Here is a 142,338-nt window from a genome sequence, read left to right as displayed (position 1 = left end):
AGCTTTATTTTTTATATTCTGATTTTCTGTATAAATATCATGGCCTTTCAATTTATGGGCAGTATTGTTTAATATTCGAAGTAGACATGAACGATCAATAAATTACTGATCGGTACTTTTAATTCGTGAGTTATTATTTCTGTCACTTACTGGGTTGGTTTGCGATGTTACAATTTTCAACGATTGACTTGTTGTAAAAGATACGACGTCTAGCTTGCAATTGATTTTGAAGTATTTCTATTAACACCAGACGCGAGTGTCAAATAATTTTTCTCAAATAGTTTCGTTGTATATATGTCACAAACCAAAAAATATTAAACAACTGAAATAAGCTTTGACCAATTGGATTCGCGTCCATTTCCACTCTGGAAAGTCCTCCTAAAAATACCAAAAACCCTAAAAAAAGATCGCCCCGATTTCCCGTCGGTCAAAGTTCGACCTTGTAAACCCGTTTCTAAAACGCGTCGAGCCAAAGGATTAGTAACGGTTCGACGCTAGGTATGTATAACCCCCCCCCCCCCCCCCCTCTTAAACAATTTTTTCAAGGGCGCAGTTGTAGAAGCTCGCACAGGGCGCATAAAAGGCTATTTACGGCACTGTATCTAATTGATCTAACATAACGCATAACCTGGCCCGCCATTATTCTCTGATCAATAGTTACGCGCAGTGTAGATAGGTGGCGTCACTGCAGTTTTCGCTATCGAATAAAGCCGCGTTCACAAAGACATTTTGTTGAGGAGAATTCTAAAGTAAAAGGGGGAAGAGCATTAAGCTTTCGGCGGGGTGATCCGACTTCAGTCTTTCTCTTTCTACTTCTGCAAAAGGTCAGTAGTTCACATGGACTTCCTTTACTCGCGCTAACAGTTACACAGTTTTATTTGTGTCAGCCATAGCGCACCGAAACCACGAGGTAAACAAAAGTCTATCGTTCCCCGATCGGGCCTCGGACTCCAATCTCTCTCGAGAAAACCGGTGTTTGTGTATCACATGACCGACACGACGTCATAACCGCTTCTCTATTGGCCAAAACTGGCACGTGATTTCCAGCTGAAGGTCGAAATATCAAACTGGAGTAGATACGGGTTGACCGCCGATTTCCCTTTCGTCTTGAGAAGTTTTCTCTCCCCTTTCGACTTTCGGCGTGTTTGTGAACCGCCGATTTCTAACTTCGACTTCTACCTTACGCTTTCAACTTCAGCTATTTACCATTTTTAACGTCTTTGTGAACGCGGCTTAAGACACCATCTCGGGGCAAAGAGCAACTCACCTACGCTTCAACATGTCACACCTCCTTAATAATAATAATAATTATATCAAAAACAGTTCTTCGTACTGAAAAAACAGTTTAGAGCTCGTTAAATGTGCAGCCTTAAAATTCATTTAAAGTATTAAAAAATATTCCTGTGAACAACAGAATGACGTCATTCCGCCTTTCAAATCACAGTCCACTGCTCCTCCAATTTTTAACACAAAATCTCTTATCCAATTTTGCCCACAAAGGTATCCATATTTATATTTATTTTCTTCACTACACATTTAACATAAAAATTTAAAATTTATTCTTATTATTATTTTATTTTTGTTGCAGATTATTGCAATAAATAAATAATAAATAATAATAAATTTAAAAAAAAAATATGTTAAATGTGTAGGGAAGAAAATAAATATAAATATGGATACCTTTGTGGGCAAAATTGGATCAGAGATTTTGTGTTAAAAATTGGAGGAGCAGTGGACTGTGATTTGAAAGGCGGAATGACGTCATTCTGTTGTTCACAGGAATATTTTTTAATACTTTAAATGAATTTGACATATTAATCAACAATAAAAATAATATATGTCCCTTTAAGGCTGCACATTTAACGAGCTCTAAACTGTTTTTTCAGTTCGAAGAACTGTTTTTGTTATAATATATGCTCATTTATGAGACGTGGTGCTTTACAAGAATTACATCCCAATTTTATAATTTGTTAAAAAATTAGTGCTTTCTAAAATTAAAAATTAAATGTTCGTAGTGTCTCTAATAAAAGTGCCGAACTAAGGCCTGCATAGAAAAATAATTTAAAACTCAAAAAATATTGTTATATTAGTTCAACCACATAAAACTTATTACCTTTGCTGCGCAAATACTCAGCCCGTCGTTTTGCCTCCTTGGCATTTCAAATTTTAAAGCTCGAAAATTATTAGTTGTCAAACTTAACAGCCGTCAAAAAATTGAACATTCAAAAATACTGATAGTTTAGGTCAACCAAAGATAATACGTATCCTGTATTCGATATCTCGGTACTTTTACATTGACTATGCGCCGTGAAGCTGTTACCGAATTCCAGGCGAAATTCCGAAAAGTCGGGCTCCTAAATTATGGCAGTGATAATACCCAAGGCCCAAAATTTTAACCTAACTTTTATTTAAATCGATTTACAGGGCTGGCGCTAGGATTTTCGGGCCCCAGGTAATTTTTACTCCAAAATTTGTTTTTTTGGATATAGTCAGATAGTTTTAGTTAGGCACCCGTTCCGGCGAGCCCCTTTCGGAGGCCCGGGCCCGGGGTACTTTTGCCCCGCTTACCCCCCCTAACGCCGGCCCTGGAATTAGAATTACCAAATACCGTAAAGTGACAAAACTTAGGTTGAAATAAAAGCCAACTATATTATTTACCTTTTATCATCGAAGATTTGTTCGTTTTAAATCATTATGTTTAAACATGTTAGAATATGAAAATTAACATTTCACGCGGGCAGCCGGGCACGCGGCATTAAAACCGCCGTCAAAACGAAGCCGTGTCGGCAACTTTTTTCCGACTTCCACCCGTTCCCGTTGCGCATGCGCGCCAATCTGAAACTTAAAAGGGAAAATGGATGCCTCGAAACCGTAATTTCGTGGCTTCAAAAACTTATAATTTCTCGGCGTTATTGATTAAATTATAAATCGTGAATAGACGGGCCTATGAAGTGAAACACGCTGATTTTAAATCCGTTTACAGAATTAAAATACGAGAGGTGGTTGAGGTTAGAGCGCGACCCAAAAAAGGCCTAAAAGTCACTCAAGCTGAGTTGACGTCTTCCACGACCAAACCGGTAAATTGCCAATATACGCGCAGCAGAGGTGGAAATGGGGAAAAAGATGAGCTCTAAATATACTCCGCGGCCGCGGAGTATAATAATAGCCTGCTGTGGGGTGGAGGGTCTCCGTATAAGGCGCAGTGGTCCTGTTTGCCGGCCTTTTGGGGAACACTGGGATCTCCGGTGCCAGCTGTGCCCGTCGATCCCCTTTAGGAGCTCTCACCAAAGGTATTGACTCTTTACCTACGAAAGTAGGGTGTCGGCTGGAGTTGCTATAGCATCCACTCTTACTCCCACTGTTGTGTGCGAAGTGGGGATTGGTCGTCCCATTGCTTCACCTTCTGCTGGGTTGACTATCTCGCGTCGAAGGTGCGACCATCAGCAGTAGGGTGCTACTACCCATGCTGGATTTGTCACCTGTCCGGGCTTGTGGACGCTGGCGTAGGGCACTATGATGATAGACCTCCGGTGGTGTGGTCTTGGTTACTAGGCAAACCGGGCTATAAATTCTGACGCACTGTCCAAGGGTGTGTATTGTTTTACGGTACGGCGGTATATAAATCTTCAGTACGCGCGTAGACAAAGGTTTATAGATTTTGAATCTGCTTCCACAAATCGGCACGCGTGGTTAATTATTATTTTGTAGATTAACAGTCAATTTCCAAATGGTTGACTTAGTAAAAAATAAACCGCGTCAGTAGTCACTGGATATTTTGTGCATATTTTTTAAACTACTTTTATATTAATTAGGGTGTTTTTGTGTTCTATACCTATACTATCTCATTTAATACGGAACCAATTTGAAGCATAATTGTTGGAATATTTTTGCCATATTTATTTAATTTAATGATTAATTTAATTGGATTTAGTATAAACATTTTGTATCTACGTAGTAAATAAATGTTAAACCTAAGAAAACCAAAATATTAAGTCCAGTATATTTTACTTTCCCTTTTACCCAATAAAGTTTAATGGACATTTAATTTAAAATCAACATAATTCGTTTAATCGGTTTGGTTTAAATATATATTACCATAAGGCGTTGTAAATTGTTTCTTTACGAACCTTGAAGGCGTTGCACTCAGATTTCTGCTTCTGGTTAACAGGGTTGCCATATTCATTTTCTATGTAAAATTAATAATTTTGAGAAAATAGCGTCGGCTCCTCCAATTAACTTCATGAGCTTCAAAAACTCTCAAAACGGCAACTTCTAGTTTATTTTAATTAGATTTTTGTAAGTGTAATATTTCACTCTGCTAGATTTCCACAAACTAATGAAATATTCAATGCATTATGAAAAGAATTAAAATTTCGAAAGCAAGCGGACGACATTTATACAGAATAGGCGCTTAAAATAAACCGCTTTAAGGAAATCGCCAAGGAGTAAAATATCCGAGAGCCAGGACCTGTAAGTTACTATTTATGTTGAAATAATTGAAACCTTTCAAATGTAAACAGAACGTCGTGTTTTTCCTAAGCAATAATATGTCATATGGTTGCCATATTCATTTTCTATGTAAAATTAATAATTTTGAGAAAATAGCGTCGGCTCCTCCAATTAACTTCATGAGCTTCAAAAACTCACAAAACGGCAACTTCTAGTTTATTTTAATTAGATTTTTGTAAGTGTAATATTTCACTCTGCTAGATTTCCACAAACTAATGAAATCTTCAATGCATTATGAAAAGAATTAAAATTTCGAAAGCAAGCGGACGACTTTTATACAGAATAGGCGCTTAAAATAAACCGCTTTAAGGAAATCGCCAAGGAGTAAAATATCCGAGAGCCAGGACCTGTAAGTTACTATTTATGTTGAAATAATTGAAACCTTTCAAATGTAAACAGAACGTCGTGTTTTTCCTAAGCAATAATATGTCACAAAAAAGGTACCTGGTTAAAAGGTAACACTTGTTGGATACTGTAGAGGTGAAAAATTTCTATTATTTCAACAAGCACTAATTAAACAATAGACGGTAAAATAAATGGGGGTGGAATTTTAAACCGTCATTGCCACTTAAAAACTGGACACTAGCCAGGGAGGGAACACCGGATTGGTTGGTATTGGAGCATGCGCAGAGACCAATTTTTAACTGTCGCCGAGTAACAAATATCTAAATCATGATTCTTCGTAGAGCACGTGGCGCCATCTAAGTAAACTGACCATTATATTTCGGGAATAAAAGCTAGACCAAATGGTTGTTTAACTGTAAATTTACCTATAACTTGAATTCTTTAAATTAAAATACAAATTATTAATTGAGATCAATCGTAATAGACGAGAAAAACGGTTGAATTGACTTCAGTGACAATTAAAGTCGCGAAGTGGGGAGGCTGGCAGCCATGCTGTCACGAAACTTTCCCCTTTTTTCCTACCCCCAAATTCAAAAACCCTTCCGAGGCTGGGAAGCCGTTGGAATTTATTTTACCGTCTATAGCTGGCAGGTCCTGACTCTCGGAAATATTACTTCTTGGCAATTTCCTCGAAATTGTTTCATTAAAGCGTCTATTGTAATAACTCACCTTAGAGAACAATTTGGGAAATTATTTAGTGCCGTTGTGGAGAAACTACCGTTTCATTAAATGCGTGATCTTCGGGAATATTCGCGTGGTATTAGTGAATTTTCGCGTGATATTAGTGAATTTTCGTTAAATGCATGATCACGCGCGTTGTGCCTTTGGGGAGAAATCGACCTAGGAATACCTTTGGCATTTGGGGGACGAAAATACCCCCTTTGAATGGTAGCAACGAAACGGTTTGACGGAGGGAATTAATACCGATCCAACGACGTATCAATTAAATTTTCATCGAGTGTCGTTGATGAGCAATCGACTTTTCGGGGAGTCCCTTTGGGAGCTAGCGCAGCGGGGTATTCACCACCACCAACGACAACGTCAATAGTTGATTTTATAAAATGTCTTTGAGCTTGCCCAACTTGTTGAAATGTTGCCCTGGAATAGTTCAGCCAATGCCTAAGAATGAGTTCATAAGCTTTTTAGTGGGAGAGAAAACGGATTCACAGCTGAAGCGGGGAGGCAAAATTTCAACAAGATGGCCAAGGTTATTTTATAAAAAGAACTAAATTGTGAAAATAACAGTCTCATTTCCTCAATAACTAGAGGGTGAGTCTAAAAAGACGGCGAAATAAAAACAAACTGTTTGGGGAATACTAAACTTTATTGAAAAAACAAACACGGTACAAAGGCAAATAGTTAATAATATGAGAAACATTTAAAAAAGCGCGTAAAGCGATTAAAAGGATTGTTTTTTAAAAAGGAAAAGTTCAGGGAAATTTAACATAATATAATATTTTGAAATGTTTTTGTTTAGAAAAAACCATTTTGATAATCCTTCCTAAAGTTTTTATCTAAGATAATAATGTTTATCAAAATGCACTCTAAATAATAAAACATTAGGATCAAAACAAATATTAAATACTAAATACTAAGTAAGGGTTATGGTAACTATGGCGTCAACAAAATATATGTGTAAAACTTTAATAACAGTTAATTCTATCTTTAAGAAAAGCAATTTTGATATTTGTTCCTGAAGTTGTTATATAATATAATAATGTTTATCAAAATGCACTCAATATAATAATACATTAGAATTAAATTAAATATTAATACTTAACTACTTAATACTAAGTTATGGTAACTATGGCTTCAACGAAATATACATGTAAAACATAAAGTACAGTTAATATTTACTTTAAGAAAAGCAATTTTGATATTTGTTCCTGAAGTTGCTATTTTAGAAAGTAATGTTTGTTGAATGCACTAGAAATTAACACATTTGAATGAAAACCTATATTAATACGAAACACCAAGTAAGGCTTGAGAAAAAAAAACATAATAAGAATATATATTTACGTTTGAGATTCATTACAGTTAGTTTGATTATCTTTAAGAAAAACAATTTTGATATTTGTTCCAAAGGGTCCAAAAGAGATTAAATTTTGTAATTCAGGGCCTTTCTACAATTTTTTGAATTTTGCATTTCGATGTCTGATTTGTTTCTGAATTTGCTCAGCCACCTTCGTTTGGCATCTGTTGGCTTTACTACTTCGCGTGAACAATTTTTGCTGATCTTTAGGAAAGTCCTTTAATGTCCTTTACGAAAAATAAGTCTAGTTTAACTAATGTTTCGAGCCCTTTAAAACTTTAGCGGTGGTTATTACGTCCTCTATGGTTGGTCGTCCTCAGACCAGTCCAAAGAGATTGTTTCTTCCGAGTCCAATAATTTGATCATATCGCTTTCGTCTTTACTTTGGTCTCCCTTCTGAAAAATTCTTGTGAAGCTGTTTAATATAGATTTACACTTACCTTTTCTTGATTTCCTTGGTTTTTCAGGTTGAGTGTCCCCATCCTTCGATTGCTGGTTTTGTGTCCTATATAATAAATGAAAAGGTAAAAATTATTGATCAAGATCTCACGTGGCATTTGAGATAGTCGCTTATTACGTCCGTTGGGGCTGATCGTCCTCGGGTGCACGCGACGAGATGGTTTCAAAGTCCCTTCTGGCCCATGTGGCCAGGATCAACGGAATGTTCTGGCGCTGGTTAATTTCGCTTTTCTCTTGACGTTTGTCTCCTTTCTGAATCAATCTTGTTAGTCTGGTTAAGCTAAATATAGACTTACCTTTTCTTGATTTCCTTTGTTTTCCTTCTTGAGGGTCTTCATATTTCAATTGGTGTTTTGGTGTCCTGTATAATAAAAGAAATACATTGAACTTTTAAACATTAATTATAGTTTTGGTGGATTTTAAGTTTATAGCGGTTGTTCCAACATAATAGATAATTTTAGCAGCAACTACATAACGTGCAGCGAAAACTAGTTGGACTCTTAACTTAGCTTTATTGTGCACAGACTACACCCAAGCCTACAAGTTCCCCTCACAGGTTTTTGGCCGGTCTAGTAGATGCCCCAAACTGATTTATCATTTATAGAGTTGCGGAAAAGTTAATTTTTAGTAACTCTTCTTCAACTGTATTTAGCACCCTAGCTGAAATTATTGACTTGTATATAGCAACATACGAACAATAATATAGTTTTGACGTCACAAAAAGACAAAAAGTAGTTCTGGTAAATTCGGTAGGAGTGCTAAAACTAAGAATCCTTGAAATAGTTAAGGTGGTTTTTTGTCTAAAAGGGGCTAGGAACCACTGTTGGGCATTTGTGACGACGCAAAGTTTAGTAACAGAGCCCATTCTTTCGCTTTTGGGCAAAGACCTAATGCTCGCTGCCAGCATTGTGTTAATGTGAGTAATTCTAATCTAAATTAGTGCCCTAATATTAACGTTAGTTAGTCAAATTAACAAAAACGCGTGTTTGTAAGTCAAATATAAAGCCCGCACTCCGAAATGGAAAGGTTCGAATACATCTATTTTGGATTGGCTATAGCCAAACTATTATTAATCCCAGCTTCCACCACGAAGAAAACATAGTAGTAGCTCGGATTAATAAGTTTTACCGCAGTTAAATCAAAGAACTATCTTAACGTAAACCAAAATGTCCGTAGTAGCGATATTTCTTTCGTAGCTCTTCGAACGTTTTGATCCGTTCTATGGTCGGCCTAGTAGGAGGGAGTTAAAATTCTAAGAAAGTTTTGTATAACTTACGTGTTTACTAATGGTGACGACTCTTTATTCGACACTGTGCAGTGGGTGTTCATTTTCGAAATTAATAGCCAGGACATAAAACAATGTCTTCCAATACAGTCACTTCTGGTTTTAACATTTCTTTATTTTCTTATTTTTAAGTCTCGGAGCGCGTGAAAGAGTCGCGAGGAATATTATACTAATAAAGCTTTGTCTCGTGACGTCAGAAAAAATCGAATGACGCCATCTATTTAGCGCGTGTAAATGGCGCGTGCACACGCGCTAAGATTACGTACGTCATGTGACGTAAGATAAACATTTTTTATTTCTATTTTTGCTTCATTTTTTTTATAAAAACATTCTTTTGGTTTATTTATGCAGATGACGCCACATATTTAGCGAAATGTTAAGAGATATATTTATATAAAAACTAATATACAGGGTGTTAACTAAAAAATGGACCAGGGCGAATATCTCAAAATGTGTTTTAGCTACGGTTTTGAAATTTTGGGTGTTGTAGAGCGTTCAGGGGGTCAACCAACTATGAAAATAACAATGACCTTGAACCATGTCTTCAAGGTCGTTCGTAAATTAACTTGATAACCGTAAGAGCTACGAAGCTGGTTCCAATTAGAAAGGTGTTCCCCGTTACATTGTATGGCTACATAGCTTTGACTCGATCTGAATTGCGAAATAGGAAGTTGAGCAATGTTAGACCAAATCCAAGAAGGTCGTTAAGTTGATAACCTCCCCCCCCCCCCCCCCCCAACAGAAATAAACACGTCCTGGTGTTTGTTTTTTTTAATATATTTCAAAAACAAACACAAATACCGATGAATTGTTAAGTTTTGTCATAAGTTTTCTTGCTTTAATACGATGAATAGTTCATAGTGCGTTCGGTTTCTTATTCAAGAATTTTTTAAGTCCATTTTCAAAATCCTTAGTTGTATTTTGTTTTCTGAATCATCGTTTAAACGTAGCATTTCTTCAATCTGTTGTGATGAACAACGCTAATCTTGTCATCGGAATCTCTCACAATCGGGCCCGATGGTTTCTTTTACTGTATAAGGTCTGACCCATGGTTTAAGGAACTTGGCGCTTTGTCCAGGTGGACAATATGGATTGTAAAGCCAAACTCGACCTCCGGGTTGATAGGCAGTGAATTTGACGCGAGTGTCGTATTGTTTCTTCTGATCGTTTTGTTTCTTTTTAATTCGATTGGCGACAAAGTCATTAACACGAGTCATTTCCTCTTCCATACTTCTCAAATACGTGGCTGGTGATTGTGGTCTATTCATTTCTATTTCAAGAAAACGTTCTGGTGGAAACCTCGCTTCTCGGCCAGTCACCAATTTATCCGGGGTGACTCCCGTCGACATCAACATATAAGGTAGTCAAGCTTCCCAGTCGTTGTGTTCCTTGGCGATGTACAAGGTTATTTTTTCCTCCAAAGTTCGGTTTTGACGCTCAGATAATCCATCAGACTGAGGATGATAAAGCGACGTTCGGTTTCTTTGGATGCCAGGTTTTTCACAATTTTTTTTAAACATTTCAGAATCAAAGTTACAACCCTGATCTGTGATCATTGTCAAAGGTATTCCCCATGACGCGACGTTGTATAAGAGCGCTGTTATAATGGTTTCAGTTTTTACACACAATCCTAAGGATTTGTGTGTATTAGTCTCACGTACAGTGTAGCCGTTGCCGCCGATGCCGATGGCGCCATGTCGCGTATACCTCTTCAACGGTTATAACTAGAAAAGTCAATGATATCTCGTTCGAATGTACATATATTGCCATTGTTAGCCTTTCATAAAGTTTTCAAATCGGGGCCCAAAAAGTTGGGTATTTGCCCAATTTACTATTTTCGGTGATTTCGCTTTATGAGGTAGATATTTTCATTAAAATTAAGTTCGATAACGTTTAAAAAACATTTATTGGATAGGTTAGGATTCAGTCGACCTACAACTTCGGTTATATCAGTAAATATTAAATTTAAGTATAGTTTTCGCCTAAAAATCTACGTAGTCATACAGTTCCTTAATTGAAAAAAAAAATACAAAAATTATAAAAATTGACGAAAAAAATCAAAATTGATCACATTGAATAAAATCCCTTTAGGATTTTTCAAGTTACATGAAGGTCTAACACTCCCCCGAGTTTGAACCAAATCGGTGTGTAACACCTCGGGTAGTCTCCTTGTAAGTTCTATGAAATATAATCCCTCTTGATCCTAGTCTAATAACAATTGAACCTTTGATCTTAGACCAGTCTTTCTCCGGAAAGCTTACAAATATTTAGTTTCTGAGTATTTTTTAAACAAAATAATGAAAGATAGAATCAAAACACGGCTCCATCCGAAACCTGAAATGCATATTGAAGTTCGCCTTCCAAAAAACACCACCTAGAATTTCGACATTTTAAAAGTATACATCTTAGAGCTCGGCGGAATAGATAATTAACCGCCAAAATTTCGATTATTCTTTAAAAATTCGGTTGACTGTTTATTTATGGATATTATTCGAGGTTATAAAACAATTAAATATGCAAAAAATTAGTTTTAATTCAGATAATTTTCCGGTATGGATGAAAACAATTAAAACGGATATTTTTTAGTAGAGTCATTTTAGCGAAATTTTAGGGCGACTTTAAAAATAACTATTATTTCAGAATCTGGCCTGAACTAGTAGAAGGCTTTTGCATCCAAGTACGAACTTGTTTATTTTAATGAAATAAAAATATCACGAACGACTTTATTAATTATTTAAAATAGGAACCGCTTAATGAGCCTAACTGAGACAATGAGCTCAATAGACCAATACAACCGTTTCATTTCCAGAAGATATTAATGATTTTAATAACATTGACTATAATATCGAGCCTAGAATAATAATAGTACAGTCAAACTAATATTGAACCTAGAACAAATGGCAACAGAAAGTATTTCAACGGTTTCTGGATGAAAAAAATGCGACCAACTCGAAAAAAAAATTGTTTGACGCAGTAGCATTAGAAGGTATTGCCGAAAAAAGCCAATTTTAGGGGTAAAACTGTCATTTTTAATTTTTTTTTATGTAGACAAAATTGCAACAGAAAGGATCCCAACGGTTTCTGTATGAAAAAAATGCGACAAACTCGAGAAAATTTCTAATCTCTCCATTAAGAGACAAAAACCACTTCCAGGGGTAAAATTTTCATTTTTAAGGTTTTTTTTAAATGAAGACGGAATTGCACCAAAAATTATTTCAACGCTTTCCGATTAAAAAATTGATTTAAAATAGTCCAGGGGTCAAATGGTCATTTTGGAGCAAAGTTTTGGTAAAGAAGGCAGAATTGCGACAAAGAATTCCAACATTTTCTACTTTCTTGGTCCAGAAAATACGATAAAAATAGGTTACGATCATTTCAGCAGTAAAACCCAATTCGGGGGTCAAATAGTATTTCCACTGATCAAAATTTCAAAAAACACAAATCGCGCGATTCTATTCAAATTTATTAGTACCAGAGTCGTTTCATAGATGTCGCGACCATCTCATGTCATAGCTGTAAAACGAATCCAAAACTAAAACCACTGGAGGGACTCGACTGCCTAGTTGTTAAAATTAACGTGTTTTTCTTGTAAACCACCTAGGTTTAAAAAGGAATGTACGTAGAGCAAAATTGACCTTCAAGGTCAATCAAAGCAGTTGCTATGAAGGTGACTATAAAGTGTGCCCTCTGTGGTAATGAACTGGGATAAAGAGATGATTATGCAGTATTCACTGCAAATAAAAGCGAAATTTTTACATTGACTTTTCACTACTTTACATTATTTTAGTGGTTATACAATAAATTTCTACGTACCACTTACAAATGCTTATCATTTACTGGTAAATAATAATTTAAAAACATAGAAAGTGGAAGCGCAATGGACGAACACGGGTCAGAATAAACCACATCCAAACAAGACCAAAATTTCAGTACAATTGTCCAACATTTCAGAAGAAACGACCAAGAAAAACCATTTAAAAGGACACAACCTTTACAACTATGCTTTACCGAATGAGCAATATTTACCATACAGTATACCATTAACCATTACATGAAACTAATTTAAATGTGAAAATGCATTCCAGATAACCAATAAATTTTTGATGATAAATATTTTCCGGAGCCAAATGTATTAAAACTGAACATGCTTATTTTAATATGAGCAAGAACGCATATAGGTACTAAGAACTATGAAAGACTTAAATTTTGGCGCCATGAAGTTATACTTGGCCGATGACTTAAGCCTAACTTGGGCCTTGGTGGATTTTTACATAGAGAGAGAACCGTCGACTGCTTAGACTGCTTCTGAAAGTATAAGATCATGGCAGCAGGGGACAATGCTATCATTCATAGTTCTTAGTACCTCTATGCGTTCTGGATATTGAAACGAGTGATGGTGGGTATGTTGAATTGCGCGATAGAATGCAGTCTGTTGGTTGGACCAACAGTGGAGGTGGGTGTGCATTGGGAGTATTGGAACGATCATCAATCTGGTAGAGAGAGTAGTTCTGATTCTGCGGCCCATAAGAAGTTCCGCTTGACTTGGGAGACCAGAGAGGGGAGTGCTTCTGTATTCCATAAGCACTTAGCTTGGCTTTTGTCATAGCCTTCTTGATAGTTTCTATGGTCCTTTAGTTTGATTGAGGAGAATGATGGACCATTATCTGAGATCATGGTGGTGGCTGAGATCATAGCCAAAAGACCGAGTATCTTAATTCGGAGTTTCGTCACTGGCCCTTTTTCCTTGGTTTTACATATAGGCATATTTCCCCGAGAAATACCGCGTACATCAGCTATCGGCAAAACAACTTTAATTAATTGAATTAATTTAATAATTTGATATATCCGCTACATACAAGATACTACACTTTGATCAAAGCCAAAAGACTTGAGTTTCTTCACTGTGACACTGGCCCTTTTTCCTTGGTTTTGTAAATAGGCATATTTCCCCGAGAAATACCGGGTGCATCAGCTATCGGCAAAACTACTTTAATTAATTGAATTAATTTATTAATTAGATATATCCGCTATATACAAGATACTTCACTTTGATCATAGCCATAAGACCGAGTTTCTTAATTCGGAGTTTCGTCACTGGCGCTTTTTCCTTGGTCTTACCAAAATTAGCATAAGACCCAAAAGTGTGTCAGAACGGTATAGTAGTTAATGAGAGTTTGTCGCAAAGTAAACAAGTCGGCCTAGGCCGTAATATTAGTCCCACATCTGTGTATTCGGGTGGGCAAACCAATTCATCCTTAGTAGACACAGGTAGGCAAACTAATACAAAAGCTGTTGAGGCTACGTGATTTTTTATATATATAAATTTCCATCCTAAGTTAAAGAGTGGATGCCGCCAACCATCGGGAGATCGGGTGGGCAAACTAATATAAAAGCTGTTGAGCCCATGGTATTTCCTATTGTTTGATATATAATTTACCATCCTATGTTAAAGAGTGGCCACCGCCCACCCTCAGGATACACGGGTGGGCAAACCAATACAAAACCTGTTGAGGCCATGTGATTTCCTATCATTCGATATATAATTTACCATCCTATGTTAAAGAGTGGGCACCGCCCACCCTCAGGAAACCCGGGTGGGCAAACCAATACAAAAGCTGTTGAGGCCATGTGATTTCCTATCGTTTGATATATAATTTACCATCCTATGTTAAAGAGTGGGCACCGACCACCCTCAGGATACGTGGGTGGGCAAACCAATACAAAAGCTGTTGAGGCCATGTGATTTCCTATCGTTCGATATATAATTTACCATCCTATGTTAAAGAGTGGGCACCAACCACCCTCATGATATCCGGGTGGGCAAACCAATACAAAAGCTGTTCAGACCATGTGATTTTATATTATTTCGGTGATTAAATTGGTATTTTCTTAGAGCAGATATTTAAATTGGATTATTAACCACTGCATAAATCATATTATTGCAAGAATATGGCATACTTTGCAGCTTAAGGGCCTGTTGCAAAAGCCCTAGCCAAAGTGCTGGCCCATTGAATTTAACATGTGTGATTCTAGCAAAGCAGACTTTTGCAACACGCCCTAAGTTCGACTGCTTTGGATTTTTTTATCTCACTCTTTCAAGTAGACGCGAGCGTACACGATTCCAATCTTTTACTTTTATTGTACTATCGAATGAGACCAACTTTTTTCCCCGGTCACTCTCCCCTTAAGGGGGTTGGTTGGAGGGGACGGAAATTAACGGCACTGCGCATTCTATCGTTTGATATAAAAAGTACCATCCTAAGTTAAAGAGTTGACTTTAACGTATTGTTATTATAGGGGGGTCGAAATTGTGCCCCCTGTTTACCTGACAGAAATGAAACTGGCCATCGGTAAAAGTTGTGTAGCCCCACACTGTAATTCAAACTTCCACTGGGTTGGGGGGGGAGGCGAAGTTTGAGGTTCACTTGACCTTATAACGCCGTAAATATACGTAAAATACGCGGAAAAAGGAATGACAATTGCGACAACTTAACTAGCCAAATCCCCCCGCGTCGCTAATAACAACTAAAAGTAACTTGGTTGGTAAAGGCGTCCGTTTTAGAGATTACGCGGCCAGCAGCTATCTGTGTTCGAGTCCCGGTGCCACCAAAAATATAATTTATATAAATTATTTTTCGCAGCTCCATCTACCGTGTCGTCGCTTTCCACAACAAACAAACAAACTACAACAACACTTAACGACATTCGGTCCATAGCAATAGCCCCACTTCGATATATATATCTCGATGCTATCTGTGTTCGAGTCCCGGTGCCGCCAATAATATAATTTATATAAATTATTTTCCGCAGCTCCATCTACCGTGTCGTCGCTTTCCACAACAAACAAAACAAACAAACAAACTACAACAACACTTAACGACATTCGGTACATAGCAATAGCCCCACTTCGATATATATATCTCGATGCTATCTGTGTTCGAGTCCCGGTGCCGCCAATAATATAATTTATATAAATTATTTTTCGCAGCTCCATCTACCGTGTCGTCGCTTTCCACAACTTTTGGTTTTACAAATAGGCATATTTCCCCGAGAAATACCGGGTACATCAGCTAGTACCAAATAAAACATGACGTCATTTAGGGTTACGGATAATAGTTTTAAAGTTATAAAAGTATTTTAAAATTTTTGTGATTGCACCCCCTTGGAAAAAGTCTGTGGGTGCCCATGAATTTACTTAGGTAGCTCCTTTACCTAAAATTTGAGAAATATACGGATTTAAAAGAAAAAATACAGATTATTAAAGAATGTTAAATTGGGGAATTTGGAAAAAAATATAACAGAAAAAATTTTGACTTTTGATATAATTATCTTAACGTTAGAATTCAACGGAAGCCCGAGCGTAAAAGATGTCTGCTGAATAGCGACCTGAATAATTGGTGAAGAATTTCACAATAAGTTGCAATGGACTACTCACATTTAGGGCACTCTGAATGTTTATTATAACAGAAAGGTCATACCCTTAAATTAGTAATACGTGGTTGATATATTTTGCTTGATCGTAACGAACGTGTATCAATTCTTTCAAATGTAAGAACAAAAACTTCGCTTTTCGGAATAAGAAATTATTCGCTAGATTTGGAATCGATTTATGATAGCTTAACATAAATGGAAAAACTATCTTCAATGAGAGCTTCCAATGACAGCAAAAATGTAAGATGTTTCATTTTTTTAAGCTTTTATTGAAATTTGGTTTCAAATATTTACGACTTTTTCCAGGCTACGGTTGCGATTGAGCTCCTTGAAAGCGTAAGATGTTAATACCACCAACTGTTCTGGCTAATAGGCTTTTCATTCACGTATTTATGACAATGGAAATCTTACTTGGACCCAAAGCTACGCTCATTAAGATATGAAACCTGCTTTGGATAAGGGAAAATTAGACAGAAATATTGATATGTATACTTAGTTAATTTCTTTACTACCAGAAGGTAATAAGCCATAGTTATAGTATATTTCTTATTAACCTCATTGGCCTGGCGCAGAAATTTAATACACGGGAGAGTAGAAAATTTTGCTACACAGAAAAAACAATGTTCAAATTCTAATCGTTTTTCTAAACGGGATAATGCAACGCTCTCACAGACGCATACCTTACCAACACGTGTTGGTTTACAGAAATGTTTAGGTTTTTTTACGCGTCGAGTTACGAAACGTTTAGGTTTCAAACGTGTAAAGTTCTAGAAATTATTGCTTTATACGTGTCGAGCTTTCGTAATGTCTAAAATGTAAACTCGTCGATTTGGAGATGAAATTTCAGGGGTTTGGAGACAGTTTTCCAGCTTGATGAGGAACGCTTCGAGTCAACTTTGTAGTTTATAATACAGAGGTTGGTTCCCTATTTTGAAGACGAAGTTGAAGGTCAGCTACAGCAGCCTGATACAGAGATTACTGTGGTTTCGTCCTGTCTGGTCTGGTATCCACGGTCTTGATCTCGATATTTTGATTGAATTTCAACTGCTGAAAGCCATTGGAGAAAAGCAATTTCTATGATCATAGATTGAAAACTTATTTGTCATGATTTTAAATTAATATACTTATTTTTTTTTATCAAAAGACAGGCTGAAGAAGGATCATGGTCCGAAAGTTCCAGTAATAATAAATTATATTATTTCTTTAAGGGCCATGTTGTATCTGTCTTTTGATAAAACAAATATAGCAAGTATAGCAATTTCTATGGTGTACGGTGAATTTTGGTCGAGGGCTGGACTCTTGGGATGCTGAAAATTTCCATGTACGGAGGAAGACCACTATGGTACAGCAAATCAATAAATTGTGCACGACTCAAAGCATCATTTGGGTAAGAGAGAACATTGAAAAGAAGGGCCTTAAATTTCCGTATTTCAATTTGACGTCTTTTCCATCGACATCTTTCACCTTTTCATCTACCTTCGCGAGTTTGAAATAAGGAATCAAGATAGCAAAGACATCATTTGAGAGTCTCAATTTTTGAGTAAATCATTTCTACACAGGTATCTTCTAACTACTGAAGCAAAGACTAAAGTTTAAGTAAGGCTTTATCTGCAATAGTGAATGCCTAAGAGTTGTGATTAGAGTAGAATGTAATGTGGCAGAGTTAAAAATCGTGTTTGGCAGTGTTTATTTCTTTTGAAATATATGAGAACAACTGTTCGGTTTGAGAGATTCGAGGTTTATTATATTTTGGGGTGCATTTACGTCGATTCTAGTTCGCAGAAGAGTGGCTTCTAGTTGAAAATTGAGGGATAATTCTTTGCGAGGTTTAAGGCTTTTGCTTCATCTTTGGGAAGTGATCATTCACTTTGTAGAAAGATTTGAGCACGGATATTGTCACATCATTTACAGAGATTGTCAGTAATTTCTTCAATTTTCATTTGTCCAAAGAGAAAGGTGTTTTCATACAGTTTCCACCAATTAATACAACTTTTACAACCAACCCAATCTCTCATCTAAAATGACATTTCTAGTGCATTTTGTTCCGAGTAGTTTTCTTCTGATTTGGAGTTATCTTTCCCGTCTTAAGCCATCGTGGTCAGAGGCCCTGGAGATCGCGAGGCTTAGCAGAGGAAATACGAGCTTCAATGTCCTTGATGATTTGTAGGCCGATAGCGATTAGCATGGAAATTTATTGAAAGATATAGACTTCAGAAATATTTCAAGACGCAAAACAAAATTTATGAACAGTGTGGATGCTAATTAACTAATAAATTAATTGAGAGTGAGCCAAAGCGCGACATAATACCACCGATGATTTAGTTGTGTCATCAATACAGTTCAATTTCTATTTTGTTTTACGTTTAATTTTCCTAAATAATTACGCATCTAATTATCGATAATTTCTAGAAGGACTCTCTTTAAAAGGTATTTGCTAAATCACTTTGGTTTTTACACCGAAATTATATATACTCCAATAAATTAGTATACCGAAGTAATCATTGAAAGTAGTGATTCTGGAAACCATATCTCACATTCCTATAAAATCTTACCGTAACCTTATACTTTTATGTTATAACAAAGAAATATTGTTTAAAAGGCGTTTTCACGCTTTTTCCCCCGTTTCAAAATCCGATTTCCACGCGTATTTTTAAACCTAATATAGAATGGGCAGTCAAAATTATTTAAAATAAACCTGCTGAGCGAGGTCAGACTTTTAGTAGACTATTGACACAGTAAATTAAAATATATTTAAATAGGAATTAGTAGCGGAAATAAAAAAATAAAACATGTTTAAGGTGAAGAGGGCTAGAAGAGAGTTTTAAGTTTATGGAGTGTTGTCGTCTGATACGATTTTGAAAACTTGTAACGTCACAGCTGTAGTGTTAATAGTGGCCGCCATGACAGTTACCGTTTTTTATCAATAGGCAAATTACAATGGTGACGTCGCAGGGTTTCAGACGACAACACTCTATACCCAAGTCATGGTTTAAGGAAATCATTATACAATAAATATTTAATGTAGTAAATTTTTGCAAATTTCCCCTCTAAAACTTCCCGATTTTCCAGCTACAAATAATTTTGAAACAACAGCTGTCAGTTTTGTTTTAGGGGGGCGGAGCTTACTCTTCGAGCATGAGGGAAATCGTTTTCAACATAGTCATTCTACATACTTATAAATAAATACAATCTTTTGGTATAAATAAATATATTCTTATTATAAATAAATACATTCTAGGTATAAATAAATACATTCTAGGTATAAATAGGTAAATTCTTGGTATAAATAAATATATTATTGGTAAAAATAGATACATTCTTGGTATAAATAAATACATTCTTGTTGAAATAAATGTTTGAATTGTCAATTGTCTAATAAACTAGTTAATTATAAGACGTTGTTGATGTTAAATAACTTTTAATAAATAGTATAGAATGTACAAAACGTTAATGAGATTAAGAAATTAAGAGCAACAAATTAGTAAGGGGCGATGCGCCGATGACCAAAAGCGAATATCGAGAGCGAGAGAGAGATCATGGAGGAATACGATGGAGTGATCAAAGAAAGTTAAGCAGACGACAAGACTGCCAGTCACCGAAAACAAACACAATCTAGATATAAGCAGTACGGTTACAATATTGAAGTCGAACAAACAGTTTATCAACAAAACTAACTGCTTCGCGAAGGCAATGGAATTTCCTTAAGCTTGAAAATTATGCTCACTTATGCTAATAGACCATTTTATATTTACCATATATTTACAACTACAAAACCGCTTGATAATCAAATAATCATAAATAAAGGTATTTGCTGTTAATATTTTAAGTAATTTTTGCCTAATCTAAAAGATGCGTATGGAAATTTTTTAAATGTGTACTAGAATTTCCACTCAAATCCTCTGAAATCCCAGGAGAATCAGATCCTCCAATAGACCAATGCATAAATCAAAAAAGGCTAAGGACTGACCACTTTCGTTAAGTTGCTCATGGTCAAGTAACGATGCCCTACAAATATCCCTGCTCTTTAATCATTTTAAATATTTACAAAGAAAGTACAGCTAGAAATCCGTTAAGGTAATTTAAACAAATATTCCTCTAGTGAGGAGCCTCGGGGGAAAGTGTTTAGAACCGAAGCCGCGTTGCCTCTTTGGCCGGCTATTGCAATCCGTTGAAGGAGGTACTGTATCGAGCGCGTCTCGCCGGTCACTTCGCGAATACGCCAGCCGATGGAGTGTACCAAAGCTAAGCCATCGCGCCCGAAGGATCCAAGGGTTTTGAATGCCACGGCTTTAAACACGTAGCAGTTTTCTAGGCCTTCGTACTTGGTTTTCTTCTTTTGTTCAGCCAGGGTAGCGGCCCAGAGAGAGGCTGAAGAAGAAGAGATCAAATAGGAAGGCGCTAGAGGTTCGGTGCAGCTAAAATCCCACACTAGGGATTTACCACTAGACCCGGGAACCAAGGATAAACCGTCGGGACGCTTTCCATCCTCACGCGATAGACCTGGGGGCTCCAGGGTGTCCGGAACCCCAGCAGACACCAAAGCGCGTTTAAGAACATCGTTCACCGCACCATGGCTCGAAAGCCTACCCGCACTTTTCTTACAACTTAGGCCTTGAGTTCCAAAGGAATCGACTTGGCAGTTGCAAGAGTGCGGCACACATATGCGGGCGCCCAAATGAAGGCCGATGGCTATCCGGAGTGAGTTATCGTTTAAGAATGTCTCCAATGACCGTGACGGAAGAGCGTTCAACCAGCAGCCGGATTCTTTAGTGCTCACGGAGAGCAACCTCACCTTGGCGCAGTCACTTGCTTGACTATTTTAAGGAGTAGCCAAGTCCCAGTGAAAATTGACGCGCTTTTAAAAGTAAACATAATGCTTTATTTTCGCCAAGTTATGATAAATTATCGAACATAAAATTTTTAAACAACCGTTTCGTTTCTATGGGTAGCTATTGTCACCAGGCGAAAATGAAATAGAAATCTAACTAAACCCCTGTAGGCCTGCTTTTTTCCGTTAATGCTTTGACTCTCCTAAAACGTACAAACCATCTACCACCGATAGAATGCTTAGCTCACTCTACGCATGTGCGAAGGTATTACCCGGAGCGATTCTGTTAGGTAGCGATCTCAGTGCCTATTGTAATTAATATACATTGTGTCAGTATTTGATATACCAGTGCACCTGCTGTATCAATCAATCAATAGAACGATTAGTCTCACCATAATGCGCTGCGCAATCGCCCACAGGCCGAACGGATGACGAAACAGCCATGGGCAGAGAGATAACCCTACTCCAATCTTTTTTTACAAACCATTTTTTTGTAATTAATGTCTTTGTATTCGATGCCATGAATTGTTTTCTTAAAAGTGGGCCCTCTTTTAGACTTTTAAAATTGTGAAGAACACGTATAAGCGTGTTTGGGGCCCAACAAATTAATTTAAGGATACTCGTCCGGCACCTCTAAAAACGATTTGTCATCCCCAAAATAAAATGAAAGGTACACCTACCCTAACGTCGAGGTTCCAACAGCCAACTGATTAGGCTAACTTGGTTAGTCAGGTCGTAATTAGCAGACATCTGAAGATAATCAGTTAGTCACATTAGCTTGGTCTGTTATGTTCCTCTCACCTAGCAATCTGGTCTCATATTGTATCCGATTCGTTATCCCAAGTAGCGTATCTGAGCCGATCTGCTATGGATTCCGCTATAAAACTATAATATGTAACGTAACATTTGAACCATCCTCCCCTCCCGCATAAACAACATCCCACTCCAGCCTTACTACTTAGCGTAATTAGTAGTAATTTTATAAAGTGCCAATTAAGATAGGAGTACCGCTTTCGTTTCCCCAGGGTTATTTAACTTTTAGGACGTTGGATTAAGAAGCTATACCAGAAATAGAAACACGTATCCCACAATAAGTCAGATCTTCCTCCTACTAGAGCACCCTCAATTGTATTTAAATAGAAGCTTATGGAAAAATAAGTTAACAATGGTGGGGTCAATTAATTATAAAAATAAATAAATGCTATTCAATTATTTTCGTAACTTAAAAACATTCAGACTATCTTTATTCAATGGCATTTCCCGCGCAATAATGATAAACTTATGGGCTCCATCCGAACGCTTGCCTAATCCAATCTTCTAAAGTTAACTAACCCTCGTTTGTCCATAGAATGGGAAGAGTGAGGATCGCGGTTTTCCGTACGATTGTGAAGGTATAAAAATTTTCCCACCGAATCTATGCATTTTACCACCAATATCAAACTGCATAAAGACCTTTTCACACGAGCCAACTTTTCAAATCAAAATGCTGAGTCAGCAAAAATGGATCAGTGAGCCATTTTTTTATCGCGTACTTTTTTGGTGGATAAACTCATCGAACATTTATTCACACGAACCAACTAGTTGACTCAACTCAAGTTGACTCATCTAGTTGGATCAAAAAGTTGGCTCGTGTGAAAAGGCCTGAAGAAGGACATCATTAATGGCGTCACCTCCAACTTAGTAAAATCTCGAAGTGTACGAGGTCTACATGTATATTGCTTAAATATTAGTTATTATTTAAATATATTAAACGCGCCACTTGAATAGGAAATAGATAAGCGAAGATTTCTTTCTCGTTATTGCAACTACTCTAAACTAAAATTAATTATTTATAATTTTGCCATCCTTATCAATTTGCCACTTCCGCACGTCATGAGGGCGCGCTTTTAGGTCGTTTTTCCCTAAATGTCCACAGAAATAACAAAAGAATTTTCTTAAACACAGAGAATGGTATTTCAAAAAGATGATGTCAAGATGAGCTCGCTCGATTTTGGAGTGGTGGCGCTCTATTTTGCAGTTGTTCTAGCAGTTGGCTTATATGTAAGTTGTCCTTCCTTTTTATTTTACTAGAATTGTTTAATATAAGATTAAAATGACTTACAGTCCATGTGCCAAACGAACAGAGGAACAGTCAGTGGCTATTTCCTAGCTGGAAGATTTATGTTTTGGCTACCGGTGATATATTTTTTTAAATTTGTAGTTTTAAGATTCAATATTTGCAAATGTATATAGACGTAAAACAGAGTGTCTAATTTGAAGTAGGGAAGCTACTGATCTCCCCCTTAACGGTGACTAACCCCTTCCAGGTGCGAAACCAGTTGGGTCATGGAATAAGGAGCGTGCTTGTAGAGGTTAACGGTAATTAGGGAGTGTAGGGAGCTGTTGGCTCGCGTGGCATGAGCCGCATGAAGGGCTTGCCGCCACCCACCTACGCATTGTAACCCGGTCACCTGCAGTGCCCCCGCCAGCAGTAGGCACAAGTAGGTACGTGCCTATGTTCAAAAATTTTAGGGCTATTTTAGGGGCCTCTAAAAGTTTAAAAAATTGCCTCTGGGGCCTCCAAATGTGATTTTTAAATTTAATTTATTTTTAAAAATTGGTCATCTAGCCCCCTAAAAAAAGATCTCCCTTTCAATTCCAATTTCCAAGAGTCCTAAATGGCCCTAACAAAACGTTCTCTTTTGAACCACCTCGAAATCAATATTACTTGAGTACACAACCAAAGGCAGCGAACTCTGTGGTTTCTGCTTTTGGTAGTGTACTCTGTTAACATTGATATAGAGTATATGACAAAAGACTGGCCTGGGATGGGGAAGTCCGTCGTGCAAGGAAAGCAGCAAAAAAAACCACCTGTTCGCCTCAGTGACACCTTAGCTCCAACCGACCAACCAACACGATAAACATAAGTTTAGTTTCTAGGAATTCTACAAAAGGGGGCATAAAGTGAGAAACTGGATTTCTTTAATACGACTTAAACCGTTGCAACGCTTAAACGAAGGGAAATCCCCGCGGAGCTGAAGTCGAAGCGTAAAGCATCGTACCAGTCACTACTTTGAATAGAGAGCGTCCTGGGGATTAGGGTTTTTTCTTTTTTACACTTTGTCCCTTTTGCGAAATCACGTGATATCAGTGACCACTGATCGTAGAGAAAGGACCTAGACCTTCGGTGGTCGGAGATGTCCCAGATAACGCGCGTTTCTTCATTTCTTTTTCTGCTCCTGAACAAACAGGTAGTTCTCAATTTCGATTATCTCCCAGTCAAATTTTTTCAAAGTCTCTTCCGAGACTAACTTTGCCTTTTTAACGGCTATTTAGCTGTTTTAAGCTAATTTTTAAACAGCCTTTTTCAAGGCTAATTAGCTATTATAGCTAAATTCTTCAAAAAGCCTTTTTCAAGGCTAGCTATTCTAGAAAAAATAATCAAACAGCTTTTTTCGGGGCTTTGATATAGCTGGTATTATTAAAAAGTCTGTTTGAAGACTACATAGCTTTAACTAAGCTTTATTTTCTTAAACCTTTTTAAGGTTATTTCGCTATTAGTATATAATAGTAGCATTTTGAAATATGAGTATCAGAAAATTTTTATCTGGGTCCCAAAAACGAGAAAAACGGAAAAGGGAAGATAAAGTTTCGTTAGTAGTCAGAAAGGTACAATGGCACGTTTTTTGAAATCGTTGGCGCCAAGCCATAACTATAGTTCTGAGAAACACCTAGTCAAAGAATTGGGAAAGGGTTTAGAATCCTTGGGGACTGATAACAGTCACTGTTTTAGTAATACTGCTGAAGTTCTTCCAAACGTCAGTACTGATATGGAAATGGAACTAACTCATGAAGGAGAAATTGCAGAAGTAATTGCAAACCCCAACTCTAACCATGCACAAAATACATCAAAAGAAATGGGCTTACACGCGTTGAATAACTTGGATATTAGTCTAGATAAAGATTGCCTTCCAGTTCAGCCTAAACTAAATCCTTTTCCTAAAAGATTAATTGGCGGTAAAAATCGAGGTTTCAATTCTTCTTGGTATGACAAATATCAAATGATTGAATATTCAGTTGCAAAGGATGCAGTGTATTGTTTTTGTTGCCGTCATTTTTTAGGCAGTAGAAACACTGCATTTCTAAAGGGATTTTCGGATTGGAAAAACATGGGGAGACAATTCGAAGAACAATTCACTTCCAACAAATCTTCTCACCAACTAGCCTACAAAATGTACTTAGACTACATGGAATCCAAATCCCGTGGATCAATAGGTTAACGACCACCATAGACTACACGTTATTAGAAACAGAGAGGTCCTATCTACACACGTGGAAGTTATTATTTTATGTGCCCAACAAGATTTAGCACTTCAGGGGAACACTTACACATCCGCCGACAATATTGGGAATAGGGGAAACTTTATTGCAATATTAGATCTTTTAAAAAGAAAATGTCCTGATTTAAAAGCCAAGTGCGATAATATGCCGAATAATGCCAAATATTTGCACAGCACCATACAAAACGAAATAATTGGCATTTGTGCAAGTTTAGTGAGAAAAATTATTATTCAAGAGGTCAACGAATCCGGTGGTTTCTACTTTGTAATAGCTGACGAAACACGAGACAACGCGGGAGTAGAGCAGTTAAGTCTTTGTATTCGATATACTAAAGCAGAAATAGGTGTCGTAGAATGATTTATAGGGTTCACAGATTTACACAAGTTTGATTCTGAGAGTATCAGCTTGGCAATTATAAATCTTTTAAAAGAGGGTGGTTTCAAACTGGAGAATTGTGTTGCACAGACTTATGATGGAGCTAGTGTAATGAGTGGACACGTAAAAGGAGTAAGGGTTAAAGTAGAAGAAGCAGTAGGTGGCCATTGTCCGAACGTTCATTGCTACGCCCACCGCTTAAATTTAGTTTTAGTTGACTGTTGCTCCAAAATATCGACTGTTAGGGAATTACTTGGTTTGTTTGGTTGAAGCCATTTACAACTTTCAAAGCAATTCGGTTATTAGAAGTGAATATTTTGAAAACTCTCAGAAAGATCTAGGGTACGACATACTGAAAATGCCACAAAGCCGCGACACACGATGGTGGAGCAAAGAAAAGGGATTCACTATTTTAGAAATAGACTCGATTCCGTAGTTTTAACTATTAGAGAATCTGATTGAAAACGGAAAACCCGACGAGGCTGCTGAGTGTCGTGGGTATATATTCCAATTACATAACTTTAACAACTTAATATTAGTCGTTGCATTAGACGAAGTATTAGGCGTAACAAATTCCCTGTCGGAATATTTACAAAGTTCCAAAGTTATTTTTACGGAAGCCGTTGCCATTTGCCAAGCTACTGTCAAGACCTAAGAAGATTGTAGAAACTCTGAACGCTTTGATTCTATTTGGGAAGAAGCTACTAAAATCGCGGAATCGGCTTATATTGCAGTACCTGACCGTAACAGCGAACCGATAGCTTTACGGAAACGTAAAATTATCCCTAACAGGAGATTAAAACATAGTGTGGTAACAATTACAACGGGGACCAGGGAAACTAAAGCAAAAACCCTAATAGACCAGATGAGGTCCACCTATTTCGAATTAATAGACAAATTTATTTCTGAAATGAAAATCCGGCTATTAGAAAACTCTGGTCTATATAATAGTATCATGGCATCTGACCCTAACTCTGAGAACTTCCTAAACGATATCGATATCCTAACACATTGTAACACATACGATAGGTTTCATTTCGACCTTGATTCCTTAAAAAGTCAAATTAAAATTGCGAGAAATCTAATTATCCCCAAAAAATTTAACAGTGTAAGCTACTGCTTCCACTATTTAATGCCCATGGAAGATGGCTTCCCTGACCTTGTTAAGTACTACAAGGTTGTTCAATGCATTCCTGTCGCAAACACCATCTCAGAAAGAAGTTTTAGTTCCCTGAAAAGAATAGAAACACGTCTTCGAACAACTATGGGAGAATTTAGACTTTCAAATCTGGCTACGTTGTCCATTAATCGGGATTTGTCGAATTGTTTAAAAGAAAACCATAATTTAGTGGTTGGCGAATTTGGTAAAAGCTCTAATCGAAGAGTATCATTCTTTAATTAAATTGCGCGGGCAGAAAATTTTATCTTTCCTAAGAAAACGTTTAAATTAACATATTAGTGTCATAATTTTAAAATTTTAACTATAGTCAAGAAAATTCTTTAAAATCGGACATTTCAAATTTAAAATATATAGATAGGGGGGGTCTTTAAATCAGACCGGGCCTGTGTGTTAAAAATTCCTGGCGGGAGTACTGGTCACCTGTTTAAAGACATTATAAGTCGCTAAATGATTTGGGCTTAAGGTGGTGCCCTGGGTATTAGCCTAGCTGATGATTATTAATAAAAAAACTGTCGCGATGAACTTAATAGGTATACGTGAAAAGTGGAACGGTTGGTGATATTTACAAGCTCAATAGAAAATGCGTTGTAGTCATTAATTAATAAAAATAATGATAACAAGGCTTTATCCAGTTCAGTCAAGTACTGATTTCAAACTTACAGAAACACCTACACATTAATATAGATCAAAGTTAAAATGTAGATTTCACCTTTAAATTGAGGTTAAGTGAACTTTTATCATATTATCCGTGCAGGTTTTTTTTCGATAATGAAATACATCTAGATCGCGGACTTTGCTTGAAAATTGAAAACTGAAAAATTTCTAGGTTGTAGGAAACTTCACTGGCTCGAGTAAAATAATCTTGAACTGATTAACAGATGAGAAACGTAGCGTTGCTTCAGAGTGAACCACATAAACGGTTAATTTTTATCCAAACGCCGACCTCTAGCCATTTACAAATTGAGAAAGTTTCAGAGGAGAGCCAAAAAACTAAACACCGATTTACGATTTAATTTAGTCACCAGGTTGTACCGAAGGGAGAGAATCGAGGGAGCGGACATTTGCCTCTTTTGTGAACGGGATTTTGGATTTTTGGAAAATCCAGGTTTTTTATTGTGGTCTTGTCATATAAACTCTATGGGAGGGAAATACTTGGATTTTCAATTTGTGGATTTTTATCTAAATTTTGTACGGGATTTTGCCAACTCTATCCTAATTTTTCCGAGTCTATTAAGTCGAAATGTTTCTTGAAAAAACCGTCCTTAAAAAAAGTTAGACAAAAACTTAATTTTGTCAACTGTATATCATTTTCCCAACTTGATCTCATTTTTAAAACAGACAAAAATTATTTAATGGGGAAGAGGATCTTCCACAAAATGTAAATCAGCCTAATTTCAAATGACTTGAGACGAGTAGCGATAGAAATGCGGGGCTTTTTTAAAAAAGATTTATGGTATCTCGTTATATTAGAGGAATTAAGACGGAAAACGTCAGAGAACTTGTAAGTTCTTATTAGAAAAGTCAAGTAACGGGGGTCAATTAACTTGGAGGGAGCAGACTCAGTAGACATAAATCTGAGTTTAAAAGGTAATTTAGGAAAGGTGCTAAGAGTTTTTTGTAAGACCCTTTGATCAGTAGTAAAGTGGGCTTTATAAATACAATTACCGGAAGAATTAACGTATTGAGAAATGTTTTCATAGACGGAATTGAATTATAAATTGCAACGAATAGTGCCGGTAGTACAGATAATGTTTAATATAATTCTATTGGAGTGGGCAGTAAACTTAAGTGCTTGGTCAACAAGGACACAAATAAACGCGTTCCAATACGATCGTTCATAAGACAGTTCCGTTGAAAGAGTACGTGAAGTTGGATTTACGACTGCGCAATTGCAAAACTCCCAAAAGCGATTATCACCAAATTTTTCACCGTATATTTCTTTAAAAAAAGGTTGGAGCTTCAGTTTTTGCAACCAATATTGGCAGTGGTCACTTTATTGGATTGGCTGGATCCGGAGCTGCAACTGGGATCTCCGTCGGGGCATTCGAATTAAATGTAAATTTATTTTTTAATTTAAAGTAATGCATTATCAGATCAAATATTGGTTATTCTTTCACAGGCTCTAATTATTTTACAAATATCTGGATGGATATTCTTGCCAGTCTTCATAGCTAGTCGAGTGCGTTTCTATTTTCTAACGCATATTTTATAATAAAGTTAACGAACGTTGAATTTCCAGGTTTGTACTCTTCCAGAGTTCATGTCAAAGAGGTTTGGAGGACAGAGAATTAGAGCATATCTCGCGGTACTTTCTCTTCTTTTGTACATATTCACCAAAATCTCTGTAAATCCAAAAGCTTTATTTATTTCATATTGGGTATTTATTAATTTATAGTGAATTGAAAATTCTGTTAAATTTAGGTTAATCTCTATTCGGGATCAATTTACGTGCAACAAACTTTGCAATGGAATTTATACATTACCATTTTATTGTTGTTGACTATGACGGCCATTTGTACAATAACCGGTGGCTTAACTGCTGTGATATATACCGACACGTTGCAGTTTTTCGTAATGATTATCGGAGCCACGATTGTAGCTGTTAAAAGTACTATCATCTCTAATACCTTAGGAGTCAGTCATTGATTTAATACTGTTGTTATCATTTGAATTTCATTTAATTAGGTTACACGATAGTGGGAGGGTTAGATGGACTTCGTGAAAAGTACCCTGAAGCCATTTCGAGCAAACGTATTCCAAACAGTACGTGTGGGATTCCTCGGGACAACTTTTGGCAGTTATTGAGGCCATACGATGACCCCGAAATGCCCTGGCCGGGTTTTATATTTGGGCAGACTTTCCCTTCAATTTGGCATTTTTGTACCGATCAGGTATATTTACGAAGTTACACGAAAATCCATATTTTATGGTGCATTTCATTTTAAATCTTATTCTTTCATGGCAGGTCATCGTGCAAAGGTTGTTGGCAGCCAAATCATTGTCACACGCTCAAGGAGCCACTCTTTTTGCTGGTGTTATGAAGATATTACCGTTATTTATAATAGTCTTTCCTGGCATGATCAGCAGAGTTCTATATACTGGTAAGTTAAAAGTCTCAGATTACTTAAAATGTTTCTGTTCCTGTCGCGGATTGTGTAAACATTAAACTGTTTTGACTTACCAAAACAGATACCGTCGGTTGTATTGACCCTGACGAGTGTTTTAAATACTGTCAGAACAAAGCCGGATGCTCCAACATCGCCTATCCGCAACTGGTTTTAGGACTGATGCCTTCAGGTTTCGTTGCACAAATTATTTCCAGATTTAAAAGGAACTGCATTTCAGACGAACTAATATTTGCATTTTCATTTCACCTAGTAGGAATGCGAGGTTTGATGCTCGCCGTAATGCTGGCAGCCCTTATGAGCGACTTGACGTCTGTCTTCAACAGCGCAAGCACACTCTTCACTATGGACATATGGCCGCAAATTCGTAAAGGGACTACCGTCAAAGAACTGATGATTGTCGGAAGGTTGATTCGTTAAATACGTACCAAAAAGTCCAATGTTTTTCAAATTGATTTGTCTTTGTAGGATTTTTGTACTTCTCATGGTCGGTATCAGCATTCTATGGATTCCCGTGATTCAGGAAATGCAAGGCGCACAAATATTTGTGTATATTAATGTTATATCAGCCTATTTGACGCCACCTATCGCTGCTGTGTTCATTCTCGCTGTCTTTTGGAAGAGAATGAACGAGCAGGTAGAAATTGCGCGTTTTGATTAACCCTTGAACTACTGGACCCGAATCATGACCAAAAAACCTCATACTTCAAATGGCATCGCACGTTAACACTCCTATCGAGATAATCGTTGAATGTTAATACGTAGGACGTACCTAAAAGCGTTAGATAACGAACTCAATATGTTAGGCCAAGCGTCATTGGTTAATCATATTCCCCGGGTGTTAGTTTAATATTTGGGTGATAATCTTTCCAATATCGGACACAATGGCTTTACAAGTGGTGCTACTCTTTATACTCTTAAATTCGGGTCCACTAGTTTATTCGTCCAAGTTTAATTTCATTAATTTGATATTTTCTTAAAGGGAGCATTTTGGGGTCTCATGGTTGGATTTGTAGTGGGCGTTGTGCGAATGATTCTAGATTTTCTTTATCCAGTCCCGCCGTGTTACGAGAATGACAGCCGTCCTAAGATCATCTCTCTGCATTACATGTACGTTGCTATGATTCTTTTCTTTTTGACAGTGATTGCGTCCGTCATAGTCAGCTTACTAACCGCTCCACCTAAGTCATTTAGAGTAAGTAGATAATGATGTGTAAAACCCAATATGTTACGTAATGTTAATAAGAATTTTATTCAGCTAATTCGTACCACATATTGGACCAGACTAATGCACGAAGAAAGGAAAGATGAAAAAGATAATCTTGAATTGAATGGCAATGAAATAATTAAATTGTCGCAGGTGGGGGGAGTTGAAAATTTGGAACAATCTTGTGATGGTGAGATAATTATATTCTGTTTGGTAAAGATTACACTACAATTGGCAATTTTTACTGTAAATAATCTGTAATTTTGTTTCCGCAGAAGGAAGTGATCAAGATGAAATGAAAAAAGATGATGGTATTGAGAAGAAAAGAGAGAAAACACGAAGTGGAATAACCAGTTTAACGAGGAAATGCTGCATCTGGTTTTGTGGTTTCAACCAAGTTCCAGATAATCAAAAAGAAGAAAATGAGAGAATAGCGAACATTGCCAATCTTGAGCAAACCCGAAAGGAAAAAGTCTTTTTAACATTGATCTTAATAGGGGTCATTTCTATCGCAGTTTTTCTTTTTATATTTTATTCTGTTAATTAAATCACTCTGGCATTGATCACCTGCAATTAGAGACTATCTCAATTTTATGTATATAAATATTATTTGTGAAATTGTATTTGGAATATTTTTGGACTTTTAAATAGGTCGATTCCGAAAGTCCACACTCTTAGAAAAAAGGATCCAATATTTGTCCAAAATTGTACAAAATAGTCCAACTTTGGATCATACGAGTAAATGAAATCCAAGTTTGCCCTCTTAAAGCCAAATATGGACTTTTAGAAAAATTAATCCAATGTTTGTCCAAAATTGTACGAAATATTCCAACTTTGGATCATACGAGTAAATGAACTCCCTGTTTGCCCTCTTAAAGTCAAATGTGGATCCTTAAAAAAAACGTGTCAACTTCAAACATTATAAATTTTATTTCAAAAACCAGATCGTTTTTGAACAGCGGCAGGGGGCAGCAACGATAAAGGGAAAAAACAGATGACGTTAAAAACGTTGTTGTTTTTTCTTGACGGTCACCCCATCCTCTCTCTCTCTGATCTTATTCGAGAGATAGCGCGTTCAACCAGCACTTTATTAGAAACGAGCATCCGCGTGGCTAGAGATCGGCGTTTGAATAAGAAATTATCCAATTTATTTTTATTTATAACCGCAAATTATTCAAAAAAATATACGAAAAACCAATTATTTTTGCATGTTAAATCGTTGTTTATTCGTATAAAATGTTCATAAAAAACAATTAACCCAACTTTTTATGGTTAATCGAAATTTTGCCGGTTAATTTATTCGTTCCGCCGATCTCTACGCGTGGCTTTGTTCGAAATTTTGTTCCGGAACTTGGAAAAATCACTACGACCTAAGGTAAGACAGAAAATTTAAAATGCTTCCATTTTGTAACAATATTCATCAAAGACAGGTCCAAGAAACCTGTTTAGTTTAGTGAAGGTTGTGAAGGGGACATTCCATTGGTCATTGTACAGGTAGTCTGCACGCGGAAGCCTTCGCGTCGAGAACATACCAAGATACCACCCCCTAATTGAGAGCGTGGCGCTAACCTAGTTGCGCGCATACCGTCATATCTGACTGAAACCTAAATGCTCCAAGAGCTACGTAAACGGAAATCGTCAATGCGTGTCGTACACACCGGGAATGAGCAGTTATATCATTGCGCTATTAGTACTAAAACTTATATTCTTCCAAGGCTGCCGATTTTGTTCAAACTCGGGGGATTGGTAGACCTTCATGTAACTTGAAAAATCCTAAAGGGAATTTATTCAATGGGCAACGGATTTACCATGGCAACGAAAAATGTTTATGACAACATAAAATGGAAATTTTCCCAATGAAAATAACATGCGATTTGGACCGATTCCAAGGGTCCCCCCTGTGAAAGATTTTAAAAAATTGAAAAAATAAAATAAAATACCAAAATAATAAAAATTGACAAAAAAATAAAATTGATCACATTTTGATCAATTTGAACCAAATGGGTGAAAATGAACCGATATGGCTTAAATAGGAAAAATTTCAATTTTATGTTGTCAAAAACATTTTTCGTTGCCATGGCAAAACCGTTACCCATTAAATAAATTCCCTTTAGGATTTTTCAAGTTACATGAAGGTCTACCAATCCCTCGAGTTTGAACGAAATCGGTGTGTAACACCTCGGGTCGTCTCCTTGTAAGTATAGATTGGCTAAAGAACCATAATCTCATTTTTCCGAATTAATTTATATATTTTTATTATTTTTATTTAGAGTCCAAAAACTGTCACTCCAAATCTGTTTAGGAAATGAAGACTTCACCACATGTAAAGGCGGCGTCGAAATTGAAAAAGAAAAATTTTAAGTTTCTATAATCGAGCGGCTCTATTTGCGGGTGTTTACGCTTTCCAAATGGAACTTTAAAAGACTCGTCGCGGAACATTAGAATATTTTCAAAAAACTAGGTTTAAAATTAGTGTAGATAAAGTAGCCCCATCCATAATTACTTTTGTAAATCAAATGTCTAAATAAAAAATAAAATTTATATTTTGTAAAATTATTGCAGTTTTATTTCAACAATTTATATATTTAAAAACACTAAAATATTTGGAATTCCGAAATGTTTTTTTATTCGAATCCTACAATGCCAAATGGCGACTCTTGCGCGTCCAAAAGGGGACTCTTGCGCGTCCAAAAGGGGAGTCTTGCGCGTCCAAAAGGGGACTCTTGCCCGTCCAAAAGGGGACTCTTGCGCGTCCAAAAGGGGAGTCTTGCCCGTCCAAAAGGGGACTCTTGCCCGTCCAAAAGGGGACTCTTGCCCGTCCAAAAGGGGACTCTTGCCAATCCAATGGGGGATTAAATAGAGCTCAAATCTGAACCTTTTTTAGTCCAAATCTGAACCAATACCTCCCAAAATGCAAGACAACTCGTCTAATTTTGGTTAAATTTAAAGCCATAAAGGGATTGATAACTCTTTAAATTTGGAGAGCTAGATCCACATTCGGACTCTAATATATCCATCCAAATTTGGACGTCAATTTTCTTATCCAAATTTGGACCGAAATGTGCGCTCTCACAGAGTCAGTCATTTGGATCCTGTTTCATCCATAATTGGACAACATTTTTTAAGAGTGTAACTGATTATTAAGTCAGAGTTAATGGAGAGATATCGGTGCCTTTCACTGTTACGAGAGGCGTTCCCCAGGGAAGCTCTATCAGTCCAATTCTCTTTAGCGACATGCTGAACGGGATACCCCGGCTATGTCCTAGGGGAACACGCAGACGATATCGCAGCCTCGATTAGTGGTCGGAGTCTTCGCATTCTGTATGAGACTATGCAAATTTATCTGGCTGATTATTATTAATATTTAGTGATTTGTAAAACCTATTACTTATGAATAAAGAAGCCTTTTGGGGGGGCAACATATGCCCGGTCCCCCCCCCCCCCGTTCCGCCGCCACTGTTCTGGGCCTATATCAATGGCACTTTTACTTCCTCTCTCTCTGAGGCTGCCTCGGAATTAAATAACTTTTTTGCCTCTACTGTCACAGACCATGGTCTTTTGACCAATCTTCTGGGTCCTGTTAATCCTATTTCCAGCCCTTTGCCTTCGCGAACTCTGTCTCGGTTCAGCCGGGAGCAGGGACGTCATTTCAAGATTTTTCCGGAGTGGGCAGAAATTTAATGTCTTGGGGCTGGGAAAATGGGTTTTTTAAAAGGAAATAATGCGTCAAATTTAAGATTTTTTGGATTTTTAATCGATATAGTTATTGCATAACTGCGATAATATCATACAAGCCAAAACATTCTTCCCAATTAAAAACAGTTTGAACAAAACTATGCCGTTGCGCCAAAATTGACAGAGGTCTCCGGCTGGAGAAAGAAGAAGTATTCTCTCCTTTGGTAGATATATATAGATAGATATATAGATAGATATAGGAAACGTATATAAAGGTCTAGATAAAATATTTCAATGGGAGTAAATACGGAGGTGACAGCTAGCAGAAACGCGTAATTTCTGTAGGCTATAATTATATAAGGCGCTATCTATCGGTAAGAAAGCTCATGCTATCGTCGCGAGAGCCATTGTCTCCTGCTTAAAAATTATACTAAAAGTCACCAACAGACTACGGAAAGGTCAAGTACTTAGTACTAAAATGCTTAGAGAGCTCGCGCTCTTGGTCACGTGCCTTCCTCGGTGTCTGCTAGGTGTCAATTCCGTATTTTATGTTAGGCTTAGACGCCCCGAAATATATCTAGACCTTTACATACATTTCTTATATCTATGGGTAGGACTAGGAAATAATAATCAGCTAGGCTAATACCCAAGGCACCACCTTAGGCCTAAGTCATCAAGTGACTTTTGAAGCCCTTTAATTCAGGTGGCCGGGTTACAATGCGTAGGAGGGTTGTGGCAAGCCCTGCATGCCTTGCGAGTCAACAGCTCCCTACACTTACTATTACTTAGGTTACGATTTCCCACGGAAAGAGTTCAACCAAAGAAAGAGCTAAACAGCCTAAACGGTGACCCTCAGGCTCCCCGCCAGCAATAGGCACAAGTAGGCACGTGCCTACGTTGAAAAAGTGTTGGCGTACTTGGGGGCCTCCAAATTTTTAAAAAGGTGCCTATGATTGGGCCTCCAAAATCGAAATAAACTTTCAGTTCGTAAGATTTTTACATTTGGGCCTTCTAAAAATGCTTATTTAGAAAGCAGGTTTCTTTGCCAATTTCAAGAGGGTTAGAATGAATGACCACGATTCCAGATTTTTCCCTTAAAAACTTGATCTTTTGAATCGACTGAAATACTACATGCTAGGCAGAAAGGTGCACCTGACACCTGTTTGCCGTGGTGTCAGTGAGAAGCTACAACACACTGTGTTACACCGATAAGCAACAAACACAGCACCCCACAAAAGGATAACGCAACCTGTCAAAAGTCGCGCATTTCCTTTTTCAAGACTACTAAGCTATTACAAACAGTTATTTTCAAGACACATTGGATTTTGAGGTGTTGAAGGATAAACCGGAATTTTTTTGCCAAGATTCAACTTTAGAGAGATCCTGTTGTAACTCGGCGTTAGATGTGTTTGTACTAAGAATTTTGATAAGTTTTGTGTCATCTGCAAAGAGACTGGGGAAAGAATGGTCGACAGCTGAAGGTAAACTATTGATGTATATTGCAAATAAGAATGGTTAACATTAGGAGCGCACAGCTATGAAATTAGATATAAGAAAGGTATAAATCATTCTAACACCAGGGAATGGTGCAAACAAAGCGATTAGCCAGGAGCAAAGTTTGGTGGCCAGAATTGAACACCAACATTGAGGACAGAATTAGAGCACGTTCAAGTTGTCAGAAAAATGCAACCATGCCAAAGGCTGAATACTTGAAGTGGCCCGAGGAGATCCAACCGGGGACTCGTGTCCATATAGACTTTGCCGGACCGGTAAATGGGAAATATTTATTAATATTAGTGGACTCTACCTCGAAATGGATGGAAATTGGAGTCACTTCAACAACCAGTTCAGCCGTAGTTATCACATTCTTACGACAAAATTTGGCACGTTATGGAATTATGAAGACCCTGGTGAGTGATAATGCCACTTTTTTCACAAGTAACGAGTTCCAAATCTTCACGCAGAATAACGGCTTCAAGCAATTGACCATTGCACCGTATCACCCTGCTTCAAATGGTCAGGCTGAAAGGGTGGTGCGTACTCTGAAGACATCATTAAGAAAAATAGATGGTACTTCTAACTCTGCCATTGATGTCATTGACGAAGGTTTAAAAAAATTCTCAAATGGATCTCTAGACGTAAGACTAGCAAGATTTCTCATAAACTATTGCTGCACTCCGCAAATTTGTGGTAAATCTCCAGCGGAAATCATGTTTGGAAAAGAAATCCGCACCAAACTTGACATGGTCCATCCAACGAACTTTAAAGAGGAGAGAGGTAATGGGAATATCAACATCGATAAACCTATAATTGAAATGCTAGAAGTAAATAATAATAGCGATAAAACCATTAGTAAAAATTAGTGATGTTACCTATAAGTTTCATCCTAATCAAAAAGTCTTTGTAAAAAACTATGGTAAGGGAGAAAATTGGATAGAGGGAACTGTAAAAAATCTATCGGAAATATGATGTATGGGATTGATATTGGGAGAGGTATTATTAGAAAATATCAGAACCAATTGAGACTAAGGAGTGAGAAGTTATTAAAACCAACCGTGTCTGAGACATCAACAACTGGAGCCAGTAAAATGAATAAAAATCCAGATGCAGGGTACAGATCAGTATTACAACCACTGATCCAGAGTCATCAACAACCACCGATCCAGAGTCATCAGCAACCACCAATCCTGAGTCCTGACAATGAATCTCCAAGCTGGAGTAGCAAATCATTACCAAGTCGATCACCGAGTCGCAATCCTATCTTATTACCACGACAAGACTCGAGACCAGAGCAACAGCCTACCACAAGCATCTCTATTCCTAGTGTAGCCACATCATCAGAAGGAGCCCGATCAAGGATACGTATTAGACAAGATTTCGACAAAGAGCCTCAGTCGAGTAGACACAGACAACACGTACGAAGATCCAGTCGAAGACGTAAATCAATTAAAAGACTTAATTTATGAATTGAAATGTTTAATCGTTAATGTAGTTAAAATACACTATAATCAGTCTATTTAAAAAAGAGGTGATGTTATGAACTATAATAGCCAGGGGGCGCCACTGGGTGGGGAAGCTGATGGAGCTCTAGTTTTATGACCACCTAAACAGTGGTCTACCGGCTGCCGACATGTTCGGTACTCTTACTTAAAACTTCATATGTAAAAATCATCATCATCATGGAAATAAATCTTAAAGCTTCAATAGAGATTGTTTAATTAACAAGAACAAACACATCAGATTGATTAAATCTAGATTAGATTTTTTAATCTTGATTACCCTGATTTAATCTTGATTGCCCTCATTTAATGCCGATCACCCTGATTTAATCACGATTACCCTGATTTAATCACGATTACCCTGATTTAATCACGATTACCCTGATTTAATCATTTTACTATGATTAAGACGCAGCCAAAATGGAAGTGACCTGCCCCTCGGAAAAATCTAATCGACGAATGTCATTCCTTGATTAAAATGCCTTTAAAAAAATCCATTGCAGGGGAAACTTTTAGAAATGATGTCAAAATTTAAAAACAATCGTCAAAAGTCAGGAAATTTTTGAAATAAACATTATAGATGGGGCCTCTAAATCAGGCTGGGCCTATGTGCAGAAAATTCTTGGCGGGGCTACTGGTGACCCTAACATCGGAATCGGAGTTATTCGTCAAAAGATTTCACCAAAAGGCTTCTTCGGTGAACTAAAAGTCAGTTTGGCAAAACTAAACAATTAGTAGTACTTTTAAGAAAGAACTATATTAATATTATTTAGTGTGCAGGTTAGTTGATTAGAAACTGTGCATGATAATCCTTTATTATTGAATTAGATCTATAATAGTAGCGTATTTCCTGTTTATTACGTTTTGGTATGTTTTAATTATACGTTTGTATGTTTAAGTGTTTGAAATACATTTTACTTGTACACCCGACACTTGCCATTTCTTTTTCAAGCCAGCGTTGGACATAAGGCACTAGCCACGGCATTTGACTGCTAAAATAAATGCTTTGACTACTAAAATTAATCGAAATCTGGGGCTCACTAGTCAATTTGAAAATTTTTCCTAAATATTCATAAATAATGGCGAATGTTCCGTATTAAAAATTCATCAATTCCATTTTATTTAAAAAAAGGTGATCGGTCAAAGTCATGTGCCTCTAGTGATAAACTCCTATTTCAATAGATCTTAAAAGAAATTGATTTGAAAATCTTCATCGGTTCATTGTGTAAATTGGCGCGTGCTTGCTCGGAAGGGATAATCTTATTGGCTAAGACAAATGCAGATAAATATTGCTAAGCCCACGTGATTCTATTTTATTATCAGAATAAATAATTGCACGTGCGACGAAAAAATGGGCGATATCATCGAGATTCACGCGTTTTTAATTTAAAAACCCTTCCTTTTGACGGTTTTTATTTTGGAGCGAATAATTTCTTTTAGCGTCTATTCTGACTGGTAAAGCCAAATGTTGGCTGTCCTTCTTGTTTTTATACCCCCCTATTTACCCCCACTAGTCAGTGACTACTAAAGTAAATTATGATAGTTTGGAGGAGAGAAGTATTCTGGAGTGGAAAAGTCAGGCGCCACCTGCGGCTTTGTAAAATTCCCATCATGCACTTTTTGGTCGGACGTCATCAAGCCCGAATGATGGCAGATAAAGCTGACGTCCGACCGAAAACCGGGGTAGTCTGGATAATTCTAACAGCAATAGGCTGGAAAGGACGTTCTTATTACCGCTATGGGATTTTCCACTCCAGAATACTTCCCTTCACCAAGATGATAGGAAGCTCACTAGTCAGGCTGACTACTAAAAAAATATCCTTATGTCCAAATCCAACCCTGCTTCAGTTCAGTTCAGTTCACTTTTCCACTCCGAATTTGATCCCTTTTAAATCAGGGAGGCTCACTTAAACTTACAGATAAGGGGCGCAATGGGGGGACATGGTGTGTGTCACCACGTTGGTCGTTTAGTAGGTTTGCGGAGCGACCACCACCAGTCCTGTCCAAGAGGTGTTTGGTGGCCTCCGTCGTCTCTGTTTTTTGTTTTTCTTCAGTTAGTCCAAGCCATCGGAGATAATCCGGGGATGATGGGGTTACTACCATAGGCATTTGCTCGGACTCGCGTATTAAAAGTCGCTCCGGGGTCAACGTCGGGCACTCTTCCAAGATGTGGGCCACGGTTTCTGACGGGGCAGCGCAGAGGTTGCATGTTGGTGCGTTCCCAAGGATCTCGGACTCCCTGGCTGCCGTTGGGAGGGCACAGGTGCGTGCCTGGAACAGTAGGCAGCTTCCTCGGCTGTTGTCATATATGGCTTCTTTGGCTGGCTTTTGCTTTAAGGCGTAATCCCGAAGGCTGGTCTTGCTACTGACCCTCCATACCCGTTGTCGCCACAGTTTTGCGGTGGGGCAGGTTCCCAGGTTCGCCCGGACCGCGAACTTCCTGTAGAGGCGATTTGTGCGGCGGCTCCATTGCGTTCGGTGGGCGGGCCTATCGATATAGTCGTATACCGCAAGTATCTGGCGATCCGGGGGAGCCTGTAGGCATGCTCCGAGGAAATTCATTTTCGCACGTTGCACATATTGGTACTTCTTAATAAATAACTAGAACGATTTTTATAATATTTTGGTGCGCGCCGATTAGAACCGTACCTTTAGCCCTTGGATTAATTAATGCATAAGGATATCCCGGTCTTGTTGAAATTCCCATCACTGGCGGAAATTCCGGTGCTAATGACGCTCTTTTTTCTACGTAAATCACGCAACCCGTTAATATAGCCTATCTAGTTTCAAATTGGACGCCAAAACTAGTTCGGAAAAAAAACGTCAGGTTTCCCTACTTTCTGAATATATTTGTGCCCCGTTTTTTGCGTTTGCGCAGATACCATAGATATAGGAAACGTATATAAAGGTCTAGATAAAATATTTCAAAGGGAGTGAATACGGAGATGACAGCTAGCAGAAACGCGTAATTTCTGCAGGCTATCCTTATAAGACGCTATCTATCGGTAAGAAAGCTCGTGCTATCGTCGCGAGAGCCATTGTCTTCTGCTTAAAAATTATACTAAAAGTCACCAACAGATGGTGTCTAAAGACTACGGAAAGGTCAAGTACTTAGTACTAAAATGCTAAGAGAGCTCGCGCTCTTGGTCACGTGCCTTCCTCGGTGTCTGCTAGGTGTCAATTCCGTATTTTATGTTAGGCTTAGACGCCCCGAAATTTATCTAGACCTTTATATACATTTCTTATATCTATGGCAGATACAGCTTTGCCTTTTCTGGCTGCTAGATCATCATTAGCATAGGTTTCCAGGTTTTTGCTAAGCCGGAATATCCCTATGCGTTAATTAATCCAAGCTTAGCCTGTGCTTTTCGTTGGCTGGCGTACGACAGTAACGCCATCTCCACCACGTATATCTAAAAACAATATCTCCAAAAATACCAAAATAAAATGGCGTCACTAGACGCATTTTTTAAAACGCGGTTTTTTATTAAAAGCTGAGAAATGTTTCGAAACTGGGTTAATAAATCTTGTATGAGAAATTATTCAAACAAAAATATATTTTTTTACAGGTTAGTGTTAGAAATTCTAAATAAAACAACTTAGAGAATGTTAAATACTTATTTTTCTTTAATTTTCCTATTACTCCAACTTTCTTTTAGTTTTCATCTCTGCTTACTTATTACCAAGAATGTATTTGTTATTACAAATGATACAAGATAAGTGTATAATATTATGCATAAGTGTGACACTTCCTATTCTTCACATGCAAAAGTTTTACTGACAAGGAGAGTACCCGAGGTGTTTATTGCAGATTTTGTTCAAAGTCGGGCGTAATGTACACCTATAGAGATATGAAATTTCACCAAAGGAGACGTTGCACTTCTCATTCGATTTGCCATGGCAACAGAAAATATTTTTGACCACTTAAAACAAAAAGAAGATTTTTTCCTTTTTTTACCTAAACATTCTTACAATTTTACCCCAAAACTTACCAAACTTGATGAAATTTACCTAAATGTGGTCCAAATTACCCATTTCGTGATTTTTTTTTAAATTTTCGTGAAACCGAGAAAATCCCATGCTTTTTTAAGTGGAGATTTTTTGTTTTAAGTAGTCAAAAACATTTACGGTTGCCATGGCAAATCGAATAGGTAGTGCAACGTCTCCTTTTGGGAAATTTCATATCTCTATAGGTCTACATTACGCCCGACTTTGAACAAAATCGGCAATAAACACCTCGGATACTCTCCTTGTCAGTAAAACTTTTGCATGTGAAGAATAGGAAGTGTCACACTTATGCATAAAGCCTGGTTTTCACTTGGCGGTTTTTGGACGAAAAAGCCCGGCGTCGACGGAAAATGGGCGAAAATTTCCGTCGACGCCGGGCGGAAATTCCGTCGGTTTTCGGTTTTGTGTGGCGATTTTCATTTCTATTTTTTTCGCTCAGTTGGGCGATTTCGCTCTTTTACAACCAATCAAAAACCAGTTTCGAAAGGTGACTGTGACGTCAGGGGGGATGATTAATTTCCCGCTTCTTGCATCCGGAACTCGGCCACGTGCTTTTCTGTGAATTTTGGAACGTGTTTTTTTTATACCCTTGTTGCCTTCTTTTCCAGTATGTTTCTTTCACACAAACCGATCTTTCATAACTCATATTTCTTTGAACACGATAGATCATGTAAAATAACATTAAATTTCAAATGCTTACATGAGCTTTAATCAATAGTTCACTATTATGATCAGATAAATCATCCATTTTTAGGCCTAGGCTTAAATCTCCACTATCAGACGAAAACCGACGAACTCGCTGGCAGAAACAAAATCGCTTTATTTCCGCCCAAAAAAAAACGCCAAGTGAAAATGCTAAAACGCCGACAGTGAGCGAAACGTCGAAAACCATATCGCCGACGTCGAACTTTCTGTCGGTGATTTTCCGCCAAGTGAAAACCAGGCTTTATATTATACATTATTCTAAATCTGAGACCGACCGTCACGACGACGCTAAAACGAAATTAGCGTGGCAGGCCTAGGCCTAAAGAAAAGTTTTTGCGTTGACGCGATCATTGCAGCTGGAGAGGACCGTAACTTCCGTAAGTTCCGGCTTCTTAATAATTTTAACTGTTCACATTCAAGAAATAGTATGCCATCTACGTTATAAGATGGACTAAATATTTACCTAAGATACATACTCTTATCTTGTGTGTTCGGAGAATCGGAGTTTGGAGTTAGAGAGAGGGGTTTCGGAGTTACCTTAATTTGTACGTAGTTACAGTGAAAATTGAGTTTATTTAAAATTTGATAAACTAAAGCGCTATTGTTGCAATTAAATTTGTGCCTTTTCGATTACGAAGAATGCCGAAACGGCGCTGTGTTAGCTATTTTGAAGCTCGGTTTGCAGAGGTTTTCCCCCATTGTCAACCCCCTCGGTGGTGAACGTTTCGTTGCGGACCTCTCCCGGTTGTTTTATCTCTATTTCCTCCATACTCTTTGCTAAGAATAACTTTCCTCATTAAAGATTTTGTAAAATACGTTTGGAGTTGCCGTATCCCACCCTAGCTAGTTTACTTCCTACAACTTTCTACTAATTTGATGCATTTTAAAAGTAGCTGCCCCAGCAAGTTTTTCTGGTGGTGCGAGATAACATTGCGAGGTCAGGCGTTTCGGTCTTGCGGTCAAAAGTTATTGGTCCCGTCGTCCTGATCCCGTTAATTATTGAAGACCCGTTCAATTTTTCAAATTCCCCTGTACAGTGGCGCCAAACATGTTTAAAGCCAAAGGTAAGAGCGGCCAGAGCTGCAAACGTTGGTGCTCCACATCAAATACCGGAGGTTATATTCCCTTTAAGAAAATGAATTTCCAAGGTACGACAGAGATGGCGATACTTTCTTCATCCGCCAAACAAAAAGCACGATCAAAGCTACTGCTTTTAATCGGCGAGCTTCCCGCCATTCGAATGAGCGTTCTAGTGATTTCTCCGGTTCCTATGGCCAGGACCTGCAAACTACGGCAGTTTATATAGTCTTCGTGCGTAGTTACAATTTTGGTCATAAGTATCGCAGCCTACCGACCGAGTTTTAAATTGAATATATGAAAGCTGTCTGCTCGTTCAAAATTATTTCAGCACAACAGCAGCTGCTGAAAGTTCAACCGAAAAAAGTTATCTGCTATTTCTTCACATATTAAGTTGATGGATATATTTCCTAAGCCTGTAGTTATTTTTGAAATAATGGAAACTTTTCATCTGTAAACAGAACGTCGCGTCGTGTTTTTGCTGAGCCTTAAAGGGGCTCCAAAGTTTGGTGGCAAAATGTGTGTAAAGTCAGTAAAGTGCGAAATTTACGGTTGACTCTGCCCGCCTCTGCCAAGGCCGAGTGAGGGGTTGGGGGGAATGAAAAGCATGCTCAATTTTCTTTTTTTTTTACCACCGAACTTTGGAGCCCCTTTAATAAATTATGTCAAAAAATTTGCCTGGTTAAAATTAAAAACTTGTTGCATACCGTACAGGTGAAAAGTTTTCATTATTTCAACACGCACTATTTAAAGGGCAACGCAAGTGACCATGCAGGGGGGTAAATTATCTTATAGATAAAAAGAACGACTGCGCATGCGCTATCTGTCATAGCCTTTCCCTCTGTAAAAAACGCAGAACCATATTTGCCGAATTTATTTTGTATAAATGCGCCTCTCGCGGTTTTTACGCAAAATCCACGCATTCTTTAGTCGCGAAAATGGCCGAGGAAAGTGAAGTCTCCGTGCTTACCGACAAATCGGATCCTAAACTTCTACAAAATAAATGTAATAAAAAAAGATAAATATTCTGTCGGGGTATAATGATAGGGAAATTGTTAAGGGAGACGGGATATAGGAGTGTGTGGTGTTGAATTTTCTTAATCCAATGTGAGGCTAGTGGCAGAGATTTACCGCGTCCAAGGCCTAATGTTTCAACTTCCATTATTAAAAATATTCAATTCACAAATAATTTTATTCCATAACATTGTTAAATCGAAAATACCAAAGTCCAACTCTCGGAAACTAACCCAGTTCTTTTCTCCATAATAAATAAATTAAGCTAGGCCTAAATTCCTGGGTTCGTTGATTGCGAGGTAACTCAGCGAAGAAAATCGAAAAATTCGCGAATGAGAGCGAAATTGCGCCACGTGGCTACACCAAGGAGAATAAGGCTTTCGCGCTGTATAAAATCATCCTTGGAAAACCTACTTACGGCTTGTTGAAGAAAACATAGTTCCCCCCCTGCATGACCACTTGCGTTCCCCTTTAAAGGGGCTCCAAAGTTCGGTGGCCGAAAAAAAGAAAATTGAGCATGCTTTTCATTCCCCCAACCCGTCACTCGGCCTTGGCAGAGGCGGACAGAGTCAACCGTAAATTTCGCACTTTACAGACTTTACACACATTTTGCCACCAAACTTTGGAACCCCTTTAAACAGTAACTTGCCGGTCCTGGTTCTCGGAAATATTACTTCTCGGCAATTTACTTGAAATTGTTTGAAGGGCCTATTCCCAGGTTTTGTAATTTTGTTTATATTATATTTGTGAATTCCTCTGCCCCGTGCTTTACTTTTTTTAAATTCTATTTTGCATTTAATTTGCTAGTTCATATATCAAAATTATTCGTTCAGTTTTTTTCTGTACACAAGCCGGGAATGGCCTAAAAGTTAACATATTCATTAAAAATTTGTACGTATGACCATACGTTTCGGGAAGGGCATGTGCCCCCTGTACCTCCCTGGTTACGCCACTGCCCTCCACTAACTATTATCGTTAACCTTAACAAGTTTTATTGAAGGGGAAACCAAAGAGCTCAGGGGAAAACCACTTTAACCAGTGGGGAGAGTGCCACCAGCTAGACTTGTAAATAGCGGCAGTCCAGCAGTCCAAAACACCTTAAAAAAATCGTGTGACCCCTGAAAATATTACTTCTAAAGAGGGTAAAGAGCAAGCAAGGAAGATCTTCCTTGGAGCAAGGTTCCTAGAAAAAAGCTACGCTTACAATTAGGTTGGCGCATAAAGCCCCTTTTCAAACGAGAAAATATAAAAACTCGAGAAGGAGAGAAAAGTGGAAAGACATCGACTTATTCCCCGAAAGAAACGTCACTGGATGTCAGACAACAAGTCGTCCCTGTTCCTTTTTTACAAGAATTTGAATCTTTGACTGCGCACGTGCGAGTCAGCCACACTTAGGCTAAAACCTGTTGGCAGGTGGGATTCCTTTACAATGGTGCTCTTGATACTTCTAGCACTGGTCACTTGACAGCGGAATTTAAGAAATGTAAAAGTTCTTTGTCACTGATTTCAATAGATATACATCTGCCTCTATTGTTAGCCCCAAGAAAGGTTATCGAAAAAGTCTTCGTTTCATCTTCCTTCGTATATTTAATAATTAATAATGTTTTATTTATAAATGTCATAATATTATTAGTGTTTTATTTATAAATTTCATAATTATTAGTGTTTTACTTATAAATTTCATAATTATTAGTGTTTTATTTATAAATTTCATAATTATTAGTGTTTTATTTATAAATTTCATAATTATTAGTGTTTTATTTATAAATTTCATAATTATTAGTGTTTTAATTATATATTTAATAATTATTATTGTTTTAATTATATATTTAATAATGAATATTATTTTATTTATATATTTAATAATTAATAGTATTTTATTAATATATCTATTCTAATTAAAAAATTAAACCTCGAAAATTTTCCGAATTAACGGTCCAATATTTAGGACTGCTTTGTGACTACGGAGGTGACAGACAAATACCGGTAAGCCGAAAAGGTACCCCTAAATAGAAAGCGACAGCCAGTGACATCACTCGCGTCTGCCCAAGAGAAGGAAGGAAAGAACGAGCATTTTCACCAGAGGAGCAACTTTTTTTTTCCGAATGCGCCCCCGTTGGGTAAAGAGTACGCGGGATATATAAGATTATATCACAATTGCCAAGACTAGTGGAGCTGGGAGGAAGACATTTCTCAGAAACATTTTTGGGAACCAGGTCTAATACCATTCAGAATGGAAAATAATATGTTTTCCCCACAAATGTAGGTGTGGGGGATTACTGGCTAACATACGTCCAAAAGTAAATGAACTGAAGTTATCAGACTGCTATACTATGTTGGAATAAAAAACATGGGCGACTCGTCCTGTATATCAAAGATAATCGTGTATATTGAATGTCTGTGCTTTCACTAGAGAACAGTTAAACAGTGTTGCCAGATTGTTGGAAATTTTCCATATTGTGGGAAGTTTTGGTGTCCATTTTGGCTCTGTGGAAAAAATGTATTTTCTTTAAAAAAACGTTGATTTTGTGGGAATTTTTACGTCTGCGGGCTTTTCTTTTACGAACCTTGGTCTGCGGGTATTTATCTTATGTTTTACTATCAATAGAAAGCTCAACATTATCTAGAGCAGTGTTTTTTCGTAAATCTTGGGAATTTATAAATAATATAATAATAAAATGTTTAAAAATTGTAATTTCTATAAAATTTAATTTAAAAAAATTCATTTTCCAAAAACTTTGGAAATTATGGCATGTTTTCCGTTGAGTTTTCGTTGGGGGCGGGGCTAAATAGGGGTGTGAGAATTCGTGGGAAATTTACTATCCAGCAATGTAAATTTCGAATTTCTAACATTGGCAACACTGCAGTTAACAAGAAATAAGATTATAACCCTTTAATCGGTATTCTTTCTTTGGTAGTTTATTGGTGCATTTAGTGGTACAATAGAAGAAAATAAACAGTAAAAAAATAAAGTGTTATAAAACATTAAAATCTAAATAAATACACCAGCTTTTTTCAAAATCAATTTGATGAAAAATAGTAACATTTAAACAGGAATATTCTTAGCATACCAAAATTGACTGATTTAGTTATTACTATGACCATAAGTAACATAATAAATGTTATTATATTACTAATGCTATGAAGGAAGTAAATATTTAAGAACATTAGAAAATAAACCAATGTTGCTTTTTAAATTTTTCAACATATTAGGAAACTAGTAATTATCTTTTGACACAATGAACTAGTAATTGTCTAAACTATAAAAAAAGACAAATATTATCACAATTTTAATATTTAAACTTGAACAATTTAGTTTACATTACCAGCATTCAGAGTTATAGTCTATAATGCATCAAATAAAGTATTTCTAAAAACAAATGCTACAATATTATGACAATTGATAAACATTAACAACTTAATTTTCAATAAAAATTTAGTTTTAAGTAGAAAAAAAATTCATTAAATAAGGTCCCTTTTAAAGCTATAATTTACCTACGACAACTATTCATTTTGCGCTTCATACAAAGATAATATTCAAGCGCAATGTATATGATGCAGTCAATTTGAAAGTCACGTACCCAGTCCAAAAATATACATCTCGTATATTGTAAAATCACAAGAATAAATTTCCAAGTACAATTTCTCCAAATAAATGTATACAATATATTTACAAATGCGGTATTGAGACCACCTCTTATTGCTGGTAATAAATGCCAGAGAGTGCCTTAGTTAACAGAAAAAAAAACCAAAAGAAACACTCCAGTTGAAATGACCACTACTAAACTCAACATCAACAAAACTTTTTCCTTTCGGGTTTGCTCAAGATTGGCAATGTTCGCTATTCTCTCATTTTCTTCTTTTTGATTATCTGGAACTTGGTTGAAACCACAAAACCAGATGCAGCATTTCCTCGTTAAACTGGTTATTCCACTTCGTGTTTTCTCTCTTTTCTTCTCAATACCATCATCTTTTTTCATTTCTTCTTGATCACTTCCTTCTACGGAAGAAAATTTACAGATTATTTACTTAATATTCCCTAAAAATTGACAATTGTGGTGTAAGCTTTACCAAGCAGAATATAATTATCTCACCATCACAAGATTGTTTCAAATTTTCAACTCCCCCCACCTGGGGTAATTTAATTATTTCATTGCCATTGAATTCAAGATTTTCTTTTTCATCTTGCCTTTCTTCGTGCATTAGTCTGGTCCAATATGTGGTACGAATTAGCTGAAAAAATTCATATTAACATTCCTAGAAGTACTTAGTTTCATAAATCAGGATGTACTTACTCGAAATGGTTCTGGTGCAGTAGTTAGTAAGCTGATTATAATAGACACAATAGCGGTTGACCAGAAAAGAATCATCGCAAAGTACATGTAATGCACAGAGGAGATGATCTTAGGACGTGTATCATTCTCATAACACGGTGGAACAGGGTATAGAAAATCGAGAATCATTCGTACAACACCAACCACAAACCCAACCATGAGACCCCAAAATGCTCCCTTTAAGAAACATAAAAATTAATGAAAATTTTTAATCAAAATTTCAAAACCAACCTACCTGTTCATTCATTCTCTTCCAAAACACAGCGAGTATATACACAGCAGCGATAGGTGGTGCCAAATAGGCCGATATAGCTTGTATATAAATGAAAAGTTGTCCACCTTGCATTTCCTGAATAACGGGAATCCATAAAATGCTGATACCAACCATAAAAACTACAAAAGTCCTAGAAAGTCAAATTATTAAAATAATTTATAATTTCATTTCTACGTATTAAATGGATCAACCTTCCAACAATCATCAGTTCTTTAACAGTAGTTTTTTTACGGATTTGCGGCCATATGTCCATAGTGAAGAGTGTGCTTGCGCTGTTGAAGACCGACGTCAAGTCGCTCATTAGGGCTGCCAGCATTACGGCGAGCATCAAACCTCGCATTCCTGAGAGGTGAGAAAAGTAAATAAAAATATTAGTTCATTTCAAATACAGCCACTTTAAGATCTGGAACTAATTTGTGGTGATAGACCTGAAGGCATCAGTCCTAAAACGAGTTGAGGATAAGCGATATTGGAACATCCGGCTTTGTTCTGACAATATTTGAAACACTCGTCAGGGTCGACACAACCGACGGTATCTGTTTTGGTAAGTCAAAACTAGTTAACATTGACTATGAACCGACAATTCCGGACAGGAACAGAAATACCTTAAGTAGTCTGAGACTATTTAATTTACCAGTATATAAAACTCTACTGATCATGCCGGGAAAAACTATTATAAATAACGGTAATATCTTCATAACACCAGCGAAAAGAGTGGCTCCTTGAGCGTGTGACAACGATTTGGCTGCCAACAACCTTTGAACCATCATCTGAAATCGTAGAATAAGATCTTAAACCAGATAAACGACTAACTGGGAATTTTAGTGCAACTTCGTAAATATACCTGATCCGTACACCAATACCAAATTGAAGCGGGTGTCTGCCCAAATAAAAAACCCGGCCAAGGCATTTCAGGGTCATCGTAGGGTCTCAATAACTGCCAGTAGTTGTCCTGTGGAATCCCGCACGTACTGTTTGGAATAAGTTTGCTCGAAATGGCTTCCGGGTACTTTTCACGAAGTCCTTCTAACCCTCCCACTATCATGAAACCTATATAAATAAAAAACAAATGCACAAGTTAGGAATTTATGATTTGATTCTTTAATACTTAGAATACGTTAAGAGATAATTATACCTTTAACAGCTACAATGGTGGCTCCGATAATCATTACGAAAAACTGCAACGTATCTGTATAAATCACAGCAGCTAAGCCTCCAGTTATGGTACAAATGGCAGTCATTGCCAACAAGATTACAACGGCAATGTATAAATTCCATCGCAAAGCTTGTTGCACATAAATGGCTCCAGAAAAGAGATTAACCTGAAAAGAACAAAATTTGCAGTTCATTATTAAAATAATTAATAAATACCAATATGAAATAAATTAAGAAGTTGTATATTTACTGAGATTTTTGTGAAAATGTACAAAAGAAGTGAAAGTACTGCCAGATATGTCCTAATTCTCTGTCCTCCAAACCTCTTTGACATGAATTCGGGAAGAGTACAAACCTAGAAATTAAACATTGTTCACATTATTTTTAAATAAAAAATTTCAAACATACTCGACTCGCTATGAAGACTGGCAAAAATATCCATCCAGATAATTGTAAAAGAATTAGGGCCTGGAAAACAAAAAATAAAAAATAAATTTGCTCTAACAATGTACTAGCTGTGAAAATTAGAAAAAAAATTACATTTATTTCAAATGCCCCGACCGATATCCCAGCAGCAGCTCCAGATCCAGCCAATCCAATGAAGTGATCACTGCCAATATTGCTGGCAAAAACTGAAGCTCCAACCTTTATCAGAAATATTCAATCATAAAACTAGAATATTAACTACAAAATGAAAAATATTTATACCGGGAGCCAAAACATAAAGCGTCCAGCTAGGAAATAGCCACTGACTGTTCCTCTATTTGTTTTGCACATGGCCTGCAAGTAATTTTGGGAATATATTAAACCATTCTAGTTAAAGAAAAGTGGCGATAGCTTACATATAAACCAACTGCTAGAACCAATACAAAATAAAGAGCTACCACTCCAAAATCCAATGAGTCCATGGTATCATCCCTTGGTTGAAGTAACATGCTCTGAGTTGTAGTAGTATCCTCTGTTATGGGAATGGCCATTTTCGTCTTATGTTGTTTGCTATAAACTTTGGGTAAAGCACTGTAAGCACGCTATTTAGTAAATAGGCTGCCAAAATGTCAAGTGTCAATAACACATGATCGTGTCGAATATATAATCTAAACCGCTCTCAAAACGTTATAATTGATAAGAAATGCAATCTCAACAGTGTGTACTGCCAAAAGTAGTTAAACTATTCTACTTTCAAAGAAAGTAGAAAAATTTTAGTTGTTACAATTAACTTAAAACAATGAAACATACGAAATACATTAAGATAACTTGAGATTAAGTTGAAAACAAACTCCGCGCGAGACTGTCTCCAGTCAATCTTCAGTTCTTCACGGTCACAGACTAAAATAACAATTTTCCCAAGTAGGGAAGTATGGAACGCCAAACTGGACAAAATCGAATTTCGTTTGCGCGCTTCGATTTTCTCTTTCGCGCGTCGAGTTTCGTTTGCGCGCTTCGATTTTCTGTTTTGCGCGTCGAGTTTCGATTCCGCGCTTCGAGTCTGTTTCGCTCGCTTCGAGTCTGTTTCTCGCGCTTCGAGTCTACTTCGTGGGCGTCGAGTCTGTTTCGCGCGCTTCGAGTTTGTTTCCCGCGCTTCGAGTTTGTTTCGCGCGCTTCGAGTCTGTTTCACGCGCTTCGAGTCTGTTTCACGCGCTTCGAGTTTGTTTCGCGCGCTTCGAGTTTGTTTCACGCGCTTCGAGTCTATTTCGTGCGCTTCGAGTTTGTTTCACGGGCGTCGAGTCACGGCCCCCTGCCGTTACCCACTTTTTTTTTATTATCTATACAGACAATTTTATATTTTTAGTTAATTTAACCGTCTTATAATTTTTCTAATTAGTTTAAATATTAATTATTTAAACAATTTAAAACCCCAACCAAATCAATAAAAATTAAGACGACGTTTTCGACAAATTCTTTGCTATGGACCAAATAATTCAACCAAATACCGCCAAATGAAAGCCTAGTATTTGTCAGATGGTAAATAATTATAGATAACGTTATGAAATAGCTTCAATCCCGAGGGGCAGTTCACTCCTCTTTTGAGCGCATAATTAATCGGATTAAGGAAAAAAATACCTCCCAAGTCGTTTACTTTTTGAAGATTTTAAGGTGTTCTCCCTGAAACAATTATATGCCAAAGAAATTTTGTTATACACTTTCAGGCGCAAGCAATCAAGGGAACCAATGAAAATTTATAATACAAGATTTGTTGAGGATGGAAATTTGTTACCATCAAAAACTTAAAAATCTGTTGGGCAAAAACAAGCGTATTACCAAGAATGTATTTATTAATACATTCTTGGTATTACTTAGGCCCCAAATTGTATAATTATTTAGATCAAAGTGTCAAAAAAATTAATAACTTTAAAATTTACAAATTTAAAATATTTGCATGGTTGCTTGAAATTGGTCACACTCAATTAAAAACATGTTTTAAAGTTAAATTTTAAAATCGCGAAATCTTTAATTAATGTATAAACCCCCCACGGAGTTCTGTCCGATGTAAATATTTCATTATTTTTTTAAATGAACTTTTGTGTAAAAATGTACAAGAATGTCCCCGCCACGCACGAGCTTTTACCACGCTCATGTGGCAATGGGGCGATACTACTTCTACTTCTAAGATTTAATCGGCTTAATCATGATCTAATATTTTTAACACGATTTAATCACTTAATCATGATTAAAATACGTAATACGTTAGTAAGATATAACACTAGAAATATTGGAAATTGTAATGTAGCAATAGAGAAAATGCAAAAAAAGACATTTGGGGCGGGCTACTCAGCTAGTTTTTTTTGGTGTATGTGTAATAGTCCATGAGCCAGTGCCAGACACCCAAAATAAGACTTTCAATAACCAAAAAAGTGGCTAATTCTTAATGTTATTTTCATAAACAGGGGTGCTTTAGATATGCAAAAATCGGTGGTGTGGGGTTCTATCGCCCAGCTATCCAAGATGGCGGCCATTTCAAAATGGCGGCGATAGAGATCATTAAATTGCTTATATCTCAACCGCTATTTAACTATTTGTCATGAGAAATACACCAAATTAACGAGAAGTGGTTGTCGTAAATTTTATGATTTATGACGGTTTTTCATAGATGGCGCCATCTAGCGGCTACATTTAATTAAAGATATTTTCGTTTTTTTGAAAGCCGTTGTTTTACTTAAATAATGGAAAAAAAATTATATTTAATTTTTTTAACAAATATATATTAGTAGCTGAAGATTTTATCAATCTTTAAATATAAGTACTAGTCACCTATCATAAATAGTAACGGAGATATATAAATAATTGTACAGGGGGGCGATTTTCTAATTTTGAGGCTTAATCGATCTAACATGCCATTAACGAAAGAAATTTCTGATAAAATGTTACATTTTATTTTTCTGCAATATCACATGGTTTATTTTATGTATATGTTTACCCACTGGTAAACTAATCGCTAATATTCCTAATTGTTATCACAATCAGAAGAATCGGAGTCGCCATAGTTTTGGAGGTAGTCTTCGTCAAACGTAACCATATTTGTGCAATTAGAATTTTTGCAAGCGGCCGTACATTTTAAATTATTAAGTATGCATGTACACTCATTTGGACGGCAAGTTCGTGCGCATTTGCAAGCCATAAGTGTTAGAACTATATCTGGAGCTGGTGGGCCAGTCATCCAGAGGATAACTAATTCTTGCCCTTCCATTCGCCATCCGTGACCATCTACGGGGTCGGGAATAACCGGAAACGCTTCGAAACTTCTTTTCCAAAGTGCAGCTTGGTAGTTCGCTCTGAATGTGTGCTGCTTTAGCGTATCAGCGCATGGTGGAAGATGTCCGAATTCAACGTTGCCCTTCTTGGCGCGAAAGATTTGGTATCTGAGTGTATTCACATCTGTCACCTTCGTGTTTTTGCAGTACATTTGGCATGTTAATTTTTGAATTTCATTAAAAGTCTCTTCGGACAGCGTCCAACTGGAACCGATCGAGGTCATTGACTGCCTTTCGATATTTCTCATTTTTAGTAACAATCTTTAATGCTTTTAGTTTTCCCTGACCGGCTATAGCGCTAACCGTATCACAGCCAGTAAACGCGTGTAGCCCTATTAATGCGCTACTCGTTTGAGCTCCGATTGCGCAAACCAGTTTCGAAATATCTACAATTCTCACTTTAGATTTTGGGCTTCTCATTAAAAATATATTGGTGTTTATTTGACCACTGAATGCGATAAATAAAACTAAAACATCTGTGTCATCTGAAACGCAAATTACATTATCGTAACGTTCGGCGGCGTCTTTTGCGTTTAGTACTAAGCGGGTGTCGGCCTCTTCTTGATTAGTGCTTAATTCTTCAATATCTTGGACGTTGTCTTTGGTCAGTTCTATGCATTTTTCGTCAAATGCCACGTATAAAATAAATTATTCGCCACTGTTAAAAATAAAGGTTTATAAAACGACCAAAAGGATTAAGTCCATGTGTTCTCTAATAGGTCGATAATTGAAGAAATATCCGCTTCGTCTCATTTTATCCGTGGCTCCTGTAAATCGGGATGTGAGAAACCAGAACTTTGAGTGTTGATTTGTTCCCGAAGTGGCCTTAAAGGGGCTCCAAAGTTCGGTGGCAAAATGTGTGTAAAGTCAGTAAAGTGCGAAATTTACGGTTGACTCTGCCCGCCTCTGCCAAGGCCGAGTGGGGGTTGGGTGGAATGAAAAGCATGGTCAATTTTCTTTTTTTTTTGCCACCGAACTTTGGAGCCCCTTTAAAGCGGCTGCTCTATTTTCCGCGGTAAGATAGTAGCGTGATACAGTCGCTGGTTTAAGGCTAAAACCACGGGTTCCCAAGGATGTCTGCGTGTCTTTATTGAACGTTTCCTCGGTTGTTTGGTCTACAGCGATTTTACCAAACGGGTTAGTTTTCCGTAACTGAACGGAAAATCCACCGTGCTCAAAATGTTCGTGTAAGTCTGGACAGGTTTTTTCCAGTTGCGTCATGGCAGCGTAGTAATAAGGCATATACCTCGAATAGTTAACTTTGTCCACGGCGATAATGTCTCTGGATGTAATAGCTAAAATTCTTTTATCACACCTTTCGGTGGCGATTTCTCTTAGTTTTATCCGACCTTAGCTCCACGGATTGTAGTAATGATTCTCTCGTGTTCTTTCCTTTTAAGTACTTGGTTTTTTGACAAAATATGCAAATTTTTTCAAGAATTGTGGAACCTTGGATTAAAAACGTTTTTAATCCAAGGTGGAACCTGAGGCAGCTTGCTCCGAACTTCGCGATGAGCGTCTTGGATTAAAGGGGCTCCAAAGTTCGGTGGCAAAAAAAAAGAAAATTGAGCATCCTCTCCCCCCCCCCCCTGACTCGGCCTTGGCAGAGTTAACCAAAAATTTCGCACTTTACTGACTTTACACACATTTTGCCACCGAACTTTGGAGCCCCTTTAATTTCCAGTTATGAACCGTTACCTTGACTAGGCGATCCTTGTTCTCTTTCTATTACAGCAAAGTTAGTCTTCGACGTGAAACTAGCTCTACATTTCCGATGGTAGTATACGTTCGTAAATAAAGTAGAGAGATCTTTTGATAAAGTAAGAATAGGCTCAAAATCTCTAACTTTAGCAGCGGCGTCACAAAGGGTTTGCCACGATCTCTCATCTTGCAATCTACTTAGACTCTCACTTTCAGCTGACTGTTTGTTACATATTACACAAATCTTCGACATGTTTAAAACATGGACGGAAAAAATCCAACCTTCACGCAATTGCTCATAGAAATAAACACTGTGGTTGAAAAGTGAGGGAATCCCTGAAAAACACTTTTTAAACCGTCGAAACAAAAATAAATCTCTATATACACAAAAACACGAAACAATTGCCAAAGCGAGAAAGTTATACAAAATTGACTTGAAAAAAGGTCAGGTTAAAAGCGTCCAGTATATATGGGGCATCGTTTGCTGGACTTTGACAGTGTGACCTTCAATTTGGAACCCGGAAAACAACATAACGAAGGAGAGAGTGAGTAGAAATATAACACCAAGGCGCTAATACGTAAAGAACGGAACAAGTGGTGGCTGGTAGGGATTATGTGCGATACAATGCTAGTAACCTCAAAATTAGAAAATCGCCCCCCTGTACGATTATTTATATATCTCCGTTACTACGGACTAGCGGTCAGATAATGCCGACCTCTAGGTGGGACGAATAGTTTTTACATTAATTCTGCTATGTGAAAGGATTAAAAATAAAGTAACTCGAAGCGCGCTAAACAGACTCGAAGCGCGCCAAATAGACTCGACGCCCGCGAAACAGACTCGAAGCGCGCGAAACAGACTCGAAGCGCGCCAAATAGACTCGACGCCCGCGAAACAGACTCGAAGCGCGCGAAACAGACTCGAAGCGCGCAAAACAGACTCGAAGCGCGAAAGAGAAAATCGAAGCGCGAAAGAGAAAATCGAAGCGCGCAAACGAAATTCGATTTTGTCCGGTTTGGCGTTCCATAGGGAAGATTCATGAGTTTGTAAAGAGACGGTAACGTCATCTCTTAATGCTATTTGGCAGAATTACTTGAACCAGATATTAATAATATACATCTTACGATAGGAAGTATCAATCTAAGCATGATCAAAGCTATAAAAATTTAATATCCTGGTTGCTTTTCTCAAACCGTGCACAAATCCACCCGGTAACGACGCAAATTTTACAGCATGCATTACTCGACTGATGAAAAATTACACTACGGTGGCAGTGACGGATACAGTAAAAACTCAAGGGAGGGGGGGGGCGCTAAAAGAAATTTTGAGCTAAGGGTGTAATAACAAATCATCAAATCACATGCAAAGCTTAAGCGTCAGGGGGGGGCGCCCCCTGCGCTCCCCATATGTATCCGCCACTGCGTTGGGATATTAGACGATTTAGCAGTGGTCGACACTTTTTTTGGGGCAGCATTTTTAATATGAGCTATCCCTGGAAATACGTAGAGGAGTTAGAGACTGAAATCTGGTGTATATTGAGAGGGGCGGCGCACTCTGGAAGCGCCCCGGGTGTCAAAAGGTCTAGCTACGCCACTGCGATTTACAAGCCTTAATTTTCCAATGATATTATTTTATAAAATCACTATAATGACGAATGTCGCTCACAGTATTTTTCTTACGAACCATCAGAGAGCGGAGGTACATGTTACAAGCCAATATCTTTAAGCGTATAGTAAGATTTTAGTACTTTTCTAGAAATATTACATTATATACTTCTGTTGAAACTACTTTGGGTACATCAAAAGAGCACCGGAAAATTATCAAGATTATCTTCAATAGATAGACGCGTACGATATGCTCAAAAAGTGTTTCCTTTTAACCAGGTAGTGTTTTGACGGATTAAGGCTTATCCGAAAGCTTTCTACTCACATGTGACTCGCACTCTAAATCCCAAGAAACCTCTTGGTTGTCAATCAAGCTGGGGAAGCTCTTCAGGATCCCGCCGCGATTGTTGACCTGTCCCCCTTGGAATTGGCTTGACATGTACTAATGTTGCATATACTATCTTCGGCGGCTGAAAATTCACAAGTCACCGGGACCTGATAATCTTCATCCACGACTATTACGGGAGGGCTCGTTTATACTTGCTACCCCCCTTCTCGTTATCTTTAAGTGCTCGTTGGAGTCTAGTCGTCTGCCTGCTGCAGTTTGGAAACAAGCAAATGTTACGGTGGTTAGGAAATCGCCCAACTCCAGTGCGTACGACACCTTCCGAGGGACTAGCCTCACTTGTAAGGAACTGGAAACTAAAGTTCGGGACACCCTGGTTTCCTTCCTCGCTAAGCGCACATTCTTCTCCAATGATCAACACGGTTTTCTTTTAAGGCAGACGTGTTTGACCAACTTACTCGCTACTTTGGAGACTCTGTCGATCTTATTTATCTCGACTTACGGAAGGCCTTTGACACTCTCCCCCATTCCCTTCTCATCCGAAAACTGGAAATTCTAGAAGTTCCAAATATGATCGTAAACTTCTTGAGCGGTCGGCTCCAACGAGTAGTTCTTGGGCGCGTCTCCTCCTCTTGGTCTGAGGTTGCTAGCGGCATGCCTCAGGGGTCTGTCATTGGTCCTACCCTGTTTATATAATACATAAATGACCTACCTCTGGTTATTCGGGAATCTCTCTTAAAATTATTTGCGGATGACAATAAGGTCGGTCACAAGATCGCCTCACTTACTGATGAACACTCTCTCCAGAGGGATATCAATGCCCTTGAAAGCTGGGTATCTTCTAATGTTAGGATCTTCAACTCAACTAAATCTATGGTGCTCCACTGTGGTGCGAAGAATCCAAAATTTCAGTACCAGCTGGGTGGCAGATCAATTGAAGCTCATGCCGTAGTTCGTGACCTAGGAGTCATGCTGTCTGGCGGCTCTGGCCACATGTTGGGGACTTCGCATAGTAAAGTGGCTTCAGCTCGCGGCATGAGAGTCCTGTACATGTTACAAAGCTCTCTTTCTCCCATTTCAGAATTAAATGGTTTAAAATTTTGTACCGTACGTTCATTCGTCCTCACCTTGACTATATTGCTCCAGTATTTAGTCGCCTCACTTGGTGTAAGACATTGAAAATTTGGAGCGTTTGCAGCGAAAGGCAGGTTTACGTAGTATCCCCTACCCCGATCCCCTCAAGCGCCTTAAACTTCTGTCCCTTGAAGATAGGCGTCTTCGTACGGATCTTGTGGACGCCTTTAAAACTATTTATAGCTACTACGACATTGCCGATAAACAGTTTTTCCCCATCAAATGGACTGGGCTTGAAGCCCCCACCATATTCAAGAAAAGGTGCTTCAGTGCGGTTCGACGTACCTTCTTCACCCAAAGGGTGGTTAACATTTGGAACGATCTTCCCTCAGATATTAAAGCCAAATCATCTGTGTCTGCCTTTAAGGCCAGTTTAGATAAGTATCGTGGTTGGCGCTACAGTTTGTATATCACTATGGAAATATGTTCTTTTCTTTTGGTCCCCCATTACCAGAATATCTTATTATAGTCTTTATTGTCTCAGTTACACTTCTAAATAAATATTCCCCATATATGTGTATTTATCGCTGGTATTCGCGTTTATTTAAGCACCTATTCAGCGCAACGGTCTTTTAAAGTGTTTGGTATAATGTTCGTAAGCAGCGGAGGGTGAGTGAGGAGTGAGACGTTAGCACATCGGTCAGCCGTCACATATGACTTTAAATACCCATAACAATGAAATATTGCCTTCTACAAGCGTTTAAATTCAGTGACCAGCTCTGATGCCTTAAAAGATAAGCGCCCTACGTTCACCACCCAGTGATATAGCTTTGACAGTTCAACGCCCGACAGTGCATTCTTGGCTGTTCACCACCCGTCGGTGCAGCCTTCCACTGTACTATGGTATGGCCACTCGTTCACCGCCCAGGTATTGGCCCTTCACGGTACTGTTTTGGGAATGGCATGTTGACTCTACTAATATTAATATTTACGATATAATCACAATAAGATTTTTTGCTTAATCAAAAACAAAATCGCATTTATAATAAATATATAATACAGCGGAAAATGTAGAATTATAAAATCTACATGAACTGATGGGCCAATTAATAGGCACTTAAATAAATTATCCTAACAGGAAATCGCCAAGAAGTAATATATCCGAGAGCCAGGACCCACAAGTATTGTTTATATAGTGCTTGTGGAAATAATGGAAACTTTTCACCGGCAAACAGAACGTCGTGTATTTTGCAAAGCCATAATATGTCAAAAAGCTATCTGGTTAAAACTAGGAGTATGAATGTACGAGTATTATATTCCTAGGTTAAAAAGGAACGCCATGGGAACGCTTGTTGCTGCCGTAAAGGTGAAAAATTTCCATTATTTTAACAAGACCTATATAAACAGTGACTTGCAGGTTCTGGCTCTCGGAACTATTACTTTTTGGCGAATTCTTTCTCAATGTTTAGAGCAGGTTGGTTTCACTCGAATTTCTTTTATTGCTCTCCCACAAAACATACCTCTTTCTCTTTCTTCCCTCTGGGAACGAAGACTCACTCTCGTCTAAAGTCAGAAGGCACTAAAGGACAGCGACTGAACTCCCTGTGAGACGAACAAAATTTACGTCCCTCCAACACAAGCTATTTTTAAAAAACCTTGAAAGAGAAGCTATACCCCACGGATAGAGAGGGAGGGAGACTGCTAGTTTTATAATTTTCCTCTCTTGCGAAGTTCCGTATTTGCAGCAATAATTTATGTATTTATAACGACAATAATCGTATAATTTTTTTGAGAATGGTTGAAATTGATTAAAATGGGCGCTATTCCTATTTCCCTCAAGCGGATGTTTTCGGAAGCTTTCGTGTGGATCATGCTGACGCCAAAGATAATATAAACCTCGTACCCTAAATTTGAATTATGAAAGCATATCGATATCTTATTTAAAAAATTGAACAAAATTTGAATCATTTTATTAATTAAATTCCAATCTGATTTATTGACGGTGGTTAAAACACCGTGACGAATATACCTTGGCGTTTTTGGCCGTTGTCTAGTTGATTGATTTCAACGGCATTTTTTGTAAAAATCCCCGTGAAATCTTTGCATGACATGATGGTAGAAATCTTTGCGTGAAATGGTGGTAGCAATCTTTGCGTGGCATGGTGGTAGCAATTAATCTTCGTGTGGCTTGATAGTAGCAGTCAATGCGTAGCATGGTGGTAGCAATCAATGCATAGCATGGTGGTAGCAATCTTTGCATGGCTTGATGGTAGCAATTAATGCGTGGCATGGGGGTAGCAATCTTTGCTTGGCTTGATGGTAGCAATTAATGCGTGGCATGGGGGTAGCAATGTTTGCTTGGTTTGATTGTAACAATCAAAGCGTGTCATGGTGGTAGCAATGTTTACTTGGTTTGATGGTAGCAATCAATGCGTGGCATGGTGGTAGCAATCTTTGCGTGGCTTGATGGTAGCAATAAAGGCGTGGCATGGTGGTTGCAACGTTTGCTTGGTTTGATTGTAACAATCAAAGCGTGGCATGGTGGTAGCAATATTTGTATGGCTTGATGGTAGCAATTAATGCGTGGCATGGGGGTAGCAATTTTTGCGTGGCTTGATGGTAGAAATCATTGCGTGGCATGGTGGAAGAAATCTTTGCGTGGCTTGATGGTAGCAAAAAAGGCGTGGCATGGTGGTAGCAATGTTTGCTTGGTTTGATTGTAACAATCAAAGCGTGGCATGGTTGTAGAAATGTTTGCTTGGTTTGATGGTAGCAATCAATGCGTGGCATGGTGGTAGCAATGTTTGCTTGGTTTGATGGTAGCAATCAATGCGTGGCATGGTGGTAGCAATCGTTGCGTGGCTTGATGGTAGCATACTTCTCTGTCAAGCGAGAAGCCACGGGAAAACTAGTTAACATTTTCAATTTGGGAAGATAAATTAGTGCGAGGCGAAGACCATTATATATTGATTTTTTAATACTATTTTATCGGTAAAATATAGTTTTTTAATAACTATATATCCTTACTTAGTATGGTTATTACATTTCACATAGTTAAGTTAAGTATAGATTCGGTATAATTTTAGCAGTGATGCAGTGCACACATCAGCGATTTGGCGGGAAATCTGCTTCCAACGGACTCTGCGTCGAGACGGCGACGGTACATTTAATTTTAATGTCTAGATGGATACTCGTGTTGTGTCGGTATTTGATATACATCCTGAAAATTTCACATTTCCAGAATATATAGTTTTTGAGAAAAATTAATGGGGCGATAAAATCAAAACTTCCTGTATATGATATTAAATATACGATAATAGCAAGAAACCTTCAGACTTATTTCGACCGTGAATAGTTTATCCATTAGCCCATGATTTATCTCTCTGAAGATAAACGGAGTTATAATCCTTTAATAAGTGTTGTTTATTTTATACTTTATGGGTTCATTTAATTGTTACATTTGCTTAGACTGTAATAAACGAAGCGGTGTAAAACAGTAAAAACTAAATAGGTACAGTACACCAGTTTTCTTCAAATTCAACTTGATGACAAAATACGACATTTAAACCAGAATATCCTTCTAGTTATATAAAAATAGACTAATCTAACTATTACTCGTTCAAGCACAAAAAATAGTATTTAATACATGTTTCAACAAAACAATGAACAATTCTTTAAATATTTGGGACACCCACTGCCCTTCCCTTTCAAATATGCATTGCAATTATTGACACATGAATATATTTATATGCGTTTAAAAAGTTGGAAATTAGGCTGTATTAAAACTACAGTTAAACCTTTTTTGCACTTAGGTCACGACACGTATTTGTCTATATTATTACCAACTTTTTTTGAATCTAAAAGATCTCAATTTGAAAATTACGCATTGTAGCCCAGCCACCTGAATTAATGGCTTTAAAAGTCGCTCGATGACTTAGGCCTAAGGTGGTGCCTTGGGTATTAGCCTAGCTGATTATTATTATTATTATTTTTAATCAAATTCACCTAGTTTTTATCAAAAGATTTTACTATATTTTCGAGGTAAACATTTTGAGCACACCTGAGATAACATTAATAGCATCCTCAGTAAAGAATTCTTATATCTATAATGATGGTAATTTATGACAACTTGTTTTGAATGTAATTAAGATAATGATTTATTTACAAGGTGAGGGTACCTGACAGTGAACCTCGCCCTTGGAGAAGTGCCGATATAAGCTCAGTAGCCCCGCCAGGGATTTTATGCACGTAGGGCCAGCCTGAATTAGAGGCCCCATCTATAATGTTTATTTAAAAAATTCCCGAGTTTCAAGGATTTTTTTTATTTAAATGTTTTAAATTTTGACATGATTTCTATTTTCCCATTGAATTTTTTAAAGGCATTTTAATCAAGGAATGACACACTTCGATTAGTTTTTTTTACAAATTCGTCGACTACTAACTTTGGGTTTTCGACAAATCACGATTTATCGACAGTGTAGCCAGATTTGAAAGCCTAAATTCTCCCATAGTTGTCCGTAGACGTGTTTCAATTCTTTTGAGTGAACTGAAACTTCTTTCTGAGATTGTATTTGCCACAGGAATGCAAGAAACAATTTTGTAGTATTTCACTAGGTCGGGGAACCCATCTGCCATTTTAATTAAATAGTGGAAGCAGTCGATTACGCTGGTAAATTTCTTGGGGATAATTAAATTTCTGGCTGTTTTAATTTGGCTTTTTAACGAATTCAGGTCGAATTGAAACCGATTATAAGTGTTACAATGGGTTACGATATCGTTTTCGTTAAGAAAGTTTTCCGAGTTAGGGTCAGACGCCATTATACCTTTGAATAAGCCAGAGTTTTCCAATAGTCGAATTTTCATTTCTGAAATAAATTTATTAACTAATTCGAAATAGGTGGACCTCAACTGGTCAATCAGGGTTTTTGCTTCCGTTTCCCTGCTACCCGTTGTACTCGTTACCACACTATGTTTTAATCTCTTGTTAGGGATTATTTTACGTTTCCGTAAAGCTATCGGTTCGCTGTTACGATCAGGTATTGCAATAAAAACAGATTCTGCGATTTTAGTAGCTTCTACCCAAATTAAATCAAAACGTTCCGAGTTCCTACATTCTTCTAAGGTCTTAACGGTAGCTTGGCAAATGGCAACGGTTTCCGTTAAAATAACTTTCGAACTTTGCAAGTATTCCGACAGGGAATTCGTTACGCCTAATACTTCGTCTAGTGCGACAATTAATATTAAGTTGTTAAAGTTATGTAATTGGGATATATACCCACGACACTCAGCAGCTTCCTCTGGTTTTCCGTTTTCAATTAGATTATCTAACGTTAAAACTACGGAATCGAGTCTATTTCTAAAATAACTAACACCTTTTTTTTTTACTCCACCACCGAGTGTCGCAGCTTTGTGGCATTTTAAGTATCTCATAGCCCAGATCTTTTTGGGAGTTTTCAAAATATTCGCTTCTAATAACCGAATTGCTTTGGAAATTGTATATGGCCTGAACCAAACCAAGTAGTTCCCTAACTGCCAATATTTTAAAGCAACAGTCAACTAAAATTAAATTTAAGCGGTGCGCGTAGCAATGCACGTACGGACAATGTCCGCCTACTGCCTCTTCTACTTTCACCCTCACTCCTTTTACGTGTCCGCTCATTACACTTGCCCCGTCATATGTCTGTCCAACGCAATTCTCCAGTTTTAAACCACCCTCTGTCAAAAGATTTATAATTGCCAAGCTGATATTCTCAGAATCGAACTTATGTAAATCAGTGAAACCTAGAAATCTTTCTACGACACCTATATCGAATACAAACGCTTAGCTGCTCCATCCCTGCATTGTCTCGGGTTTCATCGGCAATTACAGAGTAAAACCCACCGGATTCGATGACCTCTTCGACTAAATTTGCACAAATGTCAATTATTTCATTTTGTACAGTGCTGTGAATATATTTTGCATTCTTGGGCATACTCTCGCATTTGGCTTTCAAATCAGGACATTTTCTTTTCAGAAGTTCTAAAATTTCAATAAAATTTCCTCTGTTTCCAATTTTATCGGCAGATGTATTCCCCTGAAGTGCTAAATCTTGTTGAGAACCTAAAATTATGACGTCCACGTGTGCAGATAATACATCTCTATTTCTAATTACGTCAAGTCTATGGTGGCCATTAACCTGACACGCTATTGATCCACGAGATTTTAATTCAGTGTAGTCTAAATACATTCTATAGGCTAGTTGGAGGGAAGATTTATTCGAAGTGAAATGTTCTTCGAATTTTTTCGCCATATTTTTCCAATCCGAAAATCCGTTCACAAATCCAGTATTTCTACTGCCTAGAAAATGACGGCAACAAAAGCAGTAAACTGCATTTTTTGCAACTGAATACTCAAGCATTCGATATTTGTCGTACCAAGAAGAAATGAAACCACGATTTTTACCACCCATTAAAGTTTTAGGAAAAGGATTGAGTTTAGGCTGAACTGGAAGGCAATCTTTATCTAAACTAATATCCAATTCGTGTAAGCGCACTTCTGTTAAATTAGTTAAATCTTGCACATCGGCAGATATAGTAGGGTTTCTAATAATTTCGGCTTCATTACTTAGTGCAATGTCTAAAGCAGAACTGACGTTTGGAAGAACCTCAGAAATATTACCACCTTCGAATTCTAAACTCTCTTTATTTCCCAAGCTTTCCCCGGGACTATCATTATGACTCTTGCCTGACGATTTCAAAAAACGTTCCATTGCGCCTTTCTGACTACTAACAACACCATCTTCTCTCTTGCGCTTCTGGCGTTTTTGGGCCCCAGATAAAAACTTTCGGGTGCTCATATTTTAAAACTTAATTTAAAACCTATTCTAAACGAAGCTTGTAATAGCTTAGTAGTCTCGAAAAGACTGTTTGGATAAACCAGAGCTATAGTATATGTAAATATAATAGCTAATTAGGTTTCAAAAAGGCAGTGGGAAAATCAGCTATAAATAGCAAATTAGCCTTGAAAAGGCTGTTTGGAAAATTAAGCTACAAATAGCTTATTAGACTTGAAAAGGGCTGTTTGGAAAATTAAGCTACAAATAGCTTATTAGCCTTGAAAAAGGCTGTTTGGAAAATTAAGCTACAATAGCTTATTAGCCTTGAAAAAGGCTGTTTGGAAAATTAAGCTACAATAGCTTATTAGCCTTGAAAAAGGCTGTTTGGAAAATTAAGCTACAATAGCTTATTAGCCTTGAAAAAGGCTGTTTTGAAAATTAAGCTACAAATAGCTTATTAGCCTTGAAAAAGGCTTTTTGGAAAATTAAGCTACAATAGCTTATTAGCCTTGAAAAAGGCTGTTGAAAAATCAACTATTAAATCTAGTTAAATTCTGGCCAAAAGAGACTCGAAATTGAGAACTATCTTGCTCAGGAGACGAAAACGAAATGACGATTGACGAAACGCGAGGCCCTAATCACTGACGGACCCCCTTCGATGGTCACTGAAATCACGTGACTTCGCAAAAGAGGGAAAAAGGGGAAACCCAAATTCCTCAATATTTGAAAGAATAACCCCTTCCTATCAAAGCAATAGGCTTGGGCTTTACCTCTGCTGGGACGAGAAAGAGAGAAATCCAGTTTTGGCAATCCCCCCCCTCCGGTCCTCTTCACTGACGTCTTCAAATTCCAAGAAACTAAATGTCTTTGTTGTGTGTATTGTAGCTTCTCACTGACACCGAGGCAAAAAGACAGGTGTCCCTGCACTTTGCGGCCTAGCATGACGTATTTCCACCTCCCGGCGTCACCATCTCTTATCAGTCAATTCAAAAGAAAAAGTTTTTTCAAGGGGAAAATCTATAATCACGGACAGCGTTGCCAACCGTACTCTAATTATAGTACATTTCGATAAAATTAACTTTCGATTTTCTTCGTTTCCAATCTGTTATATTACTCTCAGTAGGCTAAAAATGGAAATATCAAATCTTATTTTACAAACTAGTAACTAAAAATATTGAGGGTTATAATAGGCACCGTTTCAAAAATTTAGAGGCCTACTTGTGCCTATTGCTGGCGGGGAGCCTGTATAAGCTTTTACAGATATAAAAGGGGAAAATAATTTTACAGGTCAAATGTCGTATTTTAATATCCAGATCGTGATGACGTGATTAGATCTATAACACAGTCTTTATTGCATTGAATGAAGTATTACTAAAAACAAACGCTACTTTCTTATGGCAACTGATAAACCAATTAATAACTCAATTTATAAATAAAAATAAAGTTTGAAAAATGATAAAATTTAAACTATAACCGCGTAAATAAGATCTTTTAAAACTATGATTTAATCATTATGTGTTTCGTCTATCATATTGAAGCTTAATGTATAAACAGTCAACTGGAAAATTGGCTGTATCCTGCTCCTAAACAAACACATCTTGTATTTTGTAAAATCACCAGAATAGTACCATTTTTATAAATATATGTGCATAATATTATACCAGGCTAATCTTATTTTGAGTGTTCTTTAAACTAGATCTTTTGTTAATTAAATGAATGAAAAATAAAAATTCAAATTTTTAAAATTAATTTAAAGAAATATTATTATACAAAAATTGCACCTTTTATTTCGGTTTCACCATGAAAAATAAAATGACGAAATCTAGGCATAAAGTTGATTTTTACCTAAGCCTTGCTGAGTGGCACATTAACTAATATATTTATTGGCGCTATGGTATAGTTGTTCGTTGTTTTCACTCGCTTCTATGTGCTGGTTTTAATGTAATTTAATAACAAAATTATACTTGTAAAAATAATAAGATATACAGAAATATATTTTTCAAATTATAACCTACATCATTACTTTTTTATTAAGATAATTTTGTAATTAACATCAGCGTAAATATATTTTCCCAGAAATAGCTAATTAGACGTTAAAACCGAGATAATAAAACGACGAGGAAAATTAAAATTCCTCCAATTATGTACGGGAATTTAATACGGGCTTTATGCGTCGAGAAATAGCATTGACGTCGATGGGTTCTTGATAAAAACTACTCGTTTAATAATCTTGAAATTTTATGGATTTCTATAATTATATTTTTAATTTTGTGCATTTTATTAAACTTAAGGGTAATTAAACGAATTTTTGATATTGTACATAGGGCTCCCAATTAATTTTCGTTGGTTCTCTGCTCTGCTTTCGGCTTTCGTCTCGATTAACAGCCAATTCAGTAGGCCGTTATCCTTTATTTTGAAATTTACCTCATTGAATTTGGGTAAGTAAGGTGAGGTTGAGGTTTGGTCTGAAAGGCACTAGGTACGATGTTACTAAGGGGGATGTCACTAGGTACGATATTACTAAGGGGGATGCCACTAGGTACGATGTTACTAAGGGGGATGTCACTAGGTACGATGTTACTAAGGGGGATGTCACTAGGTACGATGTTACTAAGGGGGATGCCACTAGGTACGATGTTAGTAAGGGGGATGTCACTAGGTGCGATGTTACTAAGGGGGATGTCACTAGGTACGATGTTACTAAGGGGGATGCCACTAGGTACGATGTTACTAAGGGGGATGCCACTAGGTACGATGTTACTAAGGGGGATGTCACTAGGTACGATATTACTAAGGGGGATGCCACTAGGTACGATATTACTAAGGGGGATGCCACTCGGTACGATGTTACTAAGGGGGATGTCACTAGGTACGATATTACTAAGGGGGATGCCACTAGGTACGATGTTACTAAGGGGGATGTCACTAGGTACGATGTTACTAAGGGGGATGCCACTAGGTACGATGTTACTAAGGGGGATGCCACTAGGTACGATGTTACTAAGGGGGATGTCACTAGGTACGATATTACTAAGGGGGATGCCACTAGGTACGATATTACTAAGGGGGGTGCCACTAGGTACGATGTTACTAAGGGGGATGTCACTAGGTACGATATTACTAAGGGGGATGCCACTAGGTACGATGTTACTAAGGGGGATGTCACTAGGTACGATGTTACTAAGGGGGATGTCACTAGGTACGATGTTACTAAGGGGGATGTCACTAGGTACGATGTTACTAAGGGGGATGCCACTAGGTACGATGTTACTAAGGGGGATGCCACTAGGTACGATGTTACTAAGGGGGATGCCACTAGGTACGATATTACTAAGGGGGATGCCACTAGGTACGATATTACTAAGGGGCATGACACTAGGTACGATGTTACTAAGGGGGATGTCACTAGGTACGATATTACTAAGGGGGATGTCACTTGGTACGATATTACTAAGGGGGATGCCACTAGGTACGATGTTACTAAGGGGGATGTCACTAGGTACGATGTTACTAAGGGGGATGTCACTAGGTACGATGTTACTAAGGGGGATGTCACTAGGTACGATGTTACTAAGGGGGATGCCACTAGGTACGATGTTACTAAGGGGGATGCCACTAGGTACGATGTTACTAAGGGGGATGTCACTAGGTACGATATTACTAAGGGGGATGCCACTAGGTACGATATTACTAAGGGGGATGCCACTAGGTACGATGTTACTAAGGGGGATGTCACTAGGTACGATATTACTAAGGGGGATGTCACTTGGTACGATATTACTAAGGGGGATGCCACTAGGTACGATGTTACTAAGGGGGATGTCACTAGGTACGATGTTACTAAGGGGGATGTCACTAGGTACGATGTTACTAAGGGGGATGTCACTAGGTACGATGTTACCCAGGGGGATGCCACTGGGTACGATATTACTAAGGGGGATGCCACTAGGTACGATGTTACTAAGAAAAGTGGTCCAGGAATCTGAGATACAGGCAGAACCCAGCAGGGTGAGTGACAAGTCAACAGTATTGAGGAAAACCCTTAAGTCCCCTTAAAAGAAGTTTCGGAATGAATGTAGGATGAGCATCTTGCAATTGAACCGAAAATTTAATAGTGCTGATGTAACTTTTGCCCAGTGCCACCTGTAGCTCATGCTCAGAGACAATACTGCAGTCCGAACTTCTGAGGAAAGAACCAAGTTGATCACATTATTCCTGGTGAGAAAATCAATTAACTGTGGAAGAGAATTATCCAAGATACAAACAAAGAAATTCTTGGTGTAAGGTCATTGTTACTAGTCAAGAGTTAATTGGTTGGACACATGTGGGTGTATTGGTGAGAAAAAATGTTGCCTGTGGGATAAATTAGTTCCGGAAGAAGGGACAAAGGGATGTGAAACCATTGAGATTGAATGACCGAAAGAACTGGGATCAGATTGGTAGGAGCTAGGAAGAGGCACCATCGCGAGGGAAAGGTCTTGTAAAGCGTGGCGGTTTTGTAAAAAAAATTCTCAACATACACAACAGTGCACTCTAAAGACGCTGATGTTGACGGCACAGTATGATCAAGGGACCGCGCATGAACCAATTTGAAGTGACGGATAACTCAACCAGTTTCACCTGTTTCAACCTTTGAAGCCAAACTAGCTTTGACAACACACCGTAGAGCGCCCACTGTTTAGGATTTAAATCATTCCTTTGAATCTCCCATTTGGCGTACGTAGCCCTAAACATGACTAGCAGAGACGAGCCGATTCCGACCCGTTCTGTATGAATATGTGTGATCATATGTAACATAATCGCTCATAAGTATGCTAGAAAAGCAGTTTCTTTAATGAAACCTTGTTCACGTAAATTACGTCACTTCCAACTTCATGACGAAAAATCAGCTTTACTGATCATGGGAAACGGAAGTAATTACTGAAGCAGATTTTGAAAACGCGCAGTATTCCTGGTGCGTTTCTAACTTTACCAGGGGTACGTCAAGTTGATCAGATTTCTTGCAAGGTAAGATTTCTTGTGATCTCGTGAACTTGACGATTTTTAAAACCGGAAGTAAGAGCGATTGACGTCAGAGATCACTATCACTTTCGAGATAGTTTTAAATAAGAATTCAAGATGGAGTCGAATGGCGGTGAATAATTTACAAATTGTAAACTTCAACAGGTTATGGGCATAGCACGCTTCCACTGCGCCACTGTGCTGAGAAGCCAATGAACTGCTGAGTCCTGGTTCCAGTATTCTAGTTCCTGATATACTCAACAACCTGATCCTGACCCACCGTATCCTGAAGAATGGATGGACTCATTCGCCATGACATAGACAAACTGTCTGGTCCCGAGAATTGGCGGAGCTGGAAGAGGCAGATCAACGATGTCCTGATCATTCGGGACATTCATGAGATTATCATGGGAGACTGGAAAGAACCGATGAGAACCACGACGTCAGAAGCAACATTCCCGGCTGCTTTCAAGAAGTATCAAGTAGCGTTCAGTACCGCCCGCACCATCATTTGGTCAGCACTTTCCGTCAAGGTCCAGAACATAATTGCAGACTGTGAGACGCCCAAAGAGATGTGGGATAAGCTCCTCCAGATTTTCAAACAGAAGTCGTCAAATCGGCTGTGAAAGCTCCTTGCACAGTTAATGCGAGCTACAAAATAGCCAGATTTCGATATGGCAACCCATCTCGCCCAATTACGTTCCTTATGGGCTGACGTACTGACTACCGTTAAAAGAAAGAAAGATATCTCTTTTGATGACTGCATCCTGGTTGTTTTCATCTTCGCATCCTGGTTGTTTTCATCTTCGAATCCTTGCCGAATGATGAATATCGAGAATTCATTATGCTGTGGGACACGCTTCCCCAAGAAAAGCAAACTGTGGATGAACTGCAACGACTACTGATCGGCCGTGTGACCCGAGACGGAGAATGTTCGGTTGTACACATCGTAATTTTGTATAGTACATGTACCTATATTTGTTTTCAAATGTTTATATAGCGCACGCGCGCGTGAAAGTGAGTTTTTGGTTGCTGTTAAAAAAGGTGTTATTTTTGCGCGTGTAAAAATAAATTAACGGCCAGTTCTGTTTTGAAATAAGAGGAAAAAGGTTTACCGGTTTTTATGTCGGAAAAGTTCGCGTCTTTTATTTCGCTGTTCACGACATTTTTTGGTCCGTCGAGCCGGATACATTCGTCAACTTGATTATGTTCCTCAACTAATCATCGAATCGGCTATCTTTCCGTGAGAGACAGTGAAAATTAGCGTGGATTCTCTGTTGGAAACCGTTTAAACCATCGATCATATCCCGATCGTAAACGAATCAACATAAGTCATCATGGATGTTCTGGTGAGAAGAAGAGCAGCTATCAAGGGACAGATCACCAGGATTGAAAATGCGGTGGGTCAAACAGCAACGAATCTATCTGACGTCGCCTTGAAGCTGTATGTAGACAAGGTGGAAAAACTATCGAAAGACTTGGATGAGGTTCACGATGCCGTAGTTGCAAATATCGATCCCGACGACGACGATTTCGCGGATCACGAAGATGAATACAACCCCCTAATCGCTCGACTCGAAGATCTGACAATCCTACTCGTCACTGAATCGAATGAAAGAGCAGCAAACATTCCAGTGAGACAAGTCAGACCAGCTAGTGATGTACGTTTACCTAAGCTGGAACTTCCATCATTCAGCGGTGGTTACGTCGATTGGCTTCCATTTCATGATCTCTTCACGGCCACCGTACACAACAACGAATCGCTCACCGGAGCTCAGAAGTTTCAGTATTTGAAGTCATCATTACGAAACGAAGCAGCGCTCCTAGTTCAATCTATTCCGGTAACTGACGCTAATTATCTGGAAGCTTGGGATATCTTAAACAATCGGTTCAACAATACCCGGGAAATCATCGATGCACACGTAAAACGTCTCTTCAGTCAAACTAACGTCATCCAAGAATCTTCATCCGCTTTACGAACGCTCATCGATACCACCGCCGAATGCATAAGGGCGCTCAAGGTTCTCAAAGAACCAGTACAACATTGGGACTCCATACTACTTCATCTTGTAAAGGAAAAACTGGATTCAGAATCTCGCCGACAATGGGAACTTTCCCTGAGGGGGACCGAAAGACCAACTTTCGAGGATCTCGTTACATTTCTTGAACAACGGGCCAGAGCCTTAGCAGCAGCTCCGCCTACAACTACTGCAATCAAGTCGAAGCCTCCATTACATCAGAGACCGAGTACAAAGGCTCATCATGGTGCTCTGAGCGAGACGTGTCACTTTTGCAACGAAACACACTCTGTATACAAATGTAGCAATTTTCTGAATGCATCTTCGGACGAGCGTTGGAACATGGTCAAGAGGAGTGCCATGTGTTTCAATTGCTTACGAACCGGTCATCAAAGCATGACTGCAAATCTGGTCATTGTAGGAAATGCAACGCACGACATAACACACTTCTACATCCAGAGAAGGAATTAACGAAGACGAAGGCAACCTCCGGTGTAGTTTCATGCCCATCTCGTGAAATAATTGGATCAACCCAAGTTATCTTGGCAACCGCAATGGTCCAAGTCAAGGGACTTGACGAGCAACTTTATCCAGCCCGAGCGCTTCTGGACTCGGGTTCTCAAGCCAGTTTCATCACGGAACAATTCACGAGGAAACTAAGATTGAAGCAAACACGTTTCAACGTCTCAGTTGACGGAATTGGAGCAACCGGAATGAACACCTCTCAAGGCAGTGTCATGGTGAATATTCAGTCAAATATCATTAACACGTCGGAGGTCATCGTCGAGGCAATCGTCCTGAAAAAGGTCACGGATTATTTACCTAACAGTCCGTTCGATCCTGGAAATTGTCTACACTTGAAAGGCTTAACACTTGCTGATCCAACTTTTCATAGCCCTGGACAAGTGGATATTTTACTAGGTGCTGACGTGTATCTAGAGCTCTTACAAGATGGCATTTGCAAGGGGAAAGAAGGTCTTCCAGGTGCCTTTAATACTCTTTTCGGATGGGTAGTTTCCGGTCCATTGCTGATGTCCGGAAGAAGTTCGAAAATAAAGGTCCACCATTGTACATTGGAAGCAGATTTGAAACATCTTTGGGAGCTAGAAGACATCCAGCCTCGAAGAATACTATCTCCAACAGAAATTCAATGTGAAAAGAACTTTGAAGAATCACATACACGTGACTCTACAGGAAGATTCACTGTACGATTACCAAAGATAAACGATGCACCAAAACTTGGAGATTCTAAACAAATGGCAATCCGTCGATTCTCTCACTTAGAACGACGTCTACGTGTTAACCCGAATCTCTATGAGGAGTACCGCAAGTTCATGGGGGAATACATTGCCCTTGGACATATGGAACTCATTCCCTCGAATGAAATAAAAATCGAAACCAATCCATCTTACTACGTGCCTCATCATGCGGTATTCAAAGAAGACAGTACCACCACGAGAGTTCGTGTGGTGTTCGACGCCTCTGCCAAATCTACAACTGGAGTTTCCCTAAACGATCATCTGCTAGTGGGGCCAAAACTTCAAGATGATTTGGTCAACCTCCTTATTCGCTTTCGTCAACATCGCATTGTAATGAAAGCAGACCTTGCCAAAATGTTTCGTCAAATTAGAGTACATCCAGACGACTCCGCTCTTCAAAGAATTGTTTGGCGAAACAACTCACACGAACCCTTGCTCGAATACCGTTCGCTAACGGTTACATATGGAACCGCATCAGCGCCATACCTAGCAACTAAAGTCTTGAAGCAACTCGGCCATGACGTGAAAGAGACACTTCCGTTGGCATCTTCGGCTTTACAAAATGACTTCTACATGGACGATCTAATGACAGGAGACGAAACGATTGAGAACGTTTTAAGACTTCAGTCAGAAATCATTCAAGCTACATCTCAAGCAGGATTTGAAATAAGGAAATGGGCGTCGAATGAAGCTGCATTATTGGATACACTACCAGCCAACATGAAGGATTTACAAAAGCCACTATGCATCGAGAACGACGAATCAGTCAAGACTCTCGGCCTATATTGGACTCCTTCGGCTGATAATTTCTCGTTTATGGTTACTTCTCCAGCGTCAAGAAGTTCAATCACTAAACGTACGATTCTTTCGGATACAGCAAGGATATTCGATCCTCTGGGACTGTTGGCACCAGTAACCGTTCGAGCGAAACTGATGTTACAGGAAATGTGGCAGCTAAAATTGAATTGGGATGAGCAACTTCCCCAACCACTTGAAGCTAAATGGAGGTCGTTTCGAACCGATTTACCAGAAATTGAAAACATTACGGTTCAACGGCACATTTCGCAAGCTAATGCTACAGACATTAGCCTGCATGGATTTTGTGACGCATCGGAGAAAGCGTACGCAGCTGCCGTATACCTGAAGACGGTGAATAACAACGGACAAATCAAAATACAACTGATCGCTGCGAAAACAAGAGTCGCTCCGCTCAAACAAATCACACTTCCGAGACTGGAATTATCTGGTGCATTACTTTTGGCTTCTCTGATTCAACTGATCAGGGAGTCATTGAGATTGGATATAGCTGATGTTCATTGCTGGTCGGACTCAACAATCGTCCTAGCTTGGTTGAAAGCTCCACCGCAACGTTGGAAAACGTTCGTAGCCAATCGAGTGTCAGAAATCCACGAGAAACTACCGAGAGCGCAATGGCATCACATTTCAGGAGACAGCAACCCTGCAGATTGCGCTTCTCGAGGAATATCCGCTAGCGAACTGGGAAATCATGGTCTCTGGTGGCATGGACCGCAGTGCCTTATTTTTGCCGCAACAACGCAAGAACTACATGAACTCTCAGAGCCAAATGAATGTTTATCCGAGGAAAGACGAATTATTTCGTTAGTAACACATCATCAAATGGATTTCACGCTCCTTTCCAAATTTTCAGCGCTTAAAAAACTCATTCATATCACCGCCTACATTCTACGTTTTGTCTTCAATTCGCGAAATGCGACAGAATTGAGGATTACTGGACCTTTATCGAAGGAAGAGAACGATAAGGCGCTATCCCATTGGATTCGGGTCGTCCAAAGCAACAGTTTTAACGAAGAGATAGCTTGCCTTAAACAAAACAAGGAATTACCACGGAAAAGTAAAATCCTTTCGATGCGTCCGTACATCGATCAAGATGGGATTCTTAGAGTTGGTGGCAGACTTTGCCACTCCAACTTACCATACGAACAAAGGCATCCGGCACTGTTACCGAGACAGAGCAAATTAACAGAACTTCTAATACAACACGAGCACGAAAAACATTTTCACGGAGGTGCTCAACTACTAACTTCTGTCTTACAGAAACGTTATTGGATCGTCGGTCTTCGTGATGCCATACGTTTCCATATCAGAAGATGTGTTTCATGTGTACGACAGCAGGCAGTCACTGTAAAGCAACTTATGGGCGATTTACCACCAGCGAGAGTAAATCCTGCTCGGCCATTTTTGAAGTGTGGAGTCGACTACGCAGGACCATTTACCCTTAAACTAATGAAGGGACGAAGTCACCTCAGGTTTAAGGGATACATTGCCGTCTTCGCTTGCTTTACCACAAGATCAATTCATCTTGAACTTGTCAGCGACATGACCACCGAAGCATTTCTGGCAGCATTGAAAAGCTTTGTTGCTCGACGAGGAAAATGCTCCGACATTTACAGCGACTGTGGAACCAACTTTACAGGAGCCGATCGAGAGATGAAAACATTCATCAAATTCATAGTCTCTACAAACAACAACGATCAAGTGTCACGATGGCTCGCAGACGAAAGAATTAATTGGCACTTCAACCCGCCTGCAGCGCCACATTTTGGAGGCCTCTGGGAAGCCGGGGTGAAGTCCGTCAAGTATCATCTGAAACGAGTTCTTGGCACCATGGTTCTAAACTTTGAAGAAATGCAAACGCTTCTTTGCCAAATCGAAGCTTGCTTAAATTCACGTCCTTTAACGGCGTTAAGCTCGGATCCAAACGACTTCAATGCGTTGACACCTGGACATTTCCTAATCGGAGATGCACTCACCGCAATACCCGAACCCGATCTCACTTCTGAAAACGTCAACCGCCTGTCACGTTGGCAATTGGGCCAACAAGTACTGCAGCACTTTTGGAACCGTTGGCGAAATGAATTCCTCTCTCGCCTTCTACAACGTCCAAAGTGGACTACACCAAAACCGAATCTACGAGTCGGCGACTTGGTCTTGCTCAAAGATGAAGATTTACCTCCAACCAAGTGGAGAATGGCAAGAATCACTGAACTTCATCCAGGACAAGACAATCAAGTTCGCGTCGTAACTGTCAGAACCTCTGACAAATCACTGAAAAGACCCGTAGTTAAATTATGCCAGTTACCACTAGACTGATTTTAATTGTATTCAAACTGTTTACTAAGGGTTATTTATGTATGCAAATGTAACTTTTCGGACTTTTACTATCTCATTTGAAATTCGTTATTTCAAGGCGGGCGGAATGTTCGGTTGTACACATCGTAATTTTGTATAGTACATGTACCTATATTCGTTTTCAAATGTTTATATAGCGCACGCGCGCGTGAAAGTGAGTTTTTGGTTGCTGTTAAAAAAGGTGTTATTTTTGCGCGTGTAAAAATAAATTAACGGCCAGTTCTGTTTTGAAATAAGAGGAAAAAGGTTTACCGGTTTTTATGTCGGAAAAGTTCGCGTCTTTTATTTCGCTGTTCACGACAGAGATGCTTTCACGGAATCAACCGGGCTGGTAGCTAGACGAGAAGGCAACAGTAGCATTTAATCCTCGTCAAGGCAGAGTTCCCGAAAGCAACGCCCTAGGTGTTCCTACTGCAAACGATATGGGAATCTGACCCAAGCCCGCAGAAACGCTAAAAGAACGTCTAGAAGCAAAGGCACCGACGATGAAATCCCGACAGATCTCCTCGCTGCGAACGGTTTCGTGGCTGGTTCATCTGCAAAGGGGCTCTAGTATTTTGACTCTGGCGAAACTCAGCAAGTGACGAACGACGCCTCGAATTTCACCAGTTTTCGCACTTTCAACAGTCCGGCCACGTTACAAGTCGGAAATAAAGCTCGAATGACCGTATATGGAGAAGGGGACATTAAAATTCGCGTCAAAATCGGCAAGGCAGTTGAACACAGACAATGTCGATTTTGAAATTTTGTTGCGTGGTCCGATTATAACATTTAAAAAACCCTGCCTTTGGCAAATGCTTTTCGTTTGGCTGGCAACGAAAGTTACGACATCTGCACCACACTGGTGAACTAACACTCTATTTCGCCTAAGATTAAATGGCCGACTTTAGCTCGGCGCTAACGCGGTTTTTTTTACATCTTTAAAGCAACTTATGTTTAATTAAAGTTGAAGAATGGCTCAAAATTGCGTAATTAAATCATGTAAGAGTAAATACACAAAAGAAAACATCTTTACACAGGTTAGTGTTAGAAATAGTTTTCTTTTTACCATAATTTCCAATCGCCAAGAACGCACTAGAAAACGCGTTTCTTTCAAATCATAGAAAGCTAGTTTTTTTAAATAAAAAATGAAGAATGGTTAATTAAATATTTTAGGAGTAATTACTCAAACAAAACATATCTTTTCACAGGTTACTGTTAGAAATAGTTGTTTTACCCGCAATGATTATGAGGGAAACCGGTGCACAGTAATTGTTTATCGCGAATATCTAAGTTAATATTGTATGTACGGCTATAACCCAATTACGAACATTAGGGCCCAGCTATTTCCTAAAAAAAAATGTTGTATAAAAATTTTACATACGAGCAATCGTTGTGTTGTATTCGCGGTTTTAACGTTGTACCCATAGATATAGGAAACGTATATAAAGGTCTAGATAAAATATTTCAAAGGGAGTGAATACGGAGGTGAGAGCTAGCAGAAACGCGTAATTTCTGCAGGCTATCCTTATAAGGCGATATCTATCGGTAAGAAAGCTCGTGCTATCGTCGCGAGAGCCATTGTCTCCTGCTTAAAAATTATACTAAAAGTCACCAACAGATAGTGTCTAAAGACTACGGCCTGCGGAAAGGTCAAGCACTTAGTACTAAAATGCTAAGAGACCTCGCGCTCTTGGTCACGTGCCTTCCTCGGTGTCTGATAGGTGTCAATTGTCGGATTTTGAAATTACGTTTAGGGCGCGACACAACAGGTACATGTCTTGGGCACACAGCCCTCTATGCGTGCTTTTTTGACCATAACATGTAGAGGTATTTTAAAAGCCGTCAATTCCGTATTTTATGTTAGGCTTAGACGCCCCGAAATTTATCTAGACCTTTATATACATTTCTTATATTTATGGTTGTACCCGAAACGCGTCTTAAAATTTGGCGCCTTCGTTGACTTAAAACGCGCCCGCCGCTCTTCATGTAACCGCGTTTAAAATTTACCACCCAGCTAACTCTTGTTATTTATGCAATAAATCTCTTGAAAATGAAGATATTGTGAAGGTTGTGTGAGATAAAATGAAGGGAAAGTCAGAATAATAGGTGGGTCCAGGGCCGTAGCCAGGTTTTAGATGTAGACCGGGCGAACCGTAATTTAGGAGGGGCGAGTAGTATTCAGTGCCGTCTTTATAGATTTACTTCGAGGAACGCCAGGTAAACTATTTTTTTAATAATAAAGATAAGTTACAACAATTACTCAAAAGATAATCTATCATCTCGTAAAATAACAAAGAAATGTTGTATTTACCTTTCGAAAAATATGAAAATGAAAACCACATCTTGCTTTGTACTTATAGTTAAAACCGTTAAAGGCCGACTACATAAATTTTCGGTTTACTCTGTCTTTCACTGGAAGTAGGCTTACTTCAATACACATGTGTCATGCAGTCAGCCTACTTCCAGTGAAAGACCGAGTAAACCGAAGATTTATGTAGTCGGCCTTTAAAGAAAGTGGAAAAGACCACTAATGAATCAACAACACCTGTAAAAGGTTATTTGCCTCAGTGCCTACGTTATTCACATAGTAGACCTGATCACTAGTTAAAATAAGCTTCGTGCGCGCGGTGTAGATGGTGTTACTGTCGTTTTAGCCAAGAATTTAATCGGTAGTATGCCCATGGTCTGCCAGCCATTCGATTAAGCGTTCTAGTTTGTTATCCGATTTATATGGTGAAAAGGGGCCCCAGACTCCTTATCTGCCTATGGGCCCAGAATCTCAAAGTCCGGCCCTTTTTCCAATGCCGAATGATAGGTCCGGACTGGGATCTAAAACCGGCCCGGGCATTTTAGAAACGTTGGCCCCTACTTCCCACAAAAACACTACATTGTCATGCTGGCTAGACGGCCTCACGGCCCTATGGCCAGTCCGGGCCTGAATCTGATCATGTTTACGCTATGTAGACATAAAGCGTGACGGGGAACACTTTTCTAATTGGAAACAACTTTCTAACACTTACGGTTTTTTGGATGACCTTTAAGACATGGTTCAAGGTTATCGAAATTTTCAAAGTAGGTTTCCCCCTACACACTCTATGCGACATAAAAATTTCAAATTCGTACGTAAAACTGTTTTGGAGATATTCGCCCTGGTCCATATTTTAGTTCGATCAAAGATAATTTAGACTCGTACCCTAGATTCGAATACTGAGAGCTTTCCCATTGACGGTTTTGTTACGAAGCGTTTACCATTTTCCGGCACGTGACCTCCATTGGGCTCCATCGGTTGCGGTAAGGCCCAAACCATGGAGTGAATTTTTTCTGAGTTTCAGCGGGAAGTGGGTAAACGCTATCGGCAACGCGCGAGAGAGTGATTTCGAATCTAGGGTACGAGTTTAAATTATCTTTGGTTAGATACACATACACTTATTGAGTCCCGAGATAATACATTGATATGCCAAAGGTAAATTCAAGGACATAGAATCACTAAACACTGAAATAAAAGAATAAAAATAAAAAGTATATAGGGATAACAATTTTGACAAAATGGGGTTCAACATATATGCCAGGTCAATTAACATATACGGAAAAATACAACGTACAAAATAGACGATAAAAAGTACCAAAGAAATCTCATAGGTAACTAGAATGCTGCCGCCTACGGCCGAGCTTGTCGCCAGTTCGTTTTGAACCTTCAGCCAATGAGAGGCCGTAGAGTGGTTCCTCCAAGGAGGATAATATCCTCCTTCGTTCTGCTACAATCGCGGGAGCTAGGTGACGTCATTCTCTCTGGTGACATTAAATTCTTGGCAGAACCACTCTTTGAGCTCTGATTGGCTGAGATCTGGCTATCGTCTGCCACGGCGTTTGGTCCATTTTCCAGTTACACGGCAGCATTCTAGTTACCTATGAGATTTCTATGGTTCCATGGTGCGAGCAGGTGCGAGTTTGTGAGAAGATGACATTGTAAGCTGGCCATGGTTGATGAAAAAGCGTCTGGCATGTTGCATAACTGGAATTTGCATGATTGCATCATACGATATCTCATATCTGTCGGCCCGTGTCGGAAAGTTCATGTGGTCGATATGATACCCTTTTTAGAATTTTTCTTTTAAATTTATTACAATTACAATGAATCAAGGTAATAAATTAGTATCCAGTTATGAGAGTATAACTCCTCTTCAACAAATGATATCTTCTGGAACCGGAGCTATTTTAACGTCTCTTTTTGGTGAGATATTCTTTTACAAAGCCAAGGCTTATGTTCTTAAAATTGCGCAATTTTCTGGGTTTGTTTTGCCATATTTATATATACTTGAAATCCAATAGAAATGTAGAAATTTTGTGTCAGTTTAAAATAATGTATCCAAGAATATAATTTTCTTGTGTTTGTGTTTGATTCCCAATACTACTACACATACTAACCAAAAGGTTTTGCATTGTTACAGTTACACCCTTAGACGTTGTTAAAATAAGGCTTCAAGCTCAACAAAAGAGTTTTGCAAAACATAAATGCTTCCTTTACTGCAATGGCCTGATGGACCATTTATGTTTTTGTGTAAACGGCAATGGAAACAACACTGTTGGTGTACCTTTTTCACAATTAAAAAGGCAATGGTACAAAAGACCCGGTCATTTCAATGGCACTTTGGTGAGAATCAGTAAGAGTTGATATTAACAAAGTCTAATACCTGAGGTCCTCTATATTAAGGATGCTTTCATAAAAATTGTACGTCAAGAGGGACTAGCCTCGCTTTGGAGTGGTCTTCCACCTACTCTGTAATGAAAATTAATTGATTAGTAACCAAATATGTCTGCTCTTAATTATGAATAATTTCAGTGTTATGGCTTTGCCAGCAACTGTAGCTTATTTCACATTGTATGATCAACTTCGGGAACTTTTTCACAAGTTAAGTGGAAAGGCGCAACAACCAGCGTGGTCAGTTATAGTGGCTGGCGGTACTGCTAGAAGTAAGTTGCTTGAACATTTCATTTACTGAACATTAAAAACTTACAAATGTTATACAATTGTGGTGGGAGGATATATTGAAACATTATTTTAACAACTATTATATTCAATAGCACTAACGGTAACTGTGATAAGTCCTTTGGAATTAATAAGGACTAAAATGCAATCAAAGAAATTAAGTTATTTGGGTAAGGCTATTTTCTCTTCAAACTTACCCGATAAGTCAGTTTTCAGCACATTTTAACATTTCCTTTAGAGATTAAGCAGAACGTCAGAACTTTGATTCAAACACAAGGTTTCTTTTCTCTGTGGCGTGGTCTAGGACCCACACTGCTGCGAGACGTTCCTTTTTCTGGTTAGTTTTGGTTACTATAGTCAAACTGTGCACTTTAAGTTTTAACTTGTTTAAATTCTAATTAAGCCATCTACTGGTCAACCTATGAAACTTTAAAAGACTCTTTCAACCAACAACAACATTTGTCACTTAGCTTTAGCTTTTTCGCTGGTGCCACTTCTGGAGCGGTGAGGCGTTTAAATTGTTAAAGCCTTATGCACGTTTATTTAAATCTAATTTTTTAAACAGTTGGCATCTACCCTAACCATTCCATTTGATGTTGTAAAAACCCATAGGCAAATAGAAATGGGAGATCTTGAGAAGCTCAAAAGTACAAAATATTCTGTTTTTAGGACCGATTGTTTTTTAATTTCTATTTATATTTGCCAGTGACACCCAGACTAGTTCCAACCTACAAACTTCTTATAGATCTATATAAATCTGATGGAATTGGTGCCTTATTTGCAGGTTATTTAAATTTTTATTATATATCTTAGTACCTGATTTCTTTTAAATGTTTTAAGAGGAACCAGCTACAAGACTGAGTTTTCATGAATTATGTCAAAAAAAATTATTTTAAATAGATATTCCCAATATTTGCTCCAAGACTTTATTTAAATTAGGGGGACACTTCCTGTCAAAAACAACCTGTCATTTGCAACCCTAACTAGTAATTTTCCATTACACAACTAAAATCATAGCAGATGACAAAGTTTACCAAGGAATTGCCCTTCTATTTTATCTTGCCTAATATATTGGGAGTAAGGTGGTTTAATCTTCATAAAAAGTTACACCAAAAACATTTGGTATTATGCATATCAAAAACCAGTGAAAACTATGCTAACAGGTAACCTATGCCTCACTCCAAACTAAGTCCTAAATTTACATTTTTAAGGATTTGTTCCACGTATTATTAAAGTGGCTCCGGCTTGTGCCATTATGATTTCCAGTTATGAATATGGGAAAATATTCTTTCGCGAGAGAAATCTCAGGAAAGCCGAAAATTTAGAACTTTATAAGTTTTAAGTTAAAGAAAAGAGCAACTAATATGTTAAAATTCAGTTCTCTGTAAGAAACCAGGTAAATGTAAATATGAACTTTTCATTTGGTTTTCAATGGTGTTTATTGCTTCACGCAATTTTAACATGCTTATTTTTTAGTAGTTTTTCATAAAAAGCATAAAACAAAACAAAAAACAGCCCTAGTGACTTTCACCCTTCTTCCCCGCAACCTGAAGAAGAAGAAAAGTAATTAAATAAAAGCATTAAGTTGTTTATTTAAAAAACTATACCCTTTTAAATTCTCCCATATTGGTTGTATTAATTGGGCTTCCGATAATGGATAAATGATCAATTCTAGTTACTTCGGTTCCTCCTAAATTATTTTTGACAAATATTTGCAGATTCTGTACATTTTGAAACTTTACATAACGCAGGTTTAGCAAACTGCCATTTTTCACATCATCAGGGTTCAGCCTATTTGTAGGTAAAATATTAACCACCAAGGGAAACACTTAGTTGCAAGAACTTACTCCAACATTTGAACAGGTTCCATACTATCTGCTTTATCAAAATCAAGAGTGTTAGGTTGGTTTATAAAAAATTTCATGATTTTTGGTCCATTTTCTGAATTAGGAGACCAAAATTAGTTTTTACCCATTAAGATGCAAATTACTTTCTTACCAGGAGGAGCTTCTACTTTTATAGAATGAAGTTTCACAGCTTGATTAAACCCAATTGATATAATTAACTGCAATAAGATGGAATATTATTTAAAAAGTTACAGCTTATAAATTTGGATATTTATTACCTGTTCATCACAATCTGATTCTAAATAGCCTTGCTCCCCTGTTAAGCAAGACACAAATGGATGATTGTCAGATTCATTTAGGCACTCGCATTCATTTTTAGATATAAATGTTACAAGATCTACCTGTTAATTTAAATTCTATAGTTATTTGTATTAAGTATAATTTGGCACGTTATCTTACATGTCCCGGTACTAGTGTGTCCCCATCTTCCCCTGAATCAAGCCCAATATGTTCTTTAACAGCATTCTCTAAAGCTTGAGGGTTTGCTCCTTGTAATTGTGTCAGTTTAACTTTGTTCCTATAGAAGCCAAAAGTTGGCATAGCACGAATTCCTTCAGAGGCTGATGTCTCTTGACAGATATCAACGTCAACTTTAAGGAATAACGCCCTGGAGTATTTTTTACTTAATTCCTCAAAGAAAGGCGCTATTCGGTGACACGGTCCGCACCTGTTTTAATAAGTTCATAGCATGAAGCCTTGGCAAAAGTGATGTGTCATTCTAAGGTAATAAGTGAATATTTACCAAGTTGCGAAGAAATCTACTACTACTAGTTTAGTTCCCGCATTTGATAGTTCCGTTTGAAATCTAGCATCATCCGGAATTACTATTACAGGCATTTTGTTAAGTTTTAAGCGTTTTAACTCTTTAGGGATTATCTGCAAAACTCTTCAATTTAAAGATGTCGTCATCATATCCCAGTACGTCCGTGCCCTTTGACTCTGGTAGTTTTTAGATAGTCGGAATTCTACTAAATTTTTTACTTTAAAACCAACTTAGGGAGCCTTTGTCCGAACCATGTTCGAACTCCGTTTATGATTGAATTTGTTACGGCCAAATATTTAAAAATAGCAATTTTAAACTTTCTGTTCAAAGGTTAAATGAGTTAAATTATGATGTCCCAACAACCAAATAATATGGAAAATGGTAGTACACAGTCTCATTTGCCTCCACAACCTGGTCCACAACAACCATTACAACAAGCACCCCAACAATCTGATTGCATTTCTGATTCTCCAAATGTTGGTCCAGGGCCAGTGCCCAAACCTATTAATATGGCGCCAGAAATTGGGGATTCTCATGTATGTACATTAAAACTCATTTCGTTCTATTAATCATTGAGGCTCTGAGCCCAAACTGGGAACTAAAGTTTGTATTTTTTTAAATGTTCAAATCTTTAGGGTCAAAAGAAACGAGGTGGTGTTAATAGAGGACGTAGAAGGAAGAGACCCAGAGATGTTAATGCTCCGAAACAACCTTTAAACGGTTATGTTAGGTTCCTCAATGAAAATAGAGAAAAAACGAGAGCTGATAATCCTCAAGCTTCTTTTTCGGACATAACCAAACTTCTGGCCCAAGAATGGACTAAACTGACTCCACCTGATAAACAGAAATATTTCGATGAAGCTGAAAAAGATAAAGAAAGATATCTTAAAGAACTGGAACAGTATCAACAAACCGAAGCTTATAGAATATTTACAGCTAAAAAGCTTCAAGATAAAAAGAGAAGAGGTAAAACAATCAACATATATTTACTTCTTAATTTGATACTTAGTTTTTTCTCGTTATAAATTTAGAATTGATGGACGAATCGGAAGCGACTCACCCCACCCAAGCTAATGTTGAAGTTAATATGGTATGCAATTTTATAAAATTTTTAAGTTTAGTTAATTTTATTTATTGATGTGTGGACAATATGAAAAATAAGCGATTGGACTAATTCCACATCTCACTCTTCTTTTTCTTTAGCAGCCTATTATGGCTGAGCCAATCAGAAGAGAGGATGATTTCTCAGGTTTCGACATTCCAATTTTCACTGAAGAGTTTTTAGATCATAATAAAGGTATATAATTACCGTTTTTGAACTTAAGTTTTTTAATTAATGTTTAGTTAATAATTTGTTTCCTACACCAATATAGCTCGTGAAACCGAACTTCGCCAACTAAGGAAGTCTAATACGGAGTTTGAAGAGCAAAATGCCATCCTTAGCAAGCACATTGATAACATGAAAGCTGCTATCAGTAAATTAGAAGTTGAAACTGTGCAACAAAGAAACAATAATCTGGCTTTGCAACAACACTTAGATAATTTGAGAGCCACCTTAACAGCTAATTTCGCCAACATTCCTCTACCAGGTTAGTAATTTAGTTTTTTAAATATATTTTGAGTTATGGAACGGTTTGGCAATATGTAGGGCGTGTTCAAAAACATCAGTGAGCAATCATTATTTAATTATTAGGCCTGTGCGAGCATTCGTCTTGATTTTGAGTACTCTGACTTTGACTCGCTACGTCTTAATATATTACTCCTACGAGTACCCGAGTCCTTTGCCAAGGCTTAAAAATTATGCGAAGTGGACTTGAGTTAATAAATATTCCACAGAGTCCTTTTTTTTTTACGCGTAGTAACGGCTTACCACCATTTGAAATCCCATAATCGGGCTTTTGCAGTGGTTTTTATTTTTTATGGTTGGTTTTCCCTTTGGTTTAACGGAGATCGCGTGACTTACCAAGCTGGCATTTTTTCCGATTTTAGTTTTGTTTTTGATTTCTGCACTCTGCAGTGAAGAGAGGACTTTCCATTCTGATGGTGATGCTGCTTTAGTTTTTTACAATAGTCTTAAGAATTTAAGACTTTTAGTTAACTTCTAACTTCTATGAGTCTCATAGTAGTTAGAAGTGGTTCGGTATGGTTAAGACTCGAACTGGGCTCGACCAGAAAATTAAGACTCTAATAGACTAGAACTAATTATTAAGGACTCGAGTACTTGGGAAATGGACTCGAGACTCGTGAGTACAATTCGCCGAGACTCTACTCGAAACCATAAAAAGAGGACTCTAACACCCCTATTAATTATCTACAACTTACGTTTCACATCAGAAAAACCAAATAGAGGTAGGGTTTTTTATGGTGTTCTATCCCACCCATATTTTAAGACACTTGTGACTGGAAAAAGAATGTTTAACAATATTTGGTGACAAGACCTCTTCAAAGAAAACTAGCATACACAACAGATTCCTAATTGATTTTATTTACGGAATGTACATATAGGCTGGATTTCCTTCAATACTTTCTCACAATTGGCCCATTAAATTCTGATAAAATTACCTACTTAGGCTCCTGAGGGTTTGTGGTCTTCAATGACTTAATTATGCCTCTTATTGATGTCTTACTATGCTGCTCTTCAAAATGCCTTTTTCAGTACCATATTTTCACGCCTTCATAATTTATTTTTAAGAATTGGCAATGATGTGACCCCAAAATTGTCATAATGGCAATTTTATGGTTGGTTGGTTGGTATTAGAACCACCCCCCTCATATCTGGGCCTGTAATTGAATGGGGTATTCCATTTAAAAAAAAATATATATTGTTGTTTAGGAACAAACGAGCTTCCATCTTTGGAAACTATAGACTCGTACATGGCCAAACTTCACACCATGATTCTCGATTCGCCGCAAGAAAATGAGAATTTGATCTCAACTGTGCGTGAAATTGTGGGTCGGTTAGATTACCAAGGATGATAAACTAAACGTAGTAACTTTTTCAAATGTTTTGTTGCCCTCCCTTTATTAAATTTTGTTAGAAATCTGGAAAACAGTCACCCCAGATTGTTCTAATCAAATTAAAAGTTCATTTCCTTAAATGTGTTTAAATGTAAGCAAATATGTATATAAATGTTCATTTTTTCTTAAATAAAATGTCAATTTCAGAATTTTTTCGACATTTTATTTTATTTAAAACGCTACAGTTTAATATATATCTGGTATTAATTGAGTAATACTCGATCCAGAGGTAGACCATGTGTTTCATTGAGTTACGAATAGTCTAACTAAAGTTCCTAACCATCGGTAGCTTCCACTTGCTCTGATAAAGTTGATTTTTAAACATATGCATATCATTAGGGATTGTATTAGTTACATCATAAGTCTATAATATTATTCTATAAGTGTATCACTTTGGGGAATATTTTACTAAGAACTAGTAACGAAGTGACGTTATCACAAGAAGGAAATATCCTCCTAGCAGGCTAGCAAGGCGCTGTCAAAGGCTACGAGTGATGCGTTAGCAAGCGGACGCCAAACTGCGATGAAGCCCGTAATGCAGTCTGTCTTGTGACTAGCTCTCAGTAAAACTTTTACATGTGAAGAATAACAAAACTAACAATATTCTACACTTATGGTTACATGTACAGTGTAGCCGCCGTATTTTACATTTTCTGATCGGGTGCCCACAAGTTTTTTATTTGCCTTATTTTTGTCGATTTTTGCTTTGAGATCCACATACCTTTCTGAAATTAAGTCCCAATTTGAATTAAATATATATTTTTGGTTAAGCCATAGCCTATTTTTGGTACGTTTGTAGTCGCATAAAAAAATTAATTTTAAATAGTTATTTAGCGTATTTGTGTGACCTAACAATTAGGGTACGCACTGTGTGTGTGTTTTTTTTTTAATTTAAAGAAGAAAGGGCTGATTGAGTCTGAGAAGACCGCGAGCCCGGCGAAGACACCATCAGGGCGAGATATGTGTAACGGCCGCGCCAACGGGGGGATACGTGGGGATCGGGTTGGGGACACCCGTGGCGGAAGTATTCCAACCACCCGTTGGGGGATTGATGGCCGTCCTCGCAGGGATTACAAGAGTGAGCCACTACTACCGGCTACGCATTGTGGTTATATTTTGAATTTAGTAACAATTGAATATTAAGACATTCGCGCCATCTAGTAAGCTTTAAATTGCACGAAATTTCTCCGATTTTTCTTCGACGGTTAAAACATGAACTCTATACCAATAGAAGGTTTTTTGTCTCGTTCATTTATTATTTATCTATTTTTTATGTAGTAAAAATTATTGTTATAGAGCGCTTATTAAGTTAATTGAAGTATTGTTATTAATAAACAGGGTGATTGAGTTAGCATTGTTATGGATTTTCTTTGTGGTAAATTGAATTCTTAGTGCGCTAATTCGGTTAATATATTGTTCGTTAGTTAATTAAGAAAACACCCCTTAGGGTAAAAAATACTCTTAGGTCTTAAGTTAATCAGTTCCTCAGAGAGACTTTGAAGGGGTGCCATCTAGGAGCAACAAACACATCACCCCACACAAGGAGAAAGCAGATAGCCTTTAAACACGCTAACGCAGTGTTGTGTACAAATTTCATTGGACGAGCCTTTACGCTGCACGTTTTATGGAAAGCGTCTAGCCAATGAAAATTGTACACAAGAAAATAGACGACTTTTGACCTGTTGCGTTCTTCTTGTGTGTGGGGCTGTGTTTGTTGCTCCTAGGTGCCACATTCTTCATGATACCCAAGCTACGGCCATCCCTACAGAACCGCGCTGAATACTAAAAAGAATTGTTACATGAGTGTAAAATTTCTAAAATAGTAAAGTCATCCGGTGTTTAGTAGTGGTACCAGGTACGGTTCCAGATTTGAGCATAGTATTTATCCGACAGCGAGCAGATACCGATAGTTATACTATTCCCAATTCAATGATGTGTACTTGGCCTATTACATAAACGTATTTCCCACTATCCTCCCATAAATACCGTTAAAATTTGCATATTATTGAGCCAAATAGAGATAGTAAAGCCAGTAAATCAGATTAAAGCAGAAAAAAACGCTAGGGAAAGTATAACGGCTCATACGATCGAGTTTAGTCGCGCGTTTTAAATTTCGGTCGCGTCTCGATTTCTCTTTTTTGGCGACGTAGTCGGCCGTTTCCTGTAGAATGCCTTCTATTGGCCGTATTTGCGATTCCACGGTCTTCACCCACTGGACAGAAAAGAAAATAACTTAAAAAGTTAAATAGCCGTAGACGTAGTCTTTACGATTTTCTCGCGGATCAGCCTATCGAATTTAAGCCTAACTTTCTTTCCAAACGTAAGTAATAAATATCCCTTAAAAGCAAAATTTTATCTTACTCGGAAAACGTTGAAAAGTTCCAACGAGCAGTTAGGCAAACCCCCGAGCTTGCAACGGGATAAGTAGTTGACCATGGCGAACTCTAGCAAGGCTGCGAAAACCATCACCGAACAGACCCCGATCCAAATGTCCACCGCTTTTACGTACGAGACGGGTGGTATTTGACGCCTTATTCCCGACGCGACGGTGGTTAAAGTCAAAAGGGTCGTGACCCCGAGGGTGGTTCTGGCTGGGGTCGCGTCCACATTCAGCCAGAATGACACCCAAGATATGGTGACAATTAGGAAAGTTGGAAGATAGGTGTTGACCAAGTGAAAACCGTTTAGCCGTTGAATAGTGAAAGTCGCGTTTCAAGGTACCTTGAAAGAAACGCGATATTAAGTTCATTCCCTACTTGAAAACTCTTAGTTTTTGGACGTGGAAAGTGAACTGTCGAGAACCATTGTGCCAAAAATGTTAAATAAGTTTCGAGCGCTCCGGAGACGCGCTTGATTTTAAAAGTACACTTTCTGCCTGTCGAATAACTTTGCGTTTATGATCCTCGACTGAAATCGTTGATTCGAAATCCCAGCGGAACACATTCCACGTCTTCAATGGAAAGTTCGCGTTCCATTGACGCAAGTATAAAGCGTGGCTCAGTGTTTCGAAAGACAAATTTAAGAGATTAATTACCAGTAATGACGAAACTTTTCAAGTATGGCTGACTCTTGATAACTTCGGATAAATAGTAATCCGGTATTTCCATGCGATGGTCCAGTATTATAGCTCGATTCATCCATCTTAATTTGACGATTTCCGACGTGTACGACGCTGTGATGGAGAGACGCAACGACTTTAGTAAAAATCCTAAATGTGGGCCTGTCCCTGAGCACCGGCGCTCCGCGTGTGGAATACTTCTACAGGCGTTCTTAGGTCAAAATAGACTAAAATCACTAAATCCAGGGATTAATTTATAATCGGGCAATAATATTCAAATTTATGCTATTATTTTTAATCACTTACATGAGCCCATAACAACCTGACACTGTTGTTTGTCCAATGGATAGTTTTGAAAGTTCATTTGGCACGATAGTTTTAAGGCTAGTCTAAACCATTAAAAATTATCTTATTCTTTTAATATGGCTGATTACTTTTGTAAGAGCGCTTTCGTACTATACCTTGTACTGTAAAGCACTTCCCCGTGAAGTCCCAATTTGATCAGTAGATTCGGGTTCGAAACAGCTTGAAACTTGGCTTCCTTGACGTTGCGAAAGTACAAATCGGGTCTCCATATTCGAGATATTAAGTATTCGCCGTTGAACACGACTGATTTTTTAATTCCGAAACGCTCCAAAGCCAATCTGGGATCGACCCAACTTTGTCGTAGATAGATATCCATATTGTAGTCCTATTTTGTTCAAGTTATAACGAACTGAATTATATTAGGAAATTAAAGGAAGTATAACCTTAGCAAGAAAATTCAAGCTTCAGTAAATACATACTCGTGACGCTACAGTCTAGAACGTTGTAAAAATTCAAATTTCTCATTCCGCTGCTGTGTGCATAGTAATATCGTTGGGAGGTATACGCTCAGGGTTGGCACTTTATATATTTAAAAAAAAATCAAATAAATCGATTTTTTTAATTAAATTGTATTTTTATTGATTTTTTTATTTTAATGGATTTTTTAAAATAATTTCTTTTTCAAAAATACTATATAAAAATTGATTTACATCAATGATTTTTTTGAAAATTTAAATCAGCCAACCCTGTATACGCTGCGGTAGGATTTTTTACTACATTCTAGACTGTCGCGCAACGGGTGAGTATTTGTGGAAGCTTGCACATCCCTTCTAGGGTTATACTCCCTTTAAAGTAAAGTTACCCAAAAGCGCTTGAAAAAAAGGCTGAGTCAAATTGCCATTCCGTATATCTGTTATCACGATTTAGAGATGGGGAGGAGCTACCTGAAATTCGGGCCGAATTATTCAAATGATTCTTTGTCCCTTTAAGCTACTACTATACCCAGTCGGCACAAATTTGCTTTTTAAGTTTTAGGTCTTCTGATAAATTTAGCTCATATGCCGAATCATTGAATGTTAATGTAGTACTAGTCTTTGTATTTTTAAAAAGCTGCGTATTATTTCTTTGCAATACGAATGGCACCATTTTGATTAGTTATCGATTGACTGAGTAATTTGTTTTCGCAACTTACCATATCAGCAGCGCTGACTGATCCTATCGTGTTAATGTACATATTGACGAGTACGACGGTTGGCAATTCTAAAATTAACCATATAAATAAAGGCTTATAGAATTAGTTGCAAGGCGCTAACTCGACACTTTATGGTTTAAATCGTTTGTCTAATTCCCGTTTGTCATACCTTGTCTCCCGTTAAATATATTTTGAATAGTAGATTTGACGCGCTTAAAATAAAGGTTAAGCCTATTTGCAAGAGTAAAATTAGTTGTATTTCTTATAATAATACCTCATATACCTACTAAAAAATACGTCAATTTACATTTACCAAGAAGTGAAACATTCGTATTTTCAATTAGTTTTATCAAAAGTGACATCATTACCAAAAGTGTGTTAATCGGACCTATTTCCTAATTAATGTTACGATCTAAATACAAGTTGGGAGGGGAGAATGGAAAATACGCCTTGGGGAGGGAAGGAAGTTAAAACCAACAAATAACGCCTCTTACGTCGTTAGTGAGGAACGGAGGAACTAAGTAGCACCTGGTAGCACTGGTCAAAGTGTATTTTTTTATTTTTCGTCGTTCTGTGGAGATGCTATCGCCATCTACCTACGATATAATACCATAGACTAAAAAATATCCAGAAAGGCGACAGTAAATAGTCTTTTATGTTGTCGATCTCGAGTCGAGCATTCATTAAACCTTTAGCATATGAAAGTACAGGGATTGTCACACTTTTGGTAATTATGTCACTTTTGGTTTTATTCAATCAAAAGTATGCGCGTAAAACTTATTACCTTTTAAAATTTTAAAACTCGGTTCTAAAATTGCCGGTTCGCGTAAGTGTGCCCAACACGTTGTGGAAATATTTTCTCCATTCGCGCGTGGTTGACCTAAATATATGACAGAATTGATAAAAACTTACTACTTCCGTAAGTAGGCCAGGCTCGCTGGTCGTAATCTCTAAGCATCTGATCCAAGAATTTCATTTGAAATCTTTCTCTGAATTTATTATTTTCCAACTCTTTTTCTCCGGAATTTTCTTGATCGAAAGGGTTCGACTGTCCATATTCGAACGTGGGTGTTGACAGCGTGCGTCCGTTATAATCTGCCGTAACACTTTCCGTTGGGTTCTTCGTCGGATCCAGCAATTTGTCAACGCTAGCGTCGTAGCTCGGACCGTTTAGTTTACCGCGGTCTTTGTAATCCTCGTCACTATTCAGTTGAAAGCGACTCTTTAAAAAGAAATGTAGGTCTTCCATATCGATGGACTAAAACATATTTTACGAATCGATTGAAGTATGATTGGGCGATACCGATTATAAAGTTTTACCGATAATGGATTTAGAATCAAAATGAACTGCTAATAAATTATGTTATAGTTTAAATTAAAAACCAGTGTAAGAAGTTATTCTTCGTTAATTCTCTTGTAGCAATTGAATATTACCACATCGGTTCAGCTATCGGTTTAATATCGGACAAATTTTGATATGTGACCAAAAATTGGATACTGATCTATTTTGGAGCAAATATCGTATTTATTACTTACCGCGAATGATCAATTTCGATGGATTCGTCAGATAGGGTTGTGTGCATTATCTCCTTCATGTTTCGCGAACAGTTCGCGTCCTTTACAAGGATTATCCATAGTAAATAAATTGACCAAAGATTGGGATAGCTACGATATCCCATACTCTAACGTCAACATAGAGTCGTTATATGAGACTCACACTTACCTAATAAATCTAATGAAGTGAAAAGACAGGCATTTGCATTTAGGTCTAAATCTTGTTCGAGTAGTGGTTCCCATTATTTAGTGCTCGTAATATGTCAGCCCAAGGAATCAAAATTGCGAAGTCATTGTCAGACCAAATATACAAATATAGTATTTAAATGTTGGCGACCCTCTTATAAGTTTATAATCGATTGTAATTTTTATAAACATTCAGGAGAATCAATTACATAACTGTTATATTTACAGCCGTATAGACAGTGGCGTAGCTAGAGGGGGGGTCGCCCACACCGGGTGCCACCCGTTTTGGGGGTGACACCCGACTGTGAAAAAATAAAAACTTACACAAACTAAAGAAATTTCAAAAAACCATTTTACACGTTTTGACTAGTAAGTAGCACACCATAATATCCGCCCAGGGTGCCACCCATGCTAGCTATGCCACTGCTTCTATTGATTTTTCTTTAAATAAAGTTGGTTGTGAAAGTTAGTGAAAACACTTTTTTCTACACTTACTTTGTTTTTGTAAATTCATTAAAAGTTTAAATCTAACCTTGAACAGTTCAACATTGCAACTAATTTTCAAGCCAAACCAATATTGTTCTATAAAACACTGCTAAATATACATGACAAAAACATGCATTAACCACAAAGATATTGACTAGTGTTGTATGTCGGAAAATGACCGAGGCCTTTTTTCCCGATTATTTTTCGTATTTTTCCGAAAAAAATAAGTTTTCATTCCAGGATTAGTCTAATATATTGTTTTCAAATTTAAATAAAGCAACATTTTCGCCTCATTTTTTCGAATCTGAAAGTAAAACTAAACCTCCAACTAGTTTAAACTGATTAACAATGTTACACTATTAAAGTTTTGTAGTAGGTTTACTGATATTAGACATTTTATATCGATAAAAAGTTAAAAACATCAAAAACCGTTAAAAAGTAATTTATGTTCCAATTTTTAATTTTTCCAATTTGCGGAAATTTTTCTGTATTTTATTTTTCCGGAAAATTAACAACACTAATATTGACATTTATGACATAAACGAGTTTTTATTCTGTATATCAAAATTATCAGACATATTTTACAGTAAATGTATTAAAATTAAAAAAAAGATGTTTAGCCCATATTTTTTCGGTTTCCCCAACCTCTTCTGTGTTCTAGAAAGAGACAAGTAAGGATTTAAACACTAATAATTCTTCCTAGAGTGGTAACTAACCATCTTTCCAATCATCCCATTCCCTAGCTCTACGCAATTCATTTTGGTCTTCTCTTTCGTCCTTTTCTTCTTTCTCCTGAGCTTCTAAATCTAATTCATCTTTGGCCCTTTGCGGATCCTCAGCCCATTTCTGCATGCTAAATCCAGTCGGATTTTCCTCCGCCTTATGGTCTCCGTAACGTTGGGCATAAAATTCATCCACCGTTAAGATTGGCCTACTAGGATAGCCGATTCCTAATACCTTTTTCTGAATCTCATTTCGTGCTATTATGATTGGTTTCAAAGGCTTAAAAATATAATTTTGTAATTCATTATAATTATTTTGGGTTTCTTAAAATTAAAATTAATACTTTGTGGGTTGGAACTTTATTTGCTGTTTTCCCAGACGCTTTCATTTCCATCATTAACCGTACTAGTGGTTTTTCCTCTATTAAAATAATTTGAGTATAAATAATTGAAATTTTTTAAAATCCATTTAAATTTTTCTTGTACGTTTAATGCTTTCTAGTTCATCTAAGGCTGTGTAAATCCATGTATTTAACATAACCTCGTAAAAATCCCGCTAAAAGAGACCTAAGGTTTAAAATCTAATTTTAAATCTGTTTCTTTTCATTAATGACAGAGAAATTCTTACAACTCTTTCTTCATCTAATTCCTCGTTGTCCATTCTTTTCTGTAACTCTGCCCGTCTTTGTTTCAAATCTTTTAGTTTTTGGAACCTTTCTATTTTGGCATTTCTGTCCACCGCAGCTTTCTCTAATGATTGTAAACTGTTCATAGTTTGATGTATTGGTTTATCATCTGTACAAACAGTATCTCCGTCCATATGGTTAGGAATTTTGGCATTAGTGAATCCATATAAATTTAACCTTCTCAGATAGTCAAAGAAATATATCTATATAACAAATTTAACAATTAAATCTGTACTAGTAAATGGGAAAAGATTTTAATTGTATACTTCAGCCGTTTCTAATATTTCGAGTCTTTCACGGTTGGATATCTTAGTTGTAAAGCTACCAAGCAGGGCTGGTAGTAATAAATATCTGTGTAAAAGAATCTTAGTAACATAGTTAAAAGTTTTACATTTCAATGTAAAACTGTACTTCAAATCTGGCGTAGATATTTCTTCAAGTGCTTCATTTATGCTGAATAATGATAGCTCACTAACCATATGTGTAGATTTTTCTAAAAGCTTAATTCCATTAGCAACTTCGTCCTTTATAATAAAATTAAGTAATGTAAGACCAAGGCCCACGTGTAAAGTTCAAAAATTTCAATGTTTTACTTGATATTCCTTGCTGTTCATAGCGTGTTGCGAATTTTCAAGTTCATTAAGTATATTTAAACCCTTTTCGAAGCAGTTTGATAGAGAAATATTTTTATCGTCCATTGTAAAAATATTGACTTTTCGAAAAGACGTCTTTAACTTTCATTACACAATTTTTGTTTTTTTTTTTCAAAATAAGAAAGATATTTATTTGGTGCCTATGACAGCGGGGTCTTCGCACCACACACTCCAAAATTACATAAAAGGACTTAGCACCAGAACAAAGAAGAGGAAAAATTAAAAAACAAAAACGAAAATAGAAAAAACTGACAACAGACGAAATCTAATGACAGCCAATTAAAAAACTAGGCAAAACAAAGGTAGGAACTTAACATTAATTGATTTTCGCCACTTTAAAAATGTCACAAAGATCGTTAATAATCGCCAGGTCTTTTTGTTTTTTTAGCTTGTCAGGGTGGCCGATAGATGGCTGGACGCTCTTCTCAAAGTTTCATTTCCCGTAGCTAAGCCGTGACCTCGTTCTTTCGGTTGCAGTTTTGAAATGTCTGCTGCAGTTAACACGCCGAAAGCTGCCATTACTTCTTTTCGTATAATTGCTAAGGAATTAAGAATTATCTTTCCTAATGTGAGTTTGCACTTATTTATTGTTAGCTATAGTAATAGTTTTTTAACATTAGAATAAGTTTTTGCTTTTGACATGTGAATGTCAATTTATGCCCTTAGAGGCTTGATTCCTGATGACCAAAAGCCTACTATATATTAATGAAATGGAAGATATTATGAAAAGTCGAAATAACTTTAACCAAAAGTCAATATTTCTTTGTAAGGAGTCATGTTGACTTTTGCTTGAATTTGAAATGTTCGGAGTTACTATAAATGATCCTTGCCACCTGGTCAGTGGTCGAGACGTATACATTGAAATTAATATTATGAAATTTTGAACTACAGATTTAAGTTCTTGAGCATTGTAGCTTTCCACTTAAAACTAGACCACATGCGAAATGTTAGTAACAGGGCTCCCAGAGTGCCTATAATACCTATAAATTCCTATGTTTCCAAATTGTACCTTTAAATCCCTATAATTTTAAAAATTATCATTAGATAGCTGCTGAAATGCTTACGGGAAATGTACTAAACACACTAACTTAAAGGAAATCTTAAAAAATCATTTAGCGGGTGTCTAACTTTACAATAATTGTCTAGGACTGGGGTCAACACTTATTTCCCGGGATACGGTAAGCAGCATTATGGCATTCTTATGGAATCTTATAATAAAAACAAAACACAAATTATGGGGAAGATATTCTTATATAATCCTATTCTTTTCAAGAGATTTTTGCCTATAACTTCCTATATTTTCTGTGTTAAGTTCTTACAATTCCTATTCTCTCCTTGCTCGTCGCGTCATAGGCATACGTCATAGCTACGCTCCGCCTGAAAAACGCCTCCATGACCTTTCACCATGAATGTATTCATTTCAACCATGAATATCGAACTATATCATTACCCTTCCTACCATCTGGGGCTAAGATGGGCGGTGCCTTTCTGCGTTTTATGTAATCACTTGAGCCAATCAGGAGACAGACATTTGTCATTGACTCGATCCACAAAACGTTTTCGGGATTGCGCGATTTCACCGGCGAAGAAAATGACTCGTGATTCTTAGAACAAGTTGGCAAGCCAAAATATACCTTTCCTCGGAAGAGTTTTTAATTTTCAGTGAAGCGTAACTGTATCCGTGGTTCTGCGGTAGAACGCTCACCTGTCGTTCAAGAGGGATCGGGTTCGAATCCCGGCCGATAAAAAAATTATACTACACCCAATGACAAAAAGAGGGCGCTTTTGGAAAAACCTTTTCCCTGATTCTAAGAAACTGCGTACGCAGTGATTACCCTTTGCCCCGAAAATGCGAACGCGTTCGCAGGCCTGACAGACAGACCCACAGACAGACACGGTGGTTGTATAATCCCTCCTAGGGTACAAAGTCCCCTCGGAGAGGTAAAAATACCTCTACTACTACAAAATCAATTGATAATCATAAATAAAGGAATTTGTTATTCATATTCTTACCTATTTTCGTTCAATCAAAAAGATTTGTATTAAAATTTTAGAAACAAAATTTAACGCTAAGCCTTGGCACTGAAATCTAGTCAAGTTTCAAAACGTTGCCCTTCAATACAATTTTTGAGCGGCGGCGCGTGACCGACGTCATGATAGCTAAGCCCCTCCCATCCTAGCGACTGAGGTCAGACTACCTAATTCAGTTCGATATTCATGGTTGAAATGAATACATTCATGCTTTCACTATGTCACGAATCACTTGGCAAAGACCACGTGACCATATTAACTGCGAGAAAATAATAACGTGACCACCATTGGCGTTACCATGGCATACACTCTAAAGATTTATATACCCCCGTACCGTAATTAAATACATCCCGGGGGTTCGTTACCATGGCAACGAAAATAGGCCACACCAACGTGCAAGCTACGAATATTGAAAAAATATCTGTAACTAAAACTTTAAAGGACCACACCAGCGTTTTTAAAAATTTGGCCCGAATTTATCACGTGGTAGCAGATACGACCAATCATATTCTGGCAACAAGCACGTGAAACTGGTTAAATTCAAACGACGGTGTGTCCCTTTAACTAGTTGTCTCATAGTATCATGAATTTATGAATTCTAGCATAAGTATCCAACCTATTATACACTTAACTAGGCCTAGGATGGGCAGTTACGTTCTTTAATTAACCAATCAGGAGACAGGTAGGGAAACAACGTTTCAAGAATCCGGGGTTGTACATTTTAACCGGCGAAGAAAATTACTTTTAATTCTTAGAAAATTACTTGTACTACTTCAAAATGGGTTGATTAACAAGAAGTAAGGTATTGATCGCCATAATTTTGTCAATTTGTCAGTGGCGTTGCTAAGGTGTTTTAGGCCACCTCAAACATTTCTTCAAGCGCCCCCTAAAATTTCAGAATTTTTCTGATTCACTGGGCGAAAAGTTTCTTCGTGCATCAAAAACTTCATTTTGCTCAAGTCGGCCTCGATGTTTGAACTTCCCAAACCTTTTTAGAAGGGGAGCTGTGCCGCTGTGCGTGTTAAGTTTCTAATAAATAAACTAGCGCTAAACCTTGGCAAATATAATACCTAATGGAGCCGGTTCGGACTGGAGTTTCCAAAAATCCAATCCGTTGGCTACGAATTCTACAGTATCTAACTCATTCTATTTCAAACCGCCCAATCCAATCATTACAAATCCGTTCAAATCATTCAATAAATTATAATCTTAAGTTTGCGAACTTAAATATTTAAATATGGGAATATTTTAATAGTTTGACTACCTTTTTTATGTCAGAAAATCCGACATTGGAAATGAAGGAAACATAAGCCTATAACTTTTTTTATGAATGAGCCTTTATATTTTACCAAAGATAATATAAATATCGTATCCTAGATTCGAAATCACTGCCGGAACTTCGAAAAAATTTGCTCCATAGTTACCATATTAACCAACTATAGATAAGCAGACTGAGAAATAAGGATGTTTTTTAAACTGGACCTGTGGCCAGTAGAGCCTAGGTAGTAGTTAAAAAAACTGGCCACTTACCATTTTTAACCTTCAAAATCAGGCTTTTATAATTTATGGTCAAATTATCTATTCTTGATAATATGTGCTAGGGCTTAGGCTTAGTAGGTTAGTGCTTGGCAAGCACACAGCATAGAAGCAAAGGCCAAACAATTTTAGGGATTAATGTAGTATTGTTTTCATGAACTAAAATCTTTAAAGGAAAAAGCTTTGAATTAATTAAGTGGTCACCAGGGCCACTAACACCCCAATCATTCAATTTTTAAACTGGCGATTGGCCTGTGATAGTGCCTTATTTCTCACACTGATAGATAAGACCATTTTTCGTAGGCCACGTGCCGGAAGTGGGTAAACTCCAAAGTGTGAGTTCCGGAAAGGTAGATACGAATCATAAACGTAGGACAGATAAGTAATAATAATAATAATCAGCTAGGCTAATACCATAGGCAACACCTTCGGCCTAAGTCATCAAACGACTTTTAAAGTCGTTCAGGTGATAAATAAGATAAGTCATTCCCCGCTAGGTTCGTCACCGAGCTGACGGTCCTCTTGAAGTATCGTGTCTCTTTTATACAATTTTACTAAATACTAATTTCCTCATGACTTTTAAATCCTTCATAATCAAAGATTGACCCCTTATCTCTCATAGACGAAATGAAAATATAACACAGTTTTGAAACAACCGCTTACGTTTGTTGCTCACAGATGGCGATAGTGTCTGTTTCTGGAATCGTCTCGCGTCTCTTCAAAATATCCGTAGGTAATAGGTTGGCGAGTCTCCAGAAAGGCGAATCGATTGGTAAACTTTTTATTTTCCCGGCGGTCTTTCAAAAGGACGATAAAATGATTATAAAACATTACGCGTCTGCGCTAACTCCTCTCGGAGAAATGCCGTTCTATTTTGTTTGATTCCCGCGTTTTCGAGCGAAATAGCTCCAGCCTCGAGGTACTTTTTGTAAGGTACTTTCTCGAAGAGGCGTTATGTCATCTGCGGAAAATAGCTGGCCATAAGCTCATACCTTTCCGCCAAACGCTATTTTCTACCTCTTAGCGTTGATTAAATCCTAAGTAGGGTTGTAACTTTTTCTTATCATTATCCGTACGTTTTATTTTTGCTATTTTGCGCCCCCGTCAGCACGTCCCTCTTTGCCCTATGCCTTGTTAATATGGCCCAGTTATTGAATTATGTCTCTAACTCTGATATTAATTGGCGCTTCAATGAAATACTATCTCTTTAGCTCCCCCATCGTCGACTAAATATTATCGGTTGATCGGTTACCAGATTAGCTTAGCTAGTCAAAGAAGACAACTTCAATCCTCATCAGTCAAGTCAACTAGGGTCGACAAGTTTTTCGTTTTTAAAAAGGCAAAAAATTACACGTTGGCGAGCTTTTACGCAAAAACTCTCAGTTAGGCCTAACGCGATTTTTTTTGCGTCTCCGCTAGTCATAGAGCCTTATTTCTGGCACACCTTTTAGCCAAAGGGGCACGGACTATATAAATAATAGTTTGTACGTCCAGGCTGTTTGTATTAATTAGCGAATTGCTGAAAGGCCTATTTTGATTAATTATCTTATCTAAGAATCAATGTTTTGCCTCATTTATTAAAAAATCTCAGTCATATAGCACTTGGAAAATTTCTGCATTTATTTATTCAATTTATAATACTTTTATTGGTGTATTCTAAAAAAGGATGGGCGTAATGGAAGTGAATTATTAAAAACGGATATCCCTAACGCGTTGTTTGAATATTTCAACCGAAAAGGAAAGTCAGATTTTTGGTTTGACGAAAATTAGTCTCACCCTTTTATTGTATTTTTGTAAAGGGGAAAATGTCAGTTCACATCCGGGTATTAGTTGTTACGCGTAATTTGAAATAAATTTCCCCTTGTTTTAAATTATAGAGGTCTTCGTAAATGACGCCATTTGGGTTGCCTGACGTTTGTCTTGTAAGCGAATGCGGCTTCCTATTGGCCATCCGCGAATAAACGCCATATTTCATCCTTTGGAAGGGTAGGGTTGCCAAAACGCTTTTAAAAACCGCGAGAATGGCTAATTATTTACACCTGTGTCAATATATGTTTTAGGAACACAAGCCAAAAGGGTGTAGAAATTACAGTGCTGCCACAAGTCAGGAAAAACACATTGATTTTAAATATATGCTTAAAAAAGTCGGGGGGATTTAATTTTATTTAGGTGATGTAAAAAAACTAAGGTTTGCAATATTTTGTTGTTTAAACATAACCCTTATTCGCGACCGAAATTAGTCTAGGTGGCGTGACAGCGCTAGCTCCTCCGAGGTTGGGCATATGATCTAGCGTCTGCTACAGACAAATTAAAAAGTCATAACACCGGTTTTTTTTTAAATAAACTTATCAAAATACAAGGAAACGATGTAAAAATTATATTAAAATGCAAGTATCATTATTTTTAAAGTCAAATTTACGAATAAAGATGAGGATAAACTAATAGCGTCTGCTTTAGCCGCTACCTATTTAGGTTACAGTGGCGAACCAAAGGGGGCATAGCGATAGTTTTCGGTGGCGAATACTAAGATATAGGCTGAAGAAATGCAATAACTTCTGGTAAAATTTAAATATAAAATTAAAAACTGTCTAATTTTGACATTTATAAGATCGATAAATTTAAAACTGAAAATATTGTGGCAATTCTGTATAAATTAAAATAACTGTTTTAGTATCTCCATATTTAATATAGAAATCTACGAAATCACTGAAACTAAAAATATAAACGGTTATATTTGACGAATATTTTGGGCGATTTTCGGAAAAACATTGGGCGGATTTTTGTCAAGTATTGTCTGGCAGACACGTAACGAATTTTTGCTCCCACGTTGTTGTACTTTGGTTTCCTAGTAATTTATAAAAATTTTATATATTCGTCGTTTGCGAACCCAACAGAGGAGAATTTTTTAGGATGGCTTTGAGCAGGCTGGAGGGGTGGGGAGATGATGGTTGATCTTCCGCGAAATTTTCAAGGTCCCCAAAGTGTACAGTTTTTTTTCCTGTTTACCGAAGGTAATCTTTCAGGCACAGTCGGTGCCACCAAATATCCCAAAATAAATCTTCGAAAGTTTATTTACTTTACATAATCCCTGTCTCTGATTCGTAGCCTATTTTCGGGCTCAAAAATTTTCGTTCACAGATTGCTCGTTGAGGTTTTAGAAATTATCAATGTTGTAAAATATCTCAACTTTGTATGAATTACGTATTAATTCTGAGGAGTCCTACACTTGCAAATTTTGCGTACTGGATTTCAGAGATCAGAAAATGAATTTGAGATTTCAGAGATCCAGAAAATGAATTTGAGATTTCAGAGATCCAGAAAATGAATTTGAGATTTCAGAGATCCAGAAAATGAATTTTGAGATTTGAGAGATCCAGAAAATGAATTTGAGATTTGAGAGATCCAGAAAATTAATTTGAGATTTGAGAGATCCAGAAAATGAATTTGAGATTTCAGAGATCCAGAAAATGAATTTGAGATTTCAGAAATCCAGAAAATGAATGAGAGATTTCAGAGTTCCAGACAATAAATTTGAGATTTCAGAGATCCAGAAAATGTTTTGAAATTTCAGATTACATTTTAATGTTGATTTCTGTTTTTTATAAAATTATTTTGAGATTGTGGAAAGGATTTTCACCCAAATTTTGGGATTTTCGAGTTAATTTCAAGATTTCTAAAATCATTTAGAGTGTAGGGGATTTTTATTAATTCTAACGAATTAAGTGTTATCCGATAAACGAACATTGTAAGAGGAAACCTTCGGACTCGGGTTTTGTTGACTGGTCACCCGTCGCGCGAATAAGGTCGTTTCGAATTCCCGACGACTCCAAGCAAAACAAAACATTCTTTTAACGTAACCGGATTGAGGAAAAACTTTGTTTTTTTCGGAGATGTCTTAACGTTGCGCAATTCTTTTCTCGCCGAGGAAGGCTGTTATAAAGGCCACGGATTACCTATAGTTGTGAAACATTTTTGGATAAAAATTACCCGTGTGAAACTGCTAAATCCTCACAAATCATGAAGGTTTTTGCGAGGGGCAGGTCACTTCCTTGATTAACGACGCACCCCTCAAAAGACTAAATCCGATTTAATCGTGATTATTTTGATTAAATTCAATTTAATCACGATTAAGTTGATTAAATCACGTTTAATCATGATTTGAATGTTTAAATCTGATTTAATCATGATTAAATCTGATTAAAATGATTAAATCTGTTTAAAATGATTAAATCCTGATTAAAAAAATTATATCGTGATTAGTATGATTAAATCGTATTTTAGTTTTGATTTTAATGATAAATTCTCGATTTGACCGATTATATTGATTAAATCGTGATTAAAATGATTAAATTTAATTAAAATGATTAAATATAATTAAAATGATTAAATATAATTAAAAATGTTAGATCGTGATTAGAATGATTAAATCCTGATTAAAAAGATTAGATCGTGATTAGAATGATTAAATCTCGTTTAAATCGTGATTAGATTTTCTAATCTTGATTAGATTTTCTAATCTTGATTAGATTTTCTAATCTTGATTAGATTTTCTAATCTTGATTAGATTTTCTAATCTTGATTAGATTTTCTAATCTTGATTAGATTTTCTAATCTTGATTAGATTTTTTAATCTTGATTAGATTTTTTAATCTTGATTACCCTGATTTAATCACGATTACCCTGATTTAATCATTTTACTATGATTAAGACGCACCCAAAATGGAAGTGACCTGCCCCTCGGGTTTTTGTCTATATAGGGCTTACAGGCTGTCCCAATTGAATCGATCAAAGATTTTTTCTAAAACCCATTTAACCTAGAATTTTCAGGGTGTTCGTATAAAGCTGAGATCTCAAAGCATTTAAATTTCAGAAAATGTTTAAAATATTTAGAAAAATTATATTTATTTCCGAACCCTGCTTTTAACAGAAAATAGAAAATTTATATTTTCAAAAAGAAAAATGGTGTTTAGTTTCGTCTACGCACATAGGTTTGGTACTCATTAGCCGTTTTCGAGAGATGGAATTGTAAAATTTTGATGTCGAATGTATTTATCGGGAGTCTATTAATACAGTTTGACACAAAAAATTTATAAATTGATCTATCGAAACCGTTTTAAAACGTTTCCTAAGTGTCTAGTGTGAACGCGGCTTTTATTTAACTTATATTCATTTTTGGTTAGTGTCAAGTTAAATAGAACTTACAGAAGTGACGAATATTTTAAATTAATTTAAACCAGTGTTTGAAATTAAACCAGGTACAAACAAAAAAACTAGATTGGTTTTGATTTTTAAGCTGTTAAACTTACTCAGAAACGTAAATTAAAGTTAGTTGTGTCAATAAAGAGCAATTTTCTCACTAGAGTATGAGGTCATTAAAGTTGGTACTAGCTATTACTCGCAATAGACGCTTCAATAAAACCCATTTAAGGAAAAGCTAGGAAGAATTAATACTTGAACGTTCAAGCTACTCTTTATATAATAATAATAATAATCAGCTAGACTAATACCCAAGGCACCACCTTAGACCTAAGTCATCAAGCGACTTTTAAAGCCATTAATTCAGGTGGCCGGGGTCTTTGTATTTTGATAGTTTTCGTAGGTGATGAGAGAGACAGTGTCGACTCGAAACACTGGTCTTACACCTAACGGAGATTCTTTGCGTTGACGAAAAAATTGTTGTTGGGCCTAACGGAGATTCTTATCGTTGAACAAACCATTGGTGTTAGGCCTAACGAAATTTTTTGCCTTAACGCATTTAGAAAAATTAAAACTAGCAACAAGGTAAAAATTGCATTTATAAAGTGGATGTTGAACCAGTTTGACTTGAGCTGGATTTTAGTTGGACTCTTTGGCTTGCCATATGAATCTGGTAAACGACCAACCGGAAATATTTAATTCAGTGATCCTCTTTTCACCAAGTCCGGGGAGGTAAGAGAGAGGCTCTTTTATTGAAGAACCTTATTCCCCCATTTTATGTAAAAAGTGGTTTTATTGAAACACAGTATAAAAATTTGACATGGAAGGCTCGGTAGTACCTTCTGAATATGTTCGATTTTCTGCTTCAGAAAATAAATTTCGAAATGCGGGCTGGATTCTTTCGCAGGGTGACCAGACTTCCTATATTTCCCTATATTTTTAATGCCTTCCTATAATTTCCTTTATTCTTACCTATTTTCCTATATTTTCATATAATTTCACGGTCTTTTGAAAATGAAAGAACCTTTTTGTACGTGTCATCATCTAGTGTAAATATCAGAGCTTTGTAAATCCGCTAAGTGATCCAATAATGCAAGAAAGCAGTGTACAAAAACATTATCAATATTCTAGGTGATTCGAGTAAAATTATACCGATATGCAATAATTACCTTATTATTTTTCCCATATTTTTCTTAGCCTATTTAGTTTCCTATAATTCACCCATTTTATATATTTAGCCTATTTAGTTTCCTATATTTTCCTATAATTCGCCTATTTAATTTTCCCATATTTTTCTTAGCCTATTTAGTTTCCTATAATTCACCCATTTTATATATTTAGCCTATTTAGTTTCCTATATTTTCCTATAATTCGCCTATTTAATTTCTTGTATTTTCCTATAATTCGCCCCTAAAATTCCTATTTTTCCTATAAAATTTTCAAAGCTTTTCCCTGGTCACCCTGCTTTCGAGAATCACACTTTAGGCTAAACTTATGGTCTGCTAGGGGATCGACTTATTGGCGTATTATTGTTCCCTAATCGTTTTAACGGAAAGTTACTATATTCAGGGTTGGAAAAAAGCCGGATTTTTTTGGTTTTAAATGGTTTTGTTCGGTTAAAGCTAGAGATCGGCGGAACAAATAAATTAACCGGCAAAATTTCGATTAATCATAAAAATTTGGTTAACTGTTTATGAACATTTTATACGAATAAACAACGATTTAACATGCAAAATAATGGGATTTTTCCGATATTTTTTGAATAATTGTCGGTTATGAATAAAAATAAATAATTTGATAATTTCTTTTTCAAACGCCGATCTCTAGTTAAAGCCGGCTAAAATGTAAACAGCATCTTTTACTTATGTCAGTCACTTTCTAAGTAGGAAATTGTCTGCGGTTATTGTTGTAAATTATAAAATAAAGAAAGTAAGCAAAAAACTATATTAAAAAATGAAATTCTTTTGATTTCCCCCAGTTTTTGTTACTATAAACCTACCGCTGTCCCCCTCAATTTGTTTAAATATGAAACAAAAGCTAAACTAAATAAAAGGTATTACTTTAGTAAAATATTGTAATTTGTTTTATTTTTAAAAAAAGCCGAAAAAATCTGGATTTTTTCATGGGGCTATAACCGTATTTAACCAGGTGGTGATGTACGGTATGGCTGGTTCCATGCCAACCCTGGCTATATTAAATTGGTAGATTTCACGGAGACCATTAATTTCAACAGGATGGGTATTAGCCTAGCTGATTATTGTTATTGTTGTTTGTTAAAACACATCGACATCTTGCTGTAACTACTTCTCACAAATGGATTGTAACGACATCCAAGGTTGCCAGGCCTTTTCCTGCTGTGGTTCATTAAGAGACAGACAGAACCCACTTTATTTAAACAACTTGTACTTTTTTAAAAACTGTTCAAAATATGTAAAAATATTTCTGCAATTAATACGTGCAAAGGGTATTTTTCTAATCAAACGCCTTTTTTGTTCAAATCGTTATTATTTAATAGTTTTTAAACAATGGCTCATTTCCCCATTAATACTTAGCTTGTGTAGGTAAAGTTTATGATAATTTTTACAATTAATTTTTAAATAATTTTTCTTTTCATTTAAATCAGTCAACACCGAAATTTTTATTGATATGATAAGTGTAAGAATTTAATAATTTTTTGTTAATATAGGTGTCTAAATTTATGGTGCGTGAATATGATAGTTTAAAACTATGTAAAAATTGTTGACCAAATCCCACAATGCAACGGTAGATATAATGGAAAGAGCTCTGTTTTTATTTACGACGAGGCTATTTGGAGCGGTTGGATTGGTTTTGATGAGCGCAATTTTTCGTTTAAGGTTTCTTCCTTCCCCGGGGCTTGGTTTCAGAGCGCAAGTGATCACTATTAGGTCCTTTTCATCCGTCCATTCTGTTTCGCTCCACCTCTCTCTTCGTCACCATGGTAACCGTAATCCCGAGCTTCTTTCTTCAAGTTTTTCTCCGATTGAAAGTCCTTTCCTCAAATACGCCTATCTTTTAACCTTCAAATAGCTCTATAAAATCCCTGGACGAATTTACTCGTAATACCCAGCGAAGGTTAAAATTTCCCATTGGTTTCACTTCTCTTTTTTTACACACAATCCTAAGGGCAGTGTAGCCGATGCCGCCGCCGCCGTATTCCACATAACTTTCCAAGAATTAGGCTTAGAAGAGCCAGGGATATCTCAATCGAAAGGAAATAGCATGCCCTCGGTAGCCCGTTATGAATTTTGGAGATTGGGGGGGGGGGGGCACAAGTTGGTTATTTGACCATTTCAGTGCTATATGATGATATTCGACTTTAAATCTACATAATTTTTACACACAATCCGTGTAGCCGTTGCCGCCGCTGCCGTATTCCTCATAACTTTTCAACAATTTGGTCTATAGTCAGTTGCAGGCTAAGAAAGACAAAATATATAGTACAGTTGGCGCAAGGATACCTCAGACCATTTCCGGCCAGTCGACCGCGCGTAATTTAAATTTGACCACTTAACGGTCAATTTCAAATTTCGTGAGTTTCATCGTTTTTTCGCGCCATCTAGGAACCGAAATTGGAATCTTTTTTAATTTCATGTTTTCATGAGTTTAATTTCGGAATGCAGCTAAAAAAGGTTCGATAATTGAAGCTCCAAATATTTTAAATAGCCCAAGAGGTTACTATAAAAAGCATGATAAAGGTTTATTGTTAACAAGTAAAGAGAAAAATATAATTTTAAACGTCTATAGCTCATTAAGACAACGTTACCCCCAAGAAAGCGTGGTAACTATTTTAAAAGAAACTGCCGATTTAACAGGTAAGACGTAGAAATATATTTACAAAATTAAATAATTGTACATACTTTTTTAAATTTAAGAATGATAGGAATGCCTTATCTTTTAAATTTGCTCACCACCACAATTATGAAATTAAAAAATAAAGATTCCATAGACCTCATAGATTTCATAGACCTCATACGCACTATTCTGATATTTGAATTTAGTACCAATTGATACAGGCGCCATATAACTCCGAAAACATTTGCATTTCGCTACCTTATCTCCAAAACCAGGTAACTTAAAAAATTCGGTTTGTCTAAAAATTAATTTAAATTAAAGGGCTCGCGTTTCGAAACCTATTTCCAAAACCAGGTAACTCTAAAAATGCATTTTAGGTAAAATTCATCTGGGGGCTTATTAAGTTAATGTACAAGATGATTGACAATTTGTTCAAATTTAAATTTAATATAAAATATAGTTAATACATTGGGGGGACTGTGTGCACTTAAATGTCCGTGACATCTTGTTTTGGCTGGCTTGATTTTAGATAAGATAGGAGCAGGATTTATAGAGCTACCAATAATCGATATAAGGGTTTTTTTAAACTAAAATCAAAGTGCAACGTGCGTTAGCTGAGTTGTTAGCTGAGTTCAAAATGGAACATCCCGTTAGCTCACATCCAGTAGATATTTGTTAGCTGACATCAAAGTGTAGTTATTTGTTATTTGTTAGCTGACATCAAAGTGTAGTTATTTGTTATTTGTTAGCTGAAATCAAAGTGCAGTTATTTATAACTAAGATAAGTCAACTTTTTGTTATCTAAGATCAGTCGTCTTGTTTGTTAACTAAGATCAAAGTGTAGTTATCTGTTAACTAAGATTTAAGTGTAGTTATCCATTAACTAAGATCAAATTGTAGTTATCCGTTAACTAAGATTTAAGTGTAGTTATCCATTAACTAAGATCAAAATTTAGTTATCCGTTAACTAAGATCAAAATGTAGTTATCCGTTATCTAAGATCAAAGTGTAGGTTTCCGTTAACTAAGATCAAAATGTAGTTATCCGTTAACTAAGATATAATTGTAGTTATCCGTTAACTAAGATCAAAATGTAGTTATCCGTTAACTAAGATCAAAGTGTAGTTATCTGTTAACCAAGATCAAAGTGTAGTTATCCGTTAACTAAGATCAAAGTGTAGTTATCTGTTAACTAAGATCAAAGTGTAGTTATCTGTTAACTAAGATCAAAATGTAGTTATCTGTTAACTAAGATCAAAGTGTAGTTATCCGTTAACTAAGATCAAATTGTAGTTATCCGTTAACTAAGATCAAATTGTTTTTAACCGTTAACTAAGATATAATTGTAGTTATCCATTAACTAAAATAAAAATGTAGTTATCCGTTAACTTAAATAAAAATGTAGTTATCCGTTAACTATGATCCAAATGTAGTTATCCGTTATCTAAGATCAAAATGTAGTTATCCGTTTCTTTTTTGACTAAGTTCAAAATGTAGTTATCCGTTTCTTTTTTGACTAAGTTCAAAATGTAGTTATCCGTTTCTTTTTTGACTAAGTTCAAAATTCAGTATCAAGAGTTTTCGTAACAAGTTAACAAAAATATGCCAAAATTCTAGAGCAGTCTAGGTGCAAGCGTGGCACTTAAAAACTCTTTTTCTGGATCTTTCTATTTTTAAACTTACCTGGAGTGTACAAGAAAGAGTAAAAATGAAAAGGGGGGAAATTTGGGTGTGTTTTTCCTCTCTTCGTTTTGGGCGAGGACCTGGATAGAAATGGGGTCTGGGTCGCCTAAGCGGTTTCTAATTGAAGTTTCGCCAAGCAGACGACAACCAAGATGGCTCTTCCCGCCGTTATATTAACCTCAATAGCGGGAGAGTACCGACAGACAGTTAGACGTCTCATTCCCCCGGCGAGGGACATTCTCAAGTCCGGTTATTTCACATCTTAAAATAACTCGCAACAAAATGCTTATCAAATTCTCGGATCGCTTTCTTTCCAGTTTTCTTTTAATCCTTATTTCGTTTCCATTTGGTCTTTGTTAAATCAAGTGGGTCTGTTTCTACTGATCTTTTTAAAGTTTTGCTAACCTAGATATAATTTGGAACATTTTAGGAAGCATTGAAAAGTTAAATTTCAACGTCGCAAATATTTTTATTTTTATTATTTCATCGTGGCCATATGAAAATTGAACACTATGAAGACACGAAAGTTTTCACACCTAAATAACCTTAATCCTAAAATAGGGTTGCCACCGTTTAGGGAATTTAAAGGCCAGGAAATTTGAAAATAGGCCTATAAAGTCAGGAAAGGTTAGGAAATTCGAAAATAGGCCTATAAAGTCAGGAAAGGTCAGGAAATTCGAAAATAGGCCTATAAAGTCAGGGAAAGGTCAGGAAATTTTAAAATAGACCTATAAAGTCAAGAAAAGGTCAGGGAATTTTACTCTAATATATATGAAACGTCTTTGGAGGTAATTTTACTATAATTCTGTGAGATTCTGTGATTATTATTCAGTTGCTTAAAATTTCTGGTAATTTTTTAAATATTACAGGGTTGGCATAGAACCAGCCATACCGGATATAGCCACCTGGTTAAATCCGGTTATACCCACTTGAAAAAATCCAGATTTTTGTGGCTTTTTTTTTTAAATTACAATATGATAATTTTATTAAATTAATAGTTTTTATTTAGAAATTTAGTTTATTTTTTGTTTCATATTTAGACACCGGTTTACTTTTATCAGTTTTTCGGTAGGTTCCAAAGTTCGCTGCCTCGCTTCTGTCGCGTGTCGGTGCGTCATACACAAATACTAGGGGGAATATCCCGAGTAAATCAAAAGAATTTAGTTATTTTATATAGCTATTTCGCTTTATTTGTTTAGTTTCTTATTTCCGACAATAACTGTAGACAATTTCTACTTACATAAGTAAAAGGTGCTATTTATATTTTAGCCGGTTATAACCGTAGAAAACCAGTTATAGCCAATTAAAACCACTGGTCTGGATTTTTTTCAAAAAAAGCCGGCTTTTTTCCAACCCTGAAATATTACAAGGAAACTTTTTTTTTAATTTCTGATAAAATGAATATACAAAGTTAAAAATTGTGTCTAATTTTTAAAAAGGTCAGGGAATTTGAATCTGAAAATATGGCAACTCTTTGTTAAACGTTTTGGTCGAAATATTAAATTCCTTATTGCACCATATACAAATGGAAGTTCATGTTTTTTTTAAAAGTTCGAACCTCGGATTAAACGCCATTATAGCGTCATATCAAAAAACTCACGAGCGTATAATGTTAAAAAGTATCATTAGGTTACGCTATAAATAATACGAAGCGTAATATCTCCCACCCTTGATCTATCTCGAACCTGGGCTCTTCGAAGCAAATTCGCCATTTGGCTCGTAACACGTGTCGTTAGAGTGATCTCCAACCGAGCCAAAACTTAATAACTGACACTCGGCATTCACGTGATAACTTTTTATTACTTTCATTCACGCTGTAGCTAGAGCGGTGTGGATGGAGGGATAAACCCGCCTACAAGTACGTGTTGAACCAGTACCGGCACCACGACGTCACCAGCAAGCGCGTCTGCCGAGGACACCGAGAGATGGAACAGCTGGCCTCCACCTACGCCTGTTATCTGCGCAGTACCCGACTCCAGAAGGTAGAACACGTCTCCTTTTTTTCGCACTGTCATCCCGTGGATGAAACGTACGGGGCCTTCGAAGCCGCGGGATTCAAGGCGATGGTGGTGCTTTTGCTTGAACCGTTCGCTGGTTCTTTACCCTCTCTGTAGGGATTCTTACTTATCATATTGGCGGTGTTACCTTCTTACGCCTCCCAGGGAGGATTCGATTACTAATAAGACTAGCGTGCACCCTCATCGCTGCTGCAATCGTAGGCGACACGCGGGGCTTGGGGAATTTACAGCCTTAATTCATTCATTCCGACGTGGTCACAAAAGAAGTTGACAGGTTTTCTTATTAGTTCTTGACACCGTTTTTATAAAGTTATTACGTTTACAGTGAACGTATTGTGGCCTATCTAGGGCCACGAAGAGCTAACTCGGGCTCCAATAAAATATTTATTCCGAGCTCCGACAGAGCTCTTATTACTCGGGAAATGTTCCCCTCATTTGCGTAATCCCGGCCAGGCCTCCAAATTGCAAATACCTCGGTTTCTCCCCTCTCTAATCGGTCTGGCCTTATTAAGGCTACGTGATATGGGGTAGGTTAGAGGCCGACTTGATTAGGTTCTATTGCTTAGCAGTTTAAAAAACAGTAGATCAATGTAGCCATCGATTCCTCGTTAAATAGCTAAACATTTTGAAATCATTGCTACTTGTAATGTTACAAAAATGTTGGTAAACTATGAAGATTCCGGAAGATTCGAAACATTCTCCAGCAGCAAAACGTTACAAATAGGTGGGCCACTGAGAGACTAATCGAGCCCAAGAAAACAAATACGTGGCCTCATGAGAGACTTGACGTAAGGTAGAACACTGGGAAATGGTCTAATCCTGGCCCCGGAAATTTATACGTAGGCCACTAATTTTATTTTGTAAGACCCTTTAGAAGTATTTTAGGGGCCCCTTTCAAATATTAAGATAGACCATTGGGAAAAAGTCTAAACCGGGCCTTGGAAATTTGTACGGTGAGGCCCGTAATATAAGGATTATGAGGACCCGTTTCAATTATCAAGTTTAGCTGTTTAGGTCCCCCTAATTTTATTTTTTGGGCTCCTTTTTAGTCCGGGCCCTGGGAATTGGTACGGTGAGGCTTATAATATTTTTTTATCCCCTTAGAAGGATTTTAGGGACCCGTTTCAAATATCAAGTTTAGCTGTTTAGGTCCCCTTAATTTTTTTGCCCCATTTCAAATATCAATGTAGACCTATCCCCTGGCTCCGCCACATTGGATGGGTCCATCTCGGGTCCCTCTGTCTCGTCGGGCCTGCAAGTAGGACACGGTTCACGCCCCGTTAGCTCCGAACGTGACCAGTAGCAAATTTTTAATTGAAATAAAACAAAAAGTCCTTTACATAAAGGATAAAGGATAATCAGCTAAGCTATTACCCAAGGCACCACCGAGTCATCTAGCGACTTTTATTGCCATTAATTCTGGTGTCTGGTTTAAATCGCAGTAGGTCTAGTAATATGGCGGGGGTAATTTTTTAGACCAAATCGTATGATACGGCTGTGTTTCTTTTTGGCAGGGATCAATGACCGTTCTCCGTTTCCGTCTGCGAAGGGTCTAGTCACTTACGCTCTATCTTCGGGCGCGCCATTGTTAAAAGCGCTAAACAGCCGAGTTCCACCCATTTTACGGACTCTTCGATGAATGTACACGCATTGGCGTTCTTTCCTCAATTGACAAACGCGTAAATTACGATATGACTTTCCCTCGTAGAACGCGTAATTCATTTTGGAACCGTTTCAATATTTTTTGTCTTCCCGAGTCTATATTTAAATCTACCGAATTCCAAATAAACGGGGCTGCTGATGGAATACCGGTAGTACGCTTAAAGTTTATTTCGTAACGCGTACAAAGTTCGCCATTGTTCGCGTACGTATACCCCGCCTTGAACCGAATGCGACTCGAGACTGGCGTAGACTATAGTTTGGCACACGTGTCGTTTCGGAGGAGAAACTTGGCCTTTGCTCGTATTAAATTAATCGAGACCCTTTCGGAGAACATATTTTAAGGGTTTTAAAAGTCGTTCATTTTACGTCGTTTTGGAAGCCTTCTTTTTCATTTGTTGCCGTTGTTTTACGTCGCTTTTCTGGGAAAGTTTAGGCGATTTTCAACTTCCGGTGTTGTATTTAAGGCCTATATGACGGCTTAGCTATCTCGGTACCGAAGTATGGAATTAGATAAAAAATATGTGGATTCTCAGAAAAGTACCAGTCCATTTTCTAATGAAATTTAATCGTAATTAACTAGTGTTGTAAGTCGGAAAATGACCGAGGCCTCTTTTCCGGATAATATTCCGTATTTTTCCGAAAAAAATAAAAACGTTTTCATTCCATAATGAGTCTAATATATTGTTCGTAAATTTAAATAAAGCGGCATTTTCGCCTCATTTTTTCGAATGTAAAAGTAAAACTAAACCTCTAGACTAGCTTTAAACTGATTAACAATGTAACACATTTAATGTTTTGTAGTATGTTTACTGTTTTTAGACATTTTATATCGATAAAAAGTTTAAAAAAATTAGAAACCCTTAAAAAGTAATTTATGTTTAAATTTTTATTTTTCCGATTTGCGGAAAATTTCTGGAAATTTTTCCGCATTTTATTTTCCCGGAAAATTAACAACACTATAATTAACATACGAGTTACTGAAATTAAGTTGACAACCGTGATTTTAAATTAAACTTTCAACCTTGAATAATGTATTCGCGAAATGATTAGAGCTACAAATAGGCATATGGAAAGTGTTGAAAGAATGTTATAAATGCATATTGCTCATTGATTTGCCAATTTCAAGCACGATTTCCCGAAAGGAGCATTTTTTAATTACCATATTTCTGCATTGAGCATAGTGACGTGTTATCCGTAAGCTCAATACGAGATAGCTTTATTTCTGAGTTGCAAATTTTGGCGTGTTTAATCAGTCAATGGATTTTAAGAAGCGCAGAAGATGGAAGATTATAAAAGCGATTTTGGTTAATTTTCCGCATTCGCCGCGGTTTTAGACTCATCTCGTTTCGTCCTAATTCGTCGGGTGCTTCTGGGGTTTCGCTGGATTTTTAATTAGAGATGGCTGTCTTATACAGGGTGATGATAATTTTAAATTAAAATAATCAGCTCGAAAATTTTTGAAACCTGATAAATGTGTGAGACCCGAGGAATTTCAAAATCTGTTAAAGATGGAAAACCAGAGGAGTTTTGAAACCGGATTTATGTTGACATCCGTGAATTTCTAAACCGGATAAATAGATGACACCCCGGAGATTTCGAAATCGGTTAAATGTGTGAGACCCGGGGGAGTTTGGAACCGGTTAAATATGTGAGACCCGGGGGATTTCGAAACCGATTAAATGAGTGTGACCCGGGAAATTTTGAAACCGGTTAAATCAGTGAGACCCGGAAAATTTTGAAACCGGTTAAATGTGTGAAACCCGGGGGGATTTTGAAACCGGTTAAATGTGTGAAACCCGGGGGGATTTTGGAACCGAATAAATGTGTGAGACCCCGGGGGATTTCGAAACCGAATAAATGTGTGAGACCCCGGGGGATTTAGAAATCGGTTAAATATGTGAGACCCGGGATATTTCGAAATCGGTGAAATGTGTGAGACTCGGGGGGTTTAGAAACCGGTTAAATCAGTGAGACCTGGGAAATTTAGAAACCGGATAAATGAAAAAAACTGATAATTTCGTCAATGAACCGTCCAACAGCGGAACCACTAAACGTGTTTTAGTTGTAAGGGTTCTAATTAGCGGCTAGGTTAATTAGGTTCCGAAGCTAAGTGGGTGTCCAAATCTGAGCGCTCGGTGTGAATAATTGGGGAATTCCTCAGCGGGCACTTGGAAACACTCCAGACGCTCTTACAAGTTAGTTGTCTGCCACCTAAGACGCGAGGAATTTCATAATTTTCGCCGTCCCCGTATCTTTTAGTTTTTAATAGCAAACTGAGTGAGGCTGTATTTAACCTTGCGTTAGTCTAACAACCCCAAAAGGCGCTTTTTTTAATACGTGGCAATTAAACAGTTTAGCGAAATTGTCTCAGACGCCTCGTATCGGCGTAGTAATTTAATTCGTTACGTTATAATTGGACTTCGAGTTACGCCACTGTAACAAAGACACCCCCGCTTCCAGGCAACCATTATTTGCACGCCAATGATCTTTCCAAATTTTGCTATTTCAGACTGTTACTTTAAAAGGGTTTGATTTCGCTATTTGACTTTTTATAATCTAGATTAGACCAAATTGAAAATTAAATTGTTTCATTTTTTTGGCGGGGTTTTGTCTCGTCTGGAGGCTGCTAAGAATTAGGTCACGATTGTCACGAAAATAAAAAGATATGAAATAGGTTAAACGATTTAGGCTTAGACGAGTGCAGTGTAGGGGATAATATCCTTTGTTAGATTGTCGTTCTTTCGGTATTTTGTCGGAAATTCCGGCAGCTAGTAGACTCTCCTCTTTTGGATTATTTGGTTTCGGAGGCCTTTCATTGTTTGTCGAGGAAATCGAGATATTTCGCTCCTTGAAGTGTTTGAAATACTGTCAAGAAATTGATTGGTTTTGGTCTAGACTGTACTTATATTGAGCCCAATAAGGGTGCTTCTGTCCCTAATTTTTGTCAGTTTCAAAAACGGAATTTAAGGCTAGAACGGTCTGGAATCGTTGTTTCGTGATTGTCCCAATTTCGGAGCGCGTGCCATCAGGATTGTTGATTTTTTTATTATTTTATTTTATTTTATTTTATTTGATTTTAATCGGATGGTTTTTTCAGTTAATTTTTAAATATTCTATGCACCTTTTTTTCTTGGGAAAGTTGATAATTGACATGCATGGGCAATATAAAAATTGAAGTTAATTTGAATTAAATGTAATTAATACTTGGAAAATTCAGAGAAAAAATAATTACAAGTGGTGATTCAGATGGTAATTTCCAATATCAGTCAATCAGATCTAGTTTATCTTTTATATTCTCCCCCACCCAGCAATCTAATGCAGGGGCCCCAGAGGTCCTATAATTCCTATAAAATCCTATATTTTCAAAAATTTCCTATATTTTTAGCAAAATCCCCCAAAAGTCCTATAAAATCCTATAATTTTGATATTTTTCCCATTTAAAATCCAGCCACTCGGTTAAATTGCTAGATTTAGCTATAAGACAAATTCCTATACCAAGTCATTCTAGTCTATACTTTTGTTATTGTTAACATGGTTAGCTACTAGTATATTTTTGTGATAAAATGGTTAAAGAATTCCTATTTTTTAAGTAAAAATCAAAGATTTATTTCTCTAAATATAGATTTTGTTTTTAAATGCATAAAGTTAGTAAATTAAATAGCATATATAGTCCTATAAAATCGTATAATTTTGATATTTTTACCATTTAAAATCCCGCCACTATGTAAAATTGCTATAGGATAAATTCCTATACAAAGTCACTCTAGTCTATACTTCGGTTATTGTTAACATGGTTAGCTACTAGTATATTTTTCTGATAAAATGGTTAAATAGTTTCTATTTTTAAAGTGAAAATCAAAGATTTATTTCTCTAAATATAGGTTTTGTTTTTAAATGCATAAAGTTCGTAAATTAAATAGCATATATAGTCCTATAAAATCCTATAATTTTCTAAAAATAGTCCTATAAAGTCCTATATTTTTATAAAAATAATTATATTTTTCCTATAAAAAAATTGAAGATTTGAGTGGGGGCCCGGCTAATGTCAAATTGTATCTGATTCATTCTCCCAAATAACCGATCTGATATAATTCATCTCACCAGATTATGTTAGCTGAACAGTTATCTGACTTATACTTTTAGTAGATATCTCATCGTGTGATAGCAAATTCCGGCAGCTAGTAGACTCTCCTCTTTTGGATTATTTGGTTTCGGGGGCCTTTCTTTGTTTGTCGAGGAAATCGAGATATTTCGCTCCTTGAAGTGTTTGAAATACTGTCAAGAAATTGATTGGTCTTGGTCTAGATATAAGCGTGCTTCTGTCCCTAATTTTTAAAGTAATTTAATGGAGGAGATTTGGGTAAAATCGATAACTGTGGGGCATCTGAAATCTCTCGAATCGCAATAAATTCGGGTCTAAACTATCTGCATTACATCTTGACGTGTATAAATTATCGCAATTATCTAGTCGGTTCAGATAACTGTTATCTGAGAATCGGTTTTATGCACCAAGTCTTAAAATAATTTATCAAAGTAGTTTTTCAAGCAATAAGGAAAAACGTGTGTGGTCCAATAGACGCTAAAATAAATAATACGCGTGAAAATTAAAACCGTCAAATGGAAGGATTTTCAAGTAGAAATCGCGCGAATCTCGATGATATCGCGTCTTTTTCGTCGCACATTTAATTATTCATTCGTTTAATATAATGCAAGTGCGTGGGCTTAGCAATATTTATCCGCATTTGTCTTAGCCAATAATATTATAATTTCCAAAACACGCCCATTTATACAATATAACGTTGAAATTTTCCAAATCAATTTCTTTTAAGGGGGAAGACTACAGTGGAGATTGTCTAATTTCGCGCTATTTCAAGCTGAACTCTTTTAATTTTGTATTTAAACTTATAAAGTTAATATTTAAGTGAAGAACGGCCTCTTGTTTAGTGCTTAAAATATTTTTTACAATTTTAAATTAAAAAATAATTAAGTTATTACGTTTTAATTCGGACCCCCGGAGCTAAACAAGTTGGGCAAGCGCCCAAACTACCCTTTAGTTAGGACCTTATATCTCGTTAACTATTAATATTATAATTATCAAAATTATTTTAAGCACTAGAGGAAGGCTCAGCCTAATAAGAAAAATATAATTCAATTGTGTAATTGTTAAAACAGAAACGTTCAGCTTGAACGAAAAAGAGGCTTTTACTGTATTCTTCCCCCTTAATATCTATAAGGCAATAACTAAAACCCTTTCTTTTGAAATTGTTTAAAAGTATATCGGTCGGTCTAGCTCTAGATATTTAGTAGTGTTGTAAGTCGGAAAATGACCGAGACCTTTTTTCCGGAAAAAATAAAAAAGTTTTCATTCCATGATTAGTCTAATACATTGTTTGCATATTTAAATAAAGCGGCATTTTCAACTAATTTTTTCGAATACGAAAGTAAAACTAAACCTCTAGACTATTTTAAACTGATTAACAATGTAACACTATTAATGTTTTGTAGTATGTTTACTGATATAAGACATTTTATATCGATAAAAAGTTAAAAACATTAAAAACCCTTAAAATGTAATTTATGTTTCAATTTTTTTATTTTACCGATTTGCGGAAAATTTTTCCGCATTTATTTTTTCCGGAAAATTAGAAACACTAATATTTAGTTTTGAGAGGAGCGCTCAAATCTCATCACCCTGTGCATTATCCGAATTTCAATCTGTTGTTTTACTTTATCACAAAGTAACGGAGAGTTCGTTTTACCTTATTTCTCGTCCTGAGAGAGATTTCTGCGCGCGCGCACTCGGTTGGGAATTACCCCTTGTGCCACGCACACACGCGCGACACGGCCCTACTGACTCGGCGCCTCAGTTCTCTCTTGTCTCATCATTGCTGGACGGAAATAGAATTCGGAAGAAGAGAGCCTGTACCCCGTCTGACGAGATATATCATTCCCTGTTGCAACCTGCTTGGAAAAAGACAAAAGCGAGGGAGGACGCTCGTGTAAGATCGCTAATCGCGTACCTTTGTACTCCGTTTTGCCACGTTGCTTAGCGTAGGTGGATATCGATATCCCGAGACATCATGTTACAGGAAGAGTTCAACTAGAGTTGTTCATTTTCCGGAAAAATGAAATGCGGAAAAAGTTCCGCCAATCGGAAAAATAAAAAATTGAAACATAAATTACTGTTAAAGGGTTTTTAATGTTTTTATAAATATAAAATGTCCATGGGGGGGCAAACGGGTCAACCCCCCCCCCTTTTATGAACTATAAATGCACTAATAAAGGTATGAAATTCCTTCCCCCTTTTGACTAGGTATGAAGATTGCCCCCCTTTGAAAACTTTCTAAACAGTAAACATACTACATTAATAGTGTTACATTGTTAATCAGTTTAAACTAGTCTAGAGGTTTAGTTTTACTTTTAGATTCGAAAAAATGAGGCGCTTTATTTAAATTTGCAAACAATATTAGACTAATCATGGAATTAAAACTTTTTTATTTTTTACGGAAAAATACGGAAAATATTCCGGAAAAAAGGCCCCGGTCATTTTCCGGAACTTTTAACTAATATGGCGGCTATGACTCGAAGGGGGTTTTGGAAAGGGAAATGAAAATAAATTTCTAACGTAGAGAATACTGAGAATTGGATCCGTATCTATATTCTAGACAAGATTTATTACGGATCTGGAAAAGCTGGAAAGGTCAGGGATGTATATTCTAATCAAGGCTACCCACCATATCTGGAAAAGTCAGGGAATTTGATAATTGCACTAAAGGTCAAGGATTCAAAACTATATTCTAGTCGGGGCTGCCACAGTACCTGGAAAACCTGGATATGTCAGGGAATTTGTAAATGGTTCGAATAGTCAGGGAATTTTTTTTAAATAAAAAAACATTTAAAATCAGTAAAGTCAGCTAATTTTAAATCTAGTTAAAATTGTAAGAATTTTTAAAACATGTACCTAAAAAGGCAGCTAATTTTAAATCTAGTTAAAATTGTAAGAATTTTTAAAACAGGTACCTAAAAAGGCAGCTAATTTTAAAACTAGTTAAAATTGTAAGAATTTTAAAAACAGGTAAAAAGGCAGCTAATTTTAAAACTAGTTAAAATTATAGGAATTTTAAAACCAGGGGAAAAGGCAGATAATTTTAAAAATAAATAAAAAGGCGAGATAATTTGAAATACTAGTAAAAAAGTAATGGAATTTAAATGTAAACTAATATATTGGTTCAATTAATGCCCAATTTTGGCTAAAATGTCAGGGAAAATCTCTGTAAATGGTAAACGTGTGAAAGTTGGGAAATTTCAATCTGAAAAAAAACCGTGGCAACCCTATCAAGCAGTTGTTGGCGTTTCGCTCTTCCTGGTAATCAAAGAAATTAAAAATTCAGAATTATTTAATCTATTTAATATTTTGATTGTTAATTCGCAAATGAACTTAGAAGTGAATTCGGAAAGAGGAATTTATATAATTTAGAGATTTCTCCGTTGGCGCCATCCCACGCATACATTTTTAATTTCAATTCCTAAAGAAAGCCTTCGCTGTTTTTTTACATGTCTGATCGTAAACCGTTTCCAAGAAATATGGAAAATTTAAATTCAAACTGAGAATACGTTGCTGCAACCAAGGAGCAACCATACAGGGGCGGCTTAAGGGCCGGCAAACCCGGGCAACTGCCCGGGGCGCCGTTTTGAGAGGGGGCGCCAAAATTGATTTGTGCGCCTTTTTATTTTACCAAGAATCAGATTTGTTTATAAAAATTTTAATGAAAGCATAACATAATTTGAAAAATCTTGAGCTAATTAGAAATACAAACCGTTTTCCCAACCAAAATGTCCAACATCGTCGATGATCGTTTTTTTGCGACTATTTATTTTCAAATAGTAAATAAACCATAAAATTACGGTGCATAGTTCTGACGGATAAAGCATTTTCCTGGTATTTTCATTATAAACCAGGGTATATAATATGAAGAAGAAAAAGCAACAGGGGCCATACCAACGGAGGCCTATCATCATAGTGCCCTACGCCAGCGTCCCCAAGCCCAGACAGGTGACAAATCCAGCATGGGTAGTAGCGTGGGGCTAGCCAGTAAGAATTTGCCTGTACACCTATTACGTAATCATTAATGAGTTCAGATGATTACGATGAGTACAGATGAGTACGAAGATTACAAATGAGTACAAAAGATTACAGAAGAATACGTAATCATTACAGTTAGGGTGTACACCGATTTCAGGAAGTCGATGGCCCCTCAGGTAGTAGTACCCTACTACTGATGGTCGGACCTTTGACGCAAGCCACTCAACCCAGCAGAAGGTGCAGCAATGGGTGGACAAATTCTCACTTCGCAAACAGCCGTGCGAGTAAGAGTGGATGCTATAGCAACTCCTTCCGACACCCTACCTACGTAGGTAAAGAGTCATACCCTTTGTAGAGTGCTCCTAAAGGGGAACGACGGGACACAGCGGTCCACATAACCCGGCCGGGTAACAGGACCAACATGCCCTCACACGGAGGCCCGCCGCCCCACAGCAGGCTATCCAATCCGCCGAGGCGGCTAGTTTACACGGACCCTCTCCGTTAGCCTGAGTCGAAGCTCAGTTTCCCAAACCTGGCCTAAGTCGGAGGTGGAGATAGGACCATTTGATCTGAGCTAACATCTCGCAGTTCGCCACCGCCCTTATGGGACCCCGACTCCCCGGTAAACCCACCAGTTATTGCACACTCTAACCAATTTAGGGCCACAAGAATAGAAGGAAGCCCAAAGGAATATAGTACTTCAATGTACTTTCTTGCTATTTCGTTGTCATTTATCCAGCTTTATGATAAATAAACTACCAGGCCATTTTCAAGAATTCTATTTGTTTCTTAGACTGTTATGAACCTGCATTTAATATTCTAAAATGCATTTAAATCGTTTTCGATGGCTAGTTCTTAAGCAGTCTATCGGTACGATTTAATCTGTCGTGTGTCCGTGGTTACCGTTAGTCTTTTCTATTTTACGCGCACGCGCAGAAAGCCATTTATAAGTTTCAGTTAAATAGTTTTTGTTAGATAGATATTAATTAGAGTCACGTTGAATTGAATTAAGATGTCCGAGAAATAGAAGCATTCTGGTTCTTTTTATAAAAAAAAAGTAAATTAAGAGAAGCCGTTAAAGCAGAAAAGCAAGCGACAGCTTTTAAAAAGTTCATAAGTGTAGGCCTTAAAAAATCCCGCAAAAAGTTTCTTAATTAAGTTGTTAAAGCAATTAATGTAATGAATAAAAGAATTAAGTTTACTAAGAACAACCCGTGAGTTAAAAATAAAAATATCCAGGGATTATTTTTATCTTTAACTCACGGGGTCTTCGTAAACTTAATTCTTTTATTTAACATATTAACCGTGATACAATTCAGTATGGACATTATAATTAATGTACTTAAGGTATACTAGTCTTGCCACCTTACCTAGTGTTTCAAGCTCCATGTAAAATGACCCTGTACCATAAAGAAGGTATTAAATATGTTTACACAAAGTATTTAGAAAGTGATTAAAGGGATTATTTATTGTTAGGAAAACGGTAAATTTATAACATGGACATGGTAATGTTTTTTACGGGTGGGGGGTAGTTTAATTTAGTCTAAAAATAAGACGGGCGCCAAAAATCCCCCTTGCCCGGGTGAAAAAAATTTATTGAGCCGGCCCTGCAACCATAGATATAAGAAATGTATATGAAGGTCTATAAATTTCGGGGCGTCTAAGCCTAACATAAAATACGGAATTGACACCTAGCAGACACCGAGGAAGGCACGTGACCAAGAGCGCGAGCTCTCTTAGCATTTTAGTACTAAGTGCTTGACCTTTCCGCAGGCCGTAGTCTTTAGACACCATCTGTTGGTGACTTTTAGTATAATTTTTAAGCAGGAGACAATGGCTCTCGCGATGATAGCACGAGCTTTCTTACCGATAGATAGCGCCTTGTAAGGATAGCCTGCAGAAATTACGCGTTTCTGCTAGCTGTCACCTCCGTATTCACTCCCTTTATATACGTTTTCTATATCTATGGTTTTCACTAGGACCAAAATGGCACGACGGCGAGCTTGGACGCGTAAAATTTGTATTAGGCCTAACGGGGATTTTTTTGCGTCGACGTTCACCGCTGTGGCGTTTTTGCCCAAGTGAAAACAAGCCTTTAATCCGTGCTGCGACGTCACCTGCTCTTATAGCCGATGACTTCGTTGCTCAACGGACGGGCAACGTGACGTCAAAACCGGAAACCAAAAAACCCGTTCAGTATAAAACCGCTGACCGTTGAGCTTTTTTAGAGTAAAGGCTGGTTTACACTAAGGCAAAACCGCCGTGACGGCGGGCGCTAACTTTTGAAATCCTCGTTAGGCCTAATAGAAAATTTTTGCGTTCACGCCCGCCGTCACGACGGTTTTGCGCTAGTGAAACCAACCCTAAAGCTGGTTTCACACTCGACGCAAAATATGCCGGAAAGACGATAATAAACGCCGAGCTGAAAATGGATTCCCATTCGATATACCGCTAACGTTCAACTTTAAGCTGGTTTCACACTCGACGGGAAATATGCCGGAAAGACGATAATAAACGCCGAGCTTAAAATTGATTCCCATTCGATATGCCGCTAACTTTCAACTTTACGCTGCTAATTTTCCGTCGAGTGTGAAACCAGCTTTAAGGCTGGTTTTCACTAGGGCTGCGGGCAAAAGCCTCGAAACGCCACGACGGTGAACGTCGACGCGAAAAATTCCCGTTAAGCCTAATAAAATATTTTTACGTTGACGCTCACCGCTGTGGCGTTTTTGCCCTAGTGAAAACCAGCCTTTACTCTAAAAAAGCTCAACGCAGTCAAAGATTACGCTAGGAAAGTCGGAGGGGCGTGCTTTTTCTTTCGGCAATTACGAGGCGAATATATTCTGGATATTAATTGTTTAGCAACAATTTATGTTTAAAGGGGGGAAAAGGTTTGCTCGAATTACGTATATTAAACTTTGATCTCGGGAAATAGAAGATTACAACTTTGTAGTTCGCTCCCATCGCCCAAAAAAAATGCAAAAAATTTGTTTAGACTCGTCCTGCTTAGACTTTACTTCGCTTTCTGTTTGACGTTATTGCTGGAGGCGCGATTTGAACTTTTCGCGATGTTAAACTCTTCCTGCTTTTATTTGAGCCTCGTTGTTCACTTTTCTCGTCAGGGTTCTTACACGACCTGGAATACCTGAAAAACTTGGAAAAGTCAGGGAATTTGAAAATGTTTCCCAATGGTCAGGGAAAAGTCAGGGAATTTGATAATTATTCCCAATGGTCAGGGAATTTGATAATGGTCCAAAAAAAATACGCTAAATAAATTTTTAGAAGATGTATTAAAAATACATAATAAATATTTTTCAAGATTTTACCTCAAAACAATAATTAAATCTGCAAAAATGGTCAGGGAAATTTTGCAATTTGGTCAGGGAAAACCTGGAAATGTCAGGGAATTTAATTCCGGAAATTTTGTACGAACCCTGCTCGTCTTAATATCAAATCCTGCCAGTAGTAGAAGTAGTAGTAACGGTAGAAATTATCCTGTTTTTGAAATCACTGTACACGTAGCATTTATGTATTTTTTTTTTATTTTCAAAGGAGCTTCACGCGAAGTACCACAAGGGTGAGCGTTCAACAGCCGAGACCGCCAACCTGGTGGGCCTTGAAGTACCTCGACATAAATTCGACTAATTGACGAGACCCCATCGAGGCTTTTTCACCGTAATTTGTTGTATTCAAGTGACATTGTCGGTCACGCGTGAATTATATTCCTATTAACAGTAGTCCAGTACGTGTATAGCTATTTTTCGATGTACATATGAGAGTAATACGTAGAAATAAAGAAGTAACAGTATAGATAATGATTATTTTATTTTTTTCCTTCGAATGCTTAAATATAATTTAAATTTCAGTCAACGTCTCGCAATTATCGTGCGCGTGACGCCAAGCGAGTAATCGCAGTTTTCAAGTTCGCTTTTAGCCGTAGCGTGGATGTTTTTGTCAATTGGCGCTTATTTAGGCTTGACGATAATTTAGACTATTTTTTTGACAATCAAGCGCTTTAATTACGTACCACAACGCCATGCCGAAGTCCAACCACTTATTGATTTTTATTTGTTGAGTCATTTTTGTCCAATTTAATTTAAAAATGATTTTCTAAATTAGAATGTACGTCAAAAATGTGATCGCCTCATTATGAAAATTTTACCTAGATAAAGAAAAATGAGAGTAAATTGCGTTAAAACTATTGAATTCCCTCGACTGTAGTCGGTAGTGCGTACCAAAGTGCTATGCTAGTGCTGACTGAATGCAAAAATATTGTAACTCTTGAAAAACGTATATAAAATTTAGTTTATTATTAAAAATCTTTGACCTTAAGTAACTAACGTTTTTGGATATACTATATTTTTGCAATAAAATCGAATATGTACTACTAGTACCTTTTCGTTGTGTACCCTCGTAGTGGTGCTTGGTAGTGCGGGTGGAACACATCTACAGGCAATTTAGCCCTCTTGAACATGCAACCGAGTTCAGGGTCGCCACACCTCAGGGAATTTAAAAATGGGCCGGAAAGGTCGGGGAATTTTAAGAATTTGTAAAATGTTAGGGAATTTAAAAATGGGCCTAAAAAGTCAGGGAATTTTAAGAATTTGTAAAAATCCAGGGAAAGGTCAGGGAATTCAATTTAATCTTGACACTTTTTTAAGGTAATTTAACTCTAGATCTATGTTGAAATATTTTTTGTACTGAAATATAGGTTGATTAAATTTATTAACTTCTGATAAAGGTAAAAGTTAAAAACTGTTTATTTTGGCCTTAAAAAGTCAGGGAAAATAACTTAAAATGGTCAGGGAATTTGAATCTGAGAATATTGTGGCAACCCTGCATGCAACCAAATTGAATTTGGTCTAATTTGGTCGGTAGTAACCCCGTTCAAGGTTGTCCGCCGTTGGGAACGTATAGATCCCCCCCCCCCCCCCCCGGTTCCCACCTCCCCGCTGGTCGTCCTCGTTAATTCAGTATGGGTTAGTGTGAAAAAAGATCTAGTCGCCGGGGTTTGCCTAATGGTCGGAGCCGATCAATGCGAGCGAGGAAACCTCGGCACGGCGCTTGCCCGACACCGTCCGCCCTTTACAATATGGATCGTGGCGCGGCTGTTGGCAATCTTCCCTGCGCATTGCAGCCGCCTTGTTAAGCCTTGCCGTATCCCCTCTACCCTGTCCAGACCGGAGTCCCCGTGTCTACCCTAGAAATAGATGTCCGCCTTCTTTTAGAGTTCCCAATTTTTACCCCTCTATGTATGATGACAATTTCTAGAATTCGAAATTTAAAAATAAGGGCTCGTATTTTGTGTTTTAAAAAAATGAGATTTTTATTGCATTGTCTGATCGTTATTTTTTTTTGTTTTTTTTTTAAATTTCGGTCTTTTTTTTAATTTGTGCTTTAAACAATAAAACTCAAATCTATACACAACTAATTTTTTTTAATCATATTCGGTGAATTCTTTTTAGTACTATTTTTGTATAAGTAAAATAGGTTACAATACTGCATTTCTTTTTTTTTTAATATTTCTACTAAAAACAATATAAAATTGGTAATAAAAACGAAAAAGAGTAGCGGAACATTTTTTCCTATCGGGGTGACGGTGGGACTATGTTTTTAAGTTTCAATTCTAAGCTTTTAATATTATTTTTGAAGAAGGGATTTGCTAAAAATTTGATTGGGAATATTATTTTTCAACTTTTGTATATTTTGGATTTTTCGTGACAATAGACGAGATGCCTGTCATTTTTTATGATGATAAATATAATTTAGGTATAGTCGAGAAATATACATACACCCAACAAGATACGGTATATTTGTTTTGCCATTAAGGTAACTGTTAACTATATACTTAACTATTCGAAATTATAAACTATCCCACCGTATAAACTACAGCCTAAATTATTATAATCATTACCGACTATCGGTACATTTTAATTCTTTTTATTTTCGTTCCATAATTTAAAATCATTTCTAATTTAATATTTTTAACTAAAAATAACTTATTAATGTTAAAAAAAATTACGTTCTGGAATATATGATTATGCGATTCGAGCCCGGAGAATTAAACACTACACTTTAGCCATTTTTTGGAATGTTATCTCAAAAAAAGTTTTATTTTTTGTTAAATAAGTTAAGAACTTTTAAAAGGGATTGTACCGCGCTCTAGTAGGCTATCGGTATGTAGTACTTGGTCTAAGATTTTCTCAGCTTTGTAAAAAGTAACGTTAATGAAATATATGTACACAAGAAAAAAAACTCCTACGAAACAAAAATGAGGGAATAAAAACCAATTGACGATTTTAGAAAAAATACGCGATTTTATATAGCTTTTGCCAAATTGCGCGAAACAAAGTATTTAAAAAATTGTGCCTTTTTTAAAAACTTGGCGATTTTAGAGTTTTGTTTATCTTTTATTCCTTGTAAATAAAATATAAGCATCCTATTCACAATCCGATGCCTTTTCCATTGTTTCCAGCACCATTTGTTTTAATTTTTTTATTCTAAAGCTCTTAATAAGACTTCAATCTCAATCTCTCTTTTTTAATTAACTAACGTTACCTAAAATCACTCCAACAATCTTTTTTTAGCGTAAATTAAAAAATATATAGCTTTTTCTTAATTTACATTATCGTCAGTTCACAGCAATGCTCTTTAAATTTTTTGTTAACTATCATTGACTAAAAACTTCCTTTCACAGCGACGCTCTTTAGTTATTCTAATTATATCTAATCGTGAAACCTTTCATAAAACCAGTCGTCCATATATGCTAGCTTCGTCTTTAATTCTATCCGGCTTTAAAAAAGTTGTTTTTTTTTCGACTTGTGTGTTTTTATCTTTGAATAAAATGAGCACGTAAGGAGCTTAATCATATGGACCCCCTCCCCATTCTCTGGTCATCACGCGATTTGGTTTTCAACAATAATGTAATTGCCTAAAATATGTCACAAATACGCTGTGCTCCGCGGGTGTCGTGACTCTGTCCGTTCTGTCAAGGCGACGGGGGAAGGAGGTCACAGAAACGTGTTCTGCGAGTGGGACTTCCCGTTCTGTTGCCAGAAGAAGGCTTTATTGTCCAGCCCGTTCAGTCCGTGGGTCTCCGTCGGAGTGGAGGACCTCCTTTCGGAGCTGAGAATGTTAATTTGGGACTGGTTGGGTCGAATGCCCATCGCCACGCCGTCGTGCCGGCCCCCGGTTCCCGGATTTAAGCACTTACCGCAACATTTGAACACGCTGAAGGTGCGGTTGATGACGCGGTCCAATGGGTCCAGCGAGTGCATCCATTCGGGCAGGAAGTTCCAGTTCTGCAGCTTCAAGGGCAGGAGACTGGGACGTTTCCGTTGCACGATGTTGACGACGATGACCAGAGCCAGGATGATCAGGATGGGGAGGCCGACGCACATGAGAGCTACGGGTCCCGCCCAGGACAACGCGAAGACGAACCCGGGCAGCACTAGGAACATGACTATTAGGTAGAAGATGGCGAACCACCGGTATTTGGCCGTGGTGTTGCCTAGTCTTTTAGCGAGCCCAATAGGGAACCGCGTGAAGGGGATCGGGTAGAACAGCAAGATCCCGGAGATGTTGAAAAACAAGTGGCAGAAGGCGATCTGCAAGGCCCACTTTAAGGCCGGACCCTTGGTGGCCAGCGCCGCCAAGAGCCCCGTCGTCGTCGTGCCGATATTGGAGCCCAGCGTCAGCGGGTACATCCGTTCCAAGGAGATGACGCCGATGCCGGCCAGAGGGGTCAGGGCCGAGGTGAAGATGGAACTGCTCTGAACCAGGATGGTCATGACGCACCCGATGAAGATGGCGATGTAGCCCACCAGGATGGAGAACGGGAATCGGTAGTCGGAGTTGATGGTCGTCTTGATGACTTTGGCGATTTGGCCCCGCAACATCGAGTGCAGGATTTTGACCATCAGGATGAGGCACGTGCACAGGCAGACCAGGGAAATGCCCAACAGCAGCAGTCCCACGAACGAATCGCTCCATTCCAAGTCCACCAGGGCGAATTTACCTGGTTGGCGAGACACGGAGAGGAGAGAGAACGTTGTCAACACACTACTAAACCATCACGGCGAAATTGTGTAGGAGGAGGAGCTTTGCTAGCGCGCGTTTGCACGCGCTTAGTGTGGTGAAGAGCAAGAGATTCGTACATTTATCGACGCAAGATCCGTTGAAGACTTTGTCGCAACACCTTTTGATCATGGACATGTTCATGGCTTCTTCGCTGCCGTTGGCGATCTCTTCGATGATTTTCTTGTCCAGCTAGCATTCAAACTCAATTAGAACACCCGCTACTTGCTAAGCCGTCTTTTCAATTTGAAAAATGTCTTCGCTTATTAGAGAGATTTGAGTACTTACCCTAATGACTAAATTGGTGAACGGCTTGGTGATCACCGTCAGGAACTCCATATTGGCGTCCGCGTTAGTGTTCCAGTTCTGGTTTTCTACTATGGCCGCGGTTAACGATTCGAGATAACCTGAAATAGAACGAGACAAAGGTCCAACGGTTAAGCGCTTCCCGTGGGACAAAGTCATTCGCGGGAAATCGTGCCTAGCGGCGAGACTCACCGGTGGCGATTTCGATGGGCAGGAGTATAATGACTGTCAACCAGTTGAACATGTCGTGGACAGTGGCGGCCGCGAAGGCCCTTCGAAATTCGTTTCTGTCGGGCGATTGGACAACCGAGACGATGGTATTCGTGACGGACGTTCCGATGTTGGCTCCCATCACGATAGGAATGGCGTGGTGTACTTGCAACACTGTCGTGGAAATTTGGGTTAGGAAAACGAGGCTCGAAAGTAATCGGTGGAAAGGATCGATGGTATCTTACATCCCGATCCGACCATGGTGACTACGATGGAAGTCGATGTGGAAGAACTCTGAAGGAGAACGGTAGCCAGGATACCGAGCATGAGACCAACGACGGGGTTCCGCAGCAAGTCGCTTTGGGACATGACCTGTCCGGCGTACTTTCCACCGACCAGACGGAAGGCCGAGCTCAGGAAATCCAAGGAGCAGATGAAGAGGTAGAGAAGAGAGAGGAGCGCCAGCAACTTGATGGTGACCACCACCACTCGTTGCGCTTTGCCGGCCGCCGTAAGTTCTGTCCGAAACGATAACCAGAAGATAAACCGTTAAAACACGACATTTTTTAATATAATAATTTATATTCGAAATATGTATGAAACAAAATACGCAACTTAAGTTATAAACCATGTACACATCATTTGATAACTGATAAACTTTTATTTCGGTTTCGCGTTTATGGGGTGTTAAATATGTTAAGCTAAGCGCTTTAAAGGCGACGATTTCGAGATTATCAGCGCGCCGTAAGCGAAACCACGGAAAAGCTTACAATACTTACCCACACGCAAAAATTAAGATAAAGAAAGAGAAAATAGCGGTTACATTGTAAGAATAGAGAAAGATTAGATTAAAATGAACCCATTTACTTTTGGATGTGACGACATTTTTTGTTTAAGAAACCTGGAAGCGGTTTATCTTAATACTTGTTAGCGCCATAAATCCCAGTTAATTTATTGATATTGAGGCTATAAACTTGGGAAATTCGAGATGTTTACAATACCTTACCACAGCCTTGTACCGGTAGAGCCGAAAAATTCCTTTAATTTCGTCATCGTGATACCTTGACTCTAAAATACCACCCCTCCCCCGAGGTTACCTTTCAAAAACAATTATAGCTTATCATAATTAATTGTCATTCCATATAATTATAGTTGAATTAAATCATATGACACCAAATTCCGATTATTGCGTGTATAGTATATTTTTATAGTTACGATAATTATATCTTCCCGGTTTAAATTTCGTAGAAACCAATTATTTAAAAAAATTTTGAAAAAAAACAACCCCTTCTTTTTTGAAAAAAAAACGGCCTGTCAGATGTCTCGCGTTTCACGCCGCCAAATGTTTGGTTCAAACCGGTTCTCGTTCGAGAAAATCCAAAACTAAAATATTCAGAAGCGAGAGGGTATAAAAACGGCAAAAACATTTGAACTCGAGCCTAGTTTGGTACATCGTCCTCTTTAAAAGCAGATGACGATGGAGGGAAATGGGTTAGACTCCTCAAAGGGTTGCGAGCTAATGTTCTTTCATTGTCTCCAAATACAAATTCAGAGAAATAAATTTAATAAAAAATAATAAATTTGCCCTCGAACCATTCCTTTTCTTTTTGTTCCGAATTTATTGAATTTTATTCAAATTAAATATAAAAAGTGGAAGAAATATTCCCAAAATTTTGTAGATTTCAAGGAATGAGAAAATATTTCATCAATTTATCCGTTCGATTTATATACTTACGTATCCGATAGTAATACGATTAAAAGGTAGGAACCATTTTCTTGAATAAATAAACAGCTTAACTGAAGTGGAGCCTATGGAATCGTTTTGTGTGGTCAAATATAGATTAAAATCAAGGTCAAGAATAATAGTTTCGGCGCACGTGACTATATATAAAGGCACAAAATGCAAAAATAATAGGATATATGTACTCTTTTCTGTTTTCCGGACTTTATAAAAGGAATAACGATTTTTCGTCAAAATGGCCACAAAATCACTACTTCAATGACGTACCGTGGTAACTCGAAAAATGATCGTTTTGGGGGAAATTTATTTCGAAAGATCTTTGAAACCAAATCATAGAGAAAGAGTTAGTATATTTTATAAGTCGACATTTAACCCAAAAATATGGTAATAAAGAAATTTTGAAATTTGAAGTTACGGTACTTTTACATTGACTTTTGTTTCCTATTTTAACTTTATATTAACACATATTTTACGTAACTATTACATTAAGTAAATTCTCTAAAATAAGCGTATTTTACGTAAGAATTAACGCTTATCCCAAACGTTTCGTGAGAGTCGAGTTACCATATTTTCGCGCTGAGATAGCGGCGAGACTAGCGACTTGCTCAGTAGGTTAGCGTGACCGCGCCTACGACTACGCCGCCTCGCCAAGCTCGCGAGCGTGCGGGAAAGGCCCACCTATTCAGGGACAGCCGAAGCTCTAGCCGGACCTATCGCGATAATTACAAACTGAAAAATTAATATCGCTGCCAACCGGGAAACCCTCCCACTAACAATAAATTCGATTAAAGGCGGTAAACGAGGGTACAGTACCCTCCTATAGAATACGCCGAGTCTGAATACGAAAATAAAACGGTGGTATTTTTTTAAACAAACCCCTAAATTGTATTTTGGTATTTGGAGAACAGCCAAAACATTATAGTTCCCTATCTACTCCGAGTTCGTTAAAAATACCACATCCCCGGTAGTTCAACCAGTACCGGTACCCGGTAGGGTAGTTCTACTAGTACCAATACCACTATGAACCATTCTCAAACAGACATTTTCCTTAAATTAAAATTCGCATTCACACTCATCCCGATGATGTAAAAACAAGCACGATGCGGAGTGGTTTGAAAAAAGGTGAAGATAAATTATTTTAGTTTCGGTTTTTTTTTGGTATGAAAAGTGGTGCGTTTTGTTTTTTTTACCTGACCACTGCAGGCCACTGTCTTGTAGCTCGGGCAATGCCCACGGATCGTTATCTGCGTCGGCAGTTTGTTCGTTAATTTGTTTTTCCTTGTCGGAGGGCGGCGTCGGCGCTTTGTTTAGGATTTGCTCATTCCCAGCTTCGCTCAACGCCTTCTCTAAGTGCAGCGTGGCGTCCGAGGTCGGCGGATGGAGAAGCTCGGCCGGCGGCTCAGCCAATTTTATCTTCACCTAGAGCCGAACAGGGGAAACCTCGGTTGATACCCAAAACACTTCACAGACGTCCAACCCGCCGATTTTAGGGGCTCATCCCAATCAACGGAAATCCATTCCAACCCTTTCCTCACATCGCGCCGATTATAGTTCCACAATGAATACGCCGCGAACGTTAACGCCAACGGCATTTTTCTGATACCGTTTTTGTTACCGTTTTTTTTTTTTACTTTTTTTCCCGTCGCTTTTAACAATTTTTTTTGGGGGGTTTATATATTTTTAAAAAGGGGAAATTGAATTGTAATTAAATATTGAAAACGGTACTTACCTCCCCGTTCATATCAACTACGCTGCCGTAGTAATTATTGTTATTATTATTCAAATTCTCCGTGGTGGCGGTTTCTTCGTTTTCCGCGACGAACGTGTAGTTTGCTTTGCTCCCCGGCATAACTGCGAACGAACGACGGCCAAGTGCCGCGATATATTACCTCCTCGTGACGTCACGAAACGCCGACTGCGACGTCACCGATCGTTAAACCACGCCTTTTTTATTATCGCCGCTGGGGGGGTCTTTACTTCAGGTTGCGTTTCCCTCTCGCTACTTCTAGCAACCTCCGCCGATCCCGATGATTCTCGGAGGCTGCGGCTAAAATGAGATGCCGCGTAGATCTGCCTTCCCCAGTCCTTCCCCCCCGGGCATTTCCTCGAGGTTGGTCTTCCCTATAACGCCATAGGCGGGTAATTACAGATCCGTTGTAATTGCCTATATTGATGAGTTCTTTTTTACATACGCGGATAATTCTTTTTATTACATTTCTGGTTTAAAGGAAGTGAATATTATTTGATAATCCGGTGTTTCGTAATGTTGTTGGTTTTTTTTTTTCGTGATTAGGCTAAATTTATATAAATAAAAGTGATAAATTTGAAAATTGGTTTGTTTTTTCAATCGCGGTATTTTATACTATATTCAGCTTTTTTGAAAGTGATTTATTGACGTTTGGCCATGTTTCAAAAGGAAGCGTAGATAATTTATTGATGAATTGTTATATTTAGAGAGAGGTTGAGAGGAAGTCGAAATAGATGGCACTGTTGTTTGTGTTGAGTCTAAAGTTTACATTGAAATAACCGGATAGATCTTAAAACTCTATTAATGTTTACAGCGTGATTAATCTAGATTTGTTTTAATTATTTATTATTGGAACCTCTTTTAAAGTATTTCCGGTTAAATTAAAATAAATAAACCAGCGACTAAATGTTTTATCATATTTGTTGCGGGGAAGTAGGAAACACCGGACGCGGAACCTACTTCAGAGCTATAATTTGGCGGGGAAAATCGGGATCAGCTCCTAACGCGTGTGATACCATTGTTTATCGTGAAAGTAAGGTGAGTTCGTACTCACTTTGAGCGTAGTCAAAACTGGCGGGGAGGGGGAAACACGTAACGAGGGGGGAAGGAACATAGGTTTGTTGACACACCGGCGACGGCGTCACCGGAACTGGCTCTGATTGGTCGATCGGAGCAAAGTGCCGAACGCGGCACGTGATAGTCTCGTGCGCGTTGCTCCAGACGCGAGCCAGAAAATTCCGCGTTGCGGGATCATCCATTCATACAGCGTTGCAACATACCGAGCGGACGGGGGGCACAGAAAGGTTGGAAAAGGGGATAACGAATGCGCGGACAAGGTGCTTTATCACTCGATGCATTGTTGATCCCATCAAAAATCGCCTATCAATAATATTTTAGGCTTATTTCGATTCCTCATTACGCAACATCGCGAGTCTATTTTTCAACTTGATAGCGCGTTTTATTGCAACGCAATCGTTCAATGTACGAAGTGACGCTGTAAGAGTGGCGCCGGTGACTTTGGATTTAGGTTTAAATTAACTCATCGACGGATAATCGGAGGTTGAAATTTCAGATCTCTATTTTCGGCGTGAATTGATAAAGATTTGAGTGACATTCTTGGAAATGTTGTTAATCCGCCTGCTTCTCTTCTTCGTCGCCATTGTTTCTAATCGCGAATTCGAGTATCAGTTTTTTTAACTTCAACAGTGATAGTGTTATTTTATCTATCAGCAAAATTGTCGTGTTATTTTTATTGACTTTCGTTCCTGTTTGCAACATATTGCTTAAGTGCTAAGTCTTCAGTACCTAAATTAAGTTTTGAGAAATTTATATCCAATAGTTAGTTAGTTTTTTCTGTTAAAACGAACTAGTATCGCGTCGTTACTTTATCTAACAATTATACTCAAACTATAAATCCACCGAAAGTAGTTAATAAAAAAATAATAATAATCAGCTAGGCTAATACCCAAGGCACCACCTTAGGCCCAAGTCATCTAACTTCTTATTATGCCTTTAAACAGGTGGCCGGGTTACAACGCGTAGGAGGGTGGTAGCAAGCCCTACATGCCACGCGAGCCAACAGCTCCCTACATTAACTATTAACGTTAACCTCTACAAGTTTTTATGGAAGGGGAAACCGAAGAACTCGAGGAGCCCTGGAAAATATGTTAGAAAACAAGTTTTGGGATGGAAATGCTAAATACGTCTTAATTTGTCAAAGGATTCGATGGATTTAAAGTGAAATATTTTTCGATAGGGGTATGAATAAGAATGAATTTTTGTGGTCTGAATAGTGTAGTTCACCCGGCTATCCCAAATGTTTTACAGGTGGACTCGATTATCTTATTGTTCTCTCTAGCTTCCTCGTCTTACCGTCGCGGCTATACTTACAAGGAGACTACCCGAGGTGTTACACACCGATTTTGTTCAAACTCGGGGGATTGGTAGACCTTCATTTAACTTGATTTTATTCAATGGGCAACGGTTTTGCCATGGCAACGAAAAATGTTTTTGTCAACTTAAAATAAAAATTTTCCCATTGAAAATAACATGGGATTTTACAAAATTGAAAAAAAAATTAAAATACCAAAATTATAAAAAAAATTGAATAAAATTCCTTTAGGATTTTTCAAGTTAAATGGAGGTCTACCAATCCCCCGAGTTTGAACAAAATCGGTGTGTAACACCTCGTGTAGTCTCCTTGTTAGAGTTTTACGCGCGGAGGTTCTCTTTTAATTTAATTATTTAAATTAATCGTAATTTCGTAAACTACTTGAGTAGAAGGAAAGTGAGGGTGTGGCATCGATCCCGGGTTCGGGTTTGGGTTCGGGATCGAAATCCGGGATTTAAGGGATGAAATGGGGGTAAAATCGTCAAAAAGTCAATGTATTTAGGGTATTTCTCGCGACGATTTGTTTTCCCGTATATCAACATATTGTGTCCAGGCCAACTTGTTCATTTATCTACGCTTATCTCGAAAGATACTTGAACGTATATCTTATCAAGTTTTATCGTACGGAATAAGTTGAAATGATGTAAAAATTGATAACCTAGGCGGCGCGTGCGCAGATTACCCCGGGGGACGCGATTAATTTGAATTTAAGAGTTTTTTGACGTCATGGAATATGGGACGCGGTTAACGTGCGCGGATTGGGGCGCGGTTAATTTGAATTTAAAACATAGATTTGAGTGTTTTGACGTCATGGAATATTCGTTGTTAAAATGACGTAGAATGGAAATATTTTTAAACTTAATTTTAATATCATTGTAGTACTTAAATATGCTTGACACTTGAACCTTTCTCACGAGTATTTCAAACGAATATCTAAAGTTTAAGTATGAGAAACGTATCGTTCTCAAGTATTGTAATTGTACACGTGATTCCGTATGAGGACCGGGTAAATTCCTATATACGTAACGCGATACACTTCAAAATGCGTATACGTAGAATGGAATTAATTTTAAACTCCATTTTAAAAAATAAGATATCGAAGATAAATAATTTCAGAGTATAAAAAGGGAAAACCGTATAATAGTAAGACCATATTTAGAAAGTTCACCATCTGAATTGTATTGGAAGTGACTTCGAGGAACCTTAAAATGTAAGTAGGAATACTCAGTGATAATTCTTAACTTTGTCTTAATGTATTTATTTTATAGGAATTGTTCATTTCCTGTGTCTGCTGACAAAGGGTTAATCGTTTATGCAGATGAAACCATCTACTGCGGTCTATTAGATTTAACAAAGGGTATCAAACTAACAGAAGCGGAACTGCAAGAGCTATGGACAAAGAAAGATGCCATTGAAGCTTATTTCAATAACGAAGCTGAAACTTCGTGGGTTTTCACAGGTTCTGAAACTAAACGGTTTTCGGTTCATAGATTTGCCGAACAAAAGGTTTTAGATGTTAGACAAATGTACCATGGTTATGGAGTAAACTATGGAAAACTGTTACCGACTAAAGAGGGGGTAGCTTTCGCTCAATCTTCTTGGTTGAATTTCCTCGACCAGTACAAGTCTATTCAGAAGTGTTTAAAGAAAATCAAGGAAATAAAGGAGGCGATGACTAACGTTGTAATTAAACAATTACACGAAGCTCTTAAGAAAGCGTGCAATGGCTGTCAAATTGATCATCCATCTCAACTCCAGCATGATTGTATCATGACGGATTATTCTAAGCGCGTAGATTTGCATTTTTATGAAATAATTATGTCGGTAGATTGTGAAAATATTATTGAAATGTTTACTATTCGCTGTGAATTGTCGAAAGAAATTTTAAATAATATAATGTCACTAATAATATGCAATGCTAAAAACTTGTTAAAAAGTTAATAAAATTGATTGCACTAATGTTCCGATTCTCATTTACCATTATGGATTTAAGCTTACAACATCCAATGAATGGGCTTGTAGCCGGGTCCACCCAATGCGGAAAGTCATTCCTGGTGGGACGGTTGATTCAATATAAGAAGACCTGTATATCCCCTCCTCCGGAGAGGATAATATGGTGTTATACCGAGTATCAGCCGAAACTATTTCAATCAATATTAGAACACACACCTTCAGTCGAGTTTCACGAAGGGTTACTCGATGTTAATATATTAAACCCGCAAATTAGGAATTTAGTTATTTTAGACGATTTGTTATGCGAGATATCTAATAATAAAGATGTAACTAATTTATTTATTCGTGGATCTCATCACAGAAACACCTCCGTACTAATTTTAATGCAAAACCTTTATTACCCCGGAAAAGAAATAAGAACTTTAAATTTAAATGCTCATTATCTATTTATTTTTAAATCACCACGAGATAAATCAACAATTTATCATCTCGCGAGGCAGATATCTCCAACCAATAGCAAATACGTTATTGATGCGTTTCAACAAGCTACGTCACGGAAATTTGGGTATTTATTAGTTGACTTGAAACCTCACACCCCAGATCAGTATTTACTACGAACAGGTTTAATACCGGGTGAAGAATCGGCTGTCTTTATTCCAAAATGAAGTGTATTATAGAAGGGAATTTTTTTAGGGTTAATCGAGAGTGGATTATTAAAGAATTAGCTTACGTAGTATTAGAAACTGAAGAATCGGAAGTGTTTACTTTCAAATCTCCATGCCCTTTCAAAGAGCTTTCAAACGAAAATAAAAGACAATGCAGATGGATATCTCATAACATTTGTCATCTTCGATGGGATGACGGCGAACGTCCTTACAGAACGAGACGTGACATTTGCAATCAGATAGCGGAAAAAGCTACTTCGTTTTTCACCAAAGGTTTAGAAAAAGCTGCAGTATTATCGACACTCCTCGGTGTTCCAGTAACTAACATCGAAGATACCGGTTGTCCTAAATTATCAGAACTAGAAGACGTTGAATTAAACTGCCCTTTTCATTCCGAAACTGTTCATTGCGCTTTAAGAAAGGCTAAGAAAATCTCTAAATGGATGTCTCAAAACGAGTAAAGGAAAACCTAGACTTTCTACGTTTCCTGACATCCTGTAATCTAAATCAAAGAAAGACAGCTATTAAATACGCTAGCAAGGAAGCTATACTGGCTCTCGTTGAATGTTGTATAAATGTATTACACGGAACAATTGAACTGTCAGAACGTCATCGTAAGCGGTTAAAGAAACATAGCGCGGTTATACGAAACGTGTCGAAGAAGAATCCTATATCAAAACGACGAAAGATACTGGTACAAAAAGGTGGTTTTCTTCCATTTTTATTAGCGCCACTGCTATCTATCGTTAGCTCAGTCGCCGGAAGTGCAATAAGCCGAGCTATAAACCGATGATGGCTCGAAAAATGCTTCTAGTACCTGAAGATGTAATGGAGAGATTAAAAAACACTCCACCTTCCAAAACAGAAGAAACACCTGAACTTCAAAAAGAGAAGACACTCGATGATGAAATGAAATCTATTCTAGATAATCCAGATTTAAACGAATCAGAGAAATTAGCATTATACAATCAAACTCTCCAACGACGGTTAACTTACGTACGTAAAGAGCAAATCTCTCCCGTTATTGAAAACTCTGAACGGCCTAAAACCTGGTTCGCGCAAATATCTTATTCTCTACCTGCAACTTATGTTAGTGATGCGATTTCATTATACCGAGCGACTACGGAAGATCCGAGATATATTAGATGGACTAACTCAGGAGAGCTTTCTATTCGAGGACAAGTGATTGGAGGATCTAATATAATCGATCTTTTGTATGACGCTGTGAGAAAAACGCCTGGAACAGCGATTGATCCTATAGGAGTTACAGAGTTTTACGAGGGCATTCATAAGTCAAATATTTCAAAACGTTTAATTAAAAATCCTGTAAGATTGACACTGTTAAAAACATTCGCTGTATTTCATACACCACCAAGTAGTTCAATGTTATCATCATCTTCACCTAGTCCTCTAAGATCTTGGATACATACTAAATAAAATATATTAACCTGATAATTTTGTTCTCATTTCATAGTATAAGCCTACAATGGAAGGTTGTACAGAAACGGTCTCTTTAGGACTTTTAGCCTATTTATCACAATCATTTTCAAAATCACCGAAAATTATCACAGCTGTATTAATTATCATAGTTATTATAATATTAGAATTATTTAATTTCCTTTTTTGGCGTTACATGCCATTACATCAAAATATTACCCAATATGGAGAAAGAACTTGAGCAGATCTATACTAACCCCGCAGACCCAGGGTCATTCGCTGGAGTTCAAGCGCTCTATAATTCAGCTCGACATAAAGGTTTAAAGGTTTCATTGGAAAAAGTAAAACAATTTCTAATAAAGCAGGATACATATACGCTGCATAAACCTGCTAGAAGACGATTCAAACGAAATCGAACTATTGTTTATGGAATTGACGAACAGTGGCAAGCGGACTTGGCAGATTTTCAGAAGCTGTCTAAATATAATTCAGGATCTCGCTACGTATTATGTATTATCGACATATTTAGCAAATACGCTATGGCTGTAGCGGTTAAAAATAAGAAAGGTGTAACAATTTTAGAAGCGTTACGTAACGTTTTTGAAAAAGGCCGTCAACCGAAAAGAATTCAAAGTGATCATGGAAACGAATTTGTCTGTCAAGAAGTGCAGAGTGAATTAGAAAGAAGGAACATTAAATTTTTCGCTACCCGATCGGAAATGAAAGCGTCCATTATTGAAAGATTCATTAGAAGTTTTAAATCTCGTTTATATCGCTATTTCACGCAGAATAACACCCTTAAATATATCGACGTTTTAGATGATATTATAAACGCTTATAACAATAGTTATCATAGATCAATTAAATGTAAACCCGCGGAAGTTACTCTAGATAACTCTGCTAAAATATGGAAAAATCTTTACGGTTCGGTAAATTTTTCTCCTCCGTTAACATACGCGTTTGAAATTGGAGATATTTGTAGAATAAGTAGAAATTTATCAATTTTCGATAAGAAATATAACCCGAATTTTACTACAGAATTGTTTAAAATAGCTGAGAGACTACCACGTGACCCACCTGTATATAAGCTGATGGATTTAAATTCTAACCCCATTTTAGGAGTATTCTATCGAGAGGAGGTTCAGATTGTTGGT

At 37.5% G+C, this 142,338-nt stretch overlaps 10 protein-coding genes and 2 long non-coding RNA genes across 14 annotated transcripts; 6 read left to right on the top strand and 6 right to left on the bottom strand.

Moving 5' to 3' along the window:
- The first annotated feature begins 18,522 nt into the window (after positions 1-18,522).
- LOC149922110 (sodium/mannose cotransporter SLC5A10-like) lies at positions 18,523-31,944 on the top strand. Its single transcript, XM_090162930.1, has 15 exons — positions 18,523-18,548; positions 22,894-22,989; positions 23,053-23,124; positions 28,775-28,879; positions 28,944-29,003; positions 29,064-29,168; positions 29,246-29,432; positions 29,510-29,715; positions 29,790-29,925; positions 30,014-30,121; positions 30,206-30,356; positions 30,418-30,586; positions 30,932-31,144; positions 31,208-31,346; positions 31,432-31,944. The coding sequence occupies exons 2-15, from the start codon at positions 22,897-22,899 to the stop codon at positions 31,701-31,703; spliced, it is 2,016 nt and encodes a 671-aa protein (XP_090019056.1). The 5' UTR covers positions 18,523-18,548; positions 22,894-22,896; the 3' UTR covers positions 31,704-31,944.
- Positions 31,945-32,087: 143 nt separating this feature from the next.
- Positions 32,088-33,668, top strand: LOC149922109 (uncharacterized). The gene is made up of 3 exons (XR_016477325.1): positions 32,088-32,531; positions 32,583-33,350; positions 33,427-33,668. It is a non-coding gene; the product is annotated as an uncharacterized LOC149922109 (long non-coding RNA).
- Positions 33,669-47,967: 14,299 nt separating this feature from the next.
- LOC149922108 (sodium/myo-inositol cotransporter-like) lies at positions 47,968-51,719 on the bottom strand. The gene is made up of 15 exons (XM_090163508.1): positions 51,634-51,719; positions 51,240-51,400; positions 51,106-51,177; positions 50,938-51,042; positions 50,806-50,865; positions 50,648-50,752; positions 50,378-50,564; positions 50,087-50,292; positions 49,877-50,012; positions 49,671-49,778; positions 49,434-49,584; positions 49,204-49,372; positions 48,930-49,145; positions 48,729-48,867; positions 47,968-48,634 (listed from the first exon to the last, which is right to left on the bottom strand). The coding sequence occupies exons 2-15, from the start codon at positions 51,372-51,374 to the stop codon at positions 48,363-48,365; spliced, it is 2,061 nt and encodes a 686-aa protein (XP_090019634.1). The 5' UTR covers positions 51,375-51,400; positions 51,634-51,719; the 3' UTR covers positions 47,968-48,362.
- Positions 51,720-81,037: 29,318 nt separating this feature from the next.
- On the top strand, positions 81,038-83,783 carry LOC149922107 (mitochondrial glutathione transporter SLC25A40-like). 2 transcript variants are annotated; one of them, XM_090162457.1, is made up of 11 exons: positions 81,038-81,349; positions 81,567-81,769; positions 81,830-81,897; positions 81,959-82,089; positions 82,201-82,275; positions 82,344-82,442; positions 82,509-82,609; positions 82,671-82,752; positions 82,812-82,889; positions 83,317-83,501; positions 83,582-83,783. In XM_090162457.1, the coding sequence occupies exons 1-10, from the start codon at positions 81,250-81,252 to the stop codon at positions 83,445-83,447; spliced, it is 1,068 nt and encodes a 355-aa protein (XP_090018583.1). In that variant the 5' UTR covers positions 81,038-81,249; the 3' UTR covers positions 83,448-83,501; positions 83,582-83,783. The 2 variants fall into 2 exon arrangements, with proteins under 2 accessions (XP_090018583.1, XP_090018584.1); XM_090162458.1 differs by having other exon boundaries at positions 83,317-83,507.
- Txl (Thioredoxin-like) lies at positions 83,520-85,020 on the bottom strand. The gene is made up of 7 exons (XM_090162461.1): positions 84,755-85,020; positions 84,412-84,679; positions 84,231-84,353; positions 84,104-84,170; positions 83,953-84,046; positions 83,713-83,896; positions 83,520-83,652 (listed from the first exon to the last, which is right to left on the bottom strand). The coding sequence occupies exons 1-7, from the start codon at positions 84,847-84,849 to the stop codon at positions 83,623-83,625; spliced, it is 861 nt and encodes a 286-aa protein (XP_090018587.1). The 5' UTR covers positions 84,850-85,020; the 3' UTR covers positions 83,520-83,622.
- On the top strand, positions 84,846-87,945 carry LOC149922105 (high mobility group protein 20A-like). 2 transcript variants are annotated; one of them, XM_090162460.1, is made up of 6 exons: positions 84,846-85,311; positions 85,411-85,741; positions 85,807-85,865; positions 85,982-86,072; positions 86,149-86,364; positions 87,609-87,945. In XM_090162460.1, exons 1-6 carry the CDS (start codon positions 85,123-85,125, stop codon positions 87,749-87,751), a joined length of 1,029 nt encoding a protein of 342 aa, XP_090018586.1. In that variant the 5' UTR covers positions 84,846-85,122; the 3' UTR covers positions 87,752-87,945. The 2 variants fall into 2 exon arrangements, with proteins under 2 accessions (XP_090018586.1, XP_090018585.1); XM_090162459.1 differs by having other exon boundaries at positions 85,979-86,072.
- A 1,152-nt stretch (positions 87,946-89,097) lies between these two features.
- Positions 89,098-93,598, bottom strand: LOC149922104 (glycine receptor subunit alpha-2-like). The gene is made up of 7 exons (XM_090162248.1): positions 93,262-93,598; positions 92,350-92,417; positions 91,313-91,542; positions 91,158-91,240; positions 90,828-90,965; positions 90,155-90,501; positions 89,098-90,005 (listed from the first exon to the last, which is right to left on the bottom strand). The coding sequence occupies exons 1-7, from the start codon at positions 93,596-93,598 to the stop codon at positions 89,796-89,798; spliced, it is 1,413 nt and encodes a 470-aa protein (XP_090018374.1). The 3' UTR covers positions 89,098-89,795.
- Positions 93,599-95,098: 1,500 nt separating this feature from the next.
- Positions 95,099-96,739, bottom strand: Tap42 (immunoglobulin binding protein Tap42). The gene is made up of 8 exons (XM_090163614.1): positions 96,577-96,739; positions 96,395-96,507; positions 96,250-96,334; positions 95,926-96,186; positions 95,784-95,853; positions 95,642-95,718; positions 95,292-95,577; positions 95,099-95,232 (listed from the first exon to the last, which is right to left on the bottom strand). Exons 1-8 carry the CDS (start codon positions 96,679-96,681, stop codon positions 95,192-95,194), a joined length of 1,038 nt encoding a protein of 345 aa, XP_090019740.1. The 5' UTR covers positions 96,682-96,739; the 3' UTR covers positions 95,099-95,191.
- Positions 96,740-97,067: 328 nt separating this feature from the next.
- Positions 97,068-126,462, top strand: LOC149922102 (protein FMC1 homolog). Its single transcript, XM_090163615.1, has 3 exons — positions 97,068-97,204; positions 112,715-112,876; positions 126,210-126,462. The coding sequence occupies exons 1-3, from the start codon at positions 97,121-97,123 to the stop codon at positions 126,300-126,302; spliced, it is 339 nt and encodes a 112-aa protein (XP_090019741.1). The 5' UTR covers positions 97,068-97,120; the 3' UTR covers positions 126,303-126,462.
- Positions 126,463-126,495: 33 nt separating this feature from the next.
- Positions 126,496-127,140, bottom strand: LOC149922101 (uncharacterized). Its single transcript, XR_016477464.1, has 3 exons — positions 127,052-127,140; positions 126,685-126,819; positions 126,496-126,631 (listed from the first exon to the last, which is right to left on the bottom strand). It is a non-coding gene; the product is annotated as an uncharacterized LOC149922101 (long non-coding RNA).
- Positions 127,141-127,991: 851 nt separating this feature from the next.
- LOC149922100 (sodium-dependent phosphate transport protein 2B-like) lies at positions 127,992-134,871 on the bottom strand. Its single transcript, XM_090162512.1, has 7 exons — positions 134,720-134,871; positions 134,181-134,409; positions 131,495-131,767; positions 131,232-131,423; positions 131,022-131,140; positions 130,814-130,925; positions 127,992-130,674 (listed from the first exon to the last, which is right to left on the bottom strand). The coding sequence occupies exons 1-7, from the start codon at positions 134,837-134,839 to the stop codon at positions 129,668-129,670; spliced, it is 2,052 nt and encodes a 683-aa protein (XP_090018638.1). The 5' UTR covers positions 134,840-134,871; the 3' UTR covers positions 127,992-129,667.
- A 3,457-nt stretch (positions 134,872-138,328) lies between these two features.
- LOC149922099 (uncharacterized) lies at positions 138,329-139,017 on the top strand. The gene is made up of 3 exons (XM_090162247.1): positions 138,329-138,339; positions 138,398-138,953; positions 139,009-139,017. Coding segments are annotated over exons 1-3 (567 nt in total). The 5' UTR covers positions 138,329-138,337.
- The last annotated feature ends 3,321 nt before the right edge of the window (positions 139,018-142,338 follow it).

This window comes from Leiobunum rupestre, chromosome 11 (assembly GCF_980474605.1).
Source record: "Leiobunum rupestre chromosome 11, qqLeiRupe1.1.hap1, whole genome shotgun sequence".
NCBI lineage: Eukaryota > Metazoa > Arthropoda > Arachnida > Opiliones > Sclerosomatidae > Leiobunum > Leiobunum rupestre.
The sequence above is the reverse complement of the archived record's forward strand: the minus strand, read 5'-3'. Positions and strand labels throughout refer to the sequence as shown.

What these genes read in the sequence shown, in the direction of transcription:
- LOC149922110 (XM_090162930.1), top strand. Translation starts at nt 22,897, where the DNA reads ATGGTATTTCAAAAAGATGATGTCAAGATGAGCTCGCTCGATTTTGGA. An exon ending in GATTTATGTTTTGGCTACCG is followed by an intron (nt 23,125 to 28,774) that starts GTGATATATTTT and finishes CTTTAAAAAAAG; the next exon opens with GTTGGAGCTTCAGTTTTTGC. An exon ending in CAGCAGAGTTCTATATACTG is followed by an intron (nt 29,926 to 30,013) that starts GTAAGTTAAAAG and finishes TTACCAAAACAG; the next exon opens with ATACCGTCGGTTGTATTGAC.
- LOC149922108 (XM_090163508.1), bottom strand. Translation starts at nt 51,374, where the DNA reads ATGGCCATTCCCATAACAGAGGATACTACTACAACTCAGAGCATGTTA. An exon ending in GGTATTGGTGTACGGATCAG is followed by an intron (nt 50,013 to 50,086) that starts GTATATTTACGA and finishes CTACGATTTCAG; the next exon opens with ATGATGGTTCAAAGGTTGTT. An exon ending in CAGTAGAGTTTTATATACTG is followed by an intron (nt 49,779 to 49,876) that starts GTAAATTAAATA and finishes TTACCAAAACAG; the next exon opens with ATACCGTCGGTTGTGTCGAC.
- LOC149922107 (XM_090162457.1), top strand. Translation starts at nt 81,250, where the DNA reads ATGAATCAAGGTAATAAATTAGTATCCAGTTATGAGAGTATAACTCCT. An exon ending in GTCATTTCAATGGCACTTTG is followed by an intron (nt 81,770 to 81,829) that starts GTGAGAATCAGT and finishes CTCTATATTAAG; the next exon opens with GATGCTTTCATAAAAATTGT. An exon ending in CTGGTGCCACTTCTGGAGCG is followed by an intron (nt 82,610 to 82,670) that starts GTGAGGCGTTTA and finishes TTTTTTAAACAG; the next exon opens with TTGGCATCTACCCTAACCAT.
- Txl (XM_090162461.1), bottom strand. Translation starts at nt 84,849, where the DNA reads ATGCCTGTAATAGTAATTCCGGATGATGCTAGATTTCAAACGGAACTA. An exon ending in AATCAGATTGTGATGAACAG is followed by an intron (nt 84,171 to 84,230) that starts GTAATAAATATC and finishes ATCTTATTGCAG; the next exon opens with TTAATTATATCAATTGGGTT. An exon ending in ATATGGGAGAATTTAAAAGG is followed by an intron (nt 83,653 to 83,712) that starts GTATAGTTTTTT and finishes CTTCTTCTTCAG; the next exon opens with GTTGCGGGGAAGAAGGGTGA.
- LOC149922105 (XM_090162459.1), top strand. Translation starts at nt 85,123, where the DNA reads ATGATGTCCCAACAACCAAATAATATGGAAAATGGTAGTACACAGTCT. An exon ending in TCAAGATAAAAAGAGAAGAG is followed by an intron (nt 85,742 to 85,806) that starts GTAAAACAATCA and finishes TTATAAATTTAG; the next exon opens with AATTGATGGACGAATCGGAA. An exon ending in CGCCAACATTCCTCTACCAG is followed by an intron (nt 86,365 to 87,608) that starts GTTAGTAATTTA and finishes ATTGTTGTTTAG; the next exon opens with GAACAAACGAGCTTCCATCT.
- LOC149922104 (XM_090162248.1), bottom strand. Translation starts at nt 93,598, where the DNA reads ATGGAAGACCTACATTTCTTTTTAAAGAGTCGCTTTCAACTGAATAGT. An exon ending in TCAGGTTGTTATGGGCTCAT is followed by an intron (nt 90,966 to 91,157) that starts GTAAGTGATTAA and finishes TCTCCATCACAG; the next exon opens with CGTCGTACACGTCGGAAATC. An exon ending in AACTTTTCAACGTTTTCCGA is followed by an intron (nt 90,006 to 90,154) that starts GTAAGATAAAAT and finishes TTTTCTGTCCAG; the next exon opens with TGGGTGAAGACCGTGGAATC.
- Tap42 (XM_090163614.1), bottom strand. Translation starts at nt 96,681, where the DNA reads ATGGACGATAAAAATATTTCTCTATCAAACTGCTTCGAAAAGGGTTTA. An exon ending in AAATATTAGAAACGGCTGAA is followed by an intron (nt 96,187 to 96,249) that starts GTATACAATTAA and finishes TTTGTTATATAG; the next exon opens with ATATATTTCTTTGACTATCT. An exon ending in ATAAAGTTCCAACCCACAAA is followed by an intron (nt 95,578 to 95,641) that starts GTATTAATTTTA and finishes TATATTTTTAAG; the next exon opens with CCTTTGAAACCAATCATAAT.
- LOC149922102 (XM_090163615.1), top strand. Translation starts at nt 97,121, where the DNA reads ATGTCTGCTGCAGTTAACACGCCGAAAGCTGCCATTACTTCTTTTCGT. An exon ending in TAAGAATTATCTTTCCTAAT is followed by an intron (nt 97,205 to 112,714) that starts GTGAGTTTGCAC and finishes TTCACGCTGTAG; the next exon opens with CTAGAGCGGTGTGGATGGAG. An exon ending in GCAGTACCCGACTCCAGAAG is followed by an intron (nt 112,877 to 126,209) that starts GTAGAACACGTC and finishes TTATTTTCAAAG; the next exon opens with GAGCTTCACGCGAAGTACCA.
- LOC149922100 (XM_090162512.1), bottom strand. Translation starts at nt 134,839, where the DNA reads ATGCCGGGGAGCAAAGCAAACTACACGTTCGTCGCGGAAAACGAAGAA. An exon ending in CAGTGGCCTGCAGTGGTCAG is followed by an intron (nt 131,768 to 134,180) that starts GTAAAAAAAACA and finishes CGTTTCGGACAG; the next exon opens with AACTTACGGCGGCCGGCAAA. An exon ending in GCCCATCGAAATCGCCACCG is followed by an intron (nt 131,141 to 131,231) that starts GTGAGTCTCGCC and finishes GTTCTATTTCAG; the next exon opens with GTTATCTCGAATCGTTAACC.